The sequence below is a fragment of the Ceratotherium simum genome, chromosome 25, assembly GCF_057802395.1.
Source record: "Ceratotherium simum simum isolate JZ-2026a chromosome 25, ASM5780239v1, whole genome shotgun sequence".
Lineage (NCBI taxonomy): Eukaryota > Metazoa > Chordata > Mammalia > Perissodactyla > Rhinocerotidae > Ceratotherium > Ceratotherium simum.
Window position 1 is genome coordinate 26,277,620 of NC_141924.1, and position 143,434 is coordinate 26,421,053.

The 143,434-nt window shown below is 44.1% G+C and overlaps 1 protein-coding gene across 1 annotated transcript; it reads right to left on the reverse strand.

The window, feature by feature from the left end:
- Positions 1–1,162: 1,162 nt before the first annotated feature.
- Positions 1,163–68,043, reverse strand: ELK3 (ETS transcription factor ELK3). Its single transcript, XM_014780096.2, has 5 exons — positions 67,689–68,043; positions 41,469–41,677; positions 21,129–21,908; positions 10,291–10,413; positions 1,163–4,167 (listed from the first exon to the last, which is right to left on the reverse strand). Exons 2-5 carry the CDS (start codon positions 41,673–41,675, stop codon positions 4,069–4,071), a joined length of 1,209 nt encoding a protein of 402 aa, XP_014635582.1. The 5' UTR covers positions 41,676–41,677; positions 67,689–68,043; the 3' UTR covers positions 1,163–4,068.
- Between the last annotated feature and the right edge of the window lie 75,391 nt (positions 68,044–143,434).

Here is a 143,434-nt window from a genome sequence, read left to right on the forward strand (position 1 = left end):
TCTTGGCACCCTTGTTGAAAATCAATTGAGCATATAGATGTGAGGGTTTGTTTGGGGGCTCTCAATTCTGTTCTGTTGGTCTACATCTCTGTCCCTCTGCCACTACCACAATGTTTTGCTTACTGGTAGCTTTGTAAGTTTTGAAATCAAGAAGAGTAAGTCCTCCAACTTTGTTTTTGTTTTTCAATATTCTTTTGGCTATTCAGGGTCCCTTGAAATTCTATATAAATTTTAGGATTTTTCTGTTTCTGGGGGAAAAAATGCCATTTGGATTGTGATAGGAATTCCCTTGAATCTGTAGATCATTTTGGGTAGTGTTGTGATCTTAACAATATTACATTTTCCAATCCATGAATGCAAGATGTCTTTAATTTCTTTCAGCAATGTTTTGTAGTTTTCAGTGTACAATTCATGTGCCTCCTTGACTAAATTTATTCCTAAGTATTTTATTATTTTTGATGTTATTGTAGATGGAATTGTTTTCTTAATTTCTTTTTCGAGCTTTTCATTGTTAGTGTGCAGAAATACAAATGATTTTTGCATGTTGATTTTGTATTGTACGATTTTGCTGAATTTGTTTATTAGCTCTAACAGTTTTTTTGTGAATTCTTTAGGGTTTTCTACATGTAAGACCATGTCATCTGTGAATAGAAATAGTTTTATGTCTTCCTTTCTAATTTGGATGCCTTTTATTTCTTTTTCTTGCCCAATTGCTCTGGCTAGGATTTTCAGTACTTGATTGAATAGAAGTGGCGACAGAGGGTTATCTTTGTTTGTACGTATGTTAGGGGAAAAGCTTTCAGTCTTTCACCATTGAGTATGATATTAGTTGTAGATAAAAGAATAAATGGTGTAATTTGTTTTTTCCTTTCCTTGTCACCTCCCCCTTATCTCAATATAGAACACAATTGATAGAATTTAAGATTTAAAAGATCAGGGGACCACTTTTCAAACCCATTCCCTTCCCCCCCCAATTCAACCTCAATAATTATATTTGTTTCCTTAAATATCTGTTTAAAGCAGACTGTATATATAGCATGTTTTGATATGCCATATTTAAGGCTAGATGACAAAACTCATTTTCCAACTTTTACCCATATGGAAAAGTGAAATTTGGATCATCCCAAGTAAATGGAAGTAAACCAGCCCACTTGCCTCCTCACACCTTTTATCACAAAGTATTTATTGAACAAAAATAATATAACAGTAAAAAAATGTTACATATGTAAAAGTGAATGAAGATAGGCAGTCATAGAAAAGATGTACACAAAGAAACCAACATTTAGGTTATAGTTCTATAAAACTTTAGCCATAGCAGTGTAACACTGATCAAGCAGACGTATAAAAAGGAAAAAAAAAGTGATTTAATATGTTCTTTGAAACCTATTTTCTGACTAAAATAGTTGTTAAAAAAAAAACCAAACACACACACACAGAATGAGGCAGAGTCATAAGGGTTTTATACTTCAATACCTCCAGTTCTCTATTTGTGTTCTAGTTTTTTGATCCATCAGAAATTTTATTATTTTTACACTTGTAATAAATGGAGCCTAAAGTATATGTTAATTATAGTATTTGGAGGAGAGGAATACAAGAATCAGGTTTATAGTCATTTGAATATTTCCAATCAGCATTTAAAAATATTTTTGGTTGAGATTTTTGCACATTAACTTCCTTTAGTTAGATTATCTGTAAGAATCTTGCGTTTGGGGTGTATTCTTCTCTTATCTGACAAAACAAATTTTTTTAATGCTCTATATTTATCTCTTTTTTTCTACCTAACATATAGTTTTGGACCAGTAGTACTTATAGCTAGGCATGGGGAAATAGAACTGGACTGAGCACCAATCATTGTTCTACCGTTAATGAGCTGTGTGGCCTTAGGCAACTTCCAGCTTCTCCTGTGCCATTGTCCTTATTTGGAAACGGTGGTGGGAGCATTCTCAAAGGCCACTTCTAGCTCTAACATTTTATGTTTGGTAAATATCAGTTCCCTGGACCAGCTCTTTTATTTTAGCACACAATTATCCTTAGCCTATGAGGGAGTGACAGTAGTGTCTGTTTGTGGATTTTGGAATCAGTCCCATTACTTTATATTCAAAGATGCATATTAGAGAGTTTGGATTTTTTCTCCTGATGAGGGCATATATGCCACACATACAGATGCTCAATTCCAATTGAAAATCTCAAAATTTATAAATATAACAAAATTTTGGATTTTTTGAAAATTCAAGAAATGTTTTTTATAAGTTTTTTTTTTTTTTTTTTTTGTGAGGAAGATCAGCTAACATCCATGCCGATCCTTCTCTTTTTGCTGAGGAAGACCAGCCCTGAGCTAACATCTATTGCCAATCCTCCTCCTTTTTTCCCCCTGCCTTTTCTCCCCAAAGCCCCAGTAGATAGCTGTATGTTGTAGTTGCACATCGCTCTAGTTGCTGTATGTGGGACACTGCCTCAGCATGGCCGGACAAGTGGTGCGTTGGTGCACGCCCAGGATCTGAACCTGGGCCACCAGTAGCAGAGCACGTGCACTTAACCGCTAAGCCACGGAACCGGCCCCTATAAGCTTTATTTTTTACCCTTTCTCACAATCCCTGCCATTTAACACCTGGTTTGAATCAATTATTTAGCCACATTTCAAATTGGTTTTTATTACTTACAGTAAAGGATGATAATTAACCTGATCTTGACTTGAAAGCACTGGGCACTTTCCAGTTCTCTTATCTTTACATGAGAACTTTCCTTCTTCATGTGCAGAACAATGCCTTAGAGTGCCTGCTGATTTTTTGAAGGAGCAGAAAATGTTTCTATTATCACTGCTCTAAACTACACTACACTACACAGAATTTACTGCTGAGTGTTCCAAATTGTTGTATAATCAATCAGTTCCACAATGATGAGGTTCCTAAAGAATTTTATATTTCTTGTATCAGATTTCCTTCATTCTCACCATAAACTTAGTAATACATAAAGCAGTGTATCCTGCCTCTCAATTTCCTATACACATGAAGATGCCTGCTGTTACAAAATTGTTTCTTTGTTGTTTGTTTGTATTCATCAGCAGTCTGGGAGCCTCTTCCAAAGCATAGGATTTTTAAATGTTTGTTACTTATAGTTCCAGGGATTTAAAGAAAGAAACTGTAACTCATAATGAATGATACAGGAAATATATCAGAGGGGTGTGATCCCCTGTGGAAAACTGGGAGAACCAGGGCTAATTTTTTGAAATAAGAATATGCTAACCTAGGAAATATTCCAGGGGCATGGATAGATAGAATGAACTTGATGTAGTTTTTCCCTCTCAGGTTTTTGTTTGGGAGGAGTCTGAAAGATTTTAAACAGCTAGAAGCCTAGCCTTTCAAAGTTCACTTTTAAAAAAAAAAATGCACTTTAGAACATTTTCCTCTATGAATGTTTATTGTCTAAATATGGCTTAGTTTCTTCTTATAAAAACATTACTTGGACATTACATTTACTGAATTTCAGTTCAAAAGAGGTTCTAAGGCAATTCTTATACAATTGAAAGCAAAAAAGAAAAAGTTATATGAATATGCTTTCATATTGCCTACTTGTGAAAAATAATGAAGTTCTACTAGAGAGCTGTTTGATACTAATTTTTGTCTTTCAAACATTTTCCCTTAATACTAAAAATATATAAATCATTTACATAACACTAAATGCAAAGGAAGGCACAGCTGGTTATAGTGTATATAAGCATAGTTCAGCATATGCAGAATTAAAGAGGAAAAAAGCTTCACATCCTTATTAGTTACACTGAAAACCATTAAGAAAAGTTCTTCACTGTCAACAGTGTTCAACACTTAAAAGCTAAGAGGATATAAAAACAAAAACATTAAAATTCACTTAATGCAAAACAGATTTTCATATATACTTGAATATAAAAAAAGTTTTAAAAATGCTAACATAAATCTAGACCCTCCATGTTATGAAAAGTGCAAACCAAATTAACAGGGTTTCACAATGTCCTTCTCATGACACAGGTAAACTAACCCATGGGGACAAATTTGTTTCATCAGTTAATGAGTCTTTATTTGTGGCCAGATGTCATCAGGATTTCTGCGAGTTCGAAGAAAGCAGTACTGGAGAAGCAGCTCTGTCCAGACTGGGGATTGGCACGGGCATGTGGCCATTAAGCAGTGTTGGGAACTGTAGGGGACAAAAGATTTTTAAAATGATTATTGCAAGTCCATTGGAAGAACCTGAGTTCTTTACATTCCTTGACAGATCATAGTGCATCAGTTCTCTCATCACTCCTGTGATAGAGGTCGGTTGCCAGTTATTTTTCAAAATGAGTAAGTGGAAGATGACAGTGAGATCAAGATTACATACAGCAAACAGGATAAGGCCCAGAAAATGTCCCTAATTATTTTATATGCATAGACTACTAGAAAAAAATACATACTTTACATGTTGCTAAAGCGCATTCTAACACTATTTTTAAAAAATTCCAAGCTATTTGGAATGCTGATTTGCTTTAAATATTAAGAAAAAGAAATTAATTTTGAAAACCACAGACAACTGACTCTTTACATGTGAATCAGTAATTTCTAATACTGTATTTTGAAACGGGCCCTTGGTTTTCCAGAGTACTACAAAGATGCATCTCAGTAACATAAAAATGAGGAATGTTTTTATCTTAAAAGGTTTAGAAAGCAAGAATATCTTTATTTTACAGTTGAGAAAGTATCCTTTCTAATTAAAATAATAATATCTAACTTAATAGATTACCTATAAGTGATAAAACAAAGGTATTGTTGGTAATAACTAAGATGATAAATAAGATAAAAGTATATGCTTTGGTAACAACCTTTAGGTCTGAGAGGAATACAGCAGCTATCCTCCCAAATGAACAAGAATAATTAAAGGCCTCCTTTTAATACGTGACTGTTCACAATTAGATTTTCATTGTCTAGGATGATATGTGTCAAAATGATCTCCTGGGCCATCTTCTAGTTTAATTCCTATTTAGTTTAGATAACTTTAATAATAAACTTCACTTCAACACTAAATATCAAACTACAGAGCCTGGCACATGTTAGATGTACAATAAATATTTGTAGAACAAGTAAATATATTTTTGTACGTTTCAAACTATTTCAGTAACATATGTGTCTAGTGCCTTACAGTTTATCAGTGATTGTCATTTCATTTGATATCTAGAGCCTGTAAAGTAAGTTTGGTTATCCCATTTTATAGATGAGAAAACAGAGTTCAATTAAGTTCTGATTGGCTAAGGGTCACAGCTAATAAGCAGTAAGGCCAAAGTTTAAACTCTCTCTGATTGAAAGATACTGCATTGTCTGTACCAAACTGCCCAACTTATTTCTGGCAGGGGTTGATGTGCTTTTTAATAACTGTTCCAATTTCTTTAAAGGTTATTGGCATAGTCAAGGTTTTTTCTTTTCTGACATTTTGGAATTTTAATTTTTTGTAGAATTTTATCCATTTCAACTGGGTTATCAAATCTATTTGCATATAGCTTATACTCTTATTTAAGGTCTATGCTCCTAACCACTACTCCCACTGACTTAGAATGAACACTGGAAGAAGAGCAGGTTTTGAATTTTCATTCTTTTAGTTTATTCACGTCTTGCGTCATTTTGGTTTTTGTCCATCGTATTGGTGGCTTCAAAAGTATCAGTTTTTGGTTTTGTTAATCTCTGTTTTTTAAAAATATATTATTATTGATCGATTTCTTCCCTTTGCTCTTTATTTGTATACACTCAGTTGTCCTAGTTTTCCTTGGTTAGCCTGGCTTTTCTGGCATGTTTCATAGTTATCTTTATTGGCTCTTCCCACTCCTACACCCAAACCCCGCCCCCCACCCACAGTCCCTTTTCTTAAGTTGCAACATTCCCCAAACTTTTGTCCTGGGCCTTCCTTTCTCCTATACTGGACTCAACCATCATTTCCTGCCGTCAGTTAGATGTCCCCACCAATGCCTCTTCTCCCACAAAACCGACTCTTCTGTGCTCACTCTTAAGTCAGTGAGAGGTGGTTAGGAGCACAACCTTCAACTTGAATCAGGGCTCTTCCACTTATTAATGTGTGATCTTGGGTAAATTGAGCAACATCTCTGGGCCTTAGTTTCCCTATCTTTTCAAATAGAACTATTGGGAGTATTCAATGAGAAGCCACAAAAAGTCTGGCATACAGTAACCCTCAATAAATGTTAATAACTATTGTTAGTAATCTTTGCTTCTTCCTAATTTTTACTACCTACTTACTCCTCAAACCCAACTAAAAGTCTTCCTCTCAGTTTTACCACTGGAATGTCTTCTAAATATATTCCTATTTCCACTGTTGTAATCTAAAAGATGATTCTTCCTTCAGTATTTGGAATAGTGTAAATTTCCTCACATCCTCCTGCCCCTTACGCTTTCTGCTTTCTCTTCAGTCCTTCTCCACACTAATATCAGTGATATCTTTCTAAAATAGAGATCTCCAGCTTAAAAAGCCTTCCATGGTTGTTACTTAACAAGAGACTAAGGTCGAAACTCCTGAGCATACTGTTCAAGGCTCACCCCTGCTTCTCCAACCTGATCTCCTGTCACCCAGCCCCTTCCTGAACAGACTCGGTACTTTCATATCCAAATCATGCTTTAACCGTCTGTCTGCTGAATCCTGTCCCTTCTTCCTAGCTCAGTTCAGGTGCCACTTCTTGCTTGGAGCCTCTGTCTAGTCCCCAGCTGGAAAGAGCTACTCCTGTTGGAGTCTTGTAGCAGTTTGTTTACACGTCTATTATTCACATATTATATATCCCCTACAAGTCCCTGCCTCAGAGCATTACAAATATTTTCTGGGTTAGACATGTTGAACTAAAAATTACAGAGAACAGTCTCAATTAAAAAACTAATTAGGGGCCGGCCCCGTGGCTTAGCGGTTAAGTGCGCGCTCTCCACTACTGGCGGCCCGGGTTCATATTCGGGGCGCGCACCGACGCATGCTTCTCTGGCCATGCTGAGGCCGCATCCCACATACAGCAGCTAGAAAGATGTGCAACTATAACATACAACTATCTACTGGGGCTTTGGGGAACCAAAAAAAAAAAAAAGGAGGAGGATTGGCAATAAATGTTAGCTCAGAGCCGGTCTTCCTCAGCAAAAAGAAGAGGATTAGCATGGATGTTAGCTCAGGGCTGATCTCCCTCACAAAAAAAAAAAAAAAAAAAATAGCCGTTTTCATTTAAAAAATTAATTAATTAATTTAAAAAACTAATTAGCTCTTTCTTGTTTCAAGATATATCTATACCTACTAGGCATATTCCAAATCTGATCAAAATCTGTTTCAAAAGTGGAACAGACATCCTATAGACAAGCTCAAAATGCCAAACTGTCCAGTTGAAACCGATCTCACTTTATAAATCAAGCTTATATATTTAGATTTAGCACAATGTCTTTGGCATCTCTCTTTACTAAAACATGTCTAGATTACAAAGCATACCTGTTCCAGAAAGGATAATATCTTTCTCCTTCCATTAAATTCTTCAGTACCTGCTATAACTTGCTATAATAATTTTATCAGGAGACCTTCTGTGCAAAAACTCCTCAGCTCTGTCAACTGTTAGCCTAAGGATTTTGATCTACTTTTCCAATCATCACAACAGGAAATTTGCCAGCATCACTTAAAACTTACTGTAGGCCAAGTCTATTTTTTTTCTTCCTCCAACACATTTATAGCATATGTGAAAGAGGTTTGTTGTTATTTTTAAAGAAAACTATTTTCATTAGTTTAAAAGGGGGACTATTGATAGTAATCTGAATTTTGAAAGTCCGTCATTTGAAATACCTAGTTTTAAAAATCAGGAAGTATTATTCCTCTTACCGTGTTTTGTTATTTACCATTTTCACAACTGCTAATTGCAACTTTTATCACACTCAGCTGCTCTTAGCACAGGAAGAGTAATAATATTTCAAAAGGTACAAAATTGTTTTTTCTTAGTCCCCTGGACCCCAATCACAACAAGAAGGCCCAAGGCCCTGTCAGCCAGCCAAACTTGGTTGTATTTTTTTTTCAGGGTTGTATTTTGAATGGCTCCAGGAGAAAGGACCTAGGTCTATTTTGTAAAAATTAAAATTCTGAGCAGGTAACCTTTAAATGCAGCCATTTCTTCTGCAGAATACTAAATGTAAATTAGGAACCACTGGTCTGCTGTGATTCTCTAAGTATCGTTCCTGAAGCAGCAGCATCACTAGGAACTTGAAAGGATGTTATCATCAGGCCCCACCCCAGACCTTCTGAATCAGAAACTCTGGGGGTGGGGCCCAGAAATCTGTATTTTTAACATACCCTCCAGCTGCTTCTATTACACACTAACTTTGAGAACCACTGGTCTACAGTTGTGACTGAAGAGAAGAGGGTATGTGTATCTCCCAACCCCCAGAGCTCCTGATATCCTGATAACGTAGAATCAGTGTGGACATGAACCATTGTTACTGTTGGGAGTAATGGATTGGAAAAGGTTTAGTGTCTAAGGCAAGGGATCCCAAAGAGCTCCCAACCAATAGTTCTCCATGGCTTCCTTGGGAGGTCACCAAGCCCTGCACCAATCAGGTGGCAGGATTCCCGTAAGGAGGGAAGTGAGAGCCCTTTCATTTATTCACAAATGCCTACTGAGCCCTACAGAGGCTCCATCAGATTCTAGGATTAGAGTGGTATTGCAGTTCCTCCCCCCCGTGGAGGGGGGAGGAAGTACAGCGTACTGTACACGTGCACCATACAGCTCCTTTCTGCTCTACTCAGGAGCTCTAAGATGAGAATACTGCTGCTCCAATCTGGAGACTTTCAGGACATCAGGTCTCTTAAGCTTCCCACCAGATTACTAATCTAAAACTCCTAATACTACATTCGCTTACTGCTTTTTGCTAACTATTTCTAGTTTTGGTTTCCCTGCCTGAGTTAAAATGGCTAAGATTCAACATGTTGGCTGTGCTTGACCATAGCTCAGTTTCCTGTGATGAGAAGAAGGGCCAGGAAGAGAAACTTGATTACGCCAGGGATATAGTCACATTATAACACCCTACCTCAACCCTACTAGGAAACCAGAGAAGCAAGACAGCAATCAAAACTTTAGCTCCGCCCTTCTTCCACTGAGACCCTAAATCCCAGCATGCACAGCTCCTGGCACAGGTAGTAAATACCAACCTTGACTAGCAAAATGACCACCTGGAAAAAGCATGGAGACCTGATTTAAAACACTTTCTTAGATATCTCTTGACAAGTGCTTAGGCATCTATTCATTTAGTGAGTCAGCAATAAGTACTGAGCATCATTTGTGTACCAAGCAATCGGCTAGACGCTGGGGCACACCACAGTGAACCAGATGCAGTGCCAGTCTCTTGAGGGCTCGCAGTCTAGGAGGGGAGACTGCCAGAGGAACAGGCAATCACGCCACAAGGTGGTAAGTGCTAGATGCAACGGGAGCAGAAGGAGTACAACTAGCTTGGGTGAGCCGCACTGCGGGGCATGGGCTGCAGGGTGGATGAGACAGAAGAGGCTCGAGTTAGACGGGAAGAGGGAGTTTGTACTTTATTCAGCTTTGCTTCATTCCTGTCCCTAGAATCCTCTCTACTCTACACTCACATGTTCAAATAGTAACATCTTAGGCGGTGAGGAACAAGCTCTGGGTCTCAAAGAGGAAATACTTATTGCCACATGATAGCAAGTGATGCTGCTGCGAGATTCTACTGTGTGAATGAATAATGAGTGTGATGACTAGCACAGGGAGTTTTGCAAGATAAGCAGCTAATCCATTAGTTTTTAACCAAATGCCCTGGATGCTCCTTTTTTTATTATGGAACAAGGAGAACTTGATTATGCTTCATAGAGTTATTACAGATAACCTCTGTTACAGTATGGAGAAATTGTTCACTATTTTTATTTTTCAATTTATTTCAAGCCATATCACTATGTTGACTAATAGATTAATATTTTAAAGTCTTATGAGATTTTATAAAATGTAACTTTTTAAGTTTTACCTTTTCCTTAATAAATTTACAGTTTTCATAGTCAATGAAAATATCTAAAACACTTTAAGAACTAACTGTTCCATTTATGGATATCTGACATGAGTGCACCATTTCTGCCTCAATGAAAATTATGTCTGCCTTTGAAGGCTACCTTCTGCAGCCCCATTAACGTGAACTCCCTTTGAAAACTTAACATTTTAACCAAATGTGGGGCAGAACTTACTGTTACCTTTGCAGGACTTACTGGAGAAACAAATCTCTTAGAAGTTCAGTGTTTAAAAGTTCATTTCCAAATGCTCACCTGGAACAGCGTGTTTGGCCCTTGCAGCCGGGCAGGACTCAGTGGAGCAACGGGACTAAGGCTGCTCCAGAAATGTATGCTGGAGAGCAGTGGACTCGGGGTCAGAAGCAGTCCATTTGGTGTCTGGGAAAGGAAGCACACAGACAGTTTTTGATACAGGTATCGCCTGACTCCAGCTGTGATCAGCAGCATGAACCAAGAAACAAGCCTCACCATCTTAGGAAAATCTGACAACTCTGTTCTTTCCACAAGGCTGTGCACAGTTTAACTTTCTTCAGTGCTAACTGTATTAGCAATTTTATAAAGGAGAGAGGTATGGACAAGTTACCTTCCCTAAACATTCTAGTGGAAAACACAAGTTCGTAGCAACTTTTGTCTGGATGGTTTCTTCAGTTTGTTCCCCATCACACATTAAACAAGATTTAGTATACAAGCAAAAACGAGATCCCATGAAGGGGCTTTACCTTTTCTTATCTATATTTTATTTTTCTATAGTAGACATCCATTATTTCAATTACAAACACATTTTTTTCAAGGGCCTCCCAAGCTTCACTTTGCCTATCAACGTCTCTTAAGATCTGCTGCTAAAATACCCTGTAGCAGCTTCTTAAAAAGTTCCCAGCTGGGTTTTCCAGATTTCATTCCGGATATGGGACTGATGAGAATTCATCTCCCTGGCAATGATTTGGAGGGGAAAAAAAAAAATCCTTTCTTGTCAGATTGGGTATAAAGCCAAAACTGGGTTTCCCGGGAGAGTGCCAAGGCGTGCATTTGCTTGCACACACACAGCAGGAGTCCTGGCCTGCTAGCCAGCTAGAGGGCAAAGCAACAACTCACCCTAGCTGGTAAGTGCACGGCTTTTATTCTCAGCGGAGGCAAACTCCCTGGCCCAGGGCGGTTTTGCACCTTTGGTGACTGGAAGGAGCCCCTCAGTGGTTTTGTGATGTCAGTAAGGTGCTCTGTGTAAGAAAAACCACAGCAAAGGCGCCAGCATTTCAGATTGCATCATGCTGGATGCTGAAGTGTTATTTTTTCCTAGAATTGACCTTAGCAGCTTTGTTAATTGTCAAGAGCGTTAGGCTTAAACCTAAGTTGAAAGGTCTGCTCTGTTCCGTGGAGAGGAGACAAACATCCAACGGTTCTCAAACTGTGAAGCTGCTGAAAGGTAAACTAATTGATACCAAATTATTTGAGTCTTTGGTTCCACAGCATTTCCTACATATTGAATAACCTGTGAGGTTACTACAGTAAACACATGTTGTGGATAAGTTTCCCATTTGTTCTAATCCGAGGCCTGGCACATTTGTGAAACGGCCATCTGGCCTAAAAGTTAAGACTTAATGATTCTGCCAGGGTTCCAATCTCAGAATCACTACTTAGTAGTCAGGTACCCTCTCCGTGCCTCAGTTTCCTAATCTGTAAAATGTGGAGGAAAAAATGGCTACATTATAGGATTATCGGGAGGATGAAAAAAGACGATCTATGTAAAGCTCTTAATATGTGCCCAGCACAGAGCAAATGCTCAACAGTGTTACAGACTGTTCTCATTAGTCAGTAAGTAAAAGTGGACCTGACATACTTACTACATGTATTTCATCTGTTTGTGGGAGAAACTGTCAACTGTATATAGAAAAGTACTTAACATTCTGAAACCAACCAATCTAGTCAGCCGGCACTTGAAGGCTCCTCTCAGTCGTATTGGGCTCAAGGCACTGGCTCAGGTGATCTGAGAACCAATATGTGCATGTTTCTCTGGAGCCAGGTTCCAAGCACAGAGTGCCACATTAACATCTAATGACCCCGGTGTTCAGGGCCTCCTCGTCTACCCATCAAGGAAGGTCTCAAAGCTCTAAAGAGGTAGTGAGTCTTCTAAACGACAAAAGCTAGCTGTCTTTCTCAGCCGTGGCCATAAATACATATCCATTCCTTTTTAATCCTTTGAGTGATATATGAGGTGTAGAATTTGTATTTTCATAGTCTAAAATTTGCACCCATGTCTGGATTTGAGATGTTTGCACATTTGTTTCTAAGGGATACAGGATGTACTCGGAATACAGTAGCCTTCTGTTTCTCATCTTGAATATGTTTAAAATGTCTTCTATAATATATGCAAATAAATATTGTGAAATTACTTCATTTGCTCCTTTCCCTCCATCCCTGTTCTTCCTGAAGATCCTGTGGCCAAAAACATAAAACCGTTTGGTTGCTCTTTTGAGGAAATTTCCTATAAAGCCTGCCCTGGGTTATCTCTGGTACAACATGAGTTTTCAGAGCCTCTCTCCACAAGCTCCTGGCGTCAGGAAGGGTGGGCTGAGCCCGAGGGCTAGGGGCTAAAGAAAGAAGCTACAAGCAGAATTCCTGCTTCCTCTTCCTTCAGCAAGTGGGCCCTTCTGAATGGCACAGGGGGAGTTCCTGACCCCATCAGCTGCCAGGGAAGGAGATGCCATAGGGCCCAAGGGCAGTGGGCATTCATTTTTAAAGGGAAAGACACTCCTGCCAGCATCTCATTTTCATCCTCCCTGCTCAGTTCTTTCACTTGAGACTGAGTCTCCTAAAAACGCTGCACATCTGAGCTTAAACCTGGTGAGCTGGCATTGTCCAGACGTGTGCCACCTGAGTGCCCTTGGTCATGGCCCTCCGCCTGGATCATGCCCTCCAATCTCCTCTTTCCTACCCCTGCCTTCCTCTGTCCAGCAAAATGCTGCCACCTCAAAGGAGACTCTCCTGCTCTCCCCTCGACCCACTGGCACTTCTCTTTTCCTGAATCCTTATAACACTTTATAGTCACATTTTTCCTTAAGATTTAACATCTTCTGCCTCATATTATGGTAATTTGCATGTTTTTATTATACCTCTTTCTGTAGCCTTTAAGGTATCTTGTTCATCTGTATTCCTCCTGTAGTACACAGCTCCTGAATACTTGATGAGCTGAAGCGATCTGCAACTCTAGGTGTGCCCCTCACTTACACCTGTTGGACATCTCCACTTGGAATGCCCCGTGTTCAAACTTGAGCTCAACATCACCAAATCCAGTGTTTCTTATGACTCCTCCATTTCTGTCAAGAGCACCACCATTTATTTATCCATTCAACAGATACTGACTGCATAGTACGTATCGGGTGCCAGGGATACAATGATAAAACCAGACACGATCCCTGCACCCACAGCCCTGTCTACAACCCAGCATCCCAATCACCGACATGCAAAATGCCTTCCCCTTGCCACAACCTCTGGGTATGGCCTGTGGGGCCATCCTTGAACTGCCTCTCGAATTTATCCCCTCATTTCATTCCTGCTGCATCCAAGCCCCTGTCACCTTACAGATGAGATTCGACAACAGCCACCTAAACCAGTCCACCCGCCTCTGGTTTCTCTCCCTTCCAATCTGTTCTGAGCACCACCACCAAATCAATCATCCTAACACATTATGTTCATTCAAACTTCTTTCACAGTTTCAGGAAAAAAAAGTACAACCTTAGCCACAGTTCTAGGTTCCCCCTAACCTGGTTTCATCTGCTCCCTAATTTTCCTGTGTGGGCGCTCCTGCTTTGCCCTATGTGTCCTGAGCTTATCTAATACACAGTCAAGCGTCACTTAAAGACAGGGACACATTCTGAGAAATGTGGTGTTAGGTGATTTTCTCATGTGTGAACATCATAGAGTGTACTTACACAAACCTAGATGGTATAGCCTACTACACACCTAGGCTACATGGAACTAATCCTATGGGACCACCATTGTATATGCGGTCCATCGTCGACCAAAACATCATTATGTAGTGCATGGCTGTACATAGAGAACCACAGAATTCCAACTAATCGGTTTTTCAGCACTCATTCCAGAACTTCCCAGACCACCTAGCCCATAGTTCCCTGAACTAGACCCACTCCACAAGTGATCTCATCCATTTCCATGGTTTTAACCACCCCTTACATGTTGCTGACTCCCTAACTTTATCTCCAACCCCAAACTGTCTCCTCAGCTCCAAGTGCAACTGGATGTTCCACCTGACTCAACATGGCCCAAATTGAACTTGTAACCTTTTTCCTATGAGCTTTTTCTTCCTCGCATGCTCCTCATACTCAACTCTGACTCTCCCCTACCACTTCCACCCAGTCATCAAGTCCTGTTGATGGCATTCCCTTAGCCTCTCTCAGATCTGTCCCCTTTGGCCCATCCCACTGTCACAGCCTTAGATCCTCATTGGTTTTCACCTGAAATATTATAATAGTATCCTAACTAGTTTCAGCTTCACCCCTCCCCAATTCACGTCATCAGGATGATTTCTAAAACACAATTCTGATCATGTCACTCATGCCCCATCTCCCACCACTTCCTTTACCTTTAGAATTGATCCTCCCCTCGCCGCCGCAGCCCTTACTGAACTACAGTACTGCCTCTTAATACACTAAGCTATTTGTATATGTATAATACACATCTTTATGCCTTGCTCAAGCTGTTCCTCTGCCTACAACGCCCTCACCCTGTCTGCCAAATAATTGCTACTGATCCTTCAACACTGCCCAAGTGTGAACATCCCTTCCATGAAGGCCTCTCAACATCTTTTCCCATCCCCAGCAAAATTAACACTTTCTTCCTTAGTATTCCTTTTGTGTGTGTGTGTGTGTGTGTGTGTGTGTGTGTGAGGAAGATCAGCCCTGAGCTAACATCCACGCTAATCCTCCTCTTTTTGCTGAGGAAGACCGGCTCTGAGCTAACATCTATTGCCAATCCTCCTTTTTTTTTTCCCCCCAAAGCCCCAGTAGATAGTTGTATGTCATAGTTGCACATCCTTCTAGTTGCTGTATGTGGGACACGGCCTCAGCATGGCCAGAGAAGCGGTGCGTCGGTGCGCGCCCGGGATCCAAACCCGGGCCGCCAGTAGCGGAGTGTGTGCACTTAACCGCTACGCCACGGGGCCAGCCCCTTAGTATTCCTTTTGCACTGCATCTGGGATACTGCATTAATCAACTGAAGGTAAGTTAGGAACTCCTTGCTGTCAGGGACTATCTAACTCATGATTGTATCCCCAGCTCCAAGCACAGCAGCTTACATGATAGGTGCTCAGTTCATGTTTGTGGAATTGAACTAAATGATCTTTTCCATTCCTAAGATGCCTCTCTGCACTGTGTATTTGACTCTCACCACGTGCTGTCGTGTGTGTGTGTGTATGCCTTGTTGTCTTGTCCTAAAGTCATAAAAACAGGCACTTGTACTTCTGGTGTCCTTCCTATGATTTGCAAATAACGCTTGATAATTATTTGTTGATAGATTCTAATAGGAATTTTTGTTTCTTTTGACTTACACCTCCAGCAGCTGTTCATTTCCCATCAAAACAAATCTAAATTCCTCAGCCAGTTTTCAGGGTCCTCTATAATTTCACACCACCCTAAATTATATATTGCCCCATATGCTTTACCTACTGGATAGCAAGCTGTAAGCTCATGAGAGCAAGAACTGTGTCTGTCTTGCTCACCTCTGTGTCCCCAGGTGCCTAGCAAATGGTAGGTGTTCAACAATTACCTCCCAAATGAATTAATTAACAGATAATAACCATTTGTTACTTGACTAAGAAGGATATGGTAAGCTACTCAACAAGAAGTGTTTGCAGGTTGCCTGATATAATCTGAGATACCGGTAAGTCGTTCGGGCTTTAGAACATAAAGGAGAGAAAATCAGATGTCCATTTAGCAGTTTGTTGTACCAACAAACACCTCTCATCTTAATCTCGCACAGATGGCGACAGACTCCATGACAGTGCATTTTGGGGTTAAAAAAATCCTCACACAGGGACCGGCCCGATAGCATAGTGGTTAAGTTCACACACTCCGCTTTGGCAGCCCGGGGTTCAAGGGTTTGGATCCCGGGCATGGACCTACGCACCGCTTATCAAGTCATGCTGTGGCAGGCGTCCCACATATAAAGTAGAGGAAGATGGGCACGGATGTTAGCCCAGGGCCAGTCTTCCTCAGCAAAAAGAGGAGGATTGGCAACAGATGTTAGCTCAGGGCTAATCTTCCTCACACACACACACACACACACACACACACAAAATCCTCAAAAGGTGACAATGAATCTCTGGAAGCTCCTAGAGTTGCCTGCATTCAAATAAAAACATAATTGTAAGGACTTTAAAAGAGGAGAATCACACAGAAGTTTGTGTAGCACTGAATGTGCTGATCTTAAGGAAATGGGGACAAAATGGAGAATTCTGGAAGAATCCAGGGTAGGTATAGTAAGTGGCAGGGGAAAAAAAAGGAAAAAGGGCAGAACTGAGGAGGCGGCAGCAGAACCATGAAGGATCAACAGAAAAGGCAAAGCAGGGAGCCGAGACAGGCCCTGGGGTGGAAGGAGGGAGGGCGCCACCACAGTTGGTTTATCCCGGGCAGCCCAGAGCTGGGGGACGCAAGAACCTTCAGCTGGAGTGTCAACAAGTCAAACAAAACTACCAGTGACATCTTCCACTGCAAAGAGCTCCTACAAGGACACCCTCTCCCCCGCAGGGTCAGTGTGGAGAAAGCTGCAGGCTGAGCTGGGGAAGTGTTACTGAGAGTGGGAGCAAAGTTGGATTACCCTCAGGAGGACAGAAAAACCACAAATTTTTCCTTTTGAGATAATGGCAAAAGATACAAGAAGATGAGAAACCACCCCAGAGCTGGGATAGGATGCAGTATACCCCGATTGCTCCTCACCACACACATCAATTTTGCCCCAAATGCCCACCTTATGATTTTGGCTCACAGTTGTCACATACAGCAGTAAGGGCAGGAAAGAGGTTTTAGCATTTCAGTCCTCAGCAGGCTGTCTCCACTCAATTACTGCTAATCCAAGGCGGCTGCTAATAAAACCGCCTGGGGCAGGCATGCTCAGACTCAGAGGGCGAGTTCATGCCCCGGTGCCGCAGAATGTATCTGAGTTGAGCATCTCAAACATCCCATGTGAGCTTGACAGAGGTCTTGGCGTATATGAAGGGAAATGCAATGTGCCCGCCTCCGATTCTGAACCAACTTTACACTCTCCAGAGATGAGGAGGAAGAGACTGAACGGAAGAGGCAAATAGAAGAGGGACGGATGATACCAAGGTGAAGATAGAGAGAGAAGTTCCAGCCAGCACCATTCGGGCTTCCATGGTGCCTGGCTAGGAACCAGGAGGGTTTCACGTCCTGGCTCCTCCCCCGTCTCCATTTCCACAGCCCCTGCCATGAGAGAGCATCCATGGCTTCTCTAGCAACAGGCCAACATGAGTTGGCGTCTGAGCTCCAGCTGCCTCACTCCTCGGTACCCAGCTGGCTCTTGTATTCTCGTTTTCCAGTTCCTCCCAGTCCATGCTTGAGGGGTCTCTGGGTGATCGTCACATCTATCTACATTAGTAATCTTGTTTTCTTAACAACTCACAAACAAGGGTAATCTCAGCTGCACTCTGTACAGGTCCCAGCAGATGCACAAGTATTTTTGATGGGAGTGGAGGGTGTGGTGTTGGGGAAGTGGCAGAATGCTGATTATTTTTCATGCCCATTATGTTGTAGATCAAAATTTCAAATCTGAATTTGGACCTACACAAGGTATGTGGTTTAATAAGGTCCCCAGAGGGAATTGTAACCACGTGACCCTGGTCATTCCGACTCTCTTAATCCTACCCTTCTTCCTGCAAAGTTTCTAGCTGAAAATAACTGAATTATTCTTGGAATAAATAGATAAATAAAATATAAATAAATTAATTCTTAAGAATTTATTTATTCTCAAGAACTTCATTTTCAGGGTATCACGTTATTATAGCACGCTTGTTATCGCTCCTAAAGCCAACCACTAAGAAAAGTTTATAGGAGGTTCCCACAGGTAACTAAATGTTTATGTGCAAACAGTGTCACGCTGCACACAGCACACCCCACAGAGGAAAGTAGTTTCTGTGACAGAAAGCACTAAGATAGGAGGGAAACCAAGGAGCTAGGGGAGAAGACGTCACTGCTGCCTGTGGGAGAAAGGCCCCAAGGCCCCTTCAGGTGGAGAGGAACCCTCCAGGGTTGATGTGGGAGCGACAGAAGTCTTACACTTCTATCCCCCGGGGCAGTTTCAGGGAAATGGGCTCATGTCTCAGGCTGAGGCCAGTGGACTTCAGAAGAATGGCAGAAGAATGGCTGCTGGGAGAGCTGATGCCATTCCTGACTGTCCACAGGAGGGAGAACCATGGGCTGGTGGGTTCATTTCTGGGGCACCCCAAAGCAGCTCCTGGGTGGGGAGATCTCTGAGAATCCAAATCCCACATTGACTCCAGGCCTACCCTATATCCTAAAAGACTCGAGGCTTGTCACATCAAGATAAAATCACGTAACTATCCTGTCTGATCTCAGAGAAACCACCTTGGTGGATACCCTACCCCTGAGTGCTGCCCCTTCTCTGCTCTCTCTGGGTTCTCCCTCATTACCTCTTCTCTCCCTCCCTGTTGGCCCCCCACGGCCATGCCAGGGACAGAGGTGACACCGCCAGAAGGTGAGGGAATTTCAAGTCCTGAGATTCCACCATCTCCCAAAGGCAGCCCTCGCCTCCTTTGAACCTGTTCAGAGCACTACCTACTGTGCTTCCCCATCCCCCCCAGATCCAAAGACCCTCTCTCAGCCCGAGCCCCCACTCCCCTGTCCTGGGTCCAGCCCTGCCCTGTGCCTTCCTCCCCTCAGGAAGTCGTGGTCCCATTTCTTGGACTTCCTGACACTAACTTACGCTTCCAAGTCCCACCCTCACAAGTTGGCTGAGGACCATTCACTATCTGCCCAAGGCACAGGTCCTCTATTAAAGCATCTGGCTCTCCTATGCTTTCCCCTCCCTGGCTTAGGCCATTCTAGTAGGTTCTGTCTCCCCATTCTAAGCTTTGTATCCATTCCTTCACAGCCATCCTCTATCCATACCTCATGTCAAGGTCCCTCCTCCCCTCAGCCCAGCCATACCATCCTCATGCCCCACTGAGTGGAGCCACCCTAAATTCACTGGGTCCAGGTCCAAAATCACAGGGCTAGCCTGAGCCAATTCTCCCGAGACGACTACAGGGCTGACATCTGTCCCACTCTGTTCAGAGACAGAGATACAGGCTCACAGAGAAAGCAGACACTGGAGGCAGAGCTGGCCTCGGCCCGGCTTGAGACCTCTCTCAACCCCAGGTTGTAAGCACCGAGGCGGCCAGGGGAGCGATCCTCAGATCGGCCGCCCAGCCGCTTCTCGTCATTCTCTGCGCTACCGCGGGAGCCGCTGTGTCTGCGCAGTTACTCAGCAGTCCTTAGTCTCAGGGCAGCTTTGCTTGGTTAGCAAATGCCCGATTTCAGAGCACACGTGCTCCTTCTGACCAGTAACTGAGCCCTCAGCCTTCCCTCCATGGTGGCATGCTCGTTCCCACCAGCTCCCAAGCTCGCGCTGACACAAAATCCCTGGGCCACCATCAACTGGGACGCCACGGGGAGGACAAGCCCAGCGCTGCTCTCAGCTGCTTTGCAGACGCCGTGGACCGTCACGATCAGGGACAACTGGCGTCCTCCCAGTGCGAATGAATGCCGAGAGCGTGGATTCTGGAGCAGACCAAGTGGGTTCAAATCCGCTTCTCCCACCCACTAGTTGTGTGACCTTGGACGAATTACTTCACGGCCGTGCCTCATTTACCTCAGCTGGAAAAATGGGACAGTAAGAGTATCGACCTCACGGGGCTGGAAAATAATTGAGGTATTGGACGTCAAGCACTTAGAATCGTGCCTGGCATACACGAAGAGCTCAGTAATTGCTGCTGCCGCTGGTGATGACAACAGCAAGGACATCCTGGGCAATGAGTACAGTGGCGGGGGACGAAGAGAGTTCCTGCCCACAGGATGTCCCTCCTGCACTCCCCCCACCTGGTGCCACAAAGCTCCATGATAATAAGACCTGCCAGTTGTAGCTAGCTCTCTTACCACAGCCATTATCCCATTTAATCCTCACAACAATCCATTTCACAGATGTGCAAACAGGCGCAGAGAGCAAGTGCCCACGGTCACACTTCCCCCGAGCACTGGAGCCACGAACTGAATCCAGGTCTGTGACCCCAAAGCCCACGTGCTTAACCTCTGCCACCAAAACGCATCCAGTTTTCCAGAGGAAGCAGAAACAGGGTTCACCAGCACCTGCTTTGCCTCTGCCCTGCGATCGCCAGCTGGACAAGAAAGAGCATCTGAGTACTGTATTTAAAGGAAAACGCTGCCTTCTCCTTGGAGTTAATAATTCTTGTTCCACAAGTTTGCATTCCTCTCCCCGTGACGTGGACCTGGGTTTTCTCCGAGTAGCACTGCTTCTACTGAACAACCTCTTTCTCACTGTCTGGTGTGGCCCTTACCTTTCTTATGAGACTACAGGCCAACACAGCCCCACACTGACAGTTGCAATGGCCATATCAGTTAACATCTACTTTCTTATTAATAGAAAACAAATGGCTACTCATCAAGTGCCCCCCAGAGAGGACTCTGCCGTAAACATTTCATAAAGCCCAAATGCCTTCTGAAATGTCTCTTGGCCTGCTCAACGTTCCCTAGGAAATCATTGCTTAGATCTGCTTTGACAGCCAGTGTGCATGTTCCATCTTATGATCACTTTAGGCCACTAAAAGCAAGAAACCAATCAAGCCACCCACTGTAGCCAGTATCCCAAGCCTTTCCTCTTGTGGATACCTTGGTCTGAGGATGGAAAAGTAATTTCCATTGACATTTACACAGTGACTTTGGAACACGGGCCCTAGGATTATCTTTTGAAGGGCAGAAGGAAGTTGCTTTCTTCCTTTCTGCTAAGCCACTGGGTCTGGGTGCGGCCAGGACGACAGGGACGGCTCTTACCTGTGCGGTGAAGAAGGCTGGGGTGAGGGATCCCGAGGGAAGGGCTGGGCTGTTGAGGGCGATGGAGCCAATATCGGTGCCAGAGAGCACCAGCGGGGGCGCAGAGATTTCCAAGCCTTTGGGTTTTTTGGCCTTTGGGGGAAGAGATGGAGACCTGGTCTTGGAGCCCGATGACAGGTTCAAGGGCTCTAGGGAATCCGAGTCATGGCAGGCGGCCTCCAGGAAGAGGCTTCTGTGTTCAGAAGGGACGGGCGAGTTGGGGGACAGGGACGGGGACCGAGATGAGGAGGGCGAAGCAGACGAAATGCTGGCGGCATTTGGCAGCATTAAAGAGGAGATCTTGGCTGAGACAGATGAGGCCAGGAAGGCCTCAGACGTGGAGGGCAGGGACACCACGGGCCTGCTGCTGTGCTTGTCGGTTTTATTGGTCACAAACCTGATGACAGTCCTGACTTCCTCCACAGGAGGGCTGTCCTCCGGCTGCTCCTCCAGCTTCTCCGTCTTGATTGCCTTGAAGGGTTCTGGTGGGTTCTGCAGGGAATTAATGGTGAAGGACGAGTACAGGCCTGAGTGGATGTATTCGTTGCGGCTCGTGCTTTTAAGGGCTGACAAGCCGTGTCTGTGCACCTCTCGGCCCTCGGGAGGCGCCTTGCAGTCGCTGTCCTGCAGCAAAAGGCTCTCCCGGCTGATCTCCACCGCGTGAGGGTCCATTTTCAGTATCTCCGGGAAAGAGACGAACTTGTACACAAACTTCTGCCCAATCACCTTCTTGATGATGTTCTGTGAACACAAAAGGAGACATGGAAAAGATGAGTGCACCAGGGAAACCGAGTGAGAGGTCCATTATAAGGGGGAATTTTGCCAGCAGAAGCACCAAAATCTTCCTGATTTACATGTCTGGGCTAAGATGTAGTGGAAAGTGGAGTCAAGTTGGAGGCACAAGGATTAGACTAGCATTCCATTTCTGCCAATTACTTACGGTGTGATCTTCAGCAAATTGTCCTTTTTAGTTTCCTCATCTGTGAAGTGAGGACTATTATATCTCATAATATAATACCAGTTGCCATTTATTAAGCACTTACTCTGTAGCTGGCATTGTTCATGCATTATCTCACATAATCTGTACAGCAATCCTAAGAGGACGATATTAAAACTCTCATTTTAAAACTGAGGAAAATAAGCTTAGAGTGTTTAAATAAGCCACACAGCCACGCAGTAGGTAAGTGCTGGAAGAAGCATTTCCTGAACTATAATACAGTATTGTCTTACCTACCTCTGGGACTTGTGAGCATTCACTGAAATAATAATGGGAAAGCATTCTGTAAGCTGGAAAGCATTATAGAAACATAAGTTATTATCACCAAACACCACAATGTTTTCTTAAATCATGTAGCCATTTTTTCTTTTTAATTTTCTGCCAAGAAAGCCACTGGAGGAAAAACAAATTGTCTACTTCGATATTTATGGCACCCACACAGTATTTTAAGTGGCTGGTATCTACTGCTGGCTCTTCAGTTGATGGCTCCGGTTACATCTGGATGTAAATGAAAACCCATAATCATTACAAAAGTTTTCACACCCCTTTGGGAGAATGGACGTCACAGTAAAGGCTGTACTGTTCTTGACGCTCATTACATTGGAACATTAGCAATTATCTATCAAATGTTTCCAGAGTCCAAGGTGCTCAAGGGAGGTAAAGATGGTCTCCCTCAAGCACAAAGAACTAACAGCGCCCTCCTGTGGGAAAAAGGACTCAATGGTTCCTTATGAACTCTTCCTCTTAAAACTTGGGTATGAATGAGGGTAAAAAAGTCATTTGGGAACAAGAGCTTTAAAAGTAGCTCCTATTGAGCACCTACTGTGTACTGGGTGTTGTACACAAGCTCTCTCTTTTGATCTCACACTAACTTTCTTGTAGGTGGGAGGTATCATCCTTATGACATAAGCTCAAAGAGAGCAGTAATTTGCCCAAAAACCACCAAGATCTACTCCTTCTAAAGTTCAAGCTTTTTCACGTTTCCACACAAATTTCGAGGGAGAGAATCAAAGAACTCCTTAGTAGAGATGAAAATTTTAAAAACTGAGGTATAGTCACATATAACATTATATTAGTTTCAGGTGTACAACATAATGATTTGGCATTTAAATATATTGCAAAATGATTGCCACAATAAGTCTAGTTAATATCCCTCACCACACATAGTTACAAATTATTTTTTCCTTCTGATGAGAACTAAGATCTACTTCTTAGCAACTTTCAAATATACAATAGACACAAAATTTAATTAAATTTTGATGTTCCTTTTGCGATCATAGTTTGGTTTATAAATATAAGCAGATTACGGTTTTGACTTCCCTCTTGTTACACTACAGCATGCTGACTTTCCTTTGTTCTCAGATGGATCCTCCAGTCCCCACAGTGAATTTATCCAGCTAGGAGGGAAGGGCATATTTACCAAGCCGCTGAGATTTTCAAGGAGGAATTCCTTGGGGCAGGCATCTAAGGAAGGGGCACACAAAGTCCCCATTCAGCGCCGGAAATCTCAATAACGCAAATCCTGGGGGAACTTCGCTCAGCACCTGCACACAAGAGGCTCACCGACCCGAGCACGTTCGATTCAAAGCTGCACAATTCCAGTGCCCGGATTCCCGGGGCTCCGGGCTGCCATTTAACCCACTGAATCCAATTTATTCCACCTGACCTCATTCTCACATCAACACTAGCAAAGCTAGAAACCACTTACAAACCTTCAGAGAAATTCGGGAAACTTAAAAGTTCCACCTGGCCCTAACTGGCAGCACCTCTGCAGAGGACGCACCAGGCCTGGGGAGACAACATGCCCGGGAGAAATCAGCTCCCAGGAGGAAAGGGTTAAGTAAGGCTGTCACTGGTGCCACCTGACCCAGAGTCGGTTCCGAGTAAAAAGACAGTGTGCTGGCCTGGTGTGTTCCTCTGCTAAAATTCTGAGGTATTTTTGGTTTTCATTCGTAATATTTTTCTCCCTGAGGGAAAATGTTATTTTATCCTCAGCCAATTGAATACTCATCTAAACTGAGTGAATTATTAGAGCCTAAATATTTACACAGAAGAAAAGAAGAGAAACTGTATGGTCTGAATCATTTCTTCTGGCAGGTCTTGTAAACAGTTTTTTAAAAAAAAGAACCAACCTTTAATTTTATTATGAGTATGCAGAACATAATGTCTGAGCAGGATTACATTCATAAGCAAACCAAGAAGTAATTGGGGGTGTGATAAAAATGACAAAAATGCCTCTCCTCCTCTAAAAATGGTTGGGAATTGAAAGGCAATCTCAGACAGAGAGCTGAGCCTTGATGTGTCAGAAAGAACGTAAGGAACAACCCACATGACTATCAATTCACAATTGGATAAAGGAAATGTGGTATATTCATACAACAGAATACTATCCAACCATAAAAAGGAATGAAGAACTGACACATGCTACCACACAGAAGTACCTTGAATGCAGTATTCCGAGTCAAAGAAGTCAGGCACAAAAGGCCGGATAGTGTATGTTTGATTCTATTTATATAAAATGTCCAGAATAGACAAATCTGTAGAGACAGAAAGTAGATTAGTCATTTCCTAGAGTTGGAGGGTAGGATGGGGGAATTGAGGGATGACACCTAAAAGGTAAGGGTTTTTTGGAGGGATAGTGAAAATTCTAAAATTGTGCTGATGGATACACAAATATACTCAAAGCCACTGATTTGTATACCTTAAATGGGTAAATTGGATGGTATGTGAATTATACTTCAATAAAGCTGTTTTAAAAAAAAGAACATAAGGAATATTTTTTCCCAGCTTTATTGATATAACTGACATTGTGTAAGTTTAAGGTAGTAAGTGTAAGGTATACAATGTGATGATTTGATACACAAATATTTTGGGAGATGTTTACCACACTAAGGTTAGTTAACACATCCTTCACCTCACATAATTACCATTTTGTTGTGGTGGTGGTAAGAACATTTAAGATCTACTCTCTTAGTAACTTTCAAGTATACAATACACTGTTGTTAACTATCGTCACCATGCTGTACATTACATCCCCAGAACTTACTCATCTTACCGCTGGAAGTTCGTGCCCTTTGACCAACATCTCCCCATTCCTCCACCTCTGGCCCCTGGTAACCATCGATCTACTCTGTTTCTATGAGTTTGGCTTTTTTAGATTCCACATAGAAGTGATATCATACAGTATTCATCTCTCTCTGACTTATTTTACTTAATAATAGTGCTCTCAAGGTCCATCCAGAACACGAGGAATCTTAAGAATTTTACATGTTTAAATGGAAGATGGTGGGAACTTTCTATGGCTGGACGGCAACTGCCATAACATGCTAAACCCTACCCGGAATATAAAAAAAGGAGACACTGCAAAGGACCCTGAGCTCAGCGGTAGCAGGACCCTCAACTTCAGCAGCTGCTGCCTCCCCTGGGAGAGCTGTCTGGACACCAAGAGACTTTTTGGAAAGCTTACACAGTGATGGTGATGGAGACAAGATAAGGAGCTGACCAAAGGGAAGAAGACATAGATTTTGGAAAGAATGAGGGCAGGTCTTGCTTCTCTAGAGACCGACAGGGAAGATGGATTAGATCTGGCGACCTGGACAATTTGAAATCTCTGCAAGGATTGAAGGCTGGGAAGGGGACTGGGAAAGAAGAACAGAGGGTCGAGTGGAGGAAGAAGGTCAGAGTGATGCAGCCCAGCTCCAGCCCAGCTGGTTAAGAGCCCAACTGTGCACCCAGGACATCTGTTCACACGAGGGGAGCAGGTAAGGAGAGCCCACCGCCAGGATGCCCACAGCCGGAGACCTACGTAGGTAAGTGGATTCAGAGGAGCTGTGTGCCCAGCAGCTGAGCTGACAGCCTCCTCTTACTTAACTTCCAGGGCAGACCCCGGGAGCTCATCAGTGGCATGTATGTTTGAAGATCTCTCTGAGGTCTCCAAAGGGAGGTTTCCTTTCAAGAATTTGCCCCATGAGGGGTTTGCTGAGAAAACTCACAGTGTAGGGGGATAATTTTAGGTAGTATTTGCTGAGCACGTATTATCCGTCTGGCTCTGTACTAAGAACTTGACCACCATCAACTCATTTAATCCTGAGAGATTGGAATTATTGTATCCCCCATTTTAGAGATGGGTAAACTGAGACCAAGAGAGTATAAATTGACCTGTGGTCACAAGCTAGCACTTGGGCAGTCTGACTCCAGAGTGCTTGGCCACGATGGAAGGTAATGCAGGACTTGGGCTCACTGAGACAGCCCAGGACGCAAAAGCACTTGGGTATGGGCTCTTATTATGAAAAGTGATAGGGATATTTAGAAAAAGTCTGGTTTTCACCCCTTCCTCCCAGACTCACAAGTATTTGTTGCTCATAGTTGCCTGGTAACCTGACAAATGCGGTCTGTGTCCAGTGGAGCTAAGTGACTCTCTCCAGTGTGGTTTTCGAGCGACAGTTGCACACATCTGCTTCCCTTCACCCATGTGGGTCCAGCCTCTTTTTCGTAATTTCCCATTAAATGTGTGTTCACAACCAGGGTAGACTCTCGACCCAGTCATCGGTGTGAGGTTACAGGCTGCTGGGATGGGACTGACTTCGGCGAGGGGGAAAGTAACATCCACCTAACACACCCCAATTGGCAGTTCCAGGCAAATGTGGAAGCTTGGGTCCCAAAACTACTCCCGCCATCACCACGTGCAAATTGGTGCGTTGAGAATGCAGGAGCCAAAGGGGCAAGCAGTCTGTTTGGGGCAGGACTATGGCCAACTTGTGCAAAGGAATCCTGCCCCCGACTCACCAGCTACCTCTGGCCCCCAAAAGGGATCCCGTGAGAGCCTCCCTCAGTTATTTCACCCCAACGGGAAGGAAGTCACCAGGAGAGAAGGTCACACTTCCAGCCCCTCAGTGCTGTCTGGGGCTCTGCCGGGTTCCAGGCTTCTTACAAAAACAGGTGTGTACGGGGGCTGGCCCCGTGGCACAGTTGTTAAGTTTGGTGCACTCCACTTTGGTGGCCCAGGCTTCATGGGTTCAGATCCCGGGTGCGGACCTACACCACTCATCAGCCATGCTGTGGTGGCGACCCACATACAAAACAGAGGAAGATTGGCACAGACATTAGCTCAGGGCAAATCTTCCTCAGCAAAATTAAAAAAACAAAATAGGTGTGTCTAAATATGTATACACACTCAAATCTGCCTTCTCCCCTCACTGAAGAGAAAGAAGGTGTCTGTGTAAATAATCCCAGATAGTGGATAAAGTAGACATATATCTATTATGTATTGTGATTTTTTAAAAAATTATATACAGGGCTAAGTCATGAAGAGATGCTTGTGGAGTTGAGTTTACCTTCTTAATTTTGGTGTTATTAAGGATAAGATTAAGTTAACTACATGCTTGTTGAATGAATGACTCTCACTGGAGAGCACTGACCCAGGCATGTCACCCCATGAGAGACACGATTTCCTATGCTAATCCCCAGGCTGGTTAAAGCTCCACGTGACTGCGTCCCATACGTAAACCTGGCTGTGCTTTTTGCTGCCTTTTTAAACTGTCAACTCCCAGACGGACACAGGGGGCCATGCAAACGCTACAACCTCACACCTCCTGTGAGAGCTTAATAAACTGTAATTTCACTTACCATGTACTCGGCAAATATCTGCTGTGTGTGTCGGCTCCGGCCTGGTACCCCCGGCCTGATCTAAAATCGTGCATCGGGCTTTCTTGTGCTCAGACTTCTCATCCCAGCCCTCACTTCCCTCCAGTGCTCCCCTTCCCCCAGGGCTGCTCCTGGGCCCAGGAGGACCGGACCAGTCATGGGTCCCGCATCAGTATGGCTACAGCTCCCTCGATTCTCCACCATTTGAGGCTCCCAGGAACTGCGGGACTCTTGCCCTCTGATTTTGCAACTTTCCTATCTTATTCTAAAACTGAGAAATGTCAGCAGCTCACGAAGCAAGCAGGCAAGGTTGTGCCGAAGATTCTTCCTAACAAACAGCCCAGCCTTTTCTTAACCCGGCACTGGAGCAGGGCTGGAGCAGAGGACAGAGCGGGTGATCTTTCCGTAAACACCCACTTGACCCTGTCACAAGGGCTGCCCCTGGAATGACAAGGAGTGGTTCCAGAGTCACTGCCTGAGTTCAAATGCCACCCCTGTCTCTTATCAGCCATGTGCCTCAGTTTCCTCATCTGTAAAATGGGGACTGATCTACCATTCACCTCATGGGACTGAATGAGATCATCCATATAAAGCTTATACAGAACGCCCGATACAGCCACGCATGATAAGCCCACAATCTATTATAGCTATTGGTACTATTGTTATTTTTACACTCCCATTTAAGCAAAAACAAAACAAAATACCTCTATCAGCTCTAATGACAAGTGAAGAGTCAAAATTAAACCTCTTAGAAGGCCATGCTTATTCCACTTGCTTCATCCACAGTTCTGGGTAATGAGCTGGGTCGCATGGCAGACAGAATGACATCTGGTTTACATATCTCGACCAAGCGGGGGAAACGTGATGTTTTATTTAGTTGGGTTCAGACAAGAAATAGACTGGAAGCTTATGGGATATCATGCCTAGCGTGGCCAGCACTTGACAGCCACCGTGAAGAAAACCTCGCACACTCCAATTCAGGGATGAGGGAGGGGGGGCCGGCCCTCAGGGGGGCAGTAGATGCAAATAATTGTGGATCCGAGTGTCCCGCTTAGAAGGCCATAGGCTTCAGCAGAGACGCTGCACGTCCAGCCCGATGAGTGGTGCAGACACTAACCAGACACCCAGCTGATCTCCACCATTCTCCGAAGCCTCTCAGCGCAGGACACACGCTGCCCAGACGGGAGGGAGCAGCCCAGCTCTGCAGTGTCTACTGTGGCCGGGACCCGGGGGGAGAATGAAGAGGGCTGCTGGCCCTGAGCGCCTGCCACCGAGATCCTGGGGCGGGGGAAGCGGGATGGATTCATTTTGGGGGCTTTCCTCTTACTGTGAAAGGAACCAGTGCCCAGAAAGGGCAAAGGAGAGAAGCAAGCACTTATGAGTGCCTACCACGTGCTGTACACACACAGCCACCTTGCAAGATGGCCACTGTGATCCCATTTTAAAGATGAAGAAGTGGAGGCTCTCAGTTGGACAGTGAGGTTATACCCAATTTCCCACCACACAAAGGTGGGTTAAATACTGGGAGGGCCTTACAATGGAATACCATGTAGCTCTTTTAGAGTATGATACATTGTTAACATTTCCCGTGTCTTTAAATATACACTGAGTGAAAAAAGTAGCGTGCATGAGATGATTCCATTATTTTAATGAAATAGTTATATATATCAAAGAAAAAGAAAAAGATAGATTAATCTCGAAAGATGTATAATAAAATTTAATGGTAGTAGGATTACCAGTGATGTGAAATATTTTTTTGCTTATCTGAATTTTCACATTTAAAAAAATAACATGTATTGAATATGTATTACTTGTCAAATTAATTTTTTTTTAAGAGAAAGAAGCTGGCTCTAAACAGCTTTCCAGCCCAAGATCACGCAGCAGGTAACTGGTGGAACTGAAGTTTGAACCCATTTCTATCCAGAGCCAAGACGAAGCCTCTTCTGTCCTGCCACCACGCCCTCTCCCGGAAAGCAGCTGCTGTCGGCTCAGAGGCTGCTGCTGAAGTCGATCCGCCAGGACCACGGGCTCTGCATTCCAGAGTAATTGTGGGGTAGCTGCAGAGCGCCTGGGAAAACCAGCTCTGTGCAAAGGAAGCATGGTCCTTGCTCGGAAATGGTTATTTCTAGCTCCTCATGAGGAAGACCAGCTTTCCTGGTCTAAGGCCTGTTCTTGAACTAGAACTAGAACTGCCTCTGCCCACCACAGGGTAGAGGATGTGCCTGCTTTAATGGGACACCCTGCACAAGGCACCAGGGACCTAGTGGTCCCACCGCAGCAGACTGGGCATTGGAAGCCCACCTGTAAGTGGGTGACAGCCAAGAGACAAGGGTGATGAGAAGACAACAGACAGCGAAGGTCCACATACACAGCCTGGTTCGGCCCCCACTGAGCAGCAGAATTGCTTGTAGGGAGCACGGGGGGTGGTGACCAGCTCCTCCGAGTGTCCACAGGCCTGAGCAGAGCTGCTCACCCCAGGGACACGCCAAGAGCTGTGATGGGCCAGAGGTTAAGAAGAACCTGCACTGGGGTGAACTGACCTGGGTTCGAATCCCAGCTTCTCTACTTACTATGACCTCAGGGAAGGTACTGAACTTCTCTAGGCCTCAGTTTGCTCACCTCTAAAGGGAATAAAAATACCTCATGTGGTAGCTTTTTCTAAAAGATCAATGTATGTCAGGGCCCCACTGATACAGGTCTTCAAAACATGACCTCTCACCTCGTGCAATTTCGCTTAGCAAGCAATGCACTAACTGTCTAGCATCCTCGTTATATCATACTGTCTTTTCATTTTATTCTGCCTTCAAGTAATCAAAATTCCTGATATGGGCACCTCACTTTACAGTTTACAGAAGGCTGATGCATTATGTCCCGTAAGCCTCACAACACTCTGATACCCGTTTTACAGAGGAGAGACCCAGGCTCCACGCTCAGTTCACAAACAGTAAGCAGCAGAGCCAGTCTCCGGGCCGTCAGTTTCCCGGCCAACACCCTTTCTTCAGCTCCCCATTTGGGTTCCCGTTCAGACCACGGTCTGACTCACTCTTTCCCGACACAAAACCTGACTGTCCTCTCTCCAGAGTCAGAACAAGCACTCACTGTGGGAGTCATGCTCAAGTTCCTCCTCTGTCACAAGCAAACATTCCCTCAACAAACATTTAAGATGCTTTCATATGGAAGGCTCCTTGCTAGGCTCTGAGGAACAGCAAAGGAAGTGAATCTGGCCTCTGGCCTCTGGCCTCGGCCTGCTGCTTGGAAGGGCAGCGGCAGACCCTGCCTCCTCTCACTCCCTGCCTTCTGAACCCGAGAGAGAAGACACAGAGCCGTCAGCTGGCCGTCCCGGGCTCTGCTATGAATTTGTTGTGGGCAGGCTCACCTCACACCTGCCACCCCGTGGAGCAGTTATGAAGGGGCCCCTTCGACCCATCAACCTGAGCTGCCTCTCACTGGGGCAGCCTCTCCCCTCGTAGGGAGTCGAACGGTGCCCCCCTCAAATTCACGTCCACCCAGAACCTCAGAACGTGACCTTATTTAGAAATAGTCTCTTTGCGCATGTCATCAGTTAAGGATGTCGAGATGGAATCATCCTGGAGTTAGGGTGGGCACTAAATTCAATGACTGGTGTCCTTATAAGAGGAAAGGACACAGAGAAACACACAGGGAAGAAGCCCATGTGAAGACAGGCAGAGACTGGAGTGATGTAGCTACAAGCCGAGGAACGCCAAGGGTTGCCAGGAGCCAGCAGATGTTGGAAAAGGCAAGGAAGAACCCTCCCCTAGAGCCTTTAGAGGGAGCATGGCCCTGCTGACACCTGGATTTCAGACTTCCGGCCTCCAGAACAGTGAGAGAGTAAATTTCTGTTGTTTTGAGCCACCCTGTTTGTGGTAATTTGTTACAGCAGCCCTAGGAAACCTCCACCTCCTTCCTGAAGTCTCTGTCCAGCGGGGCGGGGTCGCCTGGTCCTCCCTGAGTGCTCAGCCTGCCTGGCGCTGTCACGTTGCCCTAGGCCCTGAGTTGGGTGAAGCCTGGGCTGTGCTCTGTCTAAAGCTTAAGCTTGGAGTGTGCACACTCGCACACGCGCACACACCCACACACCCCGCTTCCAACTTCTAAGAATAATGTGCTGCCAATAAAGGGCTCCAACTCCGTCTCGGAATTGGCTGGCTCCCGGGGGAGGTTTCCTTGTGGTTTGGGTTGAGGTTTCTTTATTCTCTGGCACTGCTAAGCGGCAGTAGGAAGGTCTCTCCAAATTCGGAGGCCTGAAACCGGAGGGCTCCTCACCCTTGTTGCCTGGGTAACCGTGCTACCCTGAGGGCGCTGTGAATGAGGCTCGGCCTAGACGGTGAGAGCATTCTTCCTTCTACCTACTCTGGGCTCACTGCTGCTTCTCACTGGACCTGGAGTCTCGTCTCCCTCCTGGCTCTCTTGCAACACTCAAAGGTATTTTTATTAAAGGCCTCTTGAGTGTTCATAAAATAAAATGTAAAACTGCTCCCCCTGCACATGTCTCCCACTATGTCCCCTGCCGGGTGGGAGAGCTGCTAACAATGACCTTCCCACTTTGAGCGGCCACCTCCAGCGCTGGCAGATGGCACCGGGAGTGGGAGCCACAGGTGGTCTGGGAGCACATTCTCATCCTGGCTTTGCCACCAATTTCCTTGAAAATTCACCTCCCCTCTCGGATCTCCACTTGCTAAAGGAGGGGCAGGCGAGGCAGGTGGTTTGTTAGGTCCTTTCCAGCACTGACATTCCAAGATGACGGCCTTCCTTCTATGCTACGGAGAAGCACATTTGCTTGTTTCCAAGCTCGTTCATCCTACCTCCAGCCTACGTTCATGGGCACCACCACGCCCAAGCACTGCAGAGACACTGGGAATGGTGAGGAAGACCAGCCCCTGGCCAGCAAGGCAGGCACAAGGAGAGAAGGAAAACAGAGGGGAGAAGGCAACAGGAGTGCAGGCATCGGCCGGAGGAGGTCAAGCAGAGGAGTCTGAGGATGAGCTGGACGGCCAGGCAGGGAAGGCAGAGGGAGAGCCCGATGAGGTCTGAGACGATGCCGAGTGAGGGTGGCGGGGCTGGGGGGTGCAGGGGGGGTGGTCAGCTTGGGGCCAGATGGTGAAGGGAGTTTGGAGTCTTTCCTGGAGGCCCCAGGGAGCTGGGGAGGCACACAGGCAGAGGGGTGCCGTGCTCTGAGCTGGCTTCCCTTAGGAAGCATCATCTGGACACATAGTGAAGGGTGTTCTGGGGCCTCCAGAACCACCGCCTCACATTTTCAGCTGGCTCAGACAATGCTGCAGCAGTTTTTCCATTGTTATTTTGTTTTGTTTTTTTTGTTTTTTTTTTTTTGTGATGAAGGTCAGCCCTGTGCTAACATCTGCCAATCCTCCTCTTTTTTTGCTGAGGAAGACTGGCCCTGGGCTAACATCCCTGCCCATCTTCCTCCACTTTATATGGGACGCTGCCACAGCATGGCTTGCCAAGCGGTGCGTCCGTGCGTGCCCGGGATCTGAACTGGCGAACCCCGGGCCACTGCAGTGGAGTGCGTGCACTTAACCGCTTGCGCCACCGGGCAGGCCCACCATTGTTATTTTGAACAACAAATGTTGGAGGCTGGTCTCTCTCTGTCAGCCCTGTGTTACTAACCAGCGATATTAGGAATATGGGATTAGAGTTGGGGCCCATGGCTCTGCACCTGTGTGATCCTCCAGCTTCACAATCCTGAGCATGGACCTTGGGGCCAAGGCTCCTAGGAGGAAAGCCCTGCCGCTTACCAGGATCTGTTCCTTAACCTCTCAGACTCAGTATCCTCACCTCTAAAATGGGCCCATTACCGACTGTGGCGATAGGCATTTCATGTGTTAAAAAATGAGTTGATAACTATAAAAATATCTAGCACAGTACCTGGCTTAAGACAAAATTCTCCATACTCGTGAGCTTCCCCTCCTTATATCACAAATTTGGGGTAGAAACTGAGATAAACTGTCATTGGAGCCCAGGCAGGAGGTGGGGAGGAGGCCGTACAGAGGAGCAGCTGGGCCGGTGGGTGGATGGTGGGCGGTGGGTGGTATGATGGGAATGTTAGGAGTTTTGTCAGTTTGTCTACACAACCACTAAATTTTCCTGCAGCAGAAGCAGGAACGCTCACGCCAGCAAACCAGTGTGGGCTTGGGCAGCGGCCTGACGTCAGCAGACTTGGCCAGGCTGCTGGAGCATTGGCAGCCGAGCGCCGAGCACAGCAGCCTCATCAACACTGCCTTGAAAGTACTCCCAAGACTCCGGTGTTTCTTAGCAACTGCCCTATTTGGGGGAACACTGAGTGCCACAGGGAAGCTGGCTTGGAAGCATGTGCAAGACATGCAGCACCCCCAATCAACATGCAATGTCCCCCCTGCAGCCCTGCTCTCTCATGCCAGCTGCTATCTCCCAGGGCCATGTGACCAGACTGGAAGACCTCCATGAGGCAATCAGCTACCCCACAGGTCTCTAGGCAGCTTCCAGGACCAAAAGCTTGCAGAGAGGCCCTGGTTATTTTTGCAGCCTGCAGGCAAAGCCCAGTTGCCATCTGTTGTACTTCAAACCATCTGAGCAGCTGACACGACACGAAGGGAAAAAAAAGACACCCAACAAAACACACCAAGCCCTCAACACTCACACCCAGGGCTGGGCACCAAGGGTACCTCCAATACACAAAACACTCCCAAATGGAGTCTAGGATACATGGGTCTTCTGTGAAATTCTGCAACCAAAAAAGGTGTTCTAGAAAGTTCCAGGATATAAATGCTTGCTGGACTTTTGTTCTTTCTTCACTTGGACAGACAATACATCATTTTATCTCCGCAAAATTTATTTTGGAGAATTAAATAATTCCACCAGGGCCAGGCTTCCTGGCACAGGCAGTCGATCTCAGATATGTATTATTAATATGAACATTTTCCTGTCGTGATTGCACACCCAATTTAAAATGAATTATCCAATTAAATTAAGAAGGTGATGCGTTCTACTTCCAGGAATATGTTTCCAATGACTCCGTCTTGCCTGCTCTCCCCTACACCCCTTCCAATTAAGTAAAGATTGTTCGGTAAGTTGTGAGGATAAGCGAGGATGTTGCCGTGGAGACGGGAGGATTTTTTCACCATATCACCACTTCAATCTCCTGATGAGAAGGGAGCTGGCAACGCATTCAGCCTCCCCCGGGGGTGAATGCTCACCGCCAAAAACAACAAGGACAAGAGCTCTGTTGGGCGGAAAAGGATGAGGGATTGTGTAAGCGTCCACGTCTCCTTCTGCGGCAACCGAGGGAGTCTGGGTTCAGCTTCCCATGAGCAGAAGACAGTTGCCCGGTGTATGCAAGTGGCAGACTTTGCCATCTTCCTCCTCCATCCCCCAGCAGTTCTGGAGAGGAGCACGCAGGCCCTGAGCTGAGGGTGTGATAGCGCCAACTCAGCCAGCAGAGAGAAACTGACTTGTGCTAACTGGCCAAAAGGATCAGGGCTGCGGGGTCAGACTGTGACACGATCAATGCCAAGAAGAATAAGAAGAGACAGATTTTATTTCCTGAATGCGAATCTGATCATGGCACTCTCTGGCTTGCACCGTTTCATGAGCTCTCTGTTGCTCTCGCCATAAAGTTCCAACTCTTAAGCATGATACACTCTGTGTTCCATTTCCCACTCGCTCTTCCAACCGTCTCTCTCCCTCATCCCCTAAATAAATACTCCATGCTTGAAAAAATCAAACTCTTTCATGGCTCCTTGTCTTTGCACATACTGTTCCCTTTCTCAGTATATCCCTTCCCATTTTTCAGCCTTATAAACACCTTCTCTTTCCTGCGGACCCAGATCAGGTGTCTTGAGCTCTAGTGGCCTTCTCTCCACCTTTACTTCCCTCCTCCTCTCTCCTGGAAGACGCTGGTATCATGGCCACGCCAGCACTTTACACAACGTGCTCTATCACAACTGGTTTGCATCTCTGTCTCCCTGACCAGCTGCGGAGCCACTCAAGGGGAAGGGGTACGTTTTTGAAGGAATGGCTGAATGATGGGAGAAAAGGCAGAGGTGAGAGAACTGGGCCTTGTCAACTGGCGACGGATGTGTAACTAAACACCACCCAGAACTTACTCAAGACGTGAATACGTGCTGTGAATCCCAGTGATTCCTCATGCCCCTCAGACTTGGGCCCATATGTGGGCAGTTATGAGGTCAGTGCTCTGGGCATCAGCCCCTCTCTTCTCCACCCCAAGATGAGAGATTTACAAACCAAGTCTGTCCAATGTTGTTAAGGAGTGAAAAAGAGTTGTAAACTTATTAATAAATAAAATCTCTGAAAGTGAGCTTTATTATTAATCAAGTTATAAAAGTACCTCCTAGAAGACAGTTTAAATCTAAGGGGAAAAAAAACAAACACTACACCCAAATTCAAACCTTCAGAACAACAAAGACAAATCCGTCTCGTAGGGCTTACAGCGAGACTGAGGAGAAGAGGCTGTTTGGTGGGGGCACTGTGGAATGCCCAGGCATGAACTAAATGTCCCGTTCAGGTCTCTGTCAGCTCTGGTGTCTGCCCCTCACAGGTTCGGACACAGGCGTCCTCCCATTACCTGCATGTTTCCAGGCTGAACAGGGGCCTCCAGAGCCTTTATTCCGAGCCTGGGGAATAAAGCATGCCATGTCCTGGACTGGGCATCACTCCTTTCTTGGGATTCTAAGTGGGTTTGCCTAGCAGCCTCTTCAAAAGTTTTAATGGGGGAAGTAGGTCGTTGGCAGTGCTGGGTTGCAAAACCCTGACCATCCAGCCTTCCCTTGTGCGTGTAAAATGGGCAATGCACAGAAAGGCAGACGAAGTAAGGAACCTCAGGGGCCGACGCCGGATCTCAGCCGTTGCTAATCCAGGATGGAGCCATCAGGGTTGGCTTTTCTTCCCCTCTAAGTCATTCATTAAAATCGTCTGCTCTTCCAGAGCAGGGAACTGCTGAATTCCCAAAGACTCTGAATCCCTCCAAGGCAGGTCTCCTTTTCTTCACCTTTGTTTCCACCCCAGGGACCCAGCATGGTGCCTGGCACATGGTGGGCACACGGTGACACGTCTCTCATAGAATCCGCTTTCATAGCTGCTGTGGAATCTAGCCGCTGTCCATGTCATGGGGAGCAGTGTTCCTTTAGGATTTGTTCAATCAAACCATCATCTCTAAGGTTCTCCCTTTGTGTGTCATTTTGAAAATTCTAAATGAAAATGCAAAATTCTCGATGAAAGCCCAGAAGTGTCTGAAATATATGATGTGGTTTGCAATATGTCCCCCAAAAAGAAATGTTGAAGTCCTAAGCCCCAGTACCTGAGAATGTGACCTTATTTGGAAGTAGGGTCCTTGCAGATGTAATCAATTTAAGATGAGGTCATTGGGATGGTCCTTAATCCAGTAGACCTGGTGTCATTATAAGAGGGAAATTTGGACACAGAGACACACAGAGAGAACGCCATGTGACTACAAAGGCAGAGACTGGAGTGATGCAGCCACAAGCCAAGAACACCAAGGATCAACGGCCCCCACCAGAAGCTAGGAAGAGGCAAGAAAGGATTCTACCCAAAGTCTCAGAAGGGAACATGGCCCTGCTGACACCTGGATTTCAGACTTCTGGCCTCCAGCACTGTGAGAGAATACCTTTCTGCTGTTTTACGCCACACACTTTGTGGTAATTTGTTACAATAGCCCTAGGAAACTACTATAGTACAATCACCAAAAGGCAGGGACTGTTTGGGTAGTTTCAGCACACTTATTCAATGTCAACTTTTTATATCAGTGATTGGTGTTGGGGTAGTGTCCACATCATTATGAGCCATTTGCTCATGCATTTCACATTTACTGAGCAACTAATCTGTGCCAGACCCCGTGCAAGGTACCAGAGCAACAAACGTGGGGAAGCCACCACGGTGAAGACAGTTTTGTGAGGAAGACGGCTATATAACAGGGAGCCCAGGGAAGATGGAGACTCGCCCCAGCTGGCGGTGCAGAGAGATGTAGGTGTGTTGATTCAGAGGGGCGAGGGAGAGGCATTTGAATATCAAAGCATCTTAGTAGTTGAATTTTCAGAACAGCCTAAACATAGAAAAATAGGCAATAAGGTAAAGAAATTGCGGTCGTCCTTCTTCAGTCGTTAAGAAGTACGACAACGTGCTCCTGATAGCTCAGAGGTGAGGAGAGCCATTACAGCTCTGTGAGGGCTCATGCAGGAAGGTAGTACGAAGCTCCTAATTTTCTGCTTTGCACCCATTTGAATTTTTCGGATTAGTGACAAGGAAAATATTATCTGTATTATTACTCTGGCTAATCCTCTGTAGCACCTAATGTGTTTGGGCACTGTTCTCAGCACTGACCATGTGTTAATTCAACTAGTCCCCCCCATAATCCCATGGTGTGGACTCTACTAGTATACCCATTTTACAGAAGAGGAAGCTGAGACCCAGAGAGATTAGGCCAAGCACCCACAGTCATGGAGCTGGATTCAGACAATCTAGCCCAGAGTTCATGCTGTTAACCCAGTCGCTATGATAATCGGAGGCGGGGGCATGTTTTGGAGAACAATGATTGAAGGTCCTCAGCCCCAACCTGACACCATTAGCCCATACGTTATTCTCCTCTGATGCCTTCTGCAAAGTTTTACATGCATTTTCCACTTTTTTTCTCTGCCCATTTCCAAGATTCTGGAATGAGCTAAAAATATAACATATATAAAAATAATGATATTCTTATGCTTGTCCACTCTGACAGGAAAATTTCCCTATTAGGACAAACTAAGGGATGTTCAGTTTCAGCTGAGAGTGAAGAGACGATAGCTAGCAAAGAACAGAAAAGACACCAGGAAAGAGGAACGCGGCAGCCCTCAAGATAGGGAGTCACCTAATTCACACCACCTGCAGAGCAGGCTCTGGGTATGCGTCAGTGGGAGGAGTGATGGTGGGGGGAGGGAGGAGAGGGGAAGAGGGGGAGGAGGAGGGGGGGGAGGGGACAAGGGGAGGGGAGGAGGAGGACACTGAGTGGCAGGCAGGGCGACACTGAGTGCTGGGGAACCATGAGAAAGGCGTACGGTACAGGGTGGGCACAAGGGGTGTCCGCAGGGCCAGGGACTTCACATTCACAAAGACCCTCCTCCAATCTGCCTCTCAGGTGAGAGACCAAACCATTTAAGATTGCCACTTCAAAAATGGTCAGATATTGGCAATTTCAGATGGTTCAACTTTTACAGAGTAACCTGGGCAAAACCGAAAGAAATGCTCATAGTAAAAAGTAAAACACAGTATAATTCTTGTAACCTTCTTCTGCCATTTCTCCTTCCTCCTCCCTCCCCCCTCCCCTCTCCATCTCCCTCTTGCCCCACTCCTCTCTTCTCCTTCATCCTCCTCCCCCTCTCCTCCCTCCTATTCTTTTCACTTAAAACTACGCTAGGAGTCTAATGATCACTCTTACTCATCACTCGAGAACATTTCATGAGAAAGACTCAAACGGCCGGGTGTACGCGCATGTGTACTGTGTGGACGCGCATGTATATTGTCTAAGCGTGTATGTGTATTGCGTGGACGCGCATGGGTATTGTGTACACGTGTCGAAGGAAAGACGTAAGACAGCTTTAGGTGGCCAAGCCTGCATGGCACGCTGGACAAGCGCTGCCCTTGCCCTCACTGTTAGTGCCAGCTGGCTGCTCAGGGCCCCGTGCCCAGACCTCAAGCTCAGCCCCAGCAGGAGAGGGAAGCGACAACCACCACAGCTGGCAGGCCACATTGGCCACTCGGACCCTGGGCCTTGGGCTCAACCTGATACCCGGCACATGCCAGATTTTTCAGTGCTGAAACTCTTGATAATAGACAAAAATTTCTAAGGTTGCCATACCCTTTGTGCTGCCTGAGTGCCTACCTGGAACTCAGGTGTTCAGAGGCAAAGGAAATGAATGGCCCAGAAGGTAGGGCGAGTCCGGTCTGGCCAGGAACTAGGCATCTTGGCTCTAGTCTTCCTGGTTGGGGTGGGGGGTGGGGGCGGCACATCCTCATCTGTCAAAGGAGGAGCGGCCAGCAGGACTGTCTCACAGGGCTGCAGTGGTTTAGAGGAGGGTGGGGAGGGGACAGCGCCTCAGACGCAGAAAGTACCAAACGTGCTGGGTGACTGCAGGCTCTGAGTCACCCAGGTGACTCTAGGAAAGCTTTTCAGCTTTCCTAGAGAGCTGAAAAATCTGCCCAGGGAGACCAGGTGTGGTCTGAGCAGCAATGGCTTTGCCAGTCTTTTGAGGAGTCGTGTCCAGCCCTCCCCACGTGAAGAGGGGAAACTGAGTCACAGACACTGAGGCAGGACTCCCTTCCTTTGATATCTTGATTTAAAACAATGAAATTACTTTTTTTTTTAGTCTCAAAGCCTAGTTTTTAGGCACCCTGCCAGCAGGGAAGATGACTGTTTTCCTTCAGAGGGCTCCAATTCCCATTGTGTAACTTAGAACCTGAGGAAAACGCAAAACAATAAACCATCTGCGAGGCAGCACTCAGACAGTGCAATTTGCAAGAAGTGCTTTTACATCTTCGTAGGACTCCGCATTAAGCCAGGATTAATTAATTGCTACATTAGAGGAAAGCACCTTTAACACTTCAATGACATAATCATATGCAATTACGATCATATAAAGGAACTCTTTATAATTTTGATGCCTCCACTTCCTGAAATGTGTAATCCTTCTGTCTCGAATTCCAAAGAGGCTGGCAGAAGGAAGGCACTTAAATACAGATCAGGAACTAATATTGAAATCAGTGTTTAATTCACCTTTCAATGTGAACAGTAAAACCAGAACAAAAGCTCACCCTCATTAGGACTATGAGGCTAAATATTCAGCAACAACAGATCCACACAGAAATGGTCAATAATTACAGGCCCGAAATGATGACCCCGAAATGGCAATAATTTTACCCTACCAGGCACATGAACTGCTTTTCCAGAAATGCATTAAAACTCACCCCAACTGTCCTGGTTTTGGCAAGTATGCTGTGTTATCACTTAACAAAGCACTCTGACTCATCTCGGTGACTTAAAAAGGAAAATGGTGTTTTTTTTTTTTAATTAAGGAAGTTTCCCATGAAGCCATGGAGTAGCTCACTCAGGTACCAAGCATTGTTCTAAGTGCTTAACGTGTAACAGCTCGTTTAGTCTTCCCAACAACCCTGAGATGGTACTATCATGATCCCCATTTTATAAATGGGGACACTGAGGTGATCAATTGTTATATAACTTGCCCAAGCTCCCATTCCCCAGGAAAGGCTCGTTTGAGGGAACTACACACCAGACGGGATCAACAGACTTTCTAGATTTTCACATTCCTTCTGTCACTCAAGCAACTAACCATGAGGGAAGCCCCCGAACCTCCCCGCATCTAATTTCTGTTGTTAGCAAAGTTCTGCAGCAACTGCAGAGGAAAATGCAGAGGGAATAAAATATGACCCACAGGAACACCCAAAGGGCTTCCAGAAAAATATATATAGCACAGTTTTTCTCAAAAAAAAAAAAACAAACCCTGTATAAATAGCCTCTATTTGATTTTCTAATGTGCTTCACAGTAACACTGTGACCTGCTGTCATGAAGGAAACGTGTGGGCGGTGCCCACCTCCCGACAGCCCCCTGGAAGGCAGGGTTTACCTTGTCGTAATAGTATCGCAGGGCCCTGCTCAGCTTATCGTAGTTCATGTTTGTTTTGTTTTTTCGGAGTCCCCACAGTTTGGCCACTTCTTCTGCTTTGAGGAGCTTGAATTCACCATCGTTGGAGGTCCAGCAGATCAGGTGCTCATGCTTCTGGTCCAGCAGCAACTGTAAGAGGAACTGCCACAGGGTGATTGCACTCTCCATACCTGGGGGGGAAGGGGCAGGCAGAGGCGTCAGTGCAGATGCCAGCTCAGCGGGAGGGGGCTTCTGTGGGCGCCTCAGCTCCCCCAGCCCTCCCCCAGGGAACCTAACCAAGTCGCTTTCCCACTGAATCAGGTGCCTTCTGGCTACATCTTTGTAAACAGCCACGATTCACAAATACAGGGAAGCCCTCTGATCCTCGTATTGGCCACACACATCCCTGCAGGTGACAGGGTTGCATCGGGAATAATGTGAAAAAAATGACCAAGGAAGTGCCCTCTTGTAGAATTAGTCCCCATTGACACGACTGCCCACTGCACACTAGTGTCTGTTCCCGCCGTCCTATCACCTCCTCTGCTGGTCAGTCTCTAGTCCACTATTTGCTGGGAAAAGCTGGACCCCACGATAAGCACAGGCAGTTTCCCAACTCCAGACATCTGAGGACTGTCAAGGCAATGGGTACTGATTCTAAAAATAATAGCAATAATAATAATAATCCATTTGTGTTATCGACATTCCTTAAATTAGGAAAGAAGAGGTGGCTGGGCTGGCCTCAGAAGCCTCACTGCAGATCAATATCCTGATTGCACATGTGAAGTGCCCTGGGTTTTGACCTGGGCAGGATGGGGGTGAGACTCCAGTGCTGGGTTGAGGGAGCCAGGGATGACCAGAGGACGGAAAACTTGCTTCTGGAGCAGAGAGAAGCTTCAAAGTCAAGCTGTGCGGTGGGGACAAGGCCAGAGAGAACTAAGGATCTTCCCCGAGATAGCAAGGAGGAGATGCTGAAGTCCTGGGGGGCAGCCAGGGGCAACGGGAACAAGGGGGCGGGGAGAAAGATGCTCGACTGCAGGAGACCCGGAAGCCAGAGTAAGTGCCTTGGGAGAGTTATTCGTACCAATATTTTCGTCAACTCCACAACTGCTCTCAGGCATTCCTCTTAAAGGGGCAGCTTTCAGACTGACAAATTACTTTTCTCCCTTTCCACCCGGGAATGGATGTGAAAATACCCACCCTCCAGTAAGTATTCGTTTCCTTATTCCCTTTCACATGTTTAGCCAAAAGAACACATTTTATTGTTTCTCTGAGCAACACGGGCTTCTGAGTTAAAGGAAAGCAGATTAGGAATGTTCCTCAAATACCCACAGGGCATTTTATTTATGGCTCTTTAATGGAGATATTCTTTACAGAAATCAATCTTCACCACAACGGCCACTCAGTCTGTAAGATAGTAAATCATTTCATTGTTGGATCAAAACCACCCTCGCATCTCAAGAGTCTTGTAAACACAACTGCTGGGATACACAGCAGCTTGCCGGCTCCAACTCCTAACGCGAACCACCCTTCCAATTATTTGAGGATGAGCCACAAACTTTCTTCTCACATTGGCACTAAGAATTGCTAATGGTTGTCTCAAATTCTTGGGTGTTTTCTTGGCCAAACACTTCAGACAGTAACCTTTATAATATCTTTGACACTTTAAGTGGATGTTCAGAGGAAACTGCTCCCAAGGGCGGAAGGCTGCCAGCGGGTTTGCAGGTCTGGAAGGAAGGGATTGCTGGGCCCGTGGCTCACAGGTCAGGTAGGAAAGTGGTCAGCCACCTGCACCTCTCCCACGTCTAACTGACCTGAACCATCATGTTCCAGATGGGACAACAGAAACATCACCGTGTATTTGATACTTAGTGCTTCTACCACCCAGGACTCCTCGGAGCTTGCTTCTGGAATCCCTTCTCATGGCCTTCCAACCCCGTCTACCAGAGCCATGTGCTCTGAGCATAACTTTTGAGGACCCACGTGGTAGACAGGATAAATGCTCTCCATCCTTCGGTACCTCCCTCATTCAAGTGACCATGCGGCAGGGCACTAGGGGACGGAGTACTTTTTCCCCACTCCCACTGAAGTTTGGGCTTGGCCATGTGATCCAGTTTGGCCAATGGAACGCTGAGTAGAAGGGACAATGTGCCGACTCAGAGCCAAGGTCTAAGAGGCTTCACATGTTTGTACTTTTCCTCTTGTGCTGTTACTACCGTGAAGCTGCTGCCCCAAAATGAGACATGTGGAGCCAACCTGAGCTCAACCCAAAGCCTGGAGCCAAATCTTACCACCCACAGTCTGAAGCAGCATCCTGAAGCCAACCCGTGAGAAAAATCAATGCTGTTGTAAGCTGGTGACTCGAGGGGCAGTTTCTTACGCAGCATCATTGCAGCACAAGTTGACTATTACAACACCCAATGTCTTTGCTTCAGAAAATTCTCTCTTTGCTGAGGTGTCAGTATCTCTACACTATAGAGCTTGGATTCACAATCATGGGGTGTATCTAGATGCAAAAAAGCATGCTATGAGATGCAGGGAGATTGGCTGATCATGTCTTTACTCAGAGGACTACAAGCAGGCCACGTGATGGCCATGGGTGCTATGGCCATGGCTTAAGACAAGGGTAGATGAAGGGGAAAGAGAAGAGAGATGTAAAAGAGTAGAAAGTGAAGAGGCAGAGGAACAAATGGTGGGGATGGGGACCTCCAGATCAGGGGCCTCCCAGATTTCTGGAATAGAGGAACTGGGCCCAGGGAAGGCATGAAGCTATGAACTGGGAATCACAGAGGTGCCCCCAACAAACTCTTAGACTCCAGCAGAGCATGAGTGGTGACTGCGTGGGCTGTGGAACATTCCCTTCCTTCCCCCTCACTTCTCCCACGCCGAGGTGTCACAGCCAGGCTACAACTGAGCATTGGAGAATTACTCAGACGGGTTAAGTGTGAGTAACACAGCTCCCCCGGAGGTGACTAACACATCAAGCCACTCCTGCCTCAAGCTTGTCAAACCTAGTGCTGAGGCCCCTTCTCCTCCTCTCCTCGGCCACACCTCTACCCTGCTTGGTCCACCAGTTCCAATGATTGTGCAGTCACGCAAATCTTTACTGATCGAAATCCCAGCCACACATTGCTCAGAGACGAGTCTCAAAAATATTTCTCTGCGAGCTTATAATCGCATCTACAAACATCTGTCACCCCCTTCTACATTCGGCAGAAATAATTCTGGGATATAGTGAGACCCCAAGGCGGCCCTGGACCCTCCCACTCTCTTGGCTAGTGCCATCAGTGTGATTAAAATGTGGGAGTACATGGTGGGGAGCAGGCACAGGGGGGTAGTGGGCCACCAGCTGACATCTCTGCTGTGGTTCTCTCCATTCAAGAGCACCCCTTGTGTTTCTTTGATTTTAGTTCCAATCTTATTTTAATTATGATTAAATTAAGTCTCATCATTTACATAGCTGTTTTCACATACAATCATGCTTCCTGTTCTATCATACCTCTCTGCCAGCTACCAATTTTGCCCCCTCTGGGACACTGGAAAAGGAAAAGATTCTAACATTGTGACAGGGGACCACGCCCTTCCAACAACCACCAACACCAAACATATTAGCAAATTCATCCAAATGAGTACCTCTCTCACTAGAAAAAAATTCAATTTTTCTTCCCCTAAATTAACTTTTTCATGCCTAGAATCCTTAATGAAGTCCTATATCTTAACATCCTGGTACAATAAAGTCCAAATTATCTGGCTGCCATTATAAGGAATGTGAGTAATTCAGACAGCAAACTGTGGTTCTTATTAAATAAAAAGTTCAAGAAAGTGTTGATACTTGAGATGTATGTCTGATACATTATAATGCAAATGGAGGCCTGCTTTAAGTTAAAATGTTTCATCAGCCTAACCTCATTTAACCTATTTCTCACAACTCTCGGCTTAAAATACATAGAACACATGAAAGAAATGCTTTAAGTCCTTTAAAAATATTCCCCAAATCAAAATTTTTGCTAATTAGAAGATGCTTCTCTTTCTCCTTCCCCTGCCCAGACCTTATTTTGAATGTATGAAACTTAGTTATTATAATGCCATTCTTTATGCAAAATCAGACTCTGCACCTTTATATTTAGGAAGATCAGTCCACTTTTGAAGGCATCACTGCTCTCACAGGAAGAGGTGCCCCCAGCATTTGACACTTTCTGTACTCCACTGACTTCGTCTCTATCTTGCCACCTGCAACCGACTGTCTCTCACCATTTCTACTGGAGCTAAAAAGACAACAGTCACAGAGGCTGCCAAGACCCACTTCCAGGCCTCTCCAGAGAACAAAGCTTCTTGCTATTTCCCCAAGTGCTTCTTTTCCTCTGTAATTTATAGCCTAGATCTCCCCGCAGTGGAGTACAGTAGTTAGATCATTTAAAAGTTTGTCAAATTTGAATAATACGCATACCTCCTTTTAAAGGAGCAGGGGAAAAAAACTGATAGGTTCCCAGTGTTGACAAACTATTTTCATTAAAATTTTTCTTATATTCTCTCTTCAATATAAACAACAAAAATGGATATAAGCTCCTCAAGATTTATAATCCTCATATAACAAACAGATGAAATTGACAAGTAAAATAGATTCCCCCCCACTCGAATTAACTATTAATTTTACCTATGACAGATGCTGTTTTGTTGAAAGGTATCCAACACTCACAAAAAGGTTATGGCAATGACTGAGCCAACGTAGGTTCTTTTGAGTAAGATGTGTTTATACTACTAAACCCTATAAAGACTCAATTTTCTCCCCACTTCTTTCAATTTTTTTTCTGAGTGTCCATTTTATGCCAAGACACCATCTGGATACAGTCATACACCACTTAACGACGGGGATATGTTCTGAGAAATGTGTCATTAGGTGATTTCATCATTGTGTGAACATCCTAGAGTGTACTTACACAAACCTTGATGGTATAGCCTACTACACACCTAGGCTACATGGTACTCATTTTATGGGACCACCGTTGTATATGCGGTCCATCCTTGACCATAACATCGTTATGCAGCTCGTGATTGTATTTGGGACACATCAACGAACAAAAGAGATGAAGACTTCTGACCTCACAGAGGTTACATTCCAGTGGGAGAAGACAGGCCATAACCAACAAACATGACTATTAAATTACACGCTATGTTGGAAGAATAGTGCCATGGAAAAATGCAACCAGGGCAGGTTAGGTGGATGGGAGCCTGGGGTGCGTGAGCAGGAGAAGGTCATGGAAGACCTCCTGGAGAAGCTGAGAGTTGAGAAATTCCTTTGTTAAAGAACAATTTTCAAAATGAGTAAAATCATGACTCTCATACAGATGTAAAAATGAAGATGTTCAAGATTTTATTTTACTCATTAATCAAGGAGGGATCTAGGCAGATGTTATCACAAGTTCAAAAAAGAATCCGAATAACAGAGGCATTTATAGAGTAGGAATATCGAAATGAATGCACAAATTGGAGACAAATCTGAGGGTGGGAGAGGAGTCAACTGAACACAATAAGATAGAGCAGAATTTGCATATCTATAGACAAGTATTATTTTGCTATCAATAGTTATCAATATTTAACAGGGTTGTAAAATAGCTTCCACAAAATCAGAATCTCATCATGCAGAGGGGTCTTCTCTAGAGTCTAGATGATGCACAGTTTTTCACTGAAACAATTATTTTCTACAACTTGCAGCAGGTGAGCGAGGCAACCACTTGTATCTATTTGGAAGGCTCCACAGCGGGTGGGAGCAGATGCTGAAGCCAGACTAGGGTTCAAATCAAGCACTGGTCCTCTCTGGCTGTGGGACTTTGGATAAGTTACTTAACTTTTCTGTGCCTCAATATCCTCATAAGTAAAATGGGGATGATGATGAAAAAATAAAAGTATCTCCTTTACAGGGCTGTTGTCAGGATTACATGAGTTACTAATAATGCACTTAAACTATATACCTAGTACATAATAACTGTTATTCAAATGATTACTATTATTTTTTAAGCAACAGGGAAACCTCTTCTTAGAGCATGTTGTGAGGTCATTTGGCCTTCACCTTGCTCAAGAGCATCATTAAGATACTGTATCCACCTTGGTTCTTTGTTCATTAGGCAATGACCCCAAAACACGCCCTGAAATCCAGGGAGAATCTTCAGCTATTCGGTGACGGTTGTTTATAAGGTGACTTGGAATGTGCTTATATTTATTTTTTTAAACTATCATCAAAAATGAAAGAACAAAATTTTTAGAAATTCTTGCAGAAAACTCAGATCCCAGAGCACAAATTCTCTGCCTCCAGCTTAAGAAACACTGGTTAAAAATGCTCGCCTGAGCCCTACAAGCTGCTGGGACTCCAGCAAAGATGGCCCTGAGGTGCTCACACTTCCCTTGGGGCGGGTTCTGTTCCCATTTCTCTGGTGCCCCTGGAGCAGGGGAAGGGAGTCAAGTAGATGAGAGGTGTTGGGTCAGAAAGAGAAAACAGAAGTGTTCTAAAATGACAACCAAGGGACAGCTATGACAACAATGCTCACGACTGCTGAAGATGGAGCCCACATGGGTACGTTCCCCAGGTGGGCGGTCAGGGCAACAGATGCATAGTAGAGAGGGCGGGGGTGGCCTGAGAGGAGTGTGTCCACTAGCACAGAGGGAAGAGACACTTAGGCGGACTCTGAATGGCTACTTTCCACCCGCAATCTGTGTTTTCAACTCTTTGTTTTTAAAGAATGCAAATAGTATCCTTGATTCATTCTGTAATGGGGATGGAGCCTCAAAGAGAAGGATGCTGTGGATGGCTGTATGGATCACTCTCATTATCCCTGGCGCCGCCCTCTGTCTACTCGAGAGCCATCAGGCCACGTGGCACTATCACAGTGTCAGCATCTCGAATTCTCTCCCTTGGGTCAAGGGTACTAGCCAGCACTCTCCAGGGCACACTAACACCAGGCACACTTCCTCTGACCACTAGGAGTCTAATGAACACCCTGCATGAACGATGTGAAACCTGCTGCCTCCCCAGGGGTGGGAAACAAGACCAACACTCACAAAACAGGGTGAGAGCAGTAAAAGGCAGTAATCACCCTGATGCTGTATCAGGGGCTCAAACAATAAGTACACGGGCGGGACAGAGAAGATCAAGAGGCCACCCCAGCTGCTCCCAAACGGCAGTAATTTACACGCACACACGTGCGAACACACTCATGCCAGGGGTCCTCTTAGTACTCATCAGAGTCTGTCTCACAGTGTTAGTCTTTCATTAATTAATCTGTCTTTTCCAATTATAAGCTTTATCTTTATCTTCTCTGTACATGTTGGGTATTATTTATTAAGCCTTTACCATATACCAAGCACTTTCCTTGCATTATCTCATTTAATTCCCACAACAGCCCTATGAGTTAAAATTACCATTACTGTTCCCATTTTGCAGATGAAGAAATTGAGGCCCAATTATGGAAGAGCAGGGACCCCCTAGAACAGTCTACTCAACATGTGGCTAACATACCAGTGCAAACTGTTGGTCACCAGTCCGTGATGAGATAAGTACAGAAGTTGAGAGTCAGTATATAGCAACTTCTATTGCAATTTGTCCTTGTCACCACACATATCCAAGTACGTGACCAGTACGCTCATCTTGTTGGCACAAGCTATGGACTAGTCAGAAACATGCAGCAGGACCATGCTAAAATGTGTCATAGTCAAGGTTAGTTTTTCAACTGTAACCCAAGAGTGTATAAAAATCTAGAATTCATTGATTTCATTAAAAGATTATTTAAATGTAACTATAACTTTATAGGATACATGGTTGGAACTGGCAACTAATGAAGGATTGAAGGTAAATTTTAACATGCAGTAATACTTGCTTCATTTTAGATGAAAGTTAAAAAATTAACATCCCAAGTTTGCTGCAAGGGGTTTAAGAATCTCTTCTTCCAGTCTCGCCAACACACTTCTGTGAGGATGGCTTCTCTCGGGTGTAATTAAGAAACAAAACACAGAAAGAGTTTATACACACCATCTCCTGCAAGTAGCATTGTTGTATCCAACCCAGATTAAATTCATTAGTCAGCAAGAAGCAAACTCTTTGCTACATTAAAAGTGAAGTATTGACAAATATGGTGTTTGTTTAAGGTGTGCTTATAGGCATATAATACGGGAATCTCTATTTCACTTATAACTTTTTTATTTGGTTAAAATTACTGAATGACAAAAAGTTATCAGTAATAATAGTTATCTTCTATATTAATTGCCTTTATATGCATTTTCAATGAATATGTAGGTTTTGTAATTATTTTCCCCATTATGTTTATTAAAATGTAATTTTATGCCTGTTAAATCTATAATAAATTGGGGCATGTATTTTATCTTTGTCTTTTATTTTCCTAGTAATTTATTTTTATTTTATTCCCCAAATATAACACAATGTGTTAGAAATCTTAAAAACTAGTCCTTTTCCACAGGGTTTGCAAAGCCCTGCTCTCGAATGTGGGCGCCGTGAGCACCGACCTTTGTTTGCTTGCTGATGCATCCCCAGCTCTGAGATCAATGCAAGTCACAGGAGGCACCCAAAAAACATCTGTCAAATATACGAACGAATAAATAAATCTGAGGTTAGCACATACCACAGCCTGTGCCCTTAACCGCTGGGTAATACTGCCTCCACCAAATGCATGGACCATGCATTCGCATTAGGGTCAAGCTACTTGGAGAAGACTTTCTAGAGGAGTGAGCTTGGGCATAGCCTTAAACTAAAGGGAAAGAGGGAAAACTGCAAAAGGGAATGAGGAGAGAGGCAGACGTTCCCCACAGCGGGCAGCAGGGGTGGGGGCAGCAAGGGCAGAAGCCAAAGCCGGAATCAGCATGGGGCCTGGGATGAAATGGACCCGCAACTTACCCAGAGACAACCGCCCACTTGACCCTGGAGAACAGAAGTCACCCAGTAGCATGGGTTACCGCTCTCCTTCCAACTCCACAAGCCTCCAGCAGCCGCTGGGCTGATGGTAGTATTAGTTCTACCTCATGAAGCATCGAAGCATCGCTTGCCACCTGGAACCTGCGCCCCCGAGGCGGACTCACAATAATGCCTCAGGGGCCATCACTTTGCACACGTCTAGGAGTTCTAGAGATTTTGTATTTCTAATTTTGGGAATTTTTGATATAAAGAGGGTCGCCACAAAACCTGGACGTGCCCCTTGTGGGAGCCCCTTTTCAGGCTGCCTCCTTCCTCCTAGAAGCTGCTTTCCTCTTCTTGGAAGAGAGCATTCTTTCTGTCCGCCACAAGGTGGCGCCAGATGTCCTAATGTGAGATGGGGCTGCACAGACTGGATGCAAAGCATGAGGTTTTTTGCTTCCATTCTTAGAAGTCGAAATACCCACTTATTTGTTCTTCTTTCTATTGATGGCAACCTAACACTTCTCTTTGCATGTTCCTGGTTTCATTTTAAAAGTTACACTGAGGTGGGAAGTGAGGGGGAATTATCTTTGATTTTCTAAAGCTTATGTGTTGTGGGAACTGAAGAAATTAGCCCCCTCAAAAAAAAAATTAGTCAGAAATGAGAGAGCCCAAGGAAAGGAGAAAAACTGTGTAAGAAATAAAGTAGGTGCTCATAAGTACATGTATTTTTGCTTCTTAAAACTTGTGTGGTTAGAGAAATGAGGATGAATCTGAATAGTTTGTACCAAAAATTCTCAGCTCAACACCCCTGTCCAGAGCAGCATCTACTAAGTGTTTCTGTACCATCATGTTATTAATGTCCAAGAGAAAGAGCAGAAGCCATTTCATTATATAAAACAAACCTTGTACTTAAGTCAAGGAATTGGAAAATAACAATTTGTATTATTTTAGGTCTGCAATAACTCAGCACAGAATAATTTTAAGGCATTAAGTAAATAAAGATAACATTTGGTAACTATACAGTCCATACCTGAAGTCTTTATTACTTTTGTCAGGTGGAACTAGGATTATTAAAATTTATTTTCAAAAGACATTTTAATTATCTTCAACCATTGCATGTAAAAAAATGCTAATCTGTGAGGCCAAGCTCATGTCCCCCAAAGCTCTTTTTACCTATTTGCAAATGTTTATATTCTCATTCATTCTCCAGAATATCTCCAGATTGTCCATTTTTTAAAGAGCAACGTTTAAACAACAGGAAAAGAGAGGGAAAGTAGCCATTGCTCAGCCTATTTATTTACCCTTTACAGTTAGCAATGTTTTGCAAATATGGTTTTGCAAATAACTCTTCGTCTGAGGAGGGGGGAAATCACTGACAGTCACTGTAATAACAACATACGCCATTTACGGTGTGTATGATCCACCCCTCTTTCGTTCTGAAACTCTGTGCTGTCTCTGGGAATATTCAAAGCAACTCAATTGGTTCGTTGGTGACTTTTATATGGGTGAATATCCTTTGGAAAAGTAAATGAATGGCTACATTAACTCCGGCTGGGAAAGTGTGTTTGAGCCATTCCACTTCCTCTCACATCCGTATATTCATGCCATTTCCCACCCCACCCTACCCCAGTGTTGCACAATCCAGCCCTATCTTATCCCGCATTTTCAGACTAGGCCCACATGGAGATGGGAAAGGGCCTCTTCTCACTGTAGGCTGCCTCACACAGGTGCCTCTTTGATCCCTCATTTGGCAATGTCCCAGAGCTTCCTAATGTTCCTGGTACAGAGTGTGTCCTTCCTGGGCTTAAAAAGTGGTTATCAATTCACAGGGTAAATAAATAATTGGTTGTCTCAGAAGCACACACCCATTTCTCTGTATCTCAAAGAGGCAAGTCAATGTGAAGGAGACGGTGTATGGGAAAAGCTCAGCCCAGTGCCGTGTACATTACAAGCCTTCAACGAGGCTTCCACAAACGGAGCCATTTATTGTTAGCCATCGTTTCATGAGCGTCAACCAGCAACTCCAATACAGCACTTAGCAAACAATAGGCATTCAATAAAAAGGAGTGCCGTGAATCTCAATTTCTCTGGATCTCAATTTCTTTACCCTTGAGGCGGGGACTGTAAGAGCTAGACTCTTCTATAATGCGCTCAAGAGACCAGGCATAGGATAATTTTATTTTTCTCTTTTTTTCCTCCAGAGAAAAATGGACTCGTCTACTTCTTTGGCATCTTCTGACTGCCTGAGCCCTGTGTCTCCCCACATGGCTCATCAGGTAGCCACACAAATAGTGTGTGACCTGTAGTCTTCGACATACACATCTCCATTTAGTCTCTTCTTTGAAAACATCAGACAAAACTTTATTGGGCAGTTAAAGGAACACAAGCCTGCTAGATCAAAGCAGCCAACTGGTCACCCAGCCTTCCCAAAGTGAGGCTGTAGTTCATTATAGCCACTCGGTTAACCACATCCACCTTCCTCGTATATCAACAGGCCCAGGAAACAGATTTAGAAGTCCTGGGCCTTGAGGGAAAATCTTTTCAGGTAACCAACTGTATTAAAAAAGCAGACCATGTCTTGAAAGATGAGTAGGGCTGTAAAAATCAGAGGTTCCTACAACCTGGGACAGTCCCCCGGGCCCCCTATATAGTCTCACGTGGAGGTACAGACTCTGCTGACAATGCTTTTTCTTTAAACAGACGAGTTGTTCCTTGCTAGACATTTTTGGACTAAAACCCAAACATTCACTTTCTTTGCAATTGTTTTTGTTGTCCGTGTTGTTTGCGTGTATCTTAATTCTGGCTGGAAGCACGTCCCCCTTCAGTTCTCATACTTGGTAACATTCAGCTTCCTCTTCTTCTGCAGGTTGCAGGCAGGAAACTGGAAAATGGGCCACAGGAAACCTGGCCTCCTACATCTGTCCCACTTTGTAATTGCAGCTCTGGTTTCATTTTGCCTTGTGTGTCAGCTCTGTTTTAACCCTCAACACGACGGCAAACGCTGCTTTCTGAAAGAATGCTGCTATACTTATCGCCCAAGAAAACCCATTGAGACCTTTTTTTCTCCCTGGAGTAATTAACCCTATGAATTCAACAGGGAAAAAATACTAAGCAAATTCTCCTAACAGTAGTCATTGGGATCAAAAGAGTATGGAACAAGAAAAATGATTCTTTAGATGTGATACAGCTAGCAATAACTGCAATTTCAAGGCTAGTGAAAATTCAGACTATTTCATAATATTGTACACAGAAGTTATTTTAGATAAATATGACTACTAGTGGTCCAAGGCTGCCTGACGAATTTTAACTTGCAAGGCTTTGATAAATAACATATGAAAATAAGCTATAATCACATCTCATTATAATCTCTCTCATTATGATACTGTTTCAAATTATGTTTCTTAACAATATCACCAACTATTAGGTTGAACTGTGTAAAACTGTTATTTTTATGGGTCAGAAACAGTCAAATACCAGCAATCTCATATTGTCAACCTAAAACATATAATCACACACAGAGAATAGATACATACAGACACACACACACACACACACACACACACACACACACAGTCACATCCCCAGGGCAGTATCTTCTTCCTGCATTTGGTCCATGGACCCTTTTGAGAATCTAAAATTCTCTAGGGAAAAAATACATTATTCTAAAATATACATAATTTCAGCAGGGTTTGTAAATCCCTCAAGATAATTCATAAATCCCAAATGAAGGGCCCCATTCTAAAGGAAATGTTAGCTATATCCTCCCCCACCAGCAATATTGAGAATCTATAGAATTCTCAAGAATAGGGCTGATACCAAAAAAAATCCATTAGTTCTTTAAGTAGGAGCTTTTCCTTTTTAATGCTAACATTTCATGAGCATTGACTATGTACCAGGCATTGTGCTGAGTGCTTTACACACATTGTCTAAATTTAATACTCCATGAGGGAGTTGTGACTTAAAAAGGTAAAATAAGACGCTTACAGCCACAGGAGTCATACGAGCAAAGAGAGACTCGTATCCAGGGGCATCTGGCGCCAAAGCCCAGGTCCTTAATCACTACACACAGCCCCCCTAGCAGAGGCTTCATTTCTTACAGGCACACCTCACTGCTGCTAAGAGAAAAGTCTCATTTTAACTCAGAGGGCAATACAACATTCCCACTAGGAATCATATCGGGAAATTTCCTTGTTCGTTTCTGGCTTTGCCTCATCTGTGACTCCAGTTGTTCTAGTTGGGTTCTGTTTTAAGAAAGAATCTTTGAACTCATCCCACGATCAATTTCCCTTTGAAAAAGATCTGTATATTGATTTAGATTCACACCAGGTTCATCCGACACTAAATAGCCAAAGTTGGCTCTCGGTTATAAAGACAGGATGTGAGAAGCTGTACCTTCTATAGCGTAGCTCCTCCTCAGCAGGAGAGACTCATCCTTCCACTCAGTGTGTGCACAGGATGGGGGAACGAGAGGATGATAGAAACTAACGCAGTGATCTAGCCTGGCCCCAGAGGGGCCCAAAACCTGCTCGAATCTCATGTAACAACGAAATGAGTCATGAGAAACACTTCACGTGTGAACAGGGACAGGCTGGGGACCCCAGTGAAACTGCACAACAGTACCTCGGGCGGCACCTAGCACCCAGCAGGAGCTCAAAATTTCTCCTTTAAAAACAAGCACTTCTGGAGAAGCCCTGTTTCAGGTTCTAAGAAAGCAGTACTTGAGATTTCATGGAGGATCGCAATATGCACATGAAAAAAAACTTACTTAAAATCTCGCATTTTAAAACTTACTTAAAATCTTGCTGTCCTAAACTGGAGCTTCAATTTAATGAGCTTCCTAATTTCCAGCGGGTGTTTTTTCCCCCCACACTACCTTTGATTCTCATATTTCCTAGGCCTTTGAATGGAAAATCTTTTACCTAAATTTTTGTACTATTAATATTAATAAAATTTAATTCAATTCAATCCTGTGTGCAAGGGGAAAAGTTGGAATTCAGAACATAGAAATTCTCATCGCAGCCACGGCCTTAAAGAGTTTCGTGGTCTCAGACAGGGATGTAAACTTCTCTGTATTTCAACTTGTTTATCTGTACAACAGGAGTAAAGCCAGCCCCATCCCCTCCGTACATGAGTGTTATCAAACTAAGACTTTTTACAATTTAAAAGTATTTTGAAAGTAAAAATCTAAGTTAACCTTTTGATCGATACATTGTGTAAATGATCTTTAAAATAAGAAGGGAATAATGCCTTCAGCTTCAAATAAAGCCTTAACAGATACTTTTTATATCTGTGGTTATCTTAACACCAGAAAATGTTTATTTGCTCAGATACTTTGTAAAGACAATTTTACGAAAATTGAAAATAAAGGAAATCTTACATAGCACTCCCACTATGAACGAAACCATCGTCTTTCAGATAAACTTGAAAGCGTTTCTGCACCAAATAATAAGTTGGTGAAGCTAAAAGTATATACCCAATGTAGTAAGAACACTTTTGCATGATACAAAATGATGGTGGTTTTTCCACATCCAGAAACTGAAACATTTCCTGCCAGAGCATCCTCCAAACTCTTCTATTGTGTTGAAACTGTAAAATCTTTCTAAATCAGGACTTCCTCCTATTATGCTTTAGAGGCGTCTTTCTGGGAAGGGTAGATCCAAGGCAAAAGGTAGGAATTCCTGCAGCACCACCCAGTGGAAACATTAGAAAAAAAAAAAAAAAGGCAAGATAAAATATGTTTAATAAAAAAAAATTCATGTCTTAGCTCTTCTAATTAAAAATCCAGACATGTTCTTTTTCCATTGATGGCAACCAGCAATATGTTTTGCTTAACAGTAGTGCCCTTCTTCCTCAGCCCCTCTTTAAAGGCCACCCACACAAATGATGGTCAACATCACTCTGGCCTGTCTCTCTCACACATGTGCACACACACTGGGCCAACACTGGGGTCGGGGAGGAAGCAGTCCCGGGTGGGGTCAGGTGTGGGCTGCAACACCATCTCTTCCTCTCAGAAGGATCCCAAGGGACCGTGGGGACCGGGAAATGTGCACAGCTGTGCTCAGCATCCCAGTCCTGCTGCAGTGTCGGGCATTTCCTGATAGAAAGGTAACCATCTGTGCACCTTCCCTCCCCTGACCGGGCTGCACCCAGTCTGGGCCACCTCCCACATCTGCACGGCAATTCTACCTCCCTAGTTCCACCCCAGGGAAAGATACAGAGCCTTTCCTCCCCTCGTGGTCCACATCTCCGGTTCCCCCCAAAACTCTCTCCAGTGTGACCCTTGCTTCTGCTCCCATCCTACCAAAGCCACCGTGGGTCCCACAGCCTCCCCATAGGTCATTCCAGTCTGTCTCTACTTCATTTACTGCCATCATCAGAACATGTCTCTCTTCACCAGGGGCTGCTTCTCACACATGCATGACACATCAGGCTACTCATCTTGGGAATGGGATGGTGCAACAGGGACCCTTGACCCTCTCCTTCCAGCTTTCCTTCACAGAAAGCCTGGCAGTGGCCTAGAGAGGGAGAGAAGTCATGGTCTTCCCAGAGAAACTGGGAACTCTCTCATCTTCTCTCCAGAACTTAAAATAACAAAGCACCATTTCTTCAATCATTTCTGGATGGTTAAGTCACTAAAGAAAACTATCCTCAACTTCATTCCTGGGAAACTTATCTTTCCCTCTTCCTGGAGTAAATCCACTGAAACCATTTTACATGTCTTTTTTAAATAGTACATAGATATAGAAAATGATACCAGTTAGCTGATTTTGACATTGTTTAGAAGTATGTGATCAGTGTTAAAACTTTATAATATAGCATATTTGAACTACTGATAATTTACAAATGGCTAATAGTGTTATAAATCTTTTTTTTTTCCTTTTTCTGCAATTTAACATTTGCCAAAATGTGTTGGTTTCTGGACATGTCAAGATGTAGCTGGCTAATATTGACCTTAGCTAGTCTTTTGCTCTGACTATATATAGTATTGTTGCAAAAACAGTTATGAGTTACTGGTATTTGTGACATCTTCTTTAGAGATTTTTGAGAAGCACAGAGAGCTGCCTTACAGGGGCGGTTACCCAAGCAAGGAACTGGACTCTTCCAGGCTTCTAGATTCTGTGGTCACTTCTTTGGTGCTCTTCTCAGCAAAACTCTTTCACGGTTTAAGAAATGCAAATTCTAGGCATAAACATTTATACATAAATCTGGTATGATACATTCACTTTGGAAGGGATCTATAAAAAACAGTGACTCCGCAGTCTTCAGGATATCACCACCTCCTCATGTGGTGGACATCTGTGGGGGATTTTCGTTGCATCTGAAGTCAGGAAGGTAGCCCATCCTTTTTACAGCTTTACTGTCTCCACATATGTATGTTTCTCTCACATTTTTGTATACAGATATCAAATCTAGCTACATATGATGATGATGGTGCCAAATGCAGAGTTTCTTCTAAATTTAAATAACTTCTAATAAAGTTCTTATTAACATGAAGCAAAAACACAATGGTGTTAAGGTAAAACGGCAAGCAAAAGGCAACTCATTTTTCACTGAATGCCCATTTAAAATCAAGCCTGACTTGTAGACAAACTACTGTTAAGTGGAACACATTTAAAATATCTTGGTTTTCCTGTTAAGTATAGTTATTTCTAAGAAAACTATTGCAAAAATAGACAGCGAGTGACTTCAAAACTAAATGATCTTCTCTCAATGCCTTATGCTTGAAGCCCCAAACTGCAGTGAATAAATGAGCAAAATAACATTAAAACTGCCATCAAGTGGAAGACCGATGGCTCATACATTCGTGTCAGGCTATTGTGCACATGCATTTCCTTCAAGAGGCCACCAAAAGCATCTGACGGAAGAGAATGGTTGGTGGTGCCATTAGCATCAAACATCGAATACATACCCCAAAGCATCCTCATGGCCCTTATTTTCCATTCAGGAATCTGCCATCTGCCAACTTGGCTCAGCCCTTTTTGAAACGTCACACACAACTTGTTACCCTACTTACTCTTCCAAGAATTGTTCAACATGAATACACTAACTGTACAAAAAAGCAGCCAGATCCTATTTTAAACCAGCTAAAGAAAATCACTCCTTCTATATTTTCATCACCTGGTACATGGATGATCTTCTATGTCAAGGTCTTCAAGTTTCTACTTTCCTAAAGAAAAATTAGTAGGTCTTAATATTTATGTTAAAAAAACAACAACAACAAAGGATGTGGCAGAAGCTGGAGGAGAAACCCGTTCTTGTGGTTCAGCTCTGATTTAAATCAAAGCAGGGCAACACTCTTATTTGAGAGCAGTGACTCCGAGCTTTCGAGAACCTGAATCCACGTGGGTCATTTTATTTGATTCAACACATCTTCTAGCAGCATATACTTCTGTTGTAATGAAAGTAATTCGATTTTTAAAGAAATTTTTAACACTCTTCAAAATTACTCAATTTATCCAAGTATCATAAACACGTAATTGAGAATTAGTGCTAAAGCGCCTAACAAAGTGAATTAGGCAAAATCAGGGAATGCCGAGGGGTGGCTGAGCGATGTTTCTGTTTTTGCCTCAACTATCAAAGATGAAGTTGGCCGATCAACAGACATTTCTGCCCTGTGCCAGAGGTTCAGTGTGGATGTGACGACATCTGTCTGCCTGGGGTTTAATCAGTTCCAACCCCGACTCACAGTGTCACTTGGAGAATTTGGAGATGTTTGGTCTAAAATGCTTTAAAAAAGAAAAGAAAAAAGCAGCAGTCTACCACCCAACACCCCCTGGTCTAAATGATCAGCATCTGGGGCTTGGAAAACAGGCAGGGACATCAGCAAAAATAACTTCCTACCAACACTCATGAATTCTAGACCCCAGAGGAGTTCAAAATGCATGACCATACAAGAAGACTGAGGCGCTGCATCCACATACAGTCATCCAAATGACACTGAATGGTCTGGTCCCTTCTTGGATGTTGTTAATGGGGCTTGCTGAAATTAGCAGGAATCTCAGCTTTCTCCTCTCCTGAAAATTATATAAAAAATCCAAGTTCTCTCCTGAGTTCTCGGAGTGAAACAATGATTCTTTGGGGTGGAGAATTTTCACAAACCTTCCCTTATGCTCTCATCTCTGCACAGAACTAGGGCTCGGATCCTACATGAGAAGAGGGACCATACAGAGAAGGACCAAGAGCTGAGATGGCATACTGTCCCACTCTCTTGGACGCACACAGCCCCCTTGTAGCCTACATCTATGGAGACACAACCAGATGCACCCAGATACTCCTTCCTCATCTGCCAAACTTACTTCTTTCATTTTCAAATGAACTCCAACAACCAGGGCTTATATCTTAGCCTCGAAAGGCAAACCTTCCAAACTCCGATAAGGAGATAGTGGGGAAGTTACACTTCCAGGTCACTGAGTATCAACCAGAGAAGTATTCTTCTTAATGATTAGTGTTAGGAAATTTTTCTACATCTACAACCCCTCTTCTTGCTTAATAGAACATTCTGATCTTTCTGGGCCTCGGTATCATCCTTCTGAAGTTGATGAGAACATACAGGTGCAGACAGCATAGGAGAATCCTTGCAGTTCATTCCTACAGAGAATTCCTGCAGTTACCCAGGAGCACATCCTGGAATAAATTCTGGGGCTCTTGTTTTGTTGTTGTTGTTTTATTCTCTCTCTTCTGACAATTAAGTGCAGGGAGAAAAATCTGCTTAATCATACATTCTAGTCAATCAAGGTTTGATTATCAATAAACGGCTCCTTGGCAAAACCCAGCTGAAATTAACAGCAGATCTAGCCTTCTTTCACTAAATTCAGGTATTTAGTCATCATTCATCTCTTCATAATCACACAGGCAGAGTCTTTTATTGTTTTAAAACCCACCCAGAAACGTCATTCATTAATTACAAAAAGTTACGGACAAAAGCTACACACCCAGGTTTTAGTATAAGTGAAGAAGGACTTTTAACTGTGAACATTATGGAACTTAGCCCAAAGGAACTATGAAAACTCGGTCAATTGAAGTCTTGATAAAGGACTAATGATGGTTGCTGCAGAATGATGAATTTTAACACGGAAAGAACTTTACATTGAGATTCTTTTTTAGCTGTACTATTCTATGAATTACTTAACTGTTAACCAACCATTCTTAGTACAACACTGATATCAACAATATGGCTCAACTTGGCCCTCTTGGATATTAACTAACCTGATTTCTGTACATCTACTTTTCTTGTAAATCTGGACAAAAACTCTTATCTGTCTAGGAAAAAATTGGATTTATGCAGAGCAATAAAATGCTTTATCAAGTCCAATGGCAAAATGGGGTGGGGGGGCAATACTGACAAGATTTTCCCCCTTCAGATCGTTTTTAATTCAGTGAATGCCAGGTATTGTACAAAGCGCTGGGATAAATACAAGGATGAGAAAAACAGATCAGGCCCAGAGGGAGCTTACAGACTGATGGGGGCGACAGATGTGAAACACATCATGTCACATACATGCACATGTAACTCTCTCCATCTGAATCTAATGGATTCAAGGGTCTGGACAGGACTTTGGATAACAAGGGATATCATGCTATCAAATCTACTTGGTTCTTGAGTTTTGGAATGAAGAGTATTAATGCATAATGAGGGACACCGGCCCTATCTCCAGAAATATATATTTGAAACTGTTCGGTACCTGCATTTGCATAGTAAGAATTTGGAGAGGGAGAATTCGGGTAACGAGGAAACCTGTAAATAAGCCTGTGGCGAGGGCTCTGGGGTCCAGGGATGGATGACTGTGGGAGGTCTAGCCTAGGGGACCAGCAAAGGCTTCCTCAGGGGAGAGATGGTTAAGCTGGGACCTGAAGGATGCCTACAAATTGGCTAGGCAAAGTGGAGTGAGAAAAGTTGATGGGAGTGGGGGCAGGGAAGGGAATTCCCAGGAGAATAGCATTTGGAACGGCCTAGTGGCCCATTACACATCTGAGGAATTGAGGCAAGGCCAGGGTGGCTGGCCCAAATCACAGCTTGCAGCTCACGTTAAAGATTTTGGTCTTCATCCTAGCTGAAGCCACTGGGAGATCTTAAACAGAGGAGTAACATGGTCAGATCTGTGTTTAAAGTACTGCTCTAGCCTGTGGGTGGAGAAGGGATTGGAGGGGGCAAGAGGGAACATGGGACCCCTCAGATACAGCAGAGGAGGATGGAGAGCATTTTCAAAGACTATTGGAAGGCAAGAGTAGGGACCTAACCTGGTGATCAAAATATTATCTGGGCACCCAACCGGAAGATAGTCACTGGTGTCCCCAGGAATGATGCAGTTGTGGGTCATTAGAAATGAGTGGTGCTTGTCACAAACCTCAAAAAAAGGAGAAAAGGAGCCCAGCAGCTGTTACTGACCCTCCCTCGGCTGTTCCTTATTCAATAAGGGGCCAAAATGGGGTTGAATGGGAAACTGAACCCCTTTTCTCACCACAAAATAGCAGTTTAAATTGCTGTATAGGTCTAAAAGTCAGCTGTTTGGGGATGACAGCAAAAATTCACATTACACTTGCACAACTCTTAGAAGAATTCAAGTTCTTTACTCCAAAACAGCAGAAAAATAGGACTTTTGACTTGAAAGGGATTATCCCGGCCTCTCAACTTCAATCACCTTACCATCCACCAGGGAAACTGAGGTCCAGGAAGATTAAGTGATATTCCCTCAACGCGATTGGTTTTAAGGGAATCTACTTTTTCCAGCAGCATACATATTATTTTTGGTCAGCGTAAGTGATATTAAATAAATGTAGCAGGAATTTTTCCTCTTATTGTATGATGAGGAAATCCATACACTCTAATGATTTATTTTTAACCCAGCAGATCAAATAAAAATACTGCAGTATTTTATCAAAGTGTAATGGAGTTTAATAACCTACATGGTAAAATCAGGCAACTGTCATAATGAAAAAAAACAATCAGGGAATGTTTTGGGGTGATGGAAATATTCTCTATTTGGAGGTAGGGGGTGGGGATTACATGGGTGTATACAGTAACATTTAACATCTGTGCATTTTCATATATCTAAATTACACCTCAATTTAAAAAAAAAAAAAGACACCAAGGGTCTGGGATTCCTTATTCTATTGTTTGGAGTAAAGGATCGCTACCCTCACCACACAATCTAAGAGAAGGCATCAGATAAGTGTGTTTTATACCTACTCCATCACTCCCATATTTATATATGAAAAATTAGGAATTGTTCTTAGATAAAGGTGCTTTAAAAATCTTATGATACTATGTGCTTTAGAACCTCTTTTTAGAACATACGAGTAAATACATTTTAGTCCAATTCAAATTAGAATACATTAGTATAACCATCATCTTAATTTCTTTAAAAATATACAAATAAATCTCATGGCCAAACTATAAAATAATCCCATTTAATTCTTAGAATAATCTCATAATTACCTTCCAGCAAATGTAAATTAAAACACCTGAAGTAATCAATGAATTAATTTCTAGTGGCAACTCAAACCAAATTACAATTTATTGAAATGACCAATTCAAACTTTATTTTTAAACTGCTGTCATATATGTAAGTTTCCAGTAATGGATGAAAGGCCATTTTTATTTTGGTTGTGGGTAGGAGTCATGGGGAGTCAAATTTCTGCAGAGAATAGTTACTTAAAAGACTGAATGGTCCACCATTTTTGAAGGCCTTTAGGATTTAACAGAAGGTTAGACACAGACACAGACACACACACACACACACACACACACACACACACACACGCTGATAATTCAGTTTACCGGGACTGCACCAGTGGTAAAACCAGTTTTCATGGTCTCGGTGCCATGGTTTCAACCAAAAAGCTGGATGATCTCTGTTCAGACTGGCATTGAGCAATAGTAATCTTGAGCTGAAAATCCACTTAAAACACCAATTTCAAAGTTTGGAAACTCTACTGATAGAAAACGAAACAGTAATAAACAAGAGTTGTCAAAGTGTGCAAGAGGCACCTTCCTCCCCCCTTTTAGTTAGGTAAGTTCAAGGTGTATTTTTGGTTTAACCTAGTTTCTCTTTTTTCATCATTTAACATTCTATTTTGATGTGTAGTGCCCTGGACTTCCTGTTACTACATCTTGATACTCTACTGCAAATCATGACTCATTCTTAAATCATAGAGAAACTCATCAAAATCCCAAATTTCACAGCACACATGAATTCAGTCTTTCAAGAGGGCAGCATTCTTAGAACATTACTTGGAGCCACAGACAAAAACACTGGAGAAGTCCATGTAGAAATTATTTCAAGCCACTTTTGAGTCAATACATTTATTAGATCAATAAATAGAAGCTCTATGGGTGGTAATTTTGATCTTAGATCTAGTTACTAACATCTGTTACATGATATGTTAGGTGAAAATAAGTTACAAAACAGAAAGTATAGTGTGATTCCAATTAAAAATTTTATGTGTGTGCATGTGTGTATGTACACACACACACGCATTTTAAAAGAAAAATATACACCAAAATGGGATTATGGGAGATGTTTATTTTTTTATTTTGTGGTCTTCTGAATTTTCCTAAGGTATTCACATTAATGTTTTTTATAACAGAAAAACAACTAACCTTTAGAAAATATTGATAGGCTAGTGTGATCTCAAATATGGTATAAATCAATCAACAAGGCCAAGAGGAATTATGGATAACTAGGACATAAAAAACTCTTGCCTGAAACATAGAGAAAAATTTGACAGGAGTGGGGTCTTTCATTCAAATGACCCATGTCACTCGTGTGTATGTATAGGTGCAGGCCCTTAGAAAGGGACAGAAGCCAGCTGCCAGCAGTCAGGGCACAGCCAGGACAGACAGAGAACCCATTTCTTTTCAAGTTTAATAAGAAACCCCAGGTCTGGGAAACATGGAGATAGCTGATTCATTCTGTAGGACTGGAAAGGAGCAAAGCCATTAATTAGTAAGCAGTAACTCACCATCAGCAAAAAAAGACTCTACTCCAGGAAGTCACATCCTTGGATAATTTTCATGAAGTGTTTTGGGTTTGTCAACAGGTAATGTTTTGCAACCACATTGTCTTTTTGAATCAAGTTGATATATAAATATAATTGGGTAGCACAGAACACACAAAATCCAATATCTGACAGCTAAGAAAGGAATATTTTAATTTATATGCACTACCTGGAAGTCCTTTAAAACTGACTTCGGGAAAGGTTCAAGTTCCAAAAAGTTATTAGAAATATAAATTTCAATTATGATCTCAGAGTTGCATTTACTGTATATTAGCAGTTTTGAATTATTAAATTTTTTTAAATAAGAAAAAAGAGGTCTTTAGTAAATGTTTAGGAAACTTCATAATTTAAATGAGGCTGAAAAATCACTGCTATCCCCCACCTGGGCTCTTGCCTTTCTGGTCTATAAAAGCTAAATTAGTACCAAGCGAGTGAGGTTCAGAGACGGTCTAATTCAGCTCACAAAGGTACACCATCACCATGTCATCATTTACATGTCATTCTACTGCATACTACTGACCAGAAAGGGAGAGAAAATTCATGCATACTGTGTTATATATTTGGCAGAAAAGTGCTACTGATGACTTTTAAATGTCCTATTCGTTGAGTGAATGCATGTAAAAGAGTTAACCACCATCTTCCTCATTAATGTAAACAAGAGTTTCTTGGGCACTACTGACATTTTGGGCCGGAAAATTCTTTGTGGGGGGCTGCCCTGTGCATTGCAGAATTTTTAGCAGCATCCTTGACCTCTACCCACTAGATGCAAATAGCATTCCCTCTGGTTATGACAACCAAAATGTCTCCAGATGCCCCCTGGGAGGCAAATTACTCTCGGTTGAGAACTACTGATATAAAAGAACATTATGCATTCCAAATAAGAACTTAGTGAAATGAAGAATTCTAATTACCTCCTTTTTATTTTGAAGGAAATGTAGTCTTCAGACAACTCTACAACCTCCATCTTTAAGGAATGCTCATGCAGAATGATGCTAGTTTTAGAAAGCTTTTTTCTTACCTATTTAAGTTCTGTTATGCTACTCACAGCTTTCAACACAGCGATTTATTGATCATCTCCTCTGTGCTAGGTACCGTGTCAGGGACACCCTGTACTCACGCTCACTCACATCCTACCCTGGCTGGGCTGTTTTAGGAGCTGCTTTGCCACCATAAAAGAATCGCCAACACCTTAAAAACCCTCAACACAGCAGCACGTCCTTGTCAATAAAGGAGCCCCAGAATTCCAATTGGGTTCCTTAAAATTCTGTACCCTTTTTAGTAACTCTACACATTTCCAACATTTAAAGGTTTAAAAAGAAGAAGGGGAAAAAAAAAAGGCCAGAAGGCCCTGGCTATATTTGGCATAGAAAGACCATCAAGGGTTTCTGCAGGCAGGAGCATTACCGGAAATTCTAAAAACACTTATGGACAGTCTTCCTAACCGTCTAACCCATGTGCCCTCCTAACACAATCTGTAATTTTATAATCCCCATAAATTGAAACTCATAACTGACCTTTCCCAAATAAATGTGTGTCTCAGAGAGAGAAAAAGGGAGAGAGATCAGAGGGTATTTTGTTTGGCAATAAGGCTCAGAAATCGATTTGAGCTCATTAATAGACGCCTGGAACACGCTTGGTTTCTCATCTCCTCCGGCTCCCCCCCACCCCCCACCAAAGACTGAAGCACAGACGGGAGAGGATGGGTGTGTTTGAGCTGCTCGGGCAATAGAAACCACACACACACACACACACCCCCACACACACAGACACTGAGAAAGAAAAACCTGTAAGTCCGAAACGCAAAATGGCCAAAGGGACTTGAAAGTTTTCAAGATGCTGCCCCGAAAAGATTCGTTGGGCGGCTGCACGTCTAAGTAAATAAAGCCGTAACTTGTCTCCCTCCCCGGCGCAGGGCTCCCCTGGCTGACAGTGGCTGCACAAAACCCCTCCTGTGCCGAGCAGCGGAAACTCCTAATGAGATTAGTTGGTGTGTGTGCAGACATTACTTAGCAATGACTAAAGGGGCTCTCTTCCTGCCGCAGCCAGTGGAAAATTCAGGGAACTTTTTCCCCTGCAGCAGCAGAATCCCTTTAACCCTCTCCCCAGCCAACTCCAAAAACAACTCAGCCTCCCCCAGCCTCCCCCGCGGCTGGGGTGCTGGGGGGAGTTCAAGACCCGCCAGGGGCTTCCAAAAGCAGGGGGGTGGGAGGGGGCCGGCGGGGGACCCCTGAAACACTATAAAGGAAACTGTAAAAGGCACAAATACATAAACCTGAGAAGGAGCAAACCACAGTTTCTTTGTGAGCTCCTCTAGTGAGTCATTTTCAAGATGCTGTCTGCTGCCAGTTTCAAAGCGGAAGCGCATGGCAATTAGTCTTGCCGTTTCCAGACAAGCCAGAAACTCTCCCGACACTCGTTTTTTTTTTTTCTTCTAAAAAGCCCCTTTTGCAGTTTCTGAAATAACATTTCTTGCTCCGACCCCCACCCGCCGCCTAACTGCAGCTTGTCCTCAGGATGATTCGGTTCAGAAACCATAACAAAACCGAGACCTCTGTTTTTACTTTTTTTTTTTTTTAACCCTCCAAAATTATTCCTCCGCCCAAAAAAGTTACAGTAGGATTACAGGCCAACATTCAGTTGCAAGCTGGAGAGTCCTCTCCTAAGGAGCTGGGGGCGCCAAGACCATCTCCTGCCCGGTCCTTCTCCAAAACCTTGTCTAGTCAAGACTCCGCCAGCTTTTAAAGGCCCGGCTGGGCGTGCGCCTGGGGCGGTGACCCGGACGGGGGTCACCTGCCGAGCGAGTGGACGCAGCCCCCAGCCCCGCGTCTTCACTCCCCGCGCCCTCCGCTTCCCTCTCCACCTCGTCCTCTCCCAGAATCCGAGCATCGGTGCCCACTGCCACCCTGGGGGAGCCCCAGCCCCAGCTGGAAGGTCAGCGGTGGTCCAGCCTCCAGGCATGCAGCCCGCTCCAGTCGCCGTTCCTCCCAGGCACCCCAAGTTTCACCGTCCCCTACCCCCCCGCGCGCCCCCTCCTCTGGGGTTGCAGCGCAGCCTCAGGGCGGGGGTCTCCCAGCACAGGGTCCCCGCAGCCCCCGGCCCGGCGCGCGGACGCGGCGCGGAGCTCCGACCGGTTGGCGGCGGCGCGGGCGCAGGAGCATCCCCGCTGCGCCTCTCCCCGGGCCTGCAGCCCACCTCGGGGTGCCCACCCGCCCCACCCCCACCAACCCAAAGAAAAGAAAGAAAGAAAAAACCACCCCCAAGGAAACTTTGCAACTGTCCGAGCAACAGGCAGAAGCCCTGCTACCTACCCAGATGTGGGGGAGCTTTCAAGATCCTTCTTCGGGGGAATTTCTAGGAGGAACCGGGCGAAAGCCCCCGACTTTCCATGCTGACAGGCGTCTGCAGACGGTCTGTTGCTCTTGTAATGAGATCCTGATTTTTCCCCCTTTTTTTTCTTTCTCTCGCTCCTCTTTTTTTTTTTTTTTTTTCCTCTGGTGTGTGTGAGAGCAGGAAGTTGGAGCAGTCAGGCCGAGCCGGCTCACTTCCTTTACTGCATTATTCCCCAGGCGGTGTGCAGTCTGTGTAAACAGGCTTTTCCGCCCCGCGCCGCGCGCCCCGGCCGCGGCTGTGCGCCGGGGCCGCCCGCCGAGGCCCGCGCATACTCCGCCGCCCCGGGCCCCGCGCTCGCCCCGCACCGCGCCGCGCGCCCCCGCGCCCGCGCTCCCCGCTTCCTGCTCGGCCACCCCAGGGGAGGAGCCTCCAGACCCTGGGCGACTCCGAGCGGCCGCAGCCCCTCCCCACGGCGGGGGAGCAGCTCGGCCAGAAACCCGGGGAAGCTGCCCCCGACGCGCGGGGGCCTGACCGCGGGGTGCGGCGGGTGCGCGGATCCCTCTTCTGCCCTGGGGTCCCTGCGCTGGGGACCACGCGGGACACTGCAGTGGGGTCGTACCCTGCCCACTTGGCCGGGGCGGGGAGGCCCGAAGTGGGGAGGCCCGAAGTGGGGAGGCCGCTGGACTTGCTGTTTGCTGTCAGCGGGATGGACGAGTTGTGGGGCAAGGGGGCATGGGGAGTGGGGTTCAGGGTTTGGTTGCTCTGGGAGAGGGCTGCTTTTATCGTGGGTGGGGGCGTGATTGCTTAGGATGAGGAGATTTTGCATAGGCAGAAAAGGAAACACGGTTTCTGTCTGAGGATGGCCATAGTTCCTGTCTGGGATTTAAAAAAAAAAAAAAAGAAAGAAAAGCCAGCGCTCAGAGTAGGGGGCCCACTTTGGGGAAAAGGATGAGAAGCCGTAAACTGGAAGGCAGGATTCTCCAGGAAGAGACCTTTCTGGCCGTTCACTATGGCCTACCACAGGCCCAACCTTTGCCGCCTGCTAAGGAGCTCCGGAGGGAAATGAGCAGTGACCGCGGGGCTGAGGGGCTGAGGCTTCGGAGGGTGGCTCTGTGGTCTCGAAACTGGTCTCCACACCGCAGTATCCCTCAGGGATGGCTCGCTCGGGAGCTCAGGCCAGGCTCTGACGGGAGAGCTTGACCACTGCCCTGAGGCTGAGAGGAGGAAAGAGGGTGCCTGTGGAAGAGTCCCTCAGCACCAGGCCTGTGCTCCAACCCAACTGCTCAACTTCTGGAACCCTCCATTTCCATGCCTCCACTCCTTAGCAGTGCAGACCAGTGGTTCCCAAACTTGAGCCGGCACCAGCATCATGTAGGGGAGCTTGTTAAAACTCTGGTTCCCTGGCCTCACCTCCCCAGGTCCTGATTCAGTAGGTCTGTGGTTCTCAGCCCTGGCTAACGTTAGAATCACCTGGGGAGTGTTTTGAAAACTATTGATCCCTAAACACACCTCAAACCAATTAAGTCAGATTCCCTGGGGGCAGGGCGTGAGTCCTTTCAAAAGGACCACATTTTGAGTTCCTCTACTTATTTGTTTCTTGCAACCTTTCTGAAAGATTATTTGTTTACGAATCTCTCACTATTACTAACTGTGGGCTTGTAAAGGCCAGGGTTGTATTTTACTCAAGTTGGTACCAGCTCCCCACCCCCAAGTACCTGTGAGAGCACCTGACTCATAGGACAGTCCAGTTTGCAGTATTTGCTTCCTGGTTGGTGTGGTTAGTTCACTAAGAGGTGGGACCAGCCCCCCCAGAACTGGGAGGAGGGTGGGAAAACATGAGGGGGTGGGGCAAGGTAGGAGAGTAGAGCAGGGGCGTCAGGTATGGGGAAGAGGGCTGTTTATCAATCCCTAATTTTCCGCAGCTAATTTTTCACTTTAAGGATTATCATTTTAATCCCTAATCAGCTTCTGTCACTCAGCAGAGCTCACTCTGTGTCCCTGTATGATCCAACTGTCTGTGGACTAGGAGAATATAAATTTATTATCCTTAATGGGGAGGAAAAAAAAAATCTCACACAATTAAGAACACCATGTTGCTTTAATTTTTAAAAGTATATATCAAAGTATAACGTATATTTTAAACCAGTAGCTTTCATGCTTTTTATTGTATTTTTTCATAACAAATCTTTGTAGAATCCTAATATGTAAGAGAGAAAGGTGTACATGTTTTCATCAAGCAGTTTAATTGTTTTGGAGAAACGCCTCCTTGTCTAAGGCACTCCTGAAATACTTATGGACAGCCCTAGCATTTCTTAGACAGATGAAGACCGCTGAAGTTTTTCTGGTGTATTAGATTGTCCACATCACTACTCCCAGCTCTTCTTATGAATGAGTAATTCAGAGCTGACTCTGCTCTTCCTCAAGGCACAGGGAATAACTTTTACTTTTAGGCGGCTTGTGTACTTTGCATTCGAAGGGAAAACTGCTGTCTTAGCTCGGGCTGCCATAACGAATACCATAGACTGGGTGCCTTAAACAGCAGACATTTATTTCTCACAGTTCTGGAGGCTGGAAGTCCGAGATCAAGGTGCCAGCAGATTTGGCACACTGGTGAGGGCCCTCTTCCTGACTTGTAGATGGCTGCCTTTCACTGTGTCCTCATATGGTCTTTCCTTAGGGCACGCGTGTGAGTGGAGAGAGAGAGAATGCAAGCTCTTTGGTGTCTCTTCTCATAAAGGCGCTAATCCCATCATGGGAGCTCCATCCTCATGACCTCATCTCAACCGAACTACCTCCCAGAGGCCCCACCTTCTATCACCATCACATGGGGGGTCAGGACTTCAACATGAATTTTGAGGGGACACATTCAGTCCATAATTGCTATTTATTTTCCATGCTTTCCTTCCCACTATGAAAAAGCAGCCAAGAGGTGTGGCGTTTAGTATTGCATGATCCACTCTCCTCTTTCTATGCTTTTGTTGTAAAACAGACAGGAGTTAGAATTGTGTGTGTTATGAGTAAGATTTCTTCAGGAGCCCTTTATAGCAGATGACAAGGCCTAGGGTCATTCATTTCTGCTGGCTAAGAGAGAGTGAGTCTCTCTCAGCTTTGATAAGAACAGCTGAGATCTCACCAGAGAAGGGAGTTCATCAGTATGATGTGTTGGAGGGTGCTTGGGGCAGGGTGGAGGAGGGCCAGGTCAACTACACCCTATCGATGAAGAATGGACCAAGGCTAGGTCTCCAGAAGAAAATCAAAGCCCTTGTTCTAAAAGAAAGAGTGTATTAGTCAGCTTTTGCTGGGATAACACTATGTAACAACCCCAAAACTCAATGGCTTATACATCTCATTCTGGGATGATGGAACAGGCACAACTTGGGACATGTGGTTCTCTAGGAGGGTAGGAGTTCAAGAGAGGTGAGTGGAGACATATGGTGCCTCTTAAAACCTCTGCTTAGGACTAGCACATCTCACTTTGACTCACAATCCATTGGGGAAAGCAAGTCGTATGGCCAAGTCTCAAGTCATGGGACAGGGAGAAGGGCAGGGAGCGAAGGGAGAATTTTGAACAAATAATACAATCTACCACAAGAGAAAATGGATGCTGGGTGTTCAAAAACAACAAATCTCTCAGGTCCCTCAGAATTTAACATTCCATGATGTATAATAGAATGGGATGCTATGAAAGGTAAAAGAAATAATAATAATAATGATGGATTAAGAAGCATAATTGGATGAGGCAGGAGAAGAAAATGAGTTTTAGAATATGCCAAACTAAATATTCTAGAAATAGCAGAACAAATAGTATTTGAACCTTATGAATTGAGTTTCATAAGGTTTTTGGTAGAAATTGGGTTTTTGGTAGAAACTCAAAGTGGTTTGCCATTGCTGCTTTGAAGACAGCCTTAATGTTGGGGGCCTATGAGGGAGGGGTTGTGAGTGGACAGCCAAAGCCTGTTGGGAAGGCAGCCCACTCTGTAGAAAGTATACATTTGGAATCAGGAATTTGGGCATCCAATCCCATACCTGACTTGTTCTAGCTATGTGACCTTGGCTAAGTCATTCAGCCTCTCTGAGCCTGAGTGAGCATCAGTTTTTACAGTTTTTACTGAATGCTAATTTTACATTGAAAAAATATGTTAGGGACTAGAATTCTAAAACATTCATGAACTTAATTTGAAGCAGTATTTAAAAGAATTTTATAGACTTGCAGGCAGACCCCTATGGGAGTGTGCCTTCTCCCTTTTGTGTTGTTAGAGGTCTTTCAAGGAGACATTTGAGAAGCATTGATTTGGACCATCTTTTTTGCCCTCAGATGGGCCGCCTGTAGGCCAGAGGTTGGCAAACTACAGCCCACAGGGCCCGCTGCCTGTTTCTGTATGAATTTTGAGTGAAGAAGAATTTACTTTTTCTTTTTAATTGTGGTAAAAACACATAATGTCAAATTTACCATCTTAGCCATTTTTAAGTATACAGTACAGTGGTGGTAAGTATATTCACATTGTTGTGCAACTGATCTCGAGAATTTTTTTATCTTGCAAAACTGAAACTCTATATCCATTGAACAACAACTCCCCATTCCCCCCTTAGACCAGCCCCTGGCAACCTCCATTCTACTTTCTGTGTCAATGAATTTGACTGCATATTCATGAGCTGCATAACATTACCCTCAAGGATGGACTGCATAGACAAAGATGGTCCCATAAGATTAGTACCATGTAGCCTAGGTGTGTAGTAGGCTATACCATCAAAGCTTGTGTAATACCCTCTACGATGTTCGCATGATGACGAAATCACCTAATGACGCATTTCTCAGAACATATCCCCATCATTAAGCAACACATGACCTTTAGATACGTCATATAAGTGGAATAACGCAGTATTTATCTTTTTGTGACTGGTTTACTTCCCTTAGCAAAGTGTCCTCGAGGTTCATCCATATTGTATCATGTGACAGGATTTCCTTCCTTTTTAGGCTGAATAATGTTACATTGTATGTATATACCATATATTTTTTAATCCGTTCATCTGCTGAGAGACATTTGGGTTGCTTCCACCTCTTGGCTATTGTGAATAGTAAGAATTTACATTTTTAAACGGTTGAAAACAAATCAAAGAAAGAAAAATATTTTGTAACATGTAAAAATTATATGAAATTCAAATTTCACTGTCCATAAATAAAATTGTATCAGAATACAGCCCTGCTCATTCACTTACTGTTGTCTAACACTGCTTTTGTGCTACAATGGCATAATTGAAAAGTTGTAACAGACCAATTGTCTATAAAGCTGAAAATGTTTACTTTCTCTTTACAGAAAAAGTTTGTCAACCCTTGCCATAGGCCACCTGAGACAAATGAGATTCTGCCCTGTTTGTGGGTTTGGTTTGAACTGCATTTTCTTTCTTATTCCAGAAAAGGCCCTTCCTTGCCACATCGGGTAAAAACCTTAGTGTCTTGAACAAACTTCACGTCCAGGAACTCCATCTTCAAAAGGAAACAAGTCGGTGTGCTTGATTGAATTCCTCTTGTTTGGTCTTAGATGAGGTGGAGAGTAGCTGGCTCTGACTGTCCCTGCCCCTGAGACAGCCTTTCAAGCCTTTCTCTGGTCTCTGAACAGACCTGAGCCTTTGTTCCTGATGGTTCCCAGCCCTGGTTACACATCGGAACCACAAGTGCCAGGGCCTCACCCCTGAGATTCTGAGGTTGAGCCCAGGAATCTATATTTCTCCCAAGCTCCACCCAGACAATCTCTCTCTTCAGGAAACCCTTATAAATGTCTTCCTCATCCTTTAGATTCGGCCCAAACCCCACCTCCTCCAAGAAGTCTTCCAAGATCCACCAGATGAAGTACATGGCCCATTTTTCCTGCACCCCCAGAGCAGTGTTTGAACTTTATGGCTTAAGAGTTATTTATGTGACTGTCACTCTCCCACACTTCCCATCTCTATCTCTATCACCTGTGCTAAAAGCTTTTGTTGAATCAATCAAGTCATCAATAATAAAAGGAATGATATATGATAAAGTTTTGTAAGTAATGTTGTACAGTACTAATTGGAACATGTGAACAATCACCAGGAGTGAGAATAATTGTTAGCATTTGAGGGGCATTAAAACTAATTCCAAGCTTCAAATTTTTAAATTTCAAAATTGATTGAAATTCATTTGCACTTTTTACCCCTACATTCAGCCCAAATCCACATTGTACCATCAGAAGGGAAGGGAGCATAAAACATAGTGTCACAACTCCACAAATGGTGAGTCACTGCTGTGATTTCCAGGATGAATACAACCGAGAAACTGTCCTGACCAGTTGCTGGTCAAAACACTTCCTCCATAATAGAAATTTGATATGTCCAGAAAGGTATGAACAGTCTTGGGCCTTTTCTGTCTCAGAGAGGCCCAGAGTTCCTGTGTGATCAACTGCTTTGGATTTGAAATGTGTAGATCAAGAAAATAGGGAATTTTATCTCTTGCTTTGATCCTAGAAGATGTTGGACAAGGCTTTGTAGGAATCGGCAGTCTTTCTTTTTCAGCAGTATCAGACAATCACAGGAAGCCCAGGAGATACCAGCTGGGCAGGATGTCATGTTGGGCATTAATGGCAAAGATGGGCAAGGGCTGGTTAAGGGGTTCAAGACCAACTCCTCAATGATGGAAAAAGCTAAGGTATTGGAGGTTGATTATCACCTTTAAAAAATCCCTGAAACTCAAATGAGAATAACAATTTGAGAGCAGCAAATGAAGGCCTGGGCCATGACCAGGCTTGCCAGGGAGGATGATAGAGTAGAGTTTTCAGAGAGAGGAGAAGCTCAAAGGCACAAGCATGATGCTTCAATCCCTTCTCAAGGGTCTATTTGCATGGGGTCATAGGCCTTGTTTTGGGAGGCTGGAGCCAAGGAGGAATTTTGACGCAAAATCAGAAGGAATGGAGTTGTTTCGTGCAAAGCTTCAGGACACTCCGCACCCAGGCACTCCCCAACTTGGGGCCCAACACAGAGATGGGAGGGGGCATTTTCCCCACAGTGGCAGGGAACCTGGTATTTCTTGTAGTCATGAGGAAGCCCCTGAACAAGGAAGCCAGAGAACAAAGAACATGAGCAAACATGCTCCTGAGACATAGCCGGGCACCCTCATTCCCTCGTGTTTCTGTCTGGAAGGATCTCCAGGAGGAAAGGGAGAAGGAAGTCTCTGACTGTTTAGGAGAAGACACTGGAACACTTGGCTTAGCTTCCTTCTCCCTCCTCGTTTGGAGTTGGCTTGTCCCAAGAACACACGGTCTCTGTTCTCCATGCTGGGGGATGCCTGCAGATGTCCAGCTCAGCCCAAGTAGGTAAGTTTAAACTAGAGGTGAACGCCAGCCAGCCCACTGTGCCCATAGATGGAAGGGTCATCCTGCAGTTTAGCTTTTGTCGGTCATAAGACCATCATTTCGATCTCCATCAGTCTGGCTCCTGTGTCTCTCTCAGGTGGTTCTGAAATTGGACAGAGAAGAGAGATGTTCTTTATTGGGTTGGAGGATTATCCAGCCAGCTCGTATGAGGCACCACAATTGGAATTCTGAGAAATACCTGGAGATGGTTGTGATGGGGGGTCGGGGGAGGTGGCTAGGGGTGGTATTGAGTTCCCACATGAGCAGGTAGAGGTCAAACAATATCATAAGTGAGACATCCATGGTCAGAGGGTCTCATGAGTACCCAAAGGCCGATGACCCTAGGAACGTAATCCAAGATGGAGGAGAAGAGAAACACCATTCTGCAGGCACTGTGGTTTGGAGGTAAAGGAAGCAGTGACGATGTCATGCTATTGAACTAGCTTTAAATTAACCAACTTCTCTAGGCCCCTGTGAGGGCTCTGAGGACAGAAGCAGATGCTTCTCAGATGTAAAATGAAGGGAGAAGCATCTTCTCCCTGGAAAGCTTCAGTCAATATTCTTAAGATGGAGCGAGACTGGATAATATTACATTCGTGCCCCTTCATCCCCATAGCAATACATATTCCATGAATAAATGCCATGGACACTCAAAGATCAAAAATAGTTATTATTAGAAGATGTGTATAATGCCTCACAGTCTAAAAAGTGCCTTAAATAGATAAATCCAATTGGTCTCTAATAGTATGAATCCTGTGTTACATTTGATACAACTGAGAAGTAGAGATATGAAGTGATTCATGAATTCAAGGTCACACAGTAAGTGATGAGGATGAGACTAAAATCCAGGTTTTCTGACAAAAATTCAAATCCTTTCCACTATTCCTTGCTGTGTTACAATAGAGGACCACAAAAAGTAAAGAGAAAGAGCCCAGGAAGGAGAGGTAGGGAACTGCACGGGAACCCAGTTTCTATCATTAACGTGTCCTATGGTCTTCTGCCATAAAACTGTGAACTGAGAGTGTTGCACCAGAGTGTCTAAGACCCCAACATGCTGTGAAGGTCCTGGATGGTTCTCGGCGTTGGCTCACCTCCTACCGCAGTTATTCATAGCAGTTCTGCCTAGGAAGCCCACGGTCACAGAATCCACTCAGCAAAAGGCTGCAGCATTTTAATCTGCCACCTAGAGCAGCAGATTGAAAACTTTAACTCCAACCCACAGTGGGAAATTAAATTTACATCCAAACCCAAAACACACTTTTATGGAATTGAAACAGGTTTCACAAAACAATCTTTTTTTGCTCTTATTTTTTTACATTTACTGTATGTGATATACTCTGCTATTTTCCATTCTATTTGTTTAGAAAATGTTGGTTGCAGCTCACCAATTTGATTTCATGACCCATGAATGATTTGAGACACACAGAATGGAAAGTTGAAAACTGAGAGGTAGTGGTGGGACAAAGATGGGAAGACGGGTTTCCAGAAGCCAAATGAGGCCAACTGGGAGAATTGGCATAATATAAAAGGGAGAGTATTTGGCTCTGTGTGTATGAGTCAGCGTCCCTCTAAAATCTCCTCACCCCTTCACATTGTCTACCATCTCACCATTCCCACCTCTATCATGAAGCTATCTTCCCCAAATGGAATGTTTAAAAGATACTTTTGGACACCCTAGACTTTGTTTATCACTGGCTTGGTTTGTCAGCCAGTCAGCCAACAAGTTGCTTGAGGAGCACTCATTGTGTATGTAGCTGGATGCTGTACTTACCATGGCGGGACATGTGATATTTTAAGGTGGAGTGCATGACAAGGTCAGGGTGCCACCAGGGGGAGGCTGATTTGGCTGGTGGTCCATGGAGAGCATGAGCTTGGTGATGGTCTGAGCCTGAGCTGACAGGTTCAGAAAGTGGGCCTATACCTCTGAGTATGGCAATTTGGCCTTGGGCCTCACCACACAAAGCCTCATATTTAGCTCTGACATTATCACCAAATAATCTTATTCATGCAGTTATGGAGGCAGCCTGACAAAATTGAAAGGAGAATGCGTTCACTGTTCATCACATTTCTTTAAACTTACATCCCCTCTTCCAACCACACTGCTTGAAGTGCACTAAGAACCAATATTTTTGTAGGTCCTTAATCATATTGTTGTTTGCGCAATAATATCACATTGTGTTTTGTATGTTAAAAGTATCAGGGCCGGCCCTGTGGCTTAGTGGTTGAGTGTGCGCGCTCCGCTGCTGGCGGCCCGGGGTCAGATCCCAGGCGCGCACTGATGCACCGCTTCTCCAGCCATGCTGAGGCCGCGTCCCACATACAGCAACTAGAAGGATGTGCATCTATGACATACAACTATCTACTGGGGCTTTGGGGGAAAAAATAAATAAATAAAATTAAAAAAAAAAAGTATCAATTGCCTCGAGGCAAATGATGAAAATACACCACAAGTTTTATAACCGTCTTTTATCATTTGTTCAATTTTTTTTTTTAATTTTTTGTTTATTGCAGTAACATTGGTTTATAACATTGTAAAAATTTCAGGTGTACATCATTGTACTTCTATTTCTGCATAGATTACATCATGTTCACCACCAAAATACTAATTACAACCCATCACCACACACATGTACCGAATTATCCCTTTCACCCTCCTCCCTCCCCCCTTCCCCTCTGGTAACCACCAATCAAATCTCTGTCTCTATGTGTTTGTTTATTGTTGTTATTATCTACTACTTAATGAAGGAAATCATACGGTATTTGACCTTCTCCCTCTGACTTATTTCACTTTGCATTATACCCTCAATGTCCATCCATGTTGTCACAAATGGCTGGATTTCATTGTTTCTTATGGCTGAGTAGTATTCCATTGTGTATATATGCCACATCTTCTTTATCCATTTGTCCCTTGATGGGCACTTAGGTTGCTTCCAAGTCTTGGCTATTGTGAATAAAGCTGCAATGAACACAGGGGTGCATGTACCTTTGCAAATTGGTGTTTTCAAGTTCTTTGGATAAATACCCAACAGTGGAATAGCTGGATCATATGGTAGTTCTATCGTTGATTTTTTGAGGAATCTCCATACTGTTTTCCATAGTGGCTGCACCAGTTTGCACTCCCACCAGCAGTGTATGAGAGTTCCCTTCTCTCCACATCCTCTCCAACACATGTTGTTTCCTGTCTTGTTAATTATAGCCATTCTGACGGGTGTGAGGTGATATCTCATTGTAGTTTTGATTTGCATTTCCCTGATAGTTAGTGATTTTGAACATCTTTTCACGTGTCTGTTGGCCATCTGTATATCTTCTTTGGAGAAATGTCTGTTCAGGTCTTTTGCCCATTTTTTAATTGGGTTGGTAGCTTTTTTGTTGTTGAGATGCATGAGTTCTTTATATATTTTGGAGATTAAGCCCTTATCAGATGTATGGTTTGCAAATATCTTCTCCCAATTGTTAGGTTGTCTTTTTGTTTTGTTGATGGTTTCCTTTGCTGTGCAGAAGCTTTTTAGTTTGATGTAGTCCCATTTGTTTATTTTTTCTATTGTTTCTCTTGCCCGGTCAGACATGGTGTTTGAAAAGATGTTGCTAAGACCGATGTCAAAGAGCGTACTGCCTATGTTTTCTTCTAGAAGTTTCACAGTTTCAGGTCTTACATTCAAGTCTTTAATCCATTTGGAGTTAATTTTTGTGTATGGTGTAAGGTAAGGGTCTACTTTCATTTTTTTGCATGTGGCTATCCAGTTTTCCCAACACCATTTGCTGAAGAGACTTTCTTTTCCCCATTGTATGTTCTTGGCTCCTTTGTCCAAGATTAGCTGTCCATAGATGTGTGGGTTTATTTCTGGGCTTTCGATTCTATTCCATTGATCTGTGTGTCTGTTTTTGTGCCAGTACCATGCTGTTTTGGTTACTATAGCTTTGTAGTATATTTTGAAATCAGGGAGTGTGATACCTCCAGCTTTGTTCTTTTTTCTCAGGTTTCCTTTAGCTATTCGGGGTCTTTTGTTGTTCCATATAAATTTTAGGATTCTTTGTTCTATTTCTGTGAAAAATGTTGTTGGAACTTTGATAGGGATTGCATTGAATCTATAGATGGCTTTAGGAAGTATGGACATCTTAACTATGTTAATTCTTCCAATCCAAGAGCATGGAATATCTTTCCATTTCTTTGTGTCTTCTTCAATTTCTTTCAGAAATGTTTTATAGTTTTCTGTGTACAGATCTTTCACCTCTTTGGTTAAGTTTATTCCTAGGTATTTTATTCTTTTTGTTGCAATTGTAAATGGGATGTTATTTTTAATTTCTCTTTCTGCTACTTCGTTGTTAGTGTATATACCCAGAACCTCAAAAAATACTGGTAGCCTATACCTTTCTCACCTTTGGGAGGCTGCATCCCCAGGGAAGACCAGATTCTTGTTGACACAATTTTCTTGGAACATCTGTGAGTGATTTCACTTATAATGGAGAACAGTCCTTTCTCAAAGAGACTGAAGTGCTTGCGTCTTCTGTCCAGAGGATCCCCTAGGTAACCAGGAAGCCAAATTCACGTTTGAGAATTTGTTGCTTGGTGATCAACAATGAAAACACCATGAGGTGAATGTCTTATCATAGAGAGACCAGAAAGTGCCCATTTCCCACATGCAGTGTCCCCCACTCTACATTCTGCTGAACAGTCAAGCCAAAGATGGCCTTTCTCTTTCTGCTCCATTCCTGACCACATCCTGTTCTGTCCGAATGTTCTTTCTTTAGACATTAACCTCCAGTCAAGTGGCTGTTCCAGGAGACCTTGAAGACATCTGTTTTTTCCCATCACATGTGGATTTAAATTGTTTAATTTAACTTTCTTAGAGACAACTTACTTCCAAGCCCCAGGTTGAACCTCTCTGTATGCTCCCAACATGACATAGTACAAAATAGACACGGTGTCTGACCTGGGGGATTTACCAAACTAATTCGGTAGGCTAAACCAATAAATCTGTCCTAAACAGATAAATTGGAGGCAGCGTGGTTTGGTGGAGAGAACCACGGATTCAACAGCCTATGCTCTTGTTTCAACACTTAACTTCCTGTCTTGAAAATGAAAGGCCTGAGGTGGGGGTGGTTCAGAAAACTTCTCATGACTGAAATCCATTCATTCACTCATTCATTCATCAGATATGTATTAGCGCCTCATATATCTCAGGGACTGTGCCACAACTAAGTGGCAAGATGAATAGACATGATTTCTGCCTTCAATGAACTTCCAATCTATAGCTTTTAGCTCTAAAATTTTGTGCTTCAAAATATGATGATTATCAGAAAAATTTATTAGCACAGGGGTGAGTTGACCATCTTAGTAAGGCCATATGCTACATGGGAAGAGCTCCCACAATGAAGTCAGATGGTCCTAGGTTCAAATTCAGTTCCGTGACCTTGGGCAAGTTCCTTTATCCCTTCCAGTCTCTGTTTCCTCGTCCATAAATGGGTATGATAAGATCTACTTTCAAGTGTTGGGAGGATTAGAGCTAAAATAAAGTACCCCACACACACGTGAGCATCCAATAAACCATCTTCCCAATTTCACCCTTGACCCACAGCATTCATTCTCCATCCAAGCAGAGATGGATCTTTTAAAAACATAAATTGTGTCACATCACTTAGATCCCTCCCATATGCCCACTCAGATACCTAGATTCTTGACTCCATTTCGTGGCCTACAAAGCCCTGCGTGATCCGGCATCTGCCTCCCTCTCTGCTCTGTCTCCTTTCTCTCCCCTTACCACTCCCTCCAAGAGACCACATGCCTCCCCTTGTTTTCTCAAATAAGTTTGTCCCCGCCTCAAGGCCTTTGCTTTTTTCATTTCCTGAAGAGTTATTGGGTCTTCACCAATCAGGGCTCAGCTCAAATACGGTTGTCCAAGAGGCCTTTCCTGGCCGTAACTCCCAGTCCTGTTGCCCTATCACATTTTCCTGTTTACTTTTTATAACACCAGCCTCTACTTCTCTCATTTGTTTCCTTGTGTGTTGTCTGCCCTACCTCCCTTAAGAATATAAATTCCCCAGAATTATAGTAGACTCCTTGTCTCTCTTTGTCACTGCATCCCCAAAACTGAGGTAGTGCCTGGCATAGAATAGATGCTCCATAAACATGTTTTGAATCTATATTGTTATTGTCATTATTACCATTATCATTAGGTGGTTGGAATTTATCTGAGGAAAGATTCCGTAGTATCTGAATTTTGAGCCAGATGAGGAAACTAGTTTCACGTCTAAAACACAAAGCTGACAAAGATGAGGGGGAAACTCAGGAATCAGGAGGAAGGAGGGTAAGGGCCTTGGAGTGGAACTTTGAATGCAATATATAGAATTCTGGATTTGGAGCTAAAAAGTCTGAATTCTAGGCCAAATTTTACCATAAGCTACCTCTGTTCCTTAACTTTTCAGGCCTTAGTTTCCTCATATGTAGAATTTTTAAAAGGTTGAACTAATTGGGCCTTAAAAATTCCCCCAACTCTGAAATTCTGTGCCTTTAGGAGAAGGCCACTTCCAGGGAATCTCAAATATGTGCACGAGATGCTACAGGAAAGCTGCTGAGAAGGAAGCGATGGGTGAGCCCCTCTCCACACAGAAACAGATCCTGTCACCCATCCACTCCACAGCCAGACCTACCCTCACCACATCGCTTCCCGGACAGGGCCTGGCACATGGCAGCTACTCATGAAGTATCGGCTTAGTGAACGAATCAATGTCCCTGGAACCAGCCAAGAGGGGGAACTGACAACCCAGTGACTCAGAAGGAAGGACCACTGAGTCACCAAGCCACTTCCTGTCTTGCTCGGTGTCCTCCAAGCCAACTCCTAACAGAGTGGGAAGGTGGCAAAGAGTTTAAGCTCTAGTGAGTCCACACACAACAGTGCCTCAAAGAGAAGGCCTTCAGGGTCGTGGGTAGGGAGAGGAGAGGTGGAAATGAGACAATCACGTAACCTTTGTTTGAGTTCTCTGCAGCAAACCCTAACACACAACTAAAAGATCATATGGCCTGATTCCTTTTTCAGAGCAACAAAATTAGTTTCTAGAATGTCAGCTATAAAAGGGGCTGCTATCTAGTCCTATGTAACAAACCACCACTTAGTGGTTAAAGCAACAACCATTATATTTGCTCACAGTTCTGTGGATCAGTGGTTTCGGCTGGGCTCAGCGGAGTGGTTTCTCTGCTGGTCTTATCTGGGATCACTCATGTGACTGTGTTCATCTGGCGGCTTAACTGGGGTTGGATGGTCCAAGATGGCCTCATTCACATGTCTGGTGATTGGTGCTGGCTGCTGGCTGAGCCTCTTGCTCCATATGATCTTTCATCATCAAGGATGCTAGCCTAGGCTTGTTCACATGGCCACAGCATCATTCCAAGACGGTGGCAGTGGAAGCTGCAAGACTTCTTAATGCTTAGACTCAACTATAATGTCACTTGTACTGCACTCTGTTAATCAAAACAAGTCACAGAGCTAGCCCAGATTCCAGGGGAGAGGAAGGAGATTCTACCTCGAAAGGCGAAGCAAAATTAAATTCCAAATGAGGCAAATATGCAGAAATGGGAGAAATTGTGGCCATCCTTGCAAACAATCTACTGCAGAGGCCTAGAGCCTCCTGCAGTCCTCACATTATACAAATGAGAAGACAGAGACACACATAGGCAAAGTGATGTGGTCAAGTTTGGAGAATTAGTGGCACATCCAGGGAACCCAGGTCTCCTGCATCTCAGTCCAATGTTTTTACACTTTCAAGGACCTCTTCCACCTGCAGTCTCTATCTTCTTTATCCAAACTTAGTGACAGAGCCACTCTTTGGAGCCACCCCACTTCTCAGGCCTCCTCCTTTGGATTAGCTGACCAATATAATCACAGATTTAGGAGCAGAGTGCCAGGGCCCTGTTTCCAAGGCTAGCTGTGGCTGCCTTAGTTCTATGAATCTCCTTAATAGGAAAGGAGATTCCACTCCATCTTCTGGTCCCTTGGGAGCCTACCAGCCTCCCAGGCCGTAGCTAGATTTGACAGCAAAATCTCATTTCACTGGGCTCTGTTACAGCCATTTAATAAAACAGTGCTTTGTAGTTGTGGTAGTTTTTAAGGCATATGTCTCTAGTTCAAGGCAATATGTCTCACGGAAGGGTAATAAACCAATCTGTTAGACACGATACAACTATCAAGAATTAGTTCACCAGAATAGCTTCTGAAAGTGAAGGCTAGAGGGAATAACAGTAATCATCTAATATTTACCGAGCTTTAACTGCTGTATCCAGGCACGGGGCTCAGTGTTCACACCCATTAGCTCATTTAATTCTCATAACTACCACATGACATAGGTATTATTGTTCTCTCCATTCCTAAAACTGGTCTCTCAAATGTCATATTTCTGTCCAGTTGCCAAATCCAAGGTCTTATTTACAACCTTTAACCTTTTCAACTCTTCACAATTTGAAAATGCATATTTATTCATCCATTCATTCTGTTAGTGACAAGACCTGGTCCAGGTGTAGGCTATGTAGCAGTAAACTGAACAGAAACATTTCTTGCCCTCATGGACCTTCCTGTCTAGCGGGATGGACAGGTGCTGAATAACAGCAGCCCGCTGGATGGGTGTCGTGGAGAGGGAGGTAGGGAAGTCCTCGGAGAGATGAGTCTCTCCTCCCTTGCTGTCTGGGAGTTGAAACTCTCCAGATTCTAGTTCCTATTTCTCTGGCCCTTCCTTTGCTGATTCCTTTTCCTCCATATACCCTTTAAACCCTGGCATTCACCCAGGTTTTGTCCTCATAGCTCTTTCTTTCCTCTCTACCTGTTGGTGAACTCACCAGTTGTGCTCAGCCATCACGCCTGGCTCCACCCAGGGTTTGGATCTTGCCTTCTTCCTTCCTGGCTCGACATGCTTTACCAGGAAGCTCTCTTGCACTCTTTGGCTTCAACACCTGCTGAGGATTCCCAAACTTGCTCTCCAGTCACATCACATTTCCAGCTCCCTACAAGATGTCATCATCAGCACATCCAGAATCACACCTTGGGCACTCAGACCTTCTTGCTGATATTTTTAGTTCTGCCTTTGTCTACCCTAGGCTCTTCTCTTTTTGTCAGTGCTTTCAAGTTGATTCTGACTTTTAGCGACCTTGTGTACAGCGAGGCAGAACTCTGCCCGGTTTCTCATCTTGAGGCGCAGCATCAGACAATGCTCCCCTGCTGTTCATAGCGTTTTCATGGCCAATTTTTTCAGAAGTGGGTGGCCAGGTCCTTCTTCCTAGTCTGTCTTAGTCTGGAAGCCCCACTGAAACCTGTCCACCATGGGTGACCCTGCTGGTATTTGAAATCCCGGTGGCATAGCTTTCAGCATCACAGCAACACGCAGCCACCACAGTATGACAACCGATAGATGACAGACGGGTTGTGTGGTTCCCTGACTGGGAAACCAACCCCCGGCCGAGGTGTGAAAACACTAAATCTTAACCACTAGACCACCAGGGCTGGCTCTAGCCTCTTCAGGCAGCTAAAACCCCATTCACCTTCAGGGCACAGCTCACAGCGAGACCCTCCCCCCCCCCCCGCCCCCATACTTATCACCTTATAGAATAATGAGCTTTGACTGTGTCTATCTCCTCAGCTAGACTGTGCACTCCCTGAAGGCAGGGACCAGCTGTTGTTCATCTCTATATGCCCTATGTTTTGTACAGCAGTAAATGCCAAATACTGTTGATTGAACTGTTGAACTTAAGTTAAATCTAGAAAACTTTTTCAATTCCCCAGTAGAAAGCAGTGCTTTTTAATGAGACTACAACACTTCTCTTAGCGTTTGTGTTAGGGTTAGCTCAGCGTGCCCGTCTCAGTCACGAGACCACGGGCAAATAATCTCTTTGCAGGCAAAACCCCCACATTTCATTCGTCTTTCATCCACCAACCCCCTCCAGTACCAATCATGTAATGAAAATATTTGTGGTCCAGAGTCATTCCACTACGTTGATCCATCCTTGGTCAAAAGTTCATTCATTAATTCATTCATGTACTTAAGCACTAATTGACTGCCTCCTTTGTGCCAGGCATTATTCAAGGCAAAGCCCCTGACCTCGAGTCTAAATTCTAGTGAAGGACACAGACAATAAACAAGAAAATAAACAAATAAAAAAGAAATATCAGTTTGATAAGTGTATGAAAGGAACAAACAGGGTGACCAGCTAGAACGTGAGTGGGAGGGGTGCTGTTTTAGACAGAAGGCACAGGAGGTCCAGAGGTGACCCTAGGAGGGGAACAGGAAGGGCAACAGCCCTGATGCAGGAAAGAAAAAGTTGGAATAGCTGAGAAATCAATAGGAGCATAATGTGCACTGGATGGAATGAACCTGCGGAACAAGATGACGTTGAAGAAGTAAACGGGGGCCGGGTCAACTGGAGTCCTGCAGGCAGGAAGGGACTTGATTTATTAACAGCAAAATGGGGGGCCATTAAAGGATTTTATGCGGAGGAGAGACATGATCTGATTCATTATGTAAAAATAGCTGTCTAAAAAGAATGTAGGGAGTGAGAGCAGCAAGACCAGTTACAAGATCCTTACTGTGATCCAGGCAAGTTTACTGGTGGCTTAGAGCAGGTGTGGCTGCAGAGAGGGAAAACCCAGCTCCCGTAGGTACCAGGCTCAGTTCTGTCCACTCCTGCTACCATTTAGAACCCTCAACCCAGCCAGGACGGTTCTCAGTGATGCCACTGCATGCCCTATGAGAAATCCACACGCAGTGGGCAAGAGATGCCCAGAGTTGGCCAGGAGCCCACAGCCTCTTGTCTCTCACTGTGTCCTCAGTCCCTTTTCTTCTGGCTCAGCCCCACAGGAAGGAGAGCCCTGCTCCTGTACCAGCGCTTCAGAGGTCTGGAGAGATTGGCAGGGCACAGGAATGCCTGAAAGCCGAGACGGCTGGAGGATTTGGCAGGTCCGGGCAGCAGCCGCGGTGGTCTCTGCGCCTACCAGCTGCCTTAGCTGGAGATCCTCACTCCATTTTCCTAGACCTGCTGTCCATATCTTGACTTATTCTCAGACTATCTCTAAATGCTTTATTGTTGCCCTGACTGCTAAAACACAGTTTGTTAATGTTGCTGTTTTTCCTCCCAAAATACAGAAGCATTTTAAATCCATTAAACTGAGTTGAAGTGCATTAGCCAACTGTTAAGAGGAGCCAAAATGTGCCCAGTGGCACTGGCTCGGTCTACCTCTTCTGCTGCCACTCACCCCCCTTCACGCTCCTCCAGTGGACCCCCTGGGGACCTGATGCTCTCCCCTGCTTACCTAACTCCTCCTTCAAGTCTTGGCTCTAATATCACTTCCTTCTAGAGGCTGTCCCTGAGGGCCACCTGCCAGTCTAAGTTATGTGCCCTTGTTAAATGCATTCAAAGCACTAGGGACTTTTTCTTCATGGGACCCACGGTAATTATAATTACATACCTACCCAGCAGAGTGGAAACATACACAATACAGCTCAAGGGTTTTTAAATAGTAGCTTAAATTTTTTATTTTTATAACTGGTCTCATCTGCTCCTACTCCTGCTGATGGTGAGGGGATAATAACCCTTAAACTTGTCAATAAAAGGTAAACCTTTTCTGGTTTAAAACCATCTATTTCCCACAAATAACCAGTTGATTCAAGGTTGAAACCTCCGATCAGGGTTGCTTCCTTTTCTCTCCAAGTGCTTTCCCTGCTGGTCCTTCTTCCCAAGATGAGGTCTGGCTGCAGGGACGGGTGGGTCAGGGGGCCTCGGGGTGTTGGGCAGGGCCCAGGAGTGCTTCCCCGGGCTGAGGAGGCCCCCTCCCCACCTGGGTGTAGGTCTCTGATGCTAGCCTTGCTCAACATCTCTCCTGTTCCAGGCGAGCCCAGGGATCTCCTCTTGCTGACCACACATCCAACTCAGCCCTTGCTGGCCCTGGGTACTGCCAGGACACCTGGCACCCGGCCACCATTGCCTCCACGTCTGCCATCTGAGGGGTCAGCTTCACCCTCCAGCCCTTGGCTGCAAGGCCACGTCTTAGCTTGCCGTGGAGAGCTCACAGGCTGGCATTCTCAGCTGTCTTAGGAGTATGTTTTGAGGAACTTCTGTATCCTCTTACATGCCACACACAGGCCAAGAGGAAGTGGAGAGCAATCTCAGGCCCCTCTCCATGGAAATCCACACACCACCATTTTGACTCCGCTGTGGTTGCCCCATGGTTTATGCGGTGCACGGAGAGGGAATTTCCCTTAAGTTCCAAGCAGAAGGCAGAGCCAAGGCTCCTCTAATCTGACTCCCACTCCATCACTTGGGCTGTTCTGCATCCTTGCTCTGATGTTTGCTCAGGATGGAGGGACCCTAGTTTTTCTCTCCTTCCATCCTCCTCCTGGTGAAGTAGGGCTTTTCCCTTCCTTTCCAGTCTTGCCGGACCATGCGACCCTTGATATGGTCTCTGTCAACTTACAGAGTGAAGCCCATGATCCAGGTTTGCCTCTCCATATGTAAAGGCAAGCTTTGGAAATTAACCACCGCCCTCCCCGCTCGCCCCTTTATACTTTTTCTTTCTCCCACAGAGCTTGTCTGTTTAGGATTATTGTCTTGTGGATTTAAAAACTGAGTCTGACCCTCAAAGCTGAGCAGTGACCTCTTTCTCCCAGCTGGCACCCACCCTTTCTGAATCCGTCCATTGATGGGCAGGAACTACATGGTTTTCAGGAAACAAAAAAACACCTCAGCTTAATGTTTTTAAAAAATAACTTCCTATGACAGTAATTTGTGTGAGTCTTTGCTGAAGGTCCATCTCTGTATCTCTGTTGCTCAGCACTGTTTTCTTTGTGACTAACACGTGTAATGTGACTAACACATGTATTTGTCTCACGACTTAAGTGAATGATTTAACTATATAATAATCATAAAATGTCAAAGTTGTCAGGGACCATAGAGATCATTTAATCTGATCCTTTTATTTTAGGAGAAGGAACCTAAGGCCACAGTGATTAAACTTATTGTTCAAAGTCACACAAATAATGGCAGGTGTGGATCTTGAACCTCTAATTTTTCTTCCCCCAATTTATTACTGTTTTCCAATTCATCCCACTGCCTTTGCGTGGAATTTCATTTGCCTCTCTCTCTGAAACCAAAATTATGCAATTTCATAGAGAACTAGTTGCCTCAATAGATTGGTTTATGGAGACAGACCCTCTTCCCCCTACTCATCTTCTTCACTGGCAGATAGATATAAATATGTCATTTTCAGAAGGGAAATAGTTTAATTTTTTATGATTACAAAAATCATACATTCTCATTGTAATACAAAACAGTTAAGAAATCTTTATACTGTATTCCTAGCATTTATCATAGTGCTGGTAAGCACTGAATTCTTGTTGAATGAATATTAATGAAGAAAATAAAAATCTTGTGTAATTATGCTACCGAGAAATAATTATTCATTGTATATGCTTTCTATCTGTACACATATACACACATTAAAATAGAATTAGATATTTATTTTTTTCATACCAGATTCCTTGAACAAACACATCAAAACATATTCAAATTAGTGGCCCATTGAAGGAGGTCACCTTGGGAGGCTACGTTCTTATTTCAATGATGTTATTTGTTGCTAACATCTTACGGAATTGCCTTCCAAGAGTGTTGCTAATTATTTTATTCTTAGTATGAGCAACTATTCATCCTTTAATGGATTTTACTTTGGAACAGGAATATTATTTGAATAATGGTGAAAAAGGTGGGTGTTACTGTTTTGGATCAAAAACAAGATGTGAACATAAAATGAGATTGACTTTTACTGTGTGGCTCATAAATTGCTTTGAAGATTAGCTCCCACAAGGAGTCCCGAAGTGTTTCCTGCAGGGGCATCATGGGAAAAGGAGCATATCTTCCAAGGGTACCACTTAGAAGGTGATGGTTTGCATCTGAATGCAAAAATTCCAATAGATGAGTTTTAAAAGATAATCATATTAGTTTATAGTAATATTTTGTATAATATTGGACTTTTATAGAAAACTCTTTGTAGTTGTAGAGAATTTAGCTTTATAATCAGATTGTTTTGTTTTTAAGAAGAAAATTTAGGTCTTACATGATTTGGGTTTGAGAGGGTCAAGTATTTTCTTTCCAATGGTTACACGTTTTCTCCAGTAGTTGCTTTGAATTTGCCCATCACTGCTTTGTTTCTCTCCTCACTGTTACCCTTAAATTTTCTGGTACTTAGTAACAATTCCAAGAGAAGTGAGTCTCTCACATATTTCTGCACTTCCTAATATATGTTTTATGAGAGCAAAATTGCATCCCATCTTTAGGGAGAGTCTAGTTGAAGGGTTACAAATGTCTACAGAGGCCAGGCAGGTCACATAAATGAGTGAAGAGGGCTGTCTGTAAGAAAACAACAGTGCCAGCCTGATGACAAATGGCTGTCAGCCTCAGTGTTGGAAGTCAATAGAGAATGGTGGGGACTGGGGAAAGTTAAAGAACACATCCCCGTGTAAAGGGAGCTAACATTTACACAGGGAAATGTAAGCTCAGGGTTGTTAGAGCTTCCATTCTGACAAGCTGGAAATCTGTATTTTTGTCTTACCTCTCTTAATTTTTAAATGTCAGCAAATAATTCAAACATACCAGAGAGGCAGAGGAGCATAACGGTCAAGAACTCGTATTCTTGGGCCAGACTGCTTGGGTTCAAATTCCTCTGTCACTTATTAATTAAATGTGCCTCTTTAGGCAAGTTACTCAACCTCTCTGTGCCTTAGTTTCCTCATCTGTTAAATAGAGAGGGTCACATTAGTACCTACCTTGCAGGTTTGATGTGAAGATTAAGTGAGTTTATATACATAAAACACATACATGCCTGGCCTATAGTCAGTGTAACAGAAGTGTTGGCTTTTGTTATTTAAAATGAGAAATCACTGTACAAGCTAAATAAAACATCTGCAGGCTGAATTTGGCCCATCAACTTCCAATTTGGGTACTCTGGTATAGAATCAGGAAAGAAAGCTTTTGACAGTTTGTGTAAAATTATACTCACCATCTTAGCATACTCCAAAGCACACTAAGACTTCAGAATAAGTTGTAAAGGTCAGTCTGACCCTTAGAAACTCTCCAATTTTCTGATGAACACAACTGTCCCAGGAGTCACTCAGCTGACCCACGGGAGGCGGAGACCTTTCCATTTCACCCGGACAGGGCTTTATAGGTACAGCTGTCTGAGTAGTTAACATATTGAAATATCTCCATACTGATCCATAAATAGATGCTGTCCTGGCCAACTCCATCCATCACTTGGCTACCCCGCCCACCCCAGCCTCTCCCAGTGAGGCCCCTGGCCCTCAGACCATGCTTCTGCTGCATGGCATCTGTTCTGATTGGTTACTGTCCACTCCATACCAGTTGTTAAATATTTTGTTTACCTCCCCTGCACTTAGGTACAGCAAAGCCAAATAACTTGTGGATTCAACCACTGAAAGGTTTGTTCTCCTTGCTATTTAACCTCTATGATCCTTAGTTTCCTCATCTGTAAAATGGGGTAACCTCTTGAGTTGTTGTGATAAATGAGAGAATCTATGTAAAATGCTTAGCACAGTGCCTGAAACATGGCAACCCTCCCTCCATAAATTCTACTATCAGTATTAATTTAGAAACTGTACCACCAGGTGAAGGTCATGCCTTGAATCTCTTGTATCCTCAGGAAGACTTAATCCAGTTCAGTTGGGCTCGTTATTCAAGGCCTATGGATTTATAACTATATATGTTCAATTTTTTAACCATAAAAATTCCTTATTAAAACAATTAAGTATATACAATATTAATAAAATTATATTTTATTTGTTATTGTAGATTACAGAAGCATATAAACACATTATAAATAATTTAGACAATAAAGAAAATGAGAAGAAAATCTAACATCTTACCAATGTAGAACACCAGCTTCTAAATAGCGTATTTAAAAACAATTATTTCAGAAAAAATTTTCAAGTCACTCAAATACAATTTGACACTTTTCTGTCATTTGGCCAGACTATTAGCCCCCTGAAGGCAGGGTTACATCCCTCTTGGTTACTGCTATATTCCCAGCACTTGCAGAGGGCCTGGCCATGATAAGCACTCAATAATTATTTATTGAATGATTGCGTAAATGATGAATGTATGAATGAAGACTGGGGAGAAAGCTGGCACAGAACATTAGAGCCCAGGGGAGACCCGAGCTGGGTGTCAGCCAATCAGCAGTTGGCTGGCAGTTACTGTGAATCCAGAATTCAGTTTCTGGGAAGATAGAGTGGGAAAGAAAGATGAAGAGTTAAGGAGTCTACATGGGAACGAACAAAACAGGCTCTCAATATCTGATGAGAAGCCCCAGCATTGAGGTGGAAGCTTGGAACTGAGTGGTCCTGCTTGGCTGCTTTAGAGACCCCCACCCCTACCCCCTGCTTGAATACCTGCTGGTCTCAGAATGTGGCAGAGCTGATTCCACAGTCAGCTACACCCCTACTGCGCCTGGTGGGCAATGGAGCACCAAGAGCCGGGCAGTCCCCCCACCCCCAGCTTCATCATCCTCGACGTAACTCCCCTGCTTGTTTGAGCTTCATCTCATACCCAGCCTTTGAGTAGAAGGGCCCTTCCTCCATCCTGCTGCTTCCTCTCAGTGGGAATAAAGAGCTTCCTGGGGCCTACGCAGGACTTCAGGCTCAGGTCAGCTTGCGACTCAAAGGTCCCTGTAAAGTGTTTTTCTGTGAATAGCTCCTAATTTAGAGCCACAGGCCCTGGACTGTTGGCTTCTAGAGATGGAGGACTGTGTTTAGTACATCATCGTATTCGGGGCTGTTGTGCAGCTGGTGTGCACCAGCACAGCATTAGTGGTTACTAAAGCATTGAAATACACTAAGCGACTAAAGGGTTACCACCTGGCACAAGGGTGAAGGCCCTCCAGCAGAATGTCTAGTGAGGTCTCCAAGAACCAATGTATTGCAAACCACCCCTGATTGTTCTTAAAATGAAACCCAATGCCTGCCACCTTATTATATAGGCAAATAAACACATGAATGAGTGAATGAGAGTATGTAGGCAACAGTTGTGCCATAAATTTGTGTGGATGAATGAGTTTTCTCCATCAACTGTTTTCTGAAGATGCAGGTATCCCTTCCATGCAGCAGAGCATCCTGAATACATCTTAATCAGTGTTTGAAAATGATTTCAGATGTCAAGGTCACCCTCTTACTTGTAACTGGGCTTGTATATAACACACTTCAATCACCTGTCTGGGGCAACTGTCAGAAAAGCTTTCTGTTGTGAGTAACACATCCAGAAGACAAGCAATACTTTGTTTTACATACTTAAGTGAGGAATTGGTCCCTGGCTGAATGTAATGGAAGTCATTTATTCTGGAAAAAGCAATTCAGAAAAAGATATCACCTAAAAAGCTAGAGCAGTCCACTCAAAACTCTGTCCTCTGATGGCTGTGAAAGATACTTGGGCTTAAGAGCCATGTTGAGGGGGGTAGGGGGTACTTTAATTTCCCATAATGGCATCATCTAGGAAGTCTGTCTATTCACTGTAACAATTTGCTCCTGCAATGTGTGATTGACCCCATCTGAGAAGTGACCGATGCTCCTTTTAGCGTCTAGCGGCACCCATTAGAGGTGGTTTGGAAGTGGCTTCCACAGTTCCTAGCCAGAGTCGAAGGTGTTTCAATCTGCAGGAAAAGTGGAGAGAAACTCCTTACATTACAGAGGATGTCGTTGAGAAAACCCTTTCCCTCAAGGGGAAACATTTTTCTGTTCTTTGTCACCCATCTCCGCAGCTTGAGGTGAAGAGAAGCCATTTTGGTTCCCTACACAAGGACTAGGAATTGGGGGAGGGGATCCCCCAAAACCGCTCTCTTTTTCCATCTTGGTCTTTTTCTTCCAGATTTAACCATGGAATTACGTCTCCCTGTTAGAGCCGTGGTTTCCGTAACTCAACCCTAAAACCAGAGAGCCGTGTGGCCTCCGGGTGGGCAGCGGAGATTCCTGTGGCAGCTTTTTCTGAGCCCTGGTGGGTAGAGGACAGCCGAGGGGTGGGAGGGTGGGGGGTGGAATTCCAGTCCTCACTAGAGTGGGGATACAGCTCTTCTTACATCCCTTACGAGTGAGTTTCTCCAGGCGCATCTCTGGCCAAAACTGGGGAGCCCAACCCAACCCTTGCCTTGTTGTGGGAAGCAGCCATTTAGTGACTTTCAGCTTTTGTTCAAAGCCTTACAAAGGAGCCGCCCTGTCCCACACCGGACTTCAGGGGAGCCATGCCCTCCCCAGAAATGACAAATGGAAAAGGCAGAACGGACTCCGGCCAGGCCAGGATACCGTCTCTGGAAAGAGGTTGTTTTTGTCTCCAGTGCCATAGAAAACACATCCTCTTAACTTATTAAGTAGGGAAACAGCACAATCACACATGCTGGAGGTTACCAAGGTGAATCGAATCCAAGATTAAAATCTGCCAGCCCAGTGGTGCGTGGAAGCGTGGAAGGCCCAAAGAGGAAATCTAGTTCACTGTTGGTAAATTTTTTTGGATGCTGTTTATGTTTGAACTTTTCTCTGTTTTCCTGTAGCAACTTCCGTACCCTCTTCCTGTGTCCCTACAAAAGGCCTGGACAATGCAGTCCCAGCACTGGTGTAGGGCATGGGCGGAGCCCCACCTTCCTCCTTCCTGCAGGGATATCCTTTCCTATAGAAGAGGTAAGAATGTAAGGTTCATGTGAAAATGTTATTATATTCCTTATCTCAGTCATTTCGTGATTTGCTTTTTGGCTACAATAAGTCAGCCTGGCTACATTCACAATAGAGGTGGCCCCAGTTCCTAGGTTTGGCCTGTGCTGTTTTCTCAGCTGAAGAGGGCAAACGGCTGTTAAAAATGCTGCTTGTTTTCCAGGATCTTATCAAGAGTTCATGTCTAAGGCCAGAAAGAGAAGGCAGGGCTCCATTTTTTTTTCTCTCTCCTCATTGTTTCCAACTGAATTGGCAGGAAATGGGAGTCCTCTACCTGTCCCTCTTGGGAGCAAAATTGATTCGATTCTATTTTTCAGATGTATCCGCTACCACCAGAAGTTGGGGACATTTCCGCTCACCCCAAAATGAATGTGTCCTGCATTTACACAAACGACATCTTTCGAAATAGGAAATGAATCAAATTTAAATGTAGAGCTTTGGGGTTGGTGATTGCTGTAAATTTCCTCCCAGAATCTCAGATTTGTTTAATTTTCTCATTCACCACTTTGTAAGGTGACTTTTGGGGCTGTGGACCTTGACTGACTGCAACAAGTGCATGTGTGTGTGTGCATGTGTGTGTATATGTGTGTGTACCATCGATGGCATAGACACTCAGAGAATTGAAATCCTTCACACAGGTTTTCACATTAATTACAACAGTTCACATTAATGGCTGCCTGGGAGCACATGTTACAGGGCAATGTGGAACCCAGACAGAAGGTAGGTCAGTTTCTCAAGAATCATAGTGTGTCTGTGGTTGACCCAGTATTTTCCATTTAACCCAGTTCAGCCAATTCAGTCAATGTGGGCAAGATTCAAGGTCCATCTAGATGCTTCATTTCATATAAAATCAACCTCGGATGATTATATTTTGAGGGAGATGGTTTACTGCCTATAGATAAAGTTTAAACATAGGAATTATATAAACCACAGTATTCCATAAACAGAAGGATCTTTCCTTTCAATGTCAGCCCTTCACCTTGGAGCTTAGACTCAGAACCTAGACAGTTACTAGATGGAATCATGAAACAATCCACTTTTAACTACCTTAAAGAGCACAAGAACCAGAAAAGGCAATTTGATTCCACTCTGGTGGGGTCTCGGTTTTCCCAGGCCACAGCATCCTCAATCCAAGGCCCTGCCTCTGAACAAAGACACTCTGTCCCCACTACCCACCCAGTCTTGTTATGGAACTTCCAGCTTCTCACACCCACTGCTCACCCTGGCAGCTCTTTGTGGCTCTTCTGCTATGTGAGGATATTTTGCAGGCAGAGAGAAACTCTTCAGACCTCCTCTTCCTGTGGGTCCTAGGTGGCCCACAGGGTGGTGCCGCTCCCAGACCTGCCTGCTCCTCCCCCTCCTCAGCTGTGTTTGATGGGAGCCATACCCACCCAACTGATGTTTCAGATATAGAAGTCCAACAGATCTGCCAAGGGCTACCTGATACTTTTTCCACCCAAGTGAAACAACCAACTTTAGACCAGCCTCTAGGGAATTCGATTTGTGGGAGAAAAATATTTAACATCCTTGCATTGTATTAACTAATGCTTTCCCCAATCCCAATATTTCCTTTCTCTCCTTGGTGCTTCTCTCAGGTCCCTGCTCCCTTTGAACTGACTGGGGTCTTCTGTGTGGACTGCCTCAAAGAAAGGATGTTACAATGGAAAACAGAGCCGGGAAAAGACTCTTCCTGACTTTTGAGTTTCAAAAGCTTAGGCCATTAGGGAAATGGAAAAGACCCACAGAAAGGACAAAGCATTTGGCAGAAATATCATGAATGAGGACAAAATTCCTCACTAGCCCTACCCCCTGAGCTCCAAGAATTGAGGAGAGAAAAATTGGTGGAGTCTGGGACAAGAGGACCAGATGTGAAGGGGCTACAGGCTTGAGCAGAAATAGCACCCACAGACCCCTCATTATCCACTCCAGAGCATGACCCTGTGCATCACTCATGCCCAGAGGCTACATTCGTTGCCTTGTCCTTTTGCCTCTGGTGAGGACTTCTCACTGAGTATTTAGCAGGAATGACAACTGACTGTACCCCCAAACTTGGCTATGTTGTCGCAGTTGGACTTAGCCCGCATGATCAACCCAACATACAATATCTCAGGGCACTTGTAAGCCCCTAAAAAAGAGGGTTGGGGCTTGGGCATCTGGCAAGGTAGTGCTATGAAAGGCAAAGTCCCTGGTGTCTACAATTGAAGGCTGAATGGAACCAATGCAAGATCTTCCCTGAACAAAAACAATCGTTAAGCCTCCCAAGTCCTCCTGATCATATGACTCTCTAGTCTTCTAAAGGAGCCACACTGCTCTTCTGTGTTGAAGAACTTTGAACTTTTTCCCATAGAGCTGGTTCAGTGGTCCATTTGGGTGATTCTCCTGTGTTAGCTGCTGACCTATCCTTGACCTTAAGCTTGATCTTGGGTGACTGCCTGCTTTTCCAGGTTCTTATGCCCCTCACCATAGAACCCTGCCCTCTCCAGCTCCCAGACCAGGGTTTGTGCAGCCTTCACCTGTCCAACTTCATTGGGATGTCAGTCTCAATGCCTCAGCCCCTTCCTTCTCCTGGGTACATCAATCACATACCTAGAGGTTCCCAAACTTCTAAGACCTTCAACTCCCCCACTCACCATCTTCCCTAGGATACAGTGAGTTACAGATAAAATGGAGTCCTCAGGGCCACACCCTAAGTACCAAAAGGTAGAAGTTGTGCCTGGGATGAGTCAAGGTATTACATTAATAGAATCAGTTTGGGCCAATGGCTGGCCTGGATCCCTTCTCATCAACGTGGAGTCTCTTCTTCTCTCTCTTTCCTCCCATGTGACTGGTGTGGTTAGACCATCCTGAGGATAAGCCTGCCCCCCTACTCAGCAGAGGAACAGTGACAGAGTGGCTCCAGACCCTAAGGAAAGGCTCCTCCTGTAGTCTAGAGGTAAGATCCAGAGGACCACGGAATAGGCCTGAGGGGCAAGTGCCAATAGCTGAGGTTTTAAACTAGAGAAAAAAGGGTGCAAGGAAACCAGAGAAGTCTTCAATGATAAAGTTTTCTGATCATGTCTACGCTGAAAAGATGAAAATGGAAAACATGAAATGGAAATCTCACGTCCGGCATATGTCACATACCTAGCATATTATTTATTTTCATCTTTGCACTTTCCCCCTGCCTGTCCCTGATTCACAGAGGTATTGTAAGGCTTAATTAATGTTTATAAAGTGTTCCTCAGGTCTCAGATGAAAGTGCAAGAATGATCATCATCACTCACCCTAATTAGCCTGAAGTCAAGCGAGTATTAACTAGATTTAAAGATATAGGAATGTTAGTGTGTATTTCAAAGTCTAACACTGCCTGGGGGTGAAAAAATGCACCATGAAAGGAGATTTTTCATGGTGAAATTATAAAAGTATTCAGAGTTTAAAAAAAGGGAAAGAAGCAAACATCAAGGGATTATGAGCGACCATGAAAGCAGACTAGTTAGCAGAAACAAAGCCAGTCCTCCACCAAGGTGACAGCATGACTGATTTTTATGTAAGGTTTTCAGATCAAGTCTATTAAAGGATCTGTCGGCTCCATGAGCTTTCACTGTGGTGCCATTTCTCTGGACCGAATACTGGCTAAAATTAATGGGGCATGAGTTGGAGGCAGAAAATTTTTATTAAATACAGAGATTTTTGTGCTAAATTATGGTAGCTAGGGGTTTGCAGTTGGGGGAGGGGAATATTCTAGAACATTTCTTCTGCAATGCGCCCTAGCGATCATATCCACCTTTGGAATCTCACTGTCTGGCTTCTAATCCTTGGTGACCTTGGGACAAGTTATTTAACCTTTCTGTGCCTTTGTTTCCTCACTTGTAAAAAGGAAATATTGAAAATTCCCACCTTACAGGGTTGGTGTGAGGATAAAGGAATTAATATATGGAAAGCACTGGCACATAGAAAGTGCTACTGCAGGGCTTACTATCATTATTGTAATTATCATTGTTATTATACTCTGCCCTGGAAAGGTCTTGAACAGGGACTCTGTTGGAGCCTGAATGCACCCCATATAAGCCCCATAGAAGGTCTAAGGAACCAGGGAAGAGAAAATCAAGAAGGAAAGACACCAGGTGGAAGGAGAGTGGATCTGCTATGAAGATTTTCTTGGACCAGGTTTTCACCTGTTGCAAAAGCTTTCCTCATGCTATTCCACTTTATCCGAAGCCATTATCAAAACAATATTTGACCTACAGAACCAGACTGTTTCCAAGCATATTCAAGCCCTGTCTTTAGCCCAATATTTTGAAGCAACATTAGATACAACAGCATCATTTGGCCCTTCTCTCTTAGTTGTCATGAGATTTTCTGAGAAGGATATTTTAGATAATGGAAAAGAGATGAGTAATAGTGATGTTTGTCAATTACTTCCAGCTCTCCTCATGCTGGGCACATAATGGGATTATATTCTCCCCTTTGGGGTGCTAGATGGGGTCAAGTGGCTGGTTCTGGCCAATGAGTTGTGAAAGGCAGTGAAGTGTGTCACTTCCAGGCTGAAGCATTTAACAGCCAATGAAGTCAGCAACATTGGAGTTGGTGACTGTTCATCAGCCTGCAACCCTCAATGACTCTGATAAATGATGAACAGAACCACCTCATTCGACTCCCCCTTCCAACCAACGGGCAGGTAGCATGAGTGAGAAATAAACTTTAATTCTTTAAGGCCGGCGTTTAGGGGGTTATTTGTTATTGCAGCATAACCCAATCTCTTGTAACTGATACAAGGTGTCTTTAGTGTAAAAACTCTACGCGCATCCTGAAACAGTGAATCACAATAGTGAAAGTCCATCCTGACTACAGTCCCCCGGGTAAATCTTTGTAAAATACCTCTTCTGTTATGAGATTCATCCTATGGCCTGGTGTAAGATCCCAGCTCTTTGGCTTTGCCCCTCAGTCTCTAATTTGACTTTTTGTCCCATAAATTCAGTAAAGAAACCTTCTTCTCAAGTTAGACTGCACTCTCCACCATGGACCCTCAACGAGCCTTATTTATTCCCACCTCCCAGAGTATTCAAACTGTTTCCCTAAGCAAAGCAGCTCTAACTACTGCTCTCTGCCTATTTAAACCTTCTCCTTTGAGTGTAATTGTTACTGTTTTTCCAGAGATCCACTGGGAAACAACTGTGAAACTTTAGGACATGATTATTGTGTTCGTTATTATCAAACGTAGATCAACAAATGAAACATAAGAGGGCCATGCAAGGACCGATGATGCCAACATGAGATGGACCAAGGATTATGATGTGCATCTGAGGTCCTTGCACATCAGTATGGATAGTCTTTATCCACCACAGCATCACATCTAGGACTTTATCCTGTAGCTGCACTGTCGTAAGTGTACAAAGTTGCACATCAGAGATATTCACTGCACAGCGTTCATCATGGTGAGAAATTGGGAAAGCCTCAGTGGCCACCAATATGATGCTGACTAAATTAATTATCATAGATCCATAAACTGATATGCTGGGCAGGTGTTAAAAGGGAAGAAGTGGAGTAATATGTATTGACATAGACAGATAAGCATGATATAAGGTGGCATAAAAAAAGCAACTTGAATAGTATATGTAGTATGATTTTGTTTATGTTGCTAAATATATTTTATATTCATGAAACTTCTGGAAGGATATTCACTAAACCAATAGCAATGGCTACGTCTGTGGGGTAAGGTTGCTGGGGTGATGTGGGGAACTCTTCCACTGTTTGCCATATTCCTGGACCTCTTACAGGAAGCATTTGTGCTTTTATGATAATAGTAATAATGGCTATCATTCATCAGGCACTTACTATGTGCCAGGATGCCACTAAGTTCATATGATAATCCTCACAATGTAACACCATGAAGTAAGTATTTTTATTATCCTTATTCAATGGATAAGAAAACTGAGGGACAGAAAAGTGAGCAATTAGCCCAGAGCTAGTGAGTGTCAAAATCAGGATTTGGACCCAGGTAGTTTAGCTACATGACATGTGCTCTTACTCATTGCACTGCCATCAAAGTAAATGATAACAGTTTTTAAAAGCCCGTTCTCCCTTCTAGACACAGTTCAACTCTCACTTCTGTGATGCGACCTTTGACCACATCAGGCCAATCATTCATTCAACAAACATTTACTAAATACCTATTGTGGTCAAAGGGCCTGTTTGGGATATTGCAAAGTAGACGAGTCAAATAAATCACAATCCTTGCCACCCAAGAGCTTGTGAGCAAGATAAAGAGACCTCAAAAACGAGAACAGGAAGTGCCATAAGACAGCAACAAGATTCTGTAAGAGTTCAGAGAAAAGGGAAGGTACTTCCAACTCAAGGAAACAAAACCAAGCCTTGATGACAAGAAAAGCATCAAGAAAAGCAAATCATTCTGTTTGGCTGGAAGGAAGGAGAGTGATAGACGAAGCTGCTGAGATGGGGAGGGGAAGGACTTGACAACCGTGAAGGGCTCTGGCCTCTGTTTGGTAGGAAACGAGATCCCATGAGAAAATTTTGATTAGGCCAGTAACCAGATCAGAAGAGCAACCTAACGGTAATTTGTTGTTAGTGCCATTGAGTTCGTTCTGATTCCTAGAGCCCCTGTGTATAGCAGGGGGGATCCCTGCCCAGTCTTTCTGCACCATCCTCTCATCTTCTGGTGCTGTATCAGACAGTGCTCTCCTGCTATTCATAGGGTTTTCATGGCCAATATTTTTGGAAGTGGGTGGCCAGGTCCTTCTTCCTAGTCTTTCTTAGTCTGGAAGCTCCACTGAAACTTGTCCACCATGGGTGACCCTGCTGGTATTTGAAATACCGGTGGCATAGCTTTCAGCATCACAGCAACACGCAGCCACCACAGTATGACAACCAACAGATGGTTAGTGTGGTTCCCTGACCAGGAAATGAACCCGGGCAGTGGCAGCGAGAGCACCGAATCTTAACCACTAGATCGCCAGGATTGGCAATGATAATAGTAAATATTTATAAAGTGCCAGACAGGATGCTAAGTACTTTTACATATACTAACTCACTTAATCCTTAAAACAACCTTAAGAGGAAGATACTGATACTTTCCCAATTTTACAGAGAGCCGAAATAACTGGCTGGTTAGGCAGCACAGTGGGGATTTGAACTCAAGCAGTCTGGGTCCAAAGTCTGCGTCTTTAACCATGTTATTATACTACCTTTTGTTGGGGAAATATCTCTAGAGCCACTACATGGGGTGGCTTGAGAAGGAGAGAGCCTTAAAGGGCAGGAAAGCTGGTTAGGAAGCTATAATAATACCCCAGGCCCCCACCCCAAACCTCATGGCGTTTTGTCCAAAGTACACATTTCGTCCTTCATCCTGTTGTTAGCTTTGCATATATGTATTAGTATTCTTTTCTCAAGTGGATGGGAAACAATCAAAAGCATATTATTTCTATAACCCATGTAACATATAAACACACATGCACATATATATCACGTAAAAGAGTTTGAATAAATAATTTATAATATTCTGTCATTCTCTGATTCCATAGGGAGTAGATCTTGATAATAATTAGAGTAACAAACTACAATGCATGGCACTTGACAGTTTTACACTTTCCTACCGAGAGCCATTCTAGTTCTTCCTTTAGGACAAACTTCTGAGGTGGATAGAGCAAGTACTACTTTTTGCAGAGGAGAAAATAGATGAAGTGAGGTTAAGCGATCTGTACAAAGTCACTAGAATCTGGATTCAAACCTCAGTATTCAATTCCAAGTCTGGCGCTCTTTTTCAAGCTGAAGAAAATTCCATGATTCCCGATGACAGTGCTCTCGTACAAACACAACCTAACCTTCATATCAAACTTTGCTTCTGAGAACATCAAAGTTTCCAAAATTGCATTCATCTTTTCAGCATTTAAAGGGGTGGGCAGGTAGGACTCAACCTGCTTTTAAGGTGGATACACATCAGCACAATTTATTGGTGCATTCGAGCTGGAGTGATCAGGAGCTGGAGAGCAGACCCTGGCAGGGTGCTGTCACCGCTCACAGCATTCCCTTAGGTGGCAGCTTCCCGTACCTTTCATTGTGAGGTCGCATTAATTTTGCTGCCCTTGCATTCATCCATGAACACTTTGATGTGATGGACTTGGGTATGAAGTCACACTCTCTGACTCACTTCTACTTCAAAGAAACTAACTATGAATGAACTCACCCCGGGTATGTCAAAAAACTGGAAATCATTGACAATTCCCTGCTGATTTTTGTAAGAAACCCTTCTGGACATGATTACTTGAAATACTGTTTGTGGAAGCATCTAGCACAAGGCCAGGCCCATACTAGCCTTTCAATAGACAATTATTTCTGAGCACCGCCTGAGCCAGTCTCTGTTCTAGGTGCTAGAATAGAGCAGCCAACAAGACAGGTAAAGTTCCTGTCCTCGAGGAACCTAGTTGGGGAAGACAGAGAATGAACAAGTAAATAAACAAAAGGGTGTATCAGGTTCTGAAAAGTGCTGTGAACAAAGTGAAACAGGTGACATGATGGAAAGTGACTGTAACATGACTTTAGATGTGGTAGTCAGGGAAGGTCTCAATCACAGGATGTCTTTCTTTCAAGGGCCAGTCATCCAGATGGCTGCAGGAATTTCATTTGGGTAGCAATATGCATAGCTTAGTCTGTGGGGGACCAAAAGAAGGCGATGTGGCTAGAATGTGAACAAGAGGGAGGGGGCTAAGACAGAATTTTAGAAAGGAGGTGGCAGCCAGATCATGGGAGGTCTTTGTAGGTTGGGGAAAGGAGTGTGTGTTATACTCAAGTGTGACTTAAAGTCAATGGGGCGGTTAAGGCAGAATGGCTTGAGCTGACTTATACTGGCAAAAGCTGACTTTAGCTGCTGGGTAGAAATTGGAGTATAGGGGGATATGTCTGATTTAGCTCAGGCTGCTACAACAAAATACCAGACTGGGTGACTTAAACAGCAGACATTTATTTCTCACAGTTCTGGAGGCTGGGAAGTCCTAGATCAAGGTGATAGCAGATTCAGTTCTTGGTGAGGGCCCACTTCCTGGCTTGCAGATGGCCGTCTTCTTGCTGTATCCTCACATGACAGAGAGAGAGCGAGCTCCAGTGTCTCTTCCTCTTCTTAGAAGGACACTACTCCCATCACAAGGGCTTCACGATCTCATCCAAACCTAATCACCTCTCACAGGCCCCACCACCTAACACCATCACACTGGGGGTTATGGCTCCAAATATGACTTTTGGGCAGACACAAATATTCAGTCCATAACAGGGCAGTGGAAACAGCGAGAGGAGGCTGCTGCAGAGGTCCAGGTGAGAGATGGTGGGGCCTGGACCAGGATGGGTGCAACTAGACAGAGACTCCTGGGCACATTTGGGTTGTCTTCTGGAGTTGGTGCCCACAGGACAGGCCTTGAATGAATGTTTCCACACATGTCAACTTTTCTTCCTTTCCTCTCTTACTATTTCCTTACTTCATTTCATTTGTTGAGCTTTGGAATAAGGTATTTCTTGGGTAATTTACATCTTTTTCTTTAAATGCACAGATGATAACTGTACCCAAAGATAAGTAGATTCAAGTTGATTCAACAAAACTTTGTTGAGAAGAGACTATGTAGTGTGGGAAACACACAATCTTCTCACATCAGGTGTTCTGTCTACTCATTTCAATTCAACAATGGGTTGTAATTGGCAGCTATGAGCTGGGTACTACAGTTGGTTCTGAAAGTTCAGATGGAAAAGACACAAACCTAGTCCTCAACTATCTCACAGTCCAATAATGGGGAAATATGGGCAAGGAAAAAAAACACAATATAGAGAGACAAGTAAAACACAAGAAATATGTAAGATACAGGACACGGAAACAGTGCCGGGGAGAGAGTAACTCTGAGAGAGAGGAGGAGGAGGAAGCTTTCCGGAGCTGGTGCCTTCTGACCTGAGTATCAGGGAAGGACAGTTCCCTGGAGGATAAGGAGGGTGTTCTGGGCAGGGGGAACAGCATAGGCACCTAGGGAGAGGAGTGAAACAGCAGAGTTAATTTGAGGGACAGTAAACCACTCAGCATTGCTGGAGTAAACACAACAACAGAGGGAGATGAGGCTGTCAACGTAAGCAGGACCAAGATCATAAAAGGCCTCATTTCTTGTTATTAACAAGCTTGTAGTATATTTTGTAAGTGATGGGGAGTCAGAGAAACATTTCACACAGGGAGAGACCGTCAGATTTCATTCAACTCTGTACATATGCCAAGTATACCTTTAAAACACACCCAGACACACACATCATTTGATAATATTTACAAAGGTGTATGAATGAGAGACTTTAAAAACATGTGGCTCCAAGGAAATTGTATAATTTGGAGAAGGCAGAGAATGAGGAGAGGAAAAATTCCAGCGGCTCAGGAGAGATTCTCGGCCCCCTTCCAGCCCCTGGGAAAAGTCTGACATGAGAAAGGCAGCCTGTCTGTTATGTCTGCAGGCGTCTGAGGCCAGCCCTGCTCCTCCACAGAAGGGGGCGATTCATGCAGAAGGTAAAGACGAGTGGTGCCCATTTTCCAGGGGCTGTACTGCCAATTCCAGTTGCAGTAAGAAGGTGACAGGAGCCTGGAGGCCCGGTTGTGCCAAGATACACGTTTCCAGTGGGCACACCATTAAGGCCTCTAGTAAAAATCCTAACTGTGCTCAGAGGACTTTCACTTGGCAGCTGGACATGAGTATGGAATGTGCCCAGGCCTGTCCGAGTGGTGCCTTGCAGCATCTCAGAGGGTCTCGAGAGGTGGCATGAAAGTCTGCACCAAAGCAGGAAAACAAAATTAATTTGAACTCCACTTGGATTCTTTTTTAAGATGCCACATAAAGCTTGGGAAAGAGGGTGTTACAAACTAAAATCACGAGAGGATGGCATCACTCTGACGTTCCTACTGTGCAGAATGAGCCGGGAATGTCAAGGTTTCGACATGGAAAAATCCCCCTGAGACTTCCAAATGTTGTTGTTGGCTCTGGGCTTGCTTGTAGAAACTGTAGGGAGGCAGCCCTGGTCTTTGTAGTGGGCAGAGAAGCAACACTGGGCTCAGGGCACGGCTAGGAAATGAAGTGGGAATTGTTATATTACTTGGAATGAAATGCTCCAACATTCTCTATTGTTAGCTGCTACAAAAAACTTATAAATCTGCATTGCCCAATAGGGTAGCAGCTAGCTCCATTGCTATTTGAACTTAAACTTGTGTCAGCCACATTTCAAGGCAAGGAGCTGTATGTGGCTCATGGCTACCCTACTGGACAGTGCAGAGAGAGAACATCTCCATTGTGGCAGAAAGTTCCATTGGACAGAACTGTTTTAGACACCAGCTTCTTGGTGCTTTTTCCTTAGACCATAGACTGAGTGTTGCTTCATAAACAGTTGTGGTAAGAGTAATAATTACATTAACAATTAATAATAATAATAATAATGGTCCATGTTGCTGAGCTCTCCCTCTGCCAGGTGCTGTGTCTCTCCATGTCAGATTAATTCATTGAGAAGTTGATGTTTTTCCTCATTGCTTTTTCCCTCTCCCCATTCCAAAATCCAAGGGGGGATGTGGCCATCGGCCCCTGTGTAAGGAGAGGTTGGTGCTGCAGGATCAAATGCCAAAATCGACTGAAGACAACTTATCTGCTTGTCCTTTGCAAAAAAGCCAAGCTCATAGAGGAAATTGTGCTGGGTCTCCTGGAAGGAGAGAGGAGAGAGGGGAGAAGAGGCAGGAGGGAGGGAGAATGGGACAAGTCCCCAGAATGAAAAGAGGACAAAGGTCGGAAAGTCCTTTTGGTCACAGAAACAAAACCTCACTTCCCGGCAGCTGGGCTGCTGGTAAGATCCCCAGAGGGAATGGCTGCCTGTGTCCCTGGGAAGGTTGGACCCAGGTCCCAGGTTCCCAGCCCTCCCAGTAGCTTCTCTGCCCCAAGCAGGACACAGAAGCCCTGGAGTCACTGAGCTGTAAAGGACGTCAGCTGGTCCATATGGTGCCTTGGTGCTAAGCAGAAAAAGGCACCCTCCTCTTCATCATATAAAATAACTTATTGTTAGGTTAGTATATCACCAATATGGGCTGATTCGTTTCCCCCATTCCCCAAATTCATATGTTGAAGTCCTAACCCCCAGTATCTCAAGATGAGACTGTATTGGAAAAAGCGTCTTTAAAGAGGTGAGTTAAAATGAGGCCATTGAGTGGGACCTAATCCAGTCTGACTGGTGTCCTTATAAGACGAAGAAATTCGGACACACAAAGGGACCCCAGGGATTGAGTGCACAGAAAGACCATGTGAAGAGGCAGCAAGGGGGTGGCCGTTTGCAAACCAAGGAGAGAGACCTCAGAGGAAACCAGCCCTGCCAGTGCTTTGATTTTTGACTTCCAGCCTCCAGAACTGTGAGAAAAATAAATTTCTGTTGTTTAAGCCCCCCAGCCTGCAGTACTGTGTAATGGCAGCCCCAGCAGATTAATACAATTACTGTGCAATCTGAAGAGCTCTCTCTGGTCAGTCTTTCTGGAGCCCGTGCTGGGCAGCAGCCCTGACTGCATGCTCACACATCGAGACTCTCCCGTCCACATACATGCTGGACACCTGCACAGGTGCTGCTGGTAGTTGAAGAGGGCCTGTCAAGTTTAGAGGGAGGGACACATAGAAATGGAGCCTCCAAAGGCTATGAGTGAGAAAAAGAAGCCACTGCTGGAATGAGGTGGGGCAAGGCATGGCCCCATGTGCCAGAGAGTGTGTGTGTCTGTGATCTACTGAGCGTGTGCATAGCTGTGCAGACCTTGCTGCTCTAGGACTTGGCCGAGAGGCCTGGAATCTCCATGATCTCCTACACACTCCCACAGACCTTAGTATAGGTCTCTGATGTGAATGGCGCCCCTTCAGAGAGACGCTGTTGAGTAGCACAGAGCCTGACCTGCGTAAGGACTTGGACAAGGAGGAAACCAGCACAGCAGTGAGATGCTGGAGGCCAAAGGGGCAGTTCCATGTTCTAGCGAGACCCTAGAGGAGAGAATTGCTGCAACACTTCCTGCCAACCCAACGGAATGGGAGACTGGAGGCAAATGTAATTTTATTCAACAAAAACAGATTGCATGACCCTTCCTGCACATTTAACTTTGTGAAATACGATTCATGCTTTATGTATGATTCAGAAGCAGGGTTCCAGCAGGAAACTGGTGGCATCCTCAAATGGAGTAACTGGGGGAGGGACTAATGGGATGATTTGCAAAAATGAGGGCAGGGTTAAGAGAAACTAGCGAGAGACGATGAGGAAACCTGGAGCAACAGCCAGAGTGGTTACCCCCCGGCATCTGACGATCTCACCAAGGGAGTGGTTTCTGGAAGAGCTGAAGCCGTAGGAGAGGGTTGCATGTGGCCATCAGTGGAGTTGAGCAACCACTGTCTACCAGAAGTCTAGGAGGCAAAGAGCCTGGGGGTAAGTACCCCAACCCCATTTTCCCATCCTCTGGTCTCTACCCTAAGAGTCCTCATAGCTGGGCCCAACCAGAAGCCCAGAGCAGGGTGAGAAGGATGGAGAGTGCAACTAGACAGACAAACAGGGAAATCCAGCACAACTTCTAAACATGCATCATTTCCTTTAGACCTCCAGTGACCCTCCAGTTAGGCTCAGTTATTATCCCCATTTTATAAATACAGCAGCTTAGGCTTGGGAGGAGTTTAAGTGATTTGTCTCACTAGATTCTAGAATGTAAGCTCCATATGGGCGGTAACCTTGTTTGTCTTGTATCCAGTTATATCTCCAGTACCTAGAAAAGTGCCCAGAACATAGTAGGTGCTCACTACATGTATGTTGAGTGACTAAATGAGTGAACTCCTCCAAGATCACACAAGTACCATATGGTAGTGCAGACTTTGAACCCAGACCATCTGATGGCAAAGCTCACAGGCCCAAGGATCACATCAATGTTCTTTTTTTTTTTTAATTAATTAATTCATTCATTTTAATTTTTTTTTGTGTGAGGAGGACTAGCTGTGAGCTAACATCTGATGCCAATCCTCCCCTTTTGTCTTGAGGAAGACTGGCCCTGGGCTAACATCTGTGCCCATCCTCCTCTACTTTATATGGGACGCCGCCACAGCATGGCTTGACAAGCGGTGCGTCGGTGCACACCCAGGATCCAAACCTGCGAACCCCGGGCCGCTACAGTGGAGCGCACGCACTTAACCGCTGTGCCACCGGGCTGGCCCCCCACATCAATGTTCTTAAACCGAGGTCTATATATATATCTCTGTAGGGCTGTGAGTTTGCTGAGATAATTTAGAAATTTTGTGGTTTTGTGTATTCATTTCAATGATAGCCTTAAAAACGTTAGTATTAGCATATCCTGGGTCACTTAGATGATCACCTGTCCCATAAACAGGGATTATAATGAGATTTCAGTGCCCAAGTCTGTGTTTATATTCACTATCATATTGGCACAAAATGGTATCACTGTAATTATCTTGGCTAATGAGAAAGGACCATGGGTAGACTTAATTTCTAAGTGATTAATAAGTGAAGCCTGTGTATGCCAAGTGACATCACAGAACATGGCACAAACAAGAAAGGTGGGGGGGCTACACGAAAAAGAACTGGCACCAGGGGGTCTGAGCCACAGTCTCCTTGTGGTCAGGTTAATGCAAACACCATCTTTCACACTAATGTTGTTATTCTGAATTGTACTGATTATGCAGTGGTTTTGGTTTTTTTAAATTCCATTTGGTTTTATAGTTGCATAGGAGTTTAGATATAATTTTATGCTTATATAGTTTTGGACCAAATATAATTTAAATCAACTCTTAAATGTTTTTTTCTTTAAAACAAGCCCAGGCATTAGTCAAGGGTAGGAAACGCTTGTGCTATATGCTGCAAACCATGGGATGAGCTGCCTGCAGCAGGAACCTAACAGAGGCAGCCCAGACCTAATGAGGGATGTCTGGGGAAAGGGGAAAATCTTGATTCCTCCCCCAAAGCTGGAATACTTATTATTTATTGAGCACCTGTTAGTCACTGTACTGAGTTTTTTATATATGCTATGGACTGAATTGTGTCTCTCCCAAAGTCATATGTTGAAGCCCCACTGTGACGGTATTTGGAGATGGCACCTTTGGGAGGTAACTAGGTTTAGATGAGGTCATGAGGGTGGCGCCCTCATGATGAGATTAGTGTCCTAAGAAGAGACACCAGAGAGCTTGCTCCCTGGCTCCCTCTTTTTTAGCCATGTGAGGACACAGCAAGAAGGCAGCTGTCTGCAAGCCAGGAAGAGGACCCTCCCTAAGAACTGAATCTGCCAGCACCTTGATCTTGAACTTCCCAGCCTCCAGAACCATGAGAAATACACGTTGTTATTTAAGCCAGTCTATGGTATTTTGTTACAGCGGCCTGAGCTGACTAACATATCATGTATCATCTCAAATCCTCCTAACAACTTTGCAATGTAAATATTACTTCCCCATTTCACAGATGAGAAAGCTGAGGCTCAGGGAGGTGTACAAGTTGCCCAAAGGACACAACTAGAAAGAACAGAATAAGGATCAGTTTATAAAGGTTTGTGAATAAAGGTTTATGGATTTTTAAAAGACTCTCTACCTTCTAAGTCCTTATTAATAGGTGACAAGGGTTATTCCTATCATCTATGGTGAAGGTGATACTGTTAATATTGGTAGAAACACTTCTTAGTCCCACGTGAATGCTGTCTAAAGATGGCCTCAACTTTGTACTGATCTGTGGACCATTTGGTACTAATAGGGATGTTAACTAGGGTGAAGCTGACAGTTCAGCTTTAAATAGTTTAAATTCTGAGCATTGTTGAGCCTGACTTCTCTTCCCACTGGAAAGCATTCCTGTGTGAGCAGAAAATTATCTCTGCTATGTGTCTTCTATAGTCACACAGCTAACGCTTAGATGAAGGAGCTCAGCTTGGCACTGAAGGGAGCTGGGGCTGCTATAGCTTCTCTAACCCCTTGCAATGAGTCTCCAGATTACCAGGAGCTCATCCAGGCTGATAGACAGCATTGCGTGTCAACCTCGCAGACAGAAGCAATGACAGACAATATCCTCGCAGACAATACCCCTTGTAGTGCTTCCGAGTCCACAAAGGAAATTCACATACATCAGCTCATATACACTTTGCATCAGGGGTGTTATTCTCAACTAAGAGATGAGAAAACTGAGTTTCAAAAGGGTTAAATGATTTGTTGAGGTTTTGAGCCGAGATCTTTGGACTGACTTTAAATCTAATGCTCATTTTTACTCTTCTATTTGTTCCTCCAACCTGTGGAGCGTGGACCCCTCAGAGGCCATGTGTGCTTGCAAAGGAATCTATACCAGCATATGCTGGAATTACTAGGAATGTAAACTCCACGAGGGCAAATGTTCTCCAATTGGTTAAGAGCCAGGTCTCTGGACCCAGATTGCTGGATTCAAATCCCAGCTCCCCCATTAGCTAGCTGTGTGACTTGGAGCAAGTACCTTAACCTCTCTGTGCCCTAGTTTCCTCATTTAAAAAAAGTATATTAATATGTAATACATAACAATTAATAATAATATTAAAAGCATCAACATTATTGTGTTTTAAGAGTAAATTAATGAATACACATAAACCTTTAACATAATGCTTAACTCAATGAGTACATAGAAAGTACTTAATACATACTAACTATAATTATTATTGTTTACCACTGAATTATCAGCATCTAGATTAGTGCCTGAGACATAGTACACCTTTCAAATACTTGTTGGATGAATTAAATAGAGAAGTACTTTAACAGAGGATTCCAAAAATAGTATCATAGAGAGGGAATCCTTAAAACAGTTTTACATTAAAAAGTAGAAAGAAAATATCTCCCTGTGACAATGACATCTGACCTTGAATTTACAACATTTCTAGATGACTTCAAATATCCAGAAGAATATTCATTTCAAATCGCTTTGGCTTTTAAAAAATAATTTCACACCAGTGGCTAGCACAATTGGATGGCATACAATAGCACTCATTAAATATTTGTTGATGATGATAAATACATGATTTTGTGCCTGTTTCAGGCAGGAACAAAGGAGAGGAGTGGATCACAGTTTCTGGAAAATAATTTCTGCAGAGGTCTCGCAAAAGGAACACAGAGAGCTGGTCTCAACATGGCTGATACTGTTTGAATGTTTCTTGTTGAGCATCAGTCTTTATAGTAACAGAGGTAAACTCTATCCTGAGAATGGGATTTCAAGAGACTTTTTTTTTTCCTTTCCTAGATCCAAGACCTCTGCTTTCCTGCAGTAATTTGGGAATCAGGAAAGTGGAAATAAACGTGGGTTTTCACCCAGGTGAGGGGCACCAGGCTGGGCACGCAGTGTATCTGCACGGTGCTGTACCTCAGTTTACCCAGAAAGCTCTTAAGCTGCAGCTTTCATGATTCAGAAGAGACGTTAACCTTGGACAGCCAGTGATCACAGGTGCAAATTGCCAGCCAGGAGGCTGAGAGCACGTGAGCAACTTTTCTAACATCAAGAAATATTGCACCTTGGGGAGTTTTTGTTCTGTGGAATGCTATTTCTCGCCTTGCAATCCACTTTGCTTCTCTTTTCTTATTAGACATTTTTGACTTTTACGAACTTACTTAGAAAATTACATTCTCAGAGCAATTGGAGTTCCTCTTTCCTAAATGGATTTGACCCTCCTCCCCTCCCGCATTGGGAATTTTCCCTGAGACAAGTTTGCGAAAAAGTACTCGTGGTCTTTTCAACACACGTTAACTGTTCACGAGGCATGGTTGTTTGTCTTCCACTTGGAATTCATCTCCATTGAGCCAAGAACAAAACCAAGGCGACAGAGGCTTTAAAATTCAGACGGGAAGTTCTGCCCTTTTGACCTGGGAAACCAAGAGGAAGGTGAGGAGGAAGACGATAAAGAAAAATACCAGGAGGAGGTCTGGTATGTGCACCTCTTATGTACCTTCTACATTTTCCCAACAAAATTTTTTAAGGTAGAAGTTGTCTTTTTAAAGACGACTGATGAACACCAAGTGAGCCTTGAGACACCCCGGCTCCCATCCAGCCAGGCTCCTTGTCATAAAATCCTTTTGCACAGATATAACTAAGGCATGACGTTGTAAGAGAGAGGCAGGGGAAAGAAACTTTGAAAAGAGTTGTGTCCTATTGCCCTTCCAACAGAGATGTACTTTCCACCCTCAGATCTTCCACTCCCCACCTTTTCTCTCCCTCCACGTTTTTACATCTTTCGCCTTCCTTCCTGTGTGGCTACTTGGCCCCTTGTCTATTTCTGGCTTGCTTTAACCTGCTCTCTCCTGCAATTCTTGTTGCATCCTTCCTCTTTCCTCTGCTCTACCCCAGCAATCCCCTCCAAAATCAGTTTCTCTTTATTCGAACCACTTTTGTCCCACTTCTTTCATTTCTACCATTTGTTCTCAGTAGGCTTTTGAGAAACAGCATTTCCTTCCTGTGTGTAGTAGCTGAGGCTACTTTACAAATTGTGGTTAGGAGGTCCAGGGGTTACACATCTAGTAAATGTTCCATTGATGCCTGCGATTGAATTAGGCTAAAATTAAATCCATCACCTCCATCCCTAGAGCCTCACTCCTGCTATGGCTTCTCTGATCCTCCTTCTCTTTGTCTGCCTAGATCCCTCCCTCTTCTCCTTCCCGCAAGGCCTGTTGATATCACTGCACTGTCTTTCAAATGTTTTTCTTCCTCTCTGCTCCTATTGCCCTAGTTCAAGACTTCATCATCTCTCACCTGAACGGTTTTCATACCTCCTGTTCCTGCTCCAGTACCTTCAGCTCCTTCTCGTTCCCATCAGACTTGGCTCTCTAAAACACAGATCTGATCGCATCGCTTCCCTTGCTCAAAAATCTTCAGGGGTGCCCTGTTCCTAAGGGCAAGTCCACATCCTCCAGCAAGATATTCAATGTCTCTCACCATCTGGCTCAAATCTACTTTTCCAGCCCCATCTCCCACTACATACTAGGTCTTCGGTCACCGTGCATTGAATAAAAGATATCTTATCTTAAGATGTTTTGTTCCATGATTGTTGCAGCTGGGGTTCACAGCCGGGGCCCCAAGCTGAAAATACACTGGCTCCAGACCCAGGTAAACGCTGAGGCATGGCTGCCCTGAGTTGTCAAGCTGGGACCTAGCCAAGCCCCTAATTCTAACTAGCTGTGTGACCTCTGGCCTGCCCTCACTTCCTCAGGCCTACGTTTCCTCAATAATACCATGAGGCCAAGAGGACTCCAAAATTACCCTCCAGTATTAAACATGATGGATAAGATGTGCAGACCCTCCAAGCCAGACTTCACGAGCTGTGTTACCTCACTGCATTGCCCAGTGCTAGCTCTGGCCTCTCAATTCTGTCTGAAGCCATCATCCCATTTAGGGATGAGATCAGACTCTGGGGGAACTAGCTGATACTGCCCAGACTCAGACAAGTCAGATTTGTACCAGAAAGCTCCTTTATGAATAAACAGTAGCAAGAAAACCTCCGTTTGCTATCCAGAACACATTTTCCCTAGATTAATGGTGTATGCATGTTAATATATTATCTAGATTTTTTTTTCCTTGGTAAGCTAAATTAGTTATCAAGAGATTGCTTGGGCATATGGATTCAGAGCAAGAAGGACTCATGGACTTAAAGGCTAGTGTTTCCAGGCTGTGATAGGGCTGATGAATTCCCTTTGTTCCATGCGTCTGTTAGGAGCGTTTGATTGCAAGCAATAGAAACTGACCCTGGCTGCGGAAAGCAAGAAAGAAGGACCATTGGCAGGATCAGGAGTAGCTCGTGGAGGTTGCCCTGACCATGCAGCCTGGAGTGGCCTCCCCAGCTGGTCTCCATAACGCCATCCTGCTTCTTTCTTTCACAGCACTTGTCCAGTGTGGAATTATCTTGTGTACTTGTTTGTCATCAGTCTTCCTCATTAGACTTCTCGATCCATGGGAGCAAAGACATTGTTATTCTTGTTTGTAGCTCTATCTCCAGAACCTAGGACAGTGCCCAGCACAAACAGTGTGCTCAGAAATATTTGTGGGATGAATACATGAGTAGAAAGGAAGAGCTGAAAAATTAAGGCCTAGGAATGAATGGAGACAGAGACAACCAAGAACAGGAACTTCTAAACTTTTTTTGTTGGCATTACCAGAATGACTTAACTCCAGCTGCATTTGTCTCACTGTGTTTCTCCTCCAGGTTCACATGCCTAAGATAGAGAATTCACTTGGTCCAAATGAGGACCACATGCCCACCCCAGAGGCCGTGATGTTGGAGTCGTGGGATTGGCTGCAGAGCAGAGCCTCACATGGCAGGTAGGGGGGCAGATCCTCAAAGAAACAGCTACCAGGCAGACATCCTCTGCATTCCATCATAGCAATCACTTTTCTTAGAGATCTGTCAGTTGGATATGGCAATTCTGCTCCCTAAAGATGTCTCCATAAAAGGTTGTTTGCCAATTGTCACTTTTCTTGTCTCCATGGGTTCCATCTAAGTGGGTCTCACCCACTCAAAGGTTTCACCTGCTCGAAGGAGACACATTCACTCTGCAGACGTGATCTATGTACTCTCTGTCTAGCATATCCCATACATCTTTTTGTACATTTGTTTCTTATTTTCTAGCTCATGAATAAAACATACATCTACTTTACATTTGAGAAATGTGTGCTTTCACTTAACCCAAATTCCTTGTTTTCTGTAAACCCACATTTGGATTGCTTTATTGTGGCTAACACTGTTAGTTGTCTACCCCAACAGCCACTCAGGGCTGCAATTCATCCAGCCCCAGGGGTGAATCATAATGGAAGCCTCTGAGTCTTTTGCCCATAATTGGACCTGAGATGACATGTAAACCCAAATCTGGGCTATGAGAAATAATACAAAGTCTGCTGAGGACTTCCAGAAAGATTTTCCTCCCTCTGAGAGAGTCACATGGAGAGAGGATTTTTTGTATCTTTTCCTCCTTCTTCCTTCCTTCTTGATGGGGATGCTCTCATGTAGGGATATGATACTTGGAGCTGTGGCAGCCATCTTGCAAATAGGAGGTGATAAATGTAAGGACAAAATTCGGAAGATGGTTGAGTGGAAGAATGTAAATGCCTGGGTCCTTGATTTCATTGTTGAAGCACAGAAATCAAGCCTGGATTTCTTAGGTAAATAATAGGTGTCCACATGGCTTAAACCACTCCTTGTTGGGCCTACTGTAACTTGCAGGCAAAAGCATTCCTACCTGATAGACCTGTGACAAACAACTCCTTCTTGATCTTAACTCTTACTCCTTGGCTTTATCACACTAGAGATGCTTCTGTTGCCTAGTAATAGGGGTTCTACTGAGCATTAGTGTGAGAGTAAGTCTGAGGAAGAGCCTAAACATTCACTGTGTTCTGTTACAAACACTCTTCACTGTGTGTACCTACTTCTTATTAAGTGACCATTATGAATATCTACTTGAAAGAATACTATGACTATTCATATAGATATTTCATATACATAAATATATATTATCTAAGTTTTTTGTTCAATTTCACATTACAATTTAATAGACTCCAATCTGGTGTGGTTTTAGAATTTCTATATAGAAATTCTTAAAAGTTGCAATTAGATGGGAAGTGGGGTTGAGGTCTTGAAACTGCATTTGCATTGCACTTTGAAGATTGAGAAGCATGCAATTGTCCATATCACGGAATGGGAGGGGCTATGGCAGCCTCAGTCACCCCCATCTGTACCTTGTCACTACTGTAGCTTCTACCCTTAAAACCAACTGCCTAAGAATTTTAACTTCCTCCTGGAAGTCAAGGGATCAGTTTTGAAGGTTTTGCAGCATGGGCCTTCAAGATGGGAAACTTGACGGAATAACATGACTTTACATCTGCGTTGCCGTCAATGCTGTCTAAATCACTTTACCTTGCAACACTGTATGGATCATCACTAGCATTTCACGTAAAAAGAAATTCAGGCTCAGAGGGTTTAAGCAACTGCTCAAAACCACAGCTAACCAGCAGAACCAGTTCTACAACCTTGGTCTCCTGATCATTACTCTTTCCATTGCATCAAGTTATTCTTAGTTTAGGGATGGGGTCTTTAGGATCTAGAACAGCGTGGCTAAAAACGAATGTTCCTGGTCTATTAAAAGAAGCCCTTTTAAGAGCATACCTTTTCCTACCAGAGAAGAGGAACAGAAAATCAGAGGGTTTGGGGGAAAAAATGGGTCATCCAGTCACTCAATGGATCTGGAAGGTGGCTAACCACAAATTACCCAGCTGCATGTTATCACCACATATTTCTCCAGACTATTAACTGCCTTCTGTCCCATATTTGCCTAACTGATACTGACCAGTCTTAACTACAACAAGCACACCAGGAGGAAGTTTAGATCTTGGAGCAGAAAGGAGAAGAGGTGGGTATGCCCTACATGTCTACCTGTACAAGCGGTAGAGGAGGATGTTTCTAACTCCTCTATAGGAGTGTGACCTGAGAGAAGGGTGCTGTGTCTTGAAGAAAGGAAACAGCGTCTGCAGGAGCAGGTTGGCGGACCATGTGAGTGGAGGGTTTCAAGTCAAAGTCAGCCCTGGGTTTTCCAAGCCCAAAGGGAAACCAAGCTCCAGAAGAAACATGGAAAGTTAAAACAGGGCCAGAATGGGAGCAAAAGGGAAAGAAAGCAAAAGGAAAACTCGTGTTGACAGACTGATGGACTGAAAAGGTTTACACATAAATGTGTAGAGAAGGAGATTCTGACTTCTCAGCTCAGGGCCAGGGTAATGATGTAATCAGCACAAGTGAGACATAGTGGCCTGGCAAACATGCCAAGAATGTGGGCCGAAGGGACCTGGGTTATACCAGGTTGCCATGGTTTCCAGCCAAAAGTAATAGAGCCAGACAGGGAAAGCAGAAGGCCTGATGCCTCAAGGATGTCAATGCATATTCTGAGGCCCAGGACAAAAGAGATTTATTCACTCCCTTACTATATTGGCCAATGGGTAGAACTCACTGAGTTCTGCTACCAATGAGTAGCAGTAGAGTATTTTTTCTATAAAATCTGGAATCAGACTGGAGTTCAAACCCACTTACTTGCTGTGTGGCTTTCGCAAAGTGACTTAACCTCTCTGTGCCTCACAGTCTTCATCTGTAGGCTAATCAGAGCACCTGGTTGATAAGGTGGTGTGAGAATTAAATCAGATGTCTTCTGAAAGGTGCTTAGTCTAGTATGTGATACATAGTAAGAACTCAATCTTAACCTATTCGTTTTTGTAATAAAGTATACATTGAAGTAAACAATGAAAGAATAAAAGCAAAAGAGTGGTAAACATTGATTTTATACACATAATAAAAATGTATCCAGTAAACAAATGGGAAAGAAGTGAAGACTAAGAATAGAGTCTTCACCGTCAGTAACCAAGAAAAAAGCAGATGGAGTCATCTCTGACACTTTCATCAAGGCATCTTTTGGTTTGGATTAGATTAGGCTCAGGTGAGAAATTTTGAACCCCCTAAGTATCACCTGGAAAAAAAAAAAAAACACTTATGACATAGATTTTCAAATAAGTGCTCACCTGTGGAGATAATTTCTTTCTTTATAAAAACAACTGTTACATTTTTCATACCATCCAAAAAGGGCTGTACCACTTACGAACTGTATGACCCAGGGTAAGTTACCAAACCTCCTCACATCTTCTTTTCCTCATCAGTAACAAAATGACAGATAATAACAGTATTCAACTTCATAAGGTTGCCATGAGGATCCAATCAGGTAACATGTGTAAAGCTCTTAGAAAAGAAGTAGCAGACGCAGAGTGCTGGCCCTGTTTATACCACACAAAAGCAATCCCTATGTATTTTGTAAAAATTGCCAGCTCACCCACTATCCTACTGTCTAATAGCCATATTTAATATTTTGTGTGTATTCTTCCAACCTTTTCCCATGCACATATATTTGTCTAAATATTCATTTGTTTCTCACGAAAGGGATCATTCTGTAATGCTTTCTTGTGATCTGCTTTTCCACCTCACAACAGATGGTGAAGATCTTTCCATTTGTCAGCCTCCACCAACCTCAGGATCATCGTCGTCCTCTCTGGGGATTTACCCCGGGTCTCTGCAGGGTCAGCCCCAGTTTCAGCTGTTTCTTCTCATTTCCTGCTCCTTCTCACTCTCCCAGCTGTGTCTTGCACCTCTGCTCGCTCACCTGCTGTTCCCTCTCTGGTCCTCCAGGCCTATTGCCCACCCGCTCAACGTAGTGCGGCTACTCCAAAGGAGGGCTTGGTCAGGGAAGTTTTACTTCCTTTTATCGCTTACCTTTCAGTTTTCCAAAATAGCACCAACCAAGGCTGTGTGTGTTTAACAGACTTTTCGGAAGGGTTAAAAATAAGAAATAAAATGGTGAGGCAAAAAAACTTAAAATTCGTTGTTGACTCTGTTTCTTGGGTCCAAGTGGGAGGAAAAAAAGTATACTAATTTCCTTCATAGGAAATTCCTTCACTGGTACCCCAGCCCCACTCCTGCTCCCCAGTTTCCAGGCTGGAAAACAAGCTTTCTCCTAGTTCCCGGCTGCCATGTCCACGCCATTACCCAGGCAAACTAGCAACCCTCAGGCAAAATTCAACCATCAGAGGTGTTTTGGCCAACAAGGTGCTTAAAATTTTCTTTTGAATGAGTTGTCACCATTTGAAAACCAGGAGATTTTACATACAAACCTAGATTTCTGGCTTCTCTTGAATGATGAAAAGCTCTGGCAACACTGAGCTCACATTCCTGTATGGCAACAATTTTGGAGCTGAGTAATCTTGCTCCACGTTGGTGAACATGTGTCTGCCAGGCAGCCTTGGGCCCCACTAGTTTCTATCACACGACACTGGGTAGCATCATTTGTTTATTTATCTGCCTGGCTCCTGTAGGAATTTGAGTCCAAGAGGGGAAAAAAATACTATATGCTATCAGCTCCCCACATTCACTGAGAACTTGCCTTAGAATCTTCCTCTCCACCCAAATGGCTGCCATGGTCTGGGTGGTTTCAATGTCCAGAAGGCCTATCCACGTCCCACCTGAGGCCAAGGCCAGTTGGGTGAAAGCAACCTCCTCTGGGATAGTGTCCAAGAAGGAGGGTCCTTGGGGAGACAGTACACCGGAGGGAATCTGAATACCAGAATGGAAAGGCGGAATCCTTGTTGGGAATGGTCAAAGCCATTTGTGGATGTGGAGTGAAAAACATGCAAGAAATCTGAGGAGAGAGACAAAGGCAGAGATGAAGCTGGTAAAATTGATGGCCGGGAGGGTTAGTAGAGATAGGAGGCGCCAAGGCACAACTCAGGTGGTTCAGAATTTATTCCTGGGATGGGGCTCCTAAGGTTTCCCCATTTTATGTGATGCCGGCAAGGTCACGGGAGCAGAAGCATGTCCACACGGTTGTGTGGGGTGGCCCTCACCTCTGTTGTCCTTGGGCAGAGCCCATTTGTCTCACCATATCCTGGGCCTTGTCATCACCTAGAAGTGTTCCTTCAGAAATCTTCAACTCTAATCTGGAGGCTTCAGACCACAAATGTCTAGCCCTTCAGCTCTCTTGTTGAGGGCTCAGTCCAACTCTACCTACCCTCTTTGCTTCACTTCCTTCCTGCCCAGCCTGGATTCCACCGGTTATCAGTTTGAACTGGGTGCTCTGCTCCTTCACAACTTTCTCTTCCAACATCTGCCCTCTAAACCGCCAAACTTCACTCGACAGATAACTCTCTCTCCACCCTGCACTGAGTCACTGAGCGCCGCTGAGCTAGCCCATGCCTCGCCCAACACCCAAACTTCACTACGTCTCCCAGTGTGCTAAGATCAGGACCTTGAAATGCTCCATCTACCCTGCCTCCAACTTGTCCACGTCCGCGCCCATCTTATTTCTGTCCCTCCTGTCTCAGAGAGTCTTTGTTCCTATCCTTGAGACCCCATCTCCTCTTACCTCCTCTAAGACTTTGTTCTTTCAATAATCCTTTCTGTCTCCCATACCTTCAACTTTTCCCCCTCTCCTGAGTCCTGATCAGCCCCTAAACATATCCACATTTCTCCCATCTTTGGAGAAAATGCCTGGGAACTTCGGTGGAAATGACTACAAAATGATAACATTCAGGGTTCTAAGGAAGGAAGGAGAGAAATCAGCGAGATAAAGAAAACAGGCTGCAGGAAGGTACAGTTCTTCGAGCTCAGGGTTTTGGCAAGAAAAAGCCAATGGGAACGAAATCTGAGGGACAAAAGGTCTGAGCCAACAGGATGCCCTTTTCACATCATATACTAAATTCGTCATAATACCCTTCTTGTGCATAGGGCTGCAGAGTTCACACGCAGTGTTTCATCCACTTCTCAGTCAGTCCAGTGAGATAGGCATGGTGGGTGGGGAGTGGCTTCGGGGGCTCCGGGAGGTGCTGGCACTGAGCTGGGGTGGGGCCGGATATGCACCACAAGAAAGAAGGGGAAGGAAATCCCTAGGGGCCACAGCCAGCGGGTGAACCAGGGGGGTGCTGGTGCTGCCTGGCAGAGGAGATCATTTGCACGGAAAGGATGCAGCTAACATAGGTTTCCTTGCACCTGGGAGTGCCTGTGTAAAGAAATAAATTCATCTTTGAGGAAGATCATGGCAGACTGTTAAAGGAAGAACATGATGCCGTTATTAAAGGTTTGTGTGACAACAAAGAAAAACCTAGTCCTCAGTCTATTAGAGAAAAAGAAAGGACCCAGGGAACCAGCTCTCTCAGAGAAATGTTGAAACGAAAGGACAGTGTGAATAACTACAAAAGCACAGACTTTATAAAAAGAATGCCACCGCCATCGAACCAAAACGGATATCTCCTTTGAGAAAACACTGGAGGTGAGGCCAGGAGGCTTAACTTACAGGCTTTCCCCAGCCATTTACCAGCTGGGCAATCTAGAGCCTCCCGGCCTCTGTTTTCTTTGTCTTGATAATGCAGGCCCCTTACAGATGTGGCAGGTATCAAATGTGACAACACACGGGAAAGTGCTCTGGGAATTACAAAGTCTTGTGCAAATGTAAGCCAATGCCGCTCACAGTGGTGAAACTGGTCAAGGAGACTCAAGTGAGCCACTGCACTCGACTAACAGGGCCAGTGTGTCTGGATTATGAGGATGGAGTGAGCAGAGACAATGCCAACGGGAAACGAAACTCTGTGGTGGGGAGGGGGGGCAAGGAACAGCTTTTTAAAGACGCATGAGGGAACTGCCATCTCTGCTAATAAAATAAACCCAGATCTTTCAAGGTCGACCCTGGGGGTTCCTCCTCAGCCACCTCAGGGCATCAGTGTTAGATTTTACCGAAAGAAGACTACAGAGTTCTTCCAAGATGAAATCTCCACCTTGTACAAAGGGAAAGGATGACTCTAGTAATTACAATTCGTCCACCCATCTAGAGAAGAGGCTGTTAGAGATGATGGAAAGAGCAGAGGCTTTGGATGCTGGCTGATTTGGCTTCAGATATGCCCATTGGTAGCTATGTGGTACTGCCTTCACAGCTCAACCGCTCTATATCTATTAAATGGGGTGATACTGGTGATCTCAAAGGATGCAGCTAGATAACAGGGAAAAGCCCTCAGCATTATGATGAGTCCAACAGTTCCTGGGATGCTGGGTAGTAAAGAATGAGGTTCTGTGGTGAGCAAATTTTCTCGAACCAATGTACTTTCTGTCTGGAAAGGGAATTCATATATCTGGAACAGTGGTTCTCAACTCGGGGTTGGTTTTTGTCCCCCAGGGGACGTTTGGCAATGTTTGGAGACATTTTTGATGGTCATATTTGGGCAGGAGATTGCTATTGACATCTGGTGGGTAGAGTTCATAGATGCTGGTAAACATCCTAAAATGCACAGGACAGCCTCTTAGAGTAAAGAATTCTTTGGCTCCAAACATCAATAGCACCAAGGTGGAGAAACCCTGATCTGGCCCAAAGCTGGGTCTTGATTGTTCCTTCCACAATATTTAGTCAATCAGCCAAGTGATTGTGCTGAGTTGCTCATGCTCTGAAGTGACCGGTGAGGAGAATTATTCGCTGGTGACTCTGATGTGCTAGTTTAGCGCTGTTAACAATCTTTGTCTGAGGCTGGAGTAATTCGTTTAGAATGTGTTTATTGGTCGCGGGGGACACCAAGTTTGGTGAAGGTGTTAACGTTTTGGAGAAGGGAAATCGTGTCCTAAGTCACCTTGACAAACAAGAGAAGTAGTTTTCCAAAAGCAGGATGGAATCCTTATTTGGGAAAAATTTAGTGAGGCTTACAGCTCATGGAAATGATCTGAAGGCCACTGAGGACTAAAATTTAAACATGGCCTGTGGTCGAGATTGTGAGATACAAAGATTGCGACAGAATCCTTCAGCGTTCCTCCAACTGAGGCCATGTTAAACTACTCACTGTAGGGCTTTGCATTTTAAAAGAGTTCTGGAGAAATCCATAGCAAAGCCACAACAATAGCTGGAAAATAAAAAGTGTTCTGAAAACAGGCAAAAGGATTTTTTGGGTTTGGGTTTTTTAACATGAAAAAGAGAGGACAGAGTGTGCGTGGATTTGAACAAGAAAGATTATCACACTGAGAAAAATGGCCAGCTGTTTTCCATCTCCACGGAGGAGCAAATTATAGGAAACGGGCTGAGATTGCAGCACAATGGTGGTTATGAATACGAAGCATTTCCTAATTGGACCCTGGAACAGACTTCAGAGGAAGACAGTTCAAGTCCCGTTACTCAAGTTTGCTAAAAATAGGTTAAGTATTGACCTGACCACAGACAGGGGACTGGACGTGATGACTTCTTGAGCCCCCTGGTTTTGTCATTCTTTTTACCTAAGTCTTCACATGGCACAGCTAAGTTGCTGATGAGCAAAAAATTCAGTTGTTTCACTGTATGGCCTGTGTAAGTTAGTTTCCTTAAACTAGCCATTTGATGGATTTTCATTGATTGTATTATTAAATTGACTGGTGGTTTTAGAGGCATTTTAACATAGCCTGTAATTTTGTGACATTTATTTTATTCAGTGAGCTTGGACACGAACCTGTAAATTATATTATGCTTGTGGGTCATGGAGTCGACCTTGTATTGATCACGCTTAGTAGCTCAGTTCCTCGAGTCACTGGGTTCTTTAATGCTATACCAATAACACACTCTGATGTAACCTGAACCGGTCATTCAGACCAGAGTAAACAAGGTGAGGGAACGGTTCCAGGCTTTTGATTTGCTCCAAGGGTGTGATCTTCATCTTCAGAGTGTATTATTGTATTTGTGTTGAAGCCAACATCTGAGCTTGAATGTGGCAGGCTAGGGTCTGGAAAAGAAGATGCGATCCTGCTGTTTCTAGCATTGCACAGAAATGAATCCAGTCCATTTTCAAGTGAATTTATCAAATTGCTGATAGAAAAGGACCCAATCCGTGCAGACCTCGTGTCGTTTATGGTGGGAACATCAAGCTGGTATGTTTCCTTGGGCTCCCTTGTGCACTGTACCTTAACTTTTTTTGCTTACACTCTAAGTGGCAGCAGGAACGGAGACTGACTTTGTCATCCATTGAGTTTTTAGCTTCTCTGCTAGAAGATGTTCCTCTTCAAATGTTCACATTAGAGGTACCAGTAACCAGTAGTTCCCTTGTGTTCTTAAAAGGTACAGAAAATTAGTAAAATCATGGATGTGAGTACAAAATGGTGCTCATTCAATGAGAAATAAGCTTTATCAAGGCACAATTCTACACAAGGTCATATTGACCTGGTTTTGTCCCCGTGGCAGGATTGCTGGCTCTCTCCTAACAGCTAATCCTCCCTTCTTCCTTTGATAATATAGCCTCTGAGATTTAGCCAGACCCATGACTGTTTCACTAAAGACTACATTTTCCAGCATCCAGCATTGCTCTTACATGAAGTTAGGAATAAGTTTTGACTGATGGGATGTGGACAGAAGTGATTTGGGAATAAGTGATATGTGACATTTCTGGTCCATGACCTAAAAGGGGAAGGATAACACCACCCTCCATGTCTTCTTTCTCCCCTTCCTGTAGGTTGGGATGCAGACATGATGGCAGGATCTGGAGCAGCCATCTTCAACCATGAGGTGGAAGTCCTCTATTGAGGATATTGGAGAATCAAGATGAAAGTAACTCAGATTTCCGTTGTTATGGAGCCACCACATTAGCCTTAGACTTTTTAAACTTTGGCTGTTACAGGACAGAAAAATAAACTTTTGTTTGTTTACGCTACTATTATTTTGACTTTTGTAGTGGTAGCCAAACCAGTATCTTAACTAATATCCTAACACTTTGGGTACCAGAATCTTAACTTCAGTAATTTAGGTATTTTTTCATTTAGTAGTAAATATATATATATTGTTTGAGATAGATAAAGAAAGATAGACAAACAATACATACACACACAAAACAATACTTGAGATTTATTAACTAGGGACTTAGTGAAGATCACCAAAGAACTGGTTGTCCAGAACTCACCCCACACTCTGTTTTGTGAACTATATACAACTTGCTTGATGTTTCTCTATATAATGAACTAACGGGTAGAGAGTGAATGATAATGAGCCTTCCAGTGAGGTGATGAAGAGCGCGTGCTCTGGAGCCAGGCAGCCCAGTTGAGTGACCAGGCCTGACCTCTGAGCGTCCAGGTTTCCCCATCTGTACAAAGGGGGCAATAGTTGTTTCTGCCTCTTTGGGATGTTGTGAGATTACATGAGATCGTACAGATAAAGTGCTTAGAACACCACCTGGCACATACCAAGCACTGAATGAATATTCACTACGATTATATTTATTAGTGCCTCTTTGCTAACTGGCAGTGATAACGCTAAAGAAATAAGGCTGAGGGAATAGTTCTAGACCGCTCTGGATCTGCTTTATGTTTCGCACATAGTCTGAAGACATCTAACCCAAAATGTTTACTTCTTGCCTCAAGTCCCTTATTAGCGAGTCCCAATCTTTGTTTATGCACATCCTTCAGGTCTATCTGAACCACTATATCATTGTATTTTTGTAAACTGATTTCTAAAGGAAGCTTAACAATAGCAATGAAAGTTTAGCTGTAGCTGTAGCCCTCTGTCTCTCTCATGGGAGCTGTCTTATCTGGGTTCTCTTTGCTGTGGACAAGGTTGTAATTATCTTCTTCTCCAGTGGTGATAGCCATCTCTACCGGTGACAACTGGGGCTTAGAGAGGCGGATTTACTGAGAAATGAATGGAGTTTAAACGTCAGGGCCCTTTATTTGGTTAGCCCCTTCTAAGGCTCCAAGGGTTCCCCTACAGTGTTGCAGGAGCCGAAGTAGGAGGCATGGAGCCTATCCCAGACTAAAGGTCACCCCTTGCCCTGGTGTGGGGGCTACAGGTGGGGTGAGCCCACTGCTTGTACCATATTCATATCCACCCAGCACCCAGGGCCCACCTAGCCCCAGTGGACTTCATGCAGCATTCCAATGCTATCTTTGATCCTAAGAAGAAAGGTTTGAACTCTGCTCTCTGTTCAGGGGCTATCACGGCCACCCCAGGACTGGTAAGAGCATGGGAGTGGCAAGAACTCGGCCAAGTTGGACAAGCTGCTATGGCAGCTGCTGTCAAAGTTACCTGAGCAAGAGACCAAAGAGGACATTGCAGGAGGAGCACTGTCAACAAAGGATTCTGAAACGCAAAGAAACTTTTCTAAACCACCAACATTAAGAAAAAGAAATAACCATGAAAAGGAAAGACAAGATTATCTTCCTATTCTCTATGGATAACCATTTTACAACATTGTTGTCATATGGAGAGGTAAGAGAGTATCAAACTACTCTGAGAGCAATCAAAACTATAGGGAAAAATAGTATTATCACGGTAACTCAGGTAGTTAATTAATGAATAAAATATTATTTTAATGGATTTCTTGGTGTTTGTGGTGTGTGTCAACTTTTTAAATTTTGTAAATACTCATTTCATACCTAAATTTGTACTTGTAATTTTGTACTCTTTTCCTTAAAGAAGATCTCCAAAATTGGGTAAGCTGCAGGACCGACAATGCCTGGATCTTCCCCTGGAAGGGAGTTTACCCCCACTTGGGTGAGAGGAGCACTTCTTAAGATGGTTGGTGTTTTAGATGAAGATAGACTGACCATGTCACATGACACTGTCTGGGCAATGCCATTCATCAGTCCCCAGAAGCAGGAACTTGGGCATCCCCGGAGAACCAGCTGATGCTCAGGTCGGGGTGTGTTATATGAGTATTGGTGATTAATCTCCAAGAGGTGATGAGAGCGAGCTGTGTGTTTCCTTTAGATTCCTTGCAATTCTCTTTCTAAACATCATGAATGCACATAGTTACTTCCTGTCTAATTGTAACTCGAAAATCAAGAAAAAGAAAATTCCTTTCATTTTTGGCCTTTCTGTTCTCAAAACCTCAGTTGGGCACATTGTAGTTGCGTTGAGCACACTGACTATGAACTCCCTTCTGACGTCTGGGAAGTCATGATCCTATTCTCCCCACCCCCTTCTCATGCTCTCCTGTTCCGCAGAGAGTTGTTGAATGGAGTAGAATAGTTCCATTTCTAAATGAAGCATAGTGAATAGGCTAAGTATCTGGTGATGGTCCTGGCTAATTTTATCAAACTCCCTTCCCTTGGAAAAGAAACTGGAGGGGGTGTAGGAGGAAGTGAGGATGGGCCAGTGGTGGAGAGAAGGATGAAGCCTACTTATTGTAGATGGTGGAATCAGCCATGAAAGTATATAATTCCCAGGAGTACCCAGTCCAAGACACAGAACTTCTCACTTGAACCTTCATGACCACTTGAGTTGCTCAAGTTCAGGCTTGCCACCCCACCCCCAACCATAATCTCTACACAAGAGCCAGAGTTATTTTTTATAGTCAGATCATATCACCCTTTTGCTTAAAACCCTCCACTGGCTGCCCATTGCAATGAAAATAAAAGCCAGACTCTGTATTGTGGCCTACAAGACCTTCCATGATGTGGTAACTGCATCTGCTTCTGCTCTACCTACCTTCTGCCATGACGACCTCATTCCCTACAACGCCATCCCCAGGCCTGCCCATGCTTTAGCCAGCCTGCTCGCCTTCCTTCCTTCCTTCCTCTCTTCTTTCCTTCTTCCTTAATTCCCTCTCTCCTCTCTCTCTCTTTTTCTCTTTCTTTCTATACAACAGCTTTACTGAGACATTATCTGCATACCATATAATTCACTTACATAAAGTGTGTGTTTCAATGGTTTTTAGTCTATTCACAGAATTGTGCAACCAGAACCACAATCAATTTTAGAACATTTTCATCACTCTGAAAAGAAACTGTACCCATTAGCAGTCACTTCCCAATTGCCCAGCAGCCCAAGGCAACCATTAACCTACCTTCTCTCTTTATAGATTTGCTTATTCTGGACATTTCATATAAATGGAATCATACGGTATCTGGCCTTTTATGTCTGGCTACTCTCACTTAGCTTGATGATTTCCAGGTTCATTTGTGTTATAGCATATATCAGTACTTTATTCCTTTTTATGCCCAAATAATATTTTATTATATAGATATACCACATTTTGTATATATATAATGCAATATTATTCAGCCTTTAAAAGGAAGACAATCCTGTCATTTTCGACAACGTGAATGACCCTGGAGGACATTATGCTAAATCAAATAAGCCAGACAGAGAAAGAAAAATATTTGTCTTACATGTGGACTTGAAAAAAAACGTTAAATTCATAGTAACAGAGAGTAGAATAGTGGTTACCAGGGGCTGAAGGGGTGGGGGTGGTGAGGGTGAGAGGTTGACCCAAGGATACGAATCTCCAGTTATGAGATGAATGAATAAGCGCTGGAGACCTAAAGGACAGCATGGTGACTACAGTCAACAATAATGTATTACATACTTGAAATTTGCTAAAAGAGTAGATCTCAAATGCTCTCACCACACACAAAAATATGATTAACTAATGTGAGGTATAGGTGTGTTAATTAGCTTGATTGTGGTAATCATTTCACAATCTGTATGTGTATCAAAACATCAAGTTGTACACTCCGAATATATACATTTTTATTTGTCAATCAAACTTCAATGAAGCTTGGAGAGGGGGAAAGAAAATCATCATTCGGTGACTGTCATAGTTATAATTGATTCAGAGAGAATCATCAATTGGATCCTAAAATTAGTCAGTAGAAGTGTGATGAGGAAGTATCTGCCACAAATTACTTACTAATTACAAAAGTAGTTATTTTACAGTGAAGAAAGCTGACAGACACCGTCTTCATGATCCAAGTTAATATCACAAAGAATGAAACAAATTGACATGATGTGTCTCATGTTATGATGCACTGAAAAGAAATAGTATCACTTCTGTGGTATTCCTGCCAAAAATATATTACCTAAATCTAATCATGAGGAAACCTCAGATCAACCCAAATTGAGGAACATTCTACAAAGTAACTAGTCGGTACCCTTAAAAAATGTTAAGGTCATGAAATAGAATCTGAGGAACACTTAACAGATTAAAGGAGACTAATGATACATGATAACTAAATGCAGCTTGTGATGCTAGACTGGATTCTGGACCAGAAAAATAAATTGTTTTTGCTACATAGGAAATTATTGGGACAACTGGTGAAATTCAAATAAGCACTATAAGTTAGAAAATAATATTGTACCAATTTCAGTTTCCTAATGTGAAAACTGTACTGTGATCTCACTGTAAGAGAATGTCTTCATTCTTAGGAAATAAATATTGAAGTATTTAGGAATAAAGGGGCATCATGTCTGAGCTTCCTCTCCAATGGTTCAGAAAAAATAATACACACAGAGAATGACAGAGTGATAAAAACAATTAGGTAATTGTTAACAATTGGGGAATCTGGATAAAGAGCATACAGGAGTTTTTGTATTCTTCCTGCAACTTTTCTGTAAGTTTGAAATTATTTCAAAATAAAAATTTCCAAAACTAAAGAAGAAGATGGGTATCTCATGTCTCCCAAATCCATGCAAGGATTTCCACTTTGGTGCCTTCCACAGTGGATGAAAGGTTTATGATTAATTGGTAAAGATGGATTGATGGGGGCCAGCCTGGTGGCTAGTGGTTAAGCTCTCGTGCTCCATTTCAGAGGCCCAGGGTTCGCAGGTTCAGATCCTGGCTGCGGACATAGGCACTATTCATGGAGCCATGCTGTGGCAGGTGTCCTACATAGAAAGTAGAGGAAGATGGGCACAGATATTAGCTCAGGGCCAGTCTTTCTCAGCAAAAAGAGGAGGATTGGCAACAGATGTTAGCTCAGGGCTAATCTTCCTCACCGGAAAAAAGAAAAAAAATGGATTGATGATTGATTGGCAATCAGAGTGCTTCACTCACTCTCTTTCAAGTCTTATGGGATTTTTTAAAAAGCAGCTAAAGTATAATTTATAAAGTTAGTTAAAGTTTTTAATTTATAAAGTTAGATCCTGGGACAGAGATTGTCCAAGGAACAACAAGGAAGCAAAAATTTGCTAATAGCTGACTGCAGGCTGGAACTGAAAGATCCCCACCACCAGCCCAGTCCTTCCTCCAGTGGAGTTTGTTGTAGCTAGTGTAAAACTGCGTCACAGCCCAGAGGTTGCTGGGAGGGGGAGTGAAAAGGCAGCTGAGAATATGGAACCTCATGAGACCCTGAAATCCGATATTGTTAATTAGAGACTCTGTATGCTTAACACCCAAAATGAATAGGTGCTATTTTGTATAAAAAAAAATTTTTAAAGAAAAAATAATATTTATTTGCAATATAAACAAAGCCCTGTTGCTGGTTCTGGATATGTGGGGGGGGGGCGGGGGGGGTTCACAAATTTTCCTTCGTAAGATTATAAAGCAAAACTGGCCACTCTCTTGGCATATCCTCATTTACACAAATCTGATGCGTCTTTCTGGATTTTCCTTTTTAAAAGTAAAAAAGGAGAGAGAAAGAGAACAGCATGGAAGTTTTTTGTCAATTTCTCGACCGTAGCAAGATTTTCATCCTCTGCCTTAAAGAATCCCTGAAAACAACCCCTGTGTGGTAAGATGCAGTGGGGGCAGAGTTTGATTTATTACTTTTACTTAAAATATTCAGATTATATGAGAAAATTTGAAAGATTGTTATATAAAGCACCTTTTCCTCATACTTCTAGTCGCCTTCATTTAACTTTTTTTCCTAAATCATCTCTGATAATTAGTTTTGACATAAGGTTCATATATATGTACACCTAACATCGTACTTCCATTTTCTTTTCACATGAAACTCGTAATTATATATTATCTAAATATTTTCTCATGGATGGACCTTGAAGGCATTATGCTAAGTGAAATGTCAGACAGAAAGACAAGTACTATACGATTTCGCTTATATGTAGAATCTAAAAAAAAACCCAAAAAACAAAAAATATCAAACTCATAGAAAAGGGTATGAGATTTGTGGTTACCAGAAGCAGGGGTTGGGGTGTGTGGGCAGATTGGAGGAAGGTGGTCAAAAGGTACAAACTTCCGGTTATAAGATAAATAAATACTAGGGATGTAATGTACACCATGATCACTATAGTTAACACTGCTGTATGATATACAGCCATGCGCCGCTTGACGATGAGGATACATTCTGAGAAATGTGTCATTAGGTGATTTCGTCGTTGTGTGAACATCATAGAATGCACTTACGCAAACCTAAGATAGTATAGCCTACTGCACACCTAGGCTATATGATACTAATCTTATGGGACCACAGTCATATATGTGGTCCATCCTTGACCAAAACATTGTTATGCAGTGCGTGACTATATAGGAAGGTTGTTAGAAGAGCAGATCCTAAGCATTCTCATCGCAAAGAGAAATCTGGGGCCGGCCCCTGTGGCTTAGCGGTTAAGTGCGTGTGCTCCGCTGCATGCGGCCTGGGTTCGGATCTGGACGCGCACCTACGCACTGCTCGTCAGGCCATGCTGTGGCGGCATCCCACATAAAGTGGAGGAAGATGGGCACGGATGTTAGCCCAGGGCCGGTGTTCCTCAGCAAAAAAAGGAGGACTTGGGTGGATGTTAGCTCAGGGCTGATCTTCCTCACAAAAAAAAAGAGAGAGAGAGAAATTTTTTTTCTTTTCTTTTTATTGTATCTATATGAGATAATGGATGTTAACTAAATCTACTGTGGTAACCATTTCACAATAATGTGTAGATAAATCAAACTATCATGCTGGATACCTTAAACCTATACAGTGATATATGTCAATTATTTCTCAATAAACCTGGAAAAAAACATTTTTCTATTGCATCAAAAAAACAAAAAGAATCAAGGAGCTGTTCTTTCTGGCCTTTTATGTACTCTCCACGATAGGGTGGCAGGTGTACCTGGTTCCATTTCCACCTCAAATTTGTCATGCTACAATTCTAGCCTCTATTTCAATCGAGTTCTAAAATCGTCAGAGGTTCTTCCTGTCCTGACCCAGTGGGTGGCCTGGACCCCTCAGAAACTCCTGTCCTTGGATCAAATTTTATCTTTCTGTTTAGACAAGCTCTTCTTCATGAGGTCAAAGCTCAGAGAGCCCTGAGAGCACTAGGAGGCAGCCATTCGCTTTCCCTGAAATGCTGGTGACTGTCATTCTTTTTCGTCAGGAAGTTGTGAATTCCTGTTGATTCTGTAGCACCTGGGAGTTGGGGGAAAGTGAGCAAGCGAGGAGCACGTTCAGAGGGCTTTTTCTAGGGGGTCAGGGGGAAGACAGTGATGACAAGCTCTAGGAACACAATCCAACTAGGGAAATTTTCTTTTCAAGATTCTTGAGTGACAGCTTGGATTTTAGTTCTTGCTTTCACAGAACAACTCCTTGGAGGAGGTTTTTAAAATCACAGGGTCATGAAATCAATTTAGTGGACTACAACCATCAATTTTTCAAAATGTGATAGATTGTATTAGAACGGACAGTATCAAAGTGTAGTTAACGATGCACTCCGGAGCTAGTCTTGTTGAATTTGAACCTCCATTGTGTGACCACTTACTAGCTATGTGGCTTTGGGAAAATTACTTAACTTCTCCATGCCTCAGTTTCCTCACCTGAATAATAATACATACGTACTTTGTAGAGTTAGTGTAAGGACTAAATGAGCTAATACCTGTAAAGCGCTCACTCACTCTGACCTGTGGGTCAGAGGCTTGGCTAATCTAGGCGGGGCTCAGCGGGGCAGCTTTGCTTCAAGCTGCAGGTCCTGCCAAGCTTGGCTCCTCGCTGCTGGGCCCAGGTCTGCTCCACATGTGTTCAATTTGGGGCCCAGGCTGGAGGGGCAGCAGCTGCCTGGGAATAGCTCTTCTCACAGTGTTAAATGCACAACAGAGTAAGCCTAACCCCATAAGCACGTTTGAATCTTCTGCTTGCCTGCTAACATCCCATTGGCTGAAAGGCAAGGTGCAAGAGAGTACATTTCCACAATCCCACTGGCCAAAGCCAGTCAAAGGACAGGACCCAACATCAGTTAGGCAGGGAATGATAATCTATTGAACTAACTATTGAGCAATAATCTGATAGTCATAGTCAAAAGAGTTTGAGAAGTATTGCTCTGAAGCAGGGGTCGGCAAACTACTGCTTGCAAGCCAAATCCGTCCCATCACCTGTTTTTTAAATAAAGTTTTATTGGAACACAGCCATGCCCGTTTATTTACTTATGGCTGCTTTTGTGACACAATGGCAGAGTTGAGTAGTTGTGACAGAGATCACATGACCTGCAAAGTCTGAAATATTTACTATCAAGCCCTTTACACAAAAAGTTTGCAGACTTCTGTTCTTAAAAATGAAAAGTTTAGGAATTGATGAGAATTCAGCATCAAATCAAATTACACAGTCAATGCACTCCTTCTATGCGCCAGACACTGGCAAGCGCTGCTCAGTGACCATGTGATTTGATTTGAAGCCTGATTCTCATCACTGTAAGAGGAAGTGAATGCCTTCTGGTTTGCAACAATCACTGTGTGATAAGAGAGAGCCCCGTTCTGCTCTTGCACTTGGGTCTGTAACAGAGCCTCGTACTGGAATTCATATGCTGGCTTTCCTATTCCTATTCTGTGAGGAGTTCAATGTTGTGAGCTTTAGTTAAAAGACACATTCTCTTTGGGATAACGATCCTCAAGATCTTCCAAAAACTTAAGCTTAAAGAAAATTATGTAATCATCCAAATAAAACCAGCTATTTTGAAACTTTATTGGATGCAAAACCATTAGAAACTGATATCTTAGGTAGAAACCCACATGGTAACTAAGTGGAGTTGCTAGGGCTCAGGTGGGTGGGGAGGGGACTGGGCTCAGGACCCCCTCTCACACCACAGGCCCCTCAGAAGCCCAGAGGTAACTAGAACATGCCAGGGCTCTTTGGAAATTCATTTTGCCTGTGTGAGTTTTCTAATGTCCCAGAGGACAACTTTGTTGTAGAAAAAAGGATTGCTTTGGGGCTACTTTATTTGGTAAGCCAGATTTGATTTATTGGATTAGCAAATTTAGAATCCTACTTCTTCCTTTAAGCTTTTAAGCCACTTTTACAAATCTTATTGTGCTATTTATAGGGAAAATCTTAACAACTTGTTTTATGGGAGGCTTTGATTAAGGGTTGGTTCCACTCAGACTTAGTTAATTAAACAACTTTAAAGATTTTTAACTGCACTTATAAATTTAATATATTTGATTTGCTATTCAACGACAGCTAACGCTTACAGCCCTTACCATGTCCAGAAACTGTTCTAAACAATTTACATCATTAACTAATTTAATTCTCATAGCAATTCTAGCAGATATCTCATATTATTATCATCCCTGTTTCAAATATAGGGAAACTGAGGCACAGAGAGTAATTCTCCCAAGGTCACATAGCTAATCATATCTGAACTACTTTGTGAACCATAAAGTTTGGTCCCAGAATCCAAGTTTTGGCTCTTACCCCTCTAGGTTAATTAGCTACCTATGAATTAACTGACTAAAAAGAAAAATCCCGACTACTTCAGTCATTCTTGTAAAACTAATAAAATTAAACTTATAAACGTAGTGTAACAGGTTCAAAATTCTTTTAAATGTTTTATAATTAATTACAAACTTACTTTTGTAAGTCTCTTACAAAAGTCTCTTAATATAGCATATTGTCCTCCAATACACCAAATTCATTTAAAATCACAAGTACTTAAAATATCAAACACAGATTATTTCCAAACCTAACATAAAAAACTTAATACTATGGATTTGATTTACTTCGTTATCTTTATATTTAATTCTAAATCTCCCCTGGGTCGATTTACCACTGAGGAATCAATCATGCTCTCCAAAGCTGTCAGGAGTGTGTCAGGAAGGAGAGTGAGCCACGGGGTCCATGCTGCTGACCATCTGATTAAGGACTGAAAATTAACCATTGAATTTGGCCCAGTGGAGGTCACGATCTTGACAAGAGCAGGTTTTGGTGGTTTCATGGGATGAAAGCATAAATAGAAAGGCTTCAGGAGAGAAGAGCTGGGGAGGCTGAGAAGGCAACTCTTTTTGCTGTTAAAGGAACTGAAAACTGGGGCAGAGCTGGAGGGAGATGTGGGGTCAAGCAAGTTTTTTTTTCATATGGAATATATTGTAAATAAGTTAATAGAAATGATCCAATTAAGAGGTAGGAAAGGATGAATTCAGGAGAAAGAAGGCAAGGGATGTCTGTGAGTAGGTAGAGGTGGTAGGACTAGAGTTGGATCATGGTAACCAGAGGGAAAGAGCAAAAGGACACAGATGCTGGTAGATGTGGTGGAATCAGTGGAAGTTTCTTCTGGTTGCTTCTGTTTTCTCAGGGGAAGAGGAAGTGAAGTCATCAGTGCAGAGTGATGGGGAAAGGGATGTTGGAGGTTTGAGGAGAAGGAAGATGTGAAATGGTCCTGCAGGGAAGCAGGAGAGTCAGAGGACCAGGGAAATGCAGTGGGATTACCCGTTAGCGTAAAAGGCTATTGGCGTATGGCGAGGGTCAACGCCTTTAGACTGGATGAAAGCGCTAGGGAATGAGTGCAGACAGGGGAGAGGACAGGTTGAGCACAAGCCTGGTGGGCGCCACGTACTGTGGAGAGAGCCCAGACCATCCCATCTGTGAAAGACATTATTGATCCAGCGAACCACTGGGATCAGAGTCCCCAGTCCTCCAAACTTAGTTAATAATGAACCACTTTCTTACTAAGAGGATCAAGTTCAATGACTTACCACTTGGATAGAAGAATGCTTTAGGTGCTTACCTATTCCCCCTCCAAAATGGATGTCTGGTGCCTGCTCCCCTCCAAGACTATTACTTATGTTTCCTGAAAGTCAAAGCCACGAGGGGCTTCAAATAAAGCCAAACACAGCTGTAGCTGCTCACATTGGTAGCCTTTCAGAACTGATGACTACACCAGGTTTCATTAGAAACTGGACAAGTGGTGGCTTCAATAAGTTTTGGGTTGGCTAGTTATCATTAGGGGCAATATACTGACATTTTAATGTCTCCCTAGGGGAGCTAATTTAAAATAGGCAAACTGCATTTGCTCATAAAAAGTGTTATTAAAAAATTCTTGTTTTCTTTCTGATGCCAAATGCTTCTCAGAACAGTTGCTCCAGTGGGTGTTATCCTCAGGTCAATCATCCTGCCCCATCCCTATCCTGTCCGCACAGGTACTGACTCACTTCACTTCACTTTCCTTTCTCCGTCAGAGATTTCAGTCTAATCCAGGGTTTCTCAGCCTCTGCACTATTGACATTTGGGGCTGGATAATTCTTTGTGGTGGGGGCTGTCCTGTGCGTTGTGGGATATTTAGCAACATCCCTGGCCCATTCCCATTAAATGCTTGTAGCACATTACCCCCTGTCCCCACCCAGGTTGTGACAACCAAAAATGTCTCCAGACATTGCCAAATGTCCCCTGAGGGGCAAAATAGTCCTGGGTTGAAAATCATTGGTCTATTAGGGCTGAGGAGAGTGGGACCCACAGGTAATTCAAATTAGAGCTTCATGTGGACTCTCCCATGGTAACCCTGACAGCATAAATTAAGTCTGGTAGAAGAGGATAGGATCTGACAACCTCAGAGGTGAGAAATTAGACACTTTCCCTTCTGTACAAAATGTACAATTAGCTGGCTAATCCTGCTTTCAAAAGAAAAAAAAAGAACTTGTCACATTTCCAACCTTCTAGCCAATTGATGTGAAGATTCCCAGGAGATGGTAATTAGTTACCAATCATACGAAAGACACAATGCACAGAATTTTAGAATTGGGAAAATGCAGGGAGAGCAAGTAAGCGAGAGGGGAGGTGGGAAGGGAGAGAAGGTGGAAAGGAGGGAGAGGGGAAGGAAGGAAAGGAAAGACGGAACCCAAATGCAAAGTAGGAGTTTAATTTCATACCGAGTTGAACTTTGTACCTTTGAACTTTGTAGGAGTTCAATTAAGTACCACTCAATCAATGATAGCAAAATAATGTCTGTGTTAAAATCCAAATCATCCTACTCTCCACTGCCCACAGGATAAAGTTCAAGTACCCTTGCCTGGCAGTCAAGGCCTAAACAATGTGGCCCTGAGTGTTACCCTGCTCCCACTACTTACAAGAATGCTTCACTCAGTTCTGACTGGTCAACTCACATTTCTGCAAAGTCACCTTGCTGATTCCTACTGGGCCTCCATACATGCACTCGTCCCATCCAGCCTCTAAAATATTTAACCTTCAAGGCTCCATCAATCCCCACCTCCTTTGTTCGCTCGCTCACTCTGGCACACCTAGGAGCTGAGTAGGGTCGAGAATAATAGCTAACAGCTCTGCAGCAGTTATTACGGACCAGATGCTGTTCTAAGCGATCATTGCTTTGGATGCTGAAGAGGAATTCCTATTTCCCTTGCTATTCACTGTACTACCCACTGCTACCCCCAGGAAACAGATGCAGACCTACTGGGGCCAGCCGGCCTCTGTCACTCTGACAGTGGCATTTGGTCCCCTTCATCTTTGAGAGCAGAAGTGCAAAGACTCGAGAGCCCAGCCAGGAGAGAGGTGGGTGTAAAGAGTGGCCTGTCTGATTCAGCTGAGGGGGATGGTGAGGGTGGGGGTGGGGTGAGGGGAGCTGAACTGAAGTCACAGAGGGTGGGGGAAGGGTTTGTCAGCCCACGGTGACCTTCAGGGTTGGAGAGAGGGGGGAAGAGGAAGCACATTTTTGTTGCTCCTCGCTCAAGGCTTCCTGAAGGCGGGGCTCCCTGTTCTGTACTGCACGTCAAGCTTTCCTCCGGGTGCACGCTGAGCCACGGCACTCACATAGCCACACGGGATGAGGTTCAGAGCTCGCAGCACCCCAGACTGCTAGTGACTCTGTCCCCAGATCCTCCTGGGTGCTGAAAAGGAGGCCTTGATTCATATATTGAGACTTTGGCTTCCCAATAACTTCATTTCCCTGACTTGGAACCAAGCTCTCTGAAGAGCTGGCCCGAAACCTTGGCCCATGTGAACTTCTCTAGAGTTTCTGGCTTCAATTGCAGGATTCACTTTAAATCTAAAATTGCTTTGTTGAGTACAGAACCATCTCTCCTTAGCCTCCTTTCCTCTCTCCTCATTTCCTGTTTCCTCTTCTTGCTGTCTCCTTAATGTCTGCTCAGTTATCAAAGAACTGCAGGGCTACTTTCTGGAATGTTCTCAGGCCAAGCCAGTGGAATGAGCCCCAGGCCTGAGCATTCTGGGGTGCCCGCAGCCAGGTCGCAGTCTCTCCTTGAACTGAGCACCATAACCCATAACTAGTGTCTCCGGTGAAATTAATATTCTTTTATGGACCCAGTTTCTGACTGTCTTCACTTTCCCTGCCCTCCCTTCCCTGGATCCAATCAGAGTGGTTTTGGAAAGCAGAATAGAGAGTGGCTGAGAAAGATTTTGGATTCAGATGGTCCTGCACTTCTTAACTCTGAAACCATCACTTGGGCTAGTTACTCAGTTTCCCCACCTGTGAAATGGGGACAATGACAGTTATTCCGGAGTCTTGCTAGGAGGATCAAATGAGACAACATATGTGTAAAGAGAAGAATATTTTATTCATCAGAATTCCTCTTAGGAAGGTAGAGCTGTGTTTGTTGAGAAAATACTTTGCTAAGTGCTGGAAGTAGAAACCAACATCCTTAGGGCCGGAGGTGGGCGGAGCGCTCCCAGCAAGACAAAGGGAGGATTTTGTTTGCAACTCCAGGGAGGAAGTGGGGGGCCAGGAGAGGGCGGAAACCCTGGGCTCCAGAAGTGACTCCTCCCCGTGGCACCCCCTCCCTCCACCAAAATCTTGAGTCAGATTACCAAATTCATGGACTACTTGAAGTAAGTAATGAGGAAAAGAGAGAAGGGGCTGAGTCTTGGCTCCAGGAAGCTGTGGGGCAAAACCACCATAGCATGTCAGGATGAGAGAGGTGGAGGCAGAGAACACCTAAGTACAGAAGACACAGGAGCCCTCCTGGGAAGGGTATTGGACCATCAAAGACCAGGAATCTCAGAACCAGATTTCTCAGGGGTAGGGGGCGCCAGTCCACAGCCTGGTTAAGCAGGCAAGAAACTCCTGGGTCTTTCCTTGTTGACCCGCAGTCTCTGTTTAGACATTACTTCCTTCAGGAAGCCTTCTCCGATTCCCCAAACGTGGGTTAGAACCTTCAACTCTGAGCCCCTCCCAGGTGTTCTCATCATCGGAGTTTTCACCCGGAGTTAGAATTGCTTATTGGGGTATCTGGTCTCCTACTAGACTATAAATTCCATTGGGTCAAAGCTAAATCTTTTACACTACAGTGTTCCCAGACCTGGCACAGCACCTTACACATCGTCCGTTCTCAATATGTGTTCAGTGCATGATGGTATAGCAGGAAAAGCAGAGTCTCTGGTATCTTGTAAAAACCAGGTTTGGACCCTGGCTCTAATGCTTAAAGCTGTGCAACTCTGGGCATGTTACTTAACCTCTCTGAGCCTGAGTCATCTCCACTGTAAATAGGATGGAAGGTGCAGGGTCAGTGTGAGGATGGAATGGGAGGATATGTAGAAAGTGGTGCCTGGCCACATTTGGTGCTCAGCAGATGTTGGTTCTTCAACTCATTCTCTTATATTTGGCCCATCTCTTCCATCAACACATCCCCACCAAGTCAAAGCCCTTAGCACCTTACAAACTCCTACTTTGCCTCCTTACTTCACACTGTTACTCTTGGATTTTATTAAGCTCCTCCTCTGTACCAGGAATCAGCAAACTATAGCCCGCGGGCCACATCTAGCCGGGTACCTGTTTTTCTACTGTCCGTAAGCTAAGAAAGGTCTTTACATTTTTAAATGGTTGGATAAAAAAAATAAAAAGACTATTTCATGATACATGAAAATTATTTGAAATTCAAATTTTGATGTCCATAAATAAGTTTTATTGGCACACAGCCACACTTGTTCTTTTTCCTATTGTCTGTGACGGCTTTTGCACTACAGCAGCAGAGTTGAGTAGTTGTGACAGAGACCGTATGGCCCACAAAGCAGAAAATATTTACCATCTGGCCCTTTATAGAAAACGTTTGCAAATCCTTGTTCTAAGCAGTTTCATGGTGGATGATTATTAAGTCATAAGTGTTATATGGAGTCAGTACAATTACTACCCTCATTTTACAGTTGAGGAGCATGAGGGGGAGAGAGGTTAAGTGACATACCCAAGGTTATACAGCTTGTAAACACAGTTGGGATCAAAACTCTACTGCCTCTGAAGTGGTAGGGAGACTGGGGACAATTGTAAACAGACTTGCACGCCACGCTGGGGAGTGATGTGATAAAGTGAAATCTTAAGGGGATCACTGCAGCCATTGACTTGAAGCAGAGGGAGATTGGGAGAAGTAGCATAGAGTGGGAATTAAAAATTTGAACTCTGGAGCCAGCCCTGATGGCCTAGTGGTGAAAGTTCAGGGATCCCACTTCGGCAGCCTGGGTTTGCTTCCTGGTTGTGGAACCATACCACTCGTCTGTCAGTTATCATGTTGTGGCGGCAGTTCACATAGAAGAACTATAAGAACTTACAATTAGGATATACAACCACGCACTGGGGCTTTGGGGAGGAAAAAAAAAAGAATTTGAACTCGGGAGCTCAGCTTCCTGGGTTTGACCGCAGACAGCCCCTTATCTGCGTGACCTTGGGCAAGTTACTTAACCTCTCTCTGCCTGATTTCCTCAGCTCTACAATGGGGGGAATAATTAGACTCGCCTTTATGGAGTTGTTGTGAAGATTGGGATGGAAACTTTTGTCTTATTAATCAGCCTTTGAGGTGCAGAATGGCCCCTCCATGTTAGCTATAGTTATGCCTATTATTCATCCAGACAAGAAGCTGCTCCCTCTCTGTTCCAGGCGCCATTCCAGGCAATCAGAATATAAAGAGGAAGAAATAAAAAATAACCAGACCTGCTTCCTGCCCTTAAGGAGCACATGGTCCACCGAGGGGGCCAGGAGAGTAGATCACTACCTGGGAGCAGTGTTACAGGTGCTCTGATGGGCTATTACAGGCAGCAGAGACAGGAAGCACCTGGTTCTGGCTCTCCCTTCCATGGCTCACGCTCTCCCTCCTTCCTGAACACACCAGGCATCCTACTGGGTTTGCCCCAGGCCTCCCCTCCCCAGGCACTGTGCTGGCCTGAACGGGGAATAATATGAGCACAGTGCCCTGGCATGGGGCTGCGTCTGGAAGACTGGACAGCACAGACCAGCCAAGGTTACAAGGCCCCTGGTAGAATCCGGGCAAGAGCATGACTTGGCTACTTCCACCTGCCAAATCACAAAACAACAAATTCACAGGAAGGGCTATCGGTGCTGGAAAAGCCTATCAGGTTCCAACCTGGAAACTTGTATGTGTCATATTAATGTGCCTTTGAGGTGCAGCAAGAATCCAGGGCAATTAGGAATTTTATCACGTTACGTGCCAACATCTCCTGCTTGCCTTGCTATTTTTTTTACTACCGGTTATTAGTTTTTGATTCGTCATTTATAAGTGTATATTTATGTGTATGCATATCTAGTGATGCATAGAGGAAAAGTTGGAAAAATACACCAGTGGCTTTCAACTGGCATGGGAATGGGGCAATTGGCACACGGAAAGGGAAAGAGGAGGCTGTATATTAGTTTCACCTAACTTCTTTCCCCCCAAATCTTCATGCTTGCCCTTCCTCCTTGGGTAAAATACCTTAAGCACATGCATATTTTAAAAGCTCCTCAAATAATTCTGACATGCGTCCCTCCCTTCCACCCTCATCCCCTGCCTGATTTATAACCAATAATATACACCAAATGTTAACAGTAGTTATATCTGAGTGTTGGGATTATAATTAAAAAATTTTTTTTCATCTTTTTGCTTTGCTGGCGTTATTAAAATTCCACCATGAACATACAGACTAGTGTAATAGTTAAGTGCGTTGGTTCTGGATCCAAACCACCCAAGTTTAAACCTAATCGTGGCAGGTCCCTGTGCCTCAGTGACGTCATCTGGTAAAAGGAGAAAAATAATAGTAGCTGTCTAATTAGGCTGTTGTGAGAAGTAAATGACTTAATACCTAGAAAGTTCCGAAAATGGCGCCTGGCACATGTGATGCTCAATATGTTACCCATTATTATTAAAACATAAGAAAAACTTAGCAATGCTTTTTTAATTACAGAAAATAAAACATATAAGGAAGGAAAGGAAAAGAAGCTATGATGTTTGCATGTTTGTGAATATTATGGAAGCTGGATGGTAAGCCCACGCTCTATTGTCCCCATCTGTGAAATGGGAAACAATGGACTCACGGGGAGGGGGATGAAGAGAGAGGTGAAAGCACTCTGTAAACTTAAAGTGAACTTAAAAAGTGAAGAGTGGTTGTTCTTTTTAGGAGTAGGATTAATGTTGCATAAAAGAAAAGCCACGCTGGCTGCCGGCCTCTCAGGCTAGCGGCAACAGGAAGGAGGTGGCTGGGCTTCCCCTTCCGTCGAGTTGGTTCCAGCCCAGAAACCCCGCCCTGGCTGGACAGAGAAGATTGCGCCTTGTTGAAAGGTATCCTGACCATTCTCTTTTTTGTCAGACATTCAAGGGTACTCTCTGCTTCGTATATGCATTTCTCTTTCTTCTCTCCCAACTCATTCTCGTCTTGGGCATCTCTGTATCATTACTTACTAGCAAGTTACAGGCAACCTAATAGCTAATATTCATTGACGCCAGGCACTGTTCCAAGACTGCCTGTAGTAACTCATGTATCCTCCAAGCAACTATAGGAGAGAGAGACTTTTTTATTATCTCCATTTTACAGAGGAGGAAACTGAGGCACAGAGAGGTAAGTAACTTGCATAGTCTATGGGTGGTAGATCTAAGATTCAAACTCCCTTGGTCTGGCTGCAGACCGTTGATGCTCTTAGTCACTAGACTAGAATTCCTTTCAAACTTGCTGTCAAGTTTGTCTTTCCAGGGAGAAATAAGCCCCGGGACAGTTAGGGGAGGAGAGGCTCCAGGAAGCCCACCATACAGCAGTTCTCTAAGGTCTCAAGCGACTACCCTGTGCAAAGGATGTGCTGAGACTGGGATGTAGGGCCCAAATCTGCCGGCTAACATCAGCCCTGAGGCCCCTCTTGGGTTCACCAGCCCTGGGGGAGTCAGAAGGGAAGGCCAGGCAATCTGACTCCACAGCCTGTCCTGCTCCATGAACCTAAACTGTCTTGAAAGGAGCACAAACTGGTAAAGGATTTTCAGAAACAAATGTTGAAGCGGGATGTTGGTATTCACAGAGACTCCACTTTCAGAATCAGTTTCCACCTCATGCTTCTGGCAATCGGTGAGAACGACCATAAACACTTCAGTGTCCAGAAGCAAGCTGCCAAAGACCCTCTGTTTCAGGAAGACCCCCCCGGCCCTCTCTGCTGGGGGAGCAGCCGAGATCATCTGATGCAGGTGATGTCTGCTCCTCTGACAGTTCCTGGGATCCGTTCCTCTAGGACTTTGGCCAGCATACACTCTGAAGGTGGCCTTTCCTCTCCAAGAGTATGATGTCACTCTCCAACCCTAAGCCTCAAATGGTTTGCAGATTTTCTGGGGTGACTGTTTCCTGTGCTCTGAGATCCCAGGTGGTGAGAGCTTTCTGCCGAGAACTGTGGGCAGCGTTTACACGGAAAGCTGCTTATATCAATCAGGACGTGCTTGGTGGCAAGTAACAGAAAACACAGCCCACACTGGTGTACACAATAAAGGGGAGGTTATTGGCTTGTGTAACTGGATGGTCTCTGGATAGATTACAGGTGAGGATGGATATAGTGACTCAACCATGTCACAAAAGATCCGGCTTTCTTTTTATCTCTTTTCTCTGCTTTCTATGATGTCAAGTTCATCCTAAGGCTGGTTCCCCTCCAAGGAGCAAGAAGACTACTAGGAGCCACGGAGGGGGGGCATTCTTCCTTGTTCATTTCTAGTAGAAGGAGTAGCTGTCTCAAATTATTAAATGAAAGTCCTGGGCCTCTGATTGGATCATCTAAGGTCATATGCCCAGCCCTGAACCAATCACTGTGGCCAGGGGCAATAAGCAGACCAAAATTGGTTGGTTGGTTTGTTTTTAGTTGTCGTGTGTGTGTGTTTGTGTGTGTGTGTGTGTGTGCATGAATTGAAGGTCCGTTACTGGTCCTGCAACCATGGGTAAGGGGGAGGAACCAGTCCCCACAGGGAGG

What these genes read in the sequence shown, in the direction of transcription:
- ELK3 (XM_014780096.2), bottom strand. Translation starts at nt 41,675, where the DNA reads ATGGAGAGTGCAATCACCCTGTGGCAGTTCCTCTTACAGTTGCTGCTG. An exon ending in TGCGATACTATTACGACAAG is followed by an intron (nt 21,909 to 41,468) that starts GTAAACCCTGCC and finishes TTGTGTTCACAG; the next exon opens with AACATCATCAAGAAGGTGAT. An exon ending in CAGCCTTCTTCACCGCACAG is followed by an intron (nt 10,414 to 21,128) that starts GTAAGAGCCGTC and finishes TTCCTTTCCCAG; the next exon opens with ACACCAAATGGACTGCTTCT.